At 38.1% G+C, this 144,179-nt stretch overlaps 3 protein-coding genes across 7 annotated transcripts in view; 2 read left to right on the top strand and 1 right to left on the bottom strand.

The window, feature by feature from the left end:
• Window positions 1-18,517: 18,517 nt before the first annotated feature.
• Window positions 18,518-47,940, bottom strand: LOC127622119 (tumor necrosis factor receptor superfamily member 21-like). Its single transcript, XM_052096056.1, has 6 exons — window positions 47,562-47,940; window positions 40,200-40,827; window positions 35,593-36,117; window positions 28,180-28,445; window positions 20,349-20,562; window positions 18,518-19,936 (listed from the first exon to the last, which is right to left on the bottom strand). The coding sequence occupies exons 1-6, from the start codon at window positions 47,595-47,597 to the stop codon at window positions 19,707-19,709; spliced, it is 1,899 nt and encodes a 632-aa protein (XP_051952016.1). The 5' UTR covers window positions 47,598-47,940; the 3' UTR covers window positions 18,518-19,706.
• A 7,823-nt stretch (window positions 47,941-55,763) lies between these two features.
• On the top strand, window positions 55,764-118,475 carry LOC127621811 (CD2-associated protein-like). Of its 5 annotated transcripts, none has more exons than XM_052095548.1 (20): window positions 55,764-56,046; window positions 70,428-70,588; window positions 77,098-77,296; window positions 80,283-80,383; window positions 81,241-81,361; window positions 82,415-82,584; window positions 85,011-85,104; window positions 85,787-85,881; window positions 89,858-89,908; window positions 91,490-91,588; window positions 91,827-91,880; window positions 99,391-99,427; window positions 101,230-101,292; window positions 104,766-104,919; window positions 106,374-106,480; window positions 109,541-109,653; window positions 111,272-111,358; window positions 114,400-114,575; window positions 115,067-115,130; window positions 116,903-118,475. In XM_052095548.1, the coding sequence occupies exons 1-20, from the start codon at window positions 56,043-56,045 to the stop codon at window positions 116,942-116,944; spliced, it is 1,992 nt and encodes a 663-aa protein (XP_051951508.1). In that variant the 5' UTR covers window positions 55,764-56,042; the 3' UTR covers window positions 116,945-118,475. The 5 variants fall into 5 exon arrangements, with proteins under 5 accessions (XP_051951508.1, XP_051951511.1, XP_051951506.1 ...); XM_052095546.1 differs by having other exon boundaries at window positions 55,765-56,046; window positions 104,766-104,925; XM_052095551.1 differs by lacking the exon at window positions 89,858-89,908.
• Window positions 118,476-135,229: 16,754 nt separating this feature from the next.
• The window catches only part of LOC127622377 (opsin-5-like), an 18,219-nt gene continuing 9,269 nt past the window's right edge, over window positions 135,230-144,179 (top strand). Inside the window, exons 1-2 of the mRNA XM_052096466.1 lie at window positions 135,230-135,341; window positions 142,135-142,289. Of these exons, the coding sequence (XP_051952426.1) occupies window positions 142,157-142,289 (133 nt within the window). The 5' untranslated portion in view covers window positions 135,230-135,341; window positions 142,135-142,156. The remainder of the gene's footprint in view (window positions 135,342-142,134; window positions 142,290-144,179) is intronic.

Genomic DNA, 144,179 nt, shown 5'->3' with positions numbered 1-144,179 from the left:
AGAACCTGTGACCTTCTGATTAACAGCCCTGTGCTTTAGCCACTACGCCACCACCACACCTATGTGTGAAATAATGAGATCATTTTCATTTTTTGGTGAACTATACCTTTAAAGTGATAGCTCAGCCATAATGTAATATTCTGTCATCATTTCCCAACCCTCATGTTGTTCCAACCCCATTGTATTATGTGGAACACAAAATATGTTAGACATAATATTAGAGACTGACCATCTCAGTCACCATTCACTTTCAAAATATGGAGATAAAGAACATTCACTGAAAGTAAATAGTGACTATTAGACATTTGGGCTAATATCTCCTTAGAGTTGCATGCAAGAAAAGAAAGTCATACGGGTTTGGAACAACATGATGGTGAATGATGACAAAATTTCCATTAATAATTATAATAATAATTCTGTAATACATGTTAAATGTGTATTACATAATGGAATATAGGGGAGTTACCGTCTATTATGTCATTTGTGAAAGTAATGAAGTACTTTACTCTTACTCAAGTAATTATTTATGTTAGTACTTTTATTTCTACTAAGTAATTATACTTTTACTTGAGTACAGTTTTTGACTCCCCTACCGACCTCTGCCTATTTCACATAACTCTCAATATCCATATATCTGTTCTGGAACACAGTCATGCACGGTGAGTGAAATAAAGTGAACATCCTGAACCTCTAAGGTCTTTTTTTATTATCTTCGTGTTTAAATCAACTGTTTTTGTGTAAATCGTAAATCAACAGAAGTTAGAAAGAGAACATAATTTGACTCACATTAAGGAAAACCATTATAAAAGGAAAATTATTTTTGTTTTCATTTCAAATAATGAAATGTATTTACACAAAACATCTAAGGTACTACACGTTTTAATGATTGTAAAGAAAAATATATATATATCAATTTCAGAATATAGTAATTGTTATTTTTCCACTGGTATATTGACATCACTACAAGATGATAAAAACTTTCTGGGCTTTAAGGAAAACCTAGCTCTGCACCGCTCATGCAACTTTAAAATAATAATTAACAGAATTATAATGACAATACAATCAAAATATTCTTGTTTACATCAATATGCAGTATGTGATTAGAAAGAAAGTCAAGCATTAACATTAAAATCCTCAATTACCATATAAATACAAATCTCAGCTAAGTGTTGAGACAAGAATCTTTCTATGAAAGTACTTCAAAAGTGCCATTTAGAGCACATTTATTTTGACATAGGAAGAAATAACTCATATATGCTCTTACCTTCCCTCTTGGAAACTAACTCTGAACATCAGAATTTCTTGATGGCTGATAATTTGTTTCCTTGTCAGATGATCCACACACAACATTTTTCTTCTTACATAGTTTTGTTTAAAATTTTATATATATTATTTATAATTGTACATGCATTTGACAGAGTACACACACAGAGTGCATCTCTCCAAAACCCTTCACACAGGAACTCTTTGCAGGCTCTTTTGGCAACAAATGGTTGCTTTCAAACTTACTGTATAAAATGATCACATCCTTCAAAATAAATAAGAAAAAATTATAATAAATAAAAATATAAATTAAACATAGAACAGTTAGACTTTAAAACTGAACATTGAAACAGAATAGATATGGATTGCAAACAAGGTGTTACGAACCTCGCTCCCCGAGCTCACACGCTCGCCCCCCGAGCTCACACGCTCACTTCGTCGAGCTCACAGGCTCGCCCCCCGAGCTCACACGCTCACTTCGTCGAGCTCACAGGCTCCCTCCCCGAGCTCGCACGCTCACTTCTTCGAGCTCACCCGCTCGCTCCCAATCACCAGTTATTAGTTTCACCTGCACTCGTCTCAATCACTAGGTTATTCGTTTCACCTGCACCGCTCGTTTTTTCCCCTATATATATCACAACCGTCTCACTCTTGTAGGTTATTGTGTAGTTTACCCCTTCGCTTTGCCAGCACTAGTTTTCCCCTAGCTTCCCCTGTCTTTTCCTCTCGCTAGTCTCGTCTAGTTGTTTACTGATTTCCCGGCTTCGACCTAACGCTCCCCCCGACTACTCTTCTGTGGATTTGCCCTTTGTTATATTCTGATTCCCCGGCTTCGACCTCACGCTCCCCCTTGACGACTCTTCACTCAAGACGCAGAGGTTCCCTCTGAGTCTTTCACGGCTCTACCGGCCTCTGCTCCGCCCTCAGAGTCTTCCACGGCCCTGCCGGCCTCTGCTCCGCCCTCAGAGTCTTCCACGGCTCTGCCGGCCCCTGTTCCGCCCTCAGAGTCTTCCACGGCTCTGCCGGCCCCTGTTCCGCCCTCAGAGTCTTCCACGGCTCTGCCGGCCCCTGTTCCACCCTCAGAGTCTTCCAAGGCTCTGTTGGGCTCTGCTCCGCCCTCAGAGTCTTCCACGGCTCTGCCAACCTCTGCTCGGCCCTCAGAGTCTTCCACGGCTTGGCCAGCCTCTGCTCACCCCTCAGAATCCTCCAGGGCCCCGCCTCTTGAGCCTCCCGGGGCTCCTCCTCTCGAGCCTTCCAGGGCTCCTCCTCTCGAGCCTCCCGGGGCTCCTTCTCTCAAGCCTCTCAGGGCTTCGTCTCACGAGTCTTTCAGGGCTCCTCCTCCTCTCAAGCCTCTCAGGGCTTCGTCTCTCGAGTCTTTCAGGGCTCCTCCTCTCGAGCCTCTCAGGGCTTCGTCTCTCGAGTCTTCCAGGGCTCCTCCCCCTCGCAAGCCTCTCAGGGCTTCGTCTCTAGAGTCTTCCAGGGCTCCTCCTCCTCTCGAGCCTCTCAGGGCTTCGTCTCTTGAGTCTTTCAGGGCTCCTCCTCCTCTCGAGCCTCTCAGGGCTTCGTCTCCCGAGTCTTCCAGGGCTCCTCCTCCTCTCGAGCCTCTCAGGGCTTCATCTCTCGAGTCTTCCAGGGCTCCCCCTCCAGAGCCTCCTACGGCTCCCTCTCCCTAAGCCTCCTATGGCTCCGCCTCCCGAGCCTCCTGCGGCTCCCCCTCCAGAGCCTCCTACGGCTCCACCTCCCGAGCCTCCCACGGCTCTGCTCCCTGAGACTCCAGAGCTTTCTAGGGCTCCGCCTCTCGAGCCTCCTATGGCTCCGCCTCTCGAGCCTCCTACGGCTCCGCCTCTCGGGCCTCCTACGGCCTCGCCTCCAGAGCCTCCTACGGCTCTGCCCCCAGGGACTCCAGAGCCTTCTAGAGCTCTGCCTCCCGAGCCTCCTACGGCTCTACCCCCAGAGATGACAGAGCCCGCAAGGTCTTCGCCTCAGAAACCTCCCATGGCGCCACTTCCCTTGGCTCCGCCTCCAGAGCCTTCCAGGTCTTCGCCTCAGAAACCTCCCACAACGCCACCTCCCTTGGCTCCGCCTCCAGAGCCTTCCAGGTCTTCGCCCCTAAAGCCTCCTTCGGCTCCACCTCCAGAGCCTTCCAGACCTCCGCCTCTAGAGCCTCCCACGGCGCCACCGTCATTGGCTCCACCTCCTGAGCCTTCCAGGCCCCAGCCTCTAGAGCCTCCTACGGTGCCACCTCCATCGCCTCTAGAGCCTCCCACGGCGCCACCATCATTGGCTCCACCTCCTGAGCCTTCCAGACCCCCGCCTCTAGAGCCGCCTATGGTGCCGCCTCTGTCGGCTCCGCCGCCAGAGCCTTCCAGGTCTCCGCCTCTAGAGCCTCCGGTGGCACCACCTCCCTCTGCCCTGTCTCTTGGGCTCCCTATGGTGCCGCCTCCTCAGTCTCTCAGTGCCCCGCCTGCCGAGTCTCTCACGGCTCCACCTTCCAAGGCTCCGTCTCCCAAGTCCTCCACGGCCCCGCCTTTCACGGCTCCGCCCCCGGGAACCCTTCCTCACTGGGTTCTGCCTGCTTCCCCAGTAACCGTTCCTCCTCCCGGGCCTCCTGACCCTCTTCCTGTCCTGTGGCCTCATCCCTGGCCTCCTGACCCGATTCCTGTCCCGTGGCCACCTCCCAGGTCCCCGGACCCAATCCCTGTCCTCCAGTCGCCTTCCAGACCCCCTGACCCAGTCTCAGCCCTATGGCTGCCCCCTAGATCTCCCGACCACCCGCCTGTCCGCTATGTCCCCCCTGACCTTGCCTTCCTGCCTGCCCTCTGTGCCCCTTGGACTGCCCTCAATTTTGTTGTTGTGTTTTGTGGGTTTTCTGTTCTGGGGTTTTTTGTTTGTTGGGATCGCCAACAACCCGATTGTCCTGCACCACTTCCCAGAGGTCGCGCACCTCGCAACCGAGCGCAGCCGTCTGGAGCCGTCCGTAGCAGAGGGGGGAGTACTGTCACGAACCTCGCTCCCCGCGCTCACACGCTCGCTCCCCGAGCTCGCTTCGTCGAGCTCACAGGCTCGCCCCCCGAGCTCACACGCTCACTTCGTCGAGCTCACACGCTCGCCCCCCGAGCTCACACGCTCACTTCGTCGAGCTCACAGGCTCGCTCCCCGAGCTCGCGCGCTCGCTCCCCGAGCTCACACGCTCGCTTCGTCGAGCTCACCCGCCTGCTCCCCGAGCTCACACGCTCGCTCCCAATCACCAGTTATTAGTTTCACCTGCACTCGTCTCAATCACTAGGTTATTCGTTTCACCTGCACTGCTCGTTTTTTCCCCTATATATATATCACAACCCTTTCGTCTCACGCTTGTTGGTTATTGTGTAGTTTACCCCTTCGCTATGCCAGCACTAGTTTTCCCCTAGCTTCCCCTGCCTTTTCCTCTCGCTAGTCTCGTCTAGTTGTTTACTGATTTCCCGGCTTCGACCTAACGCTCCCCCCGACTACTCTTCTGTGGATTTGCCCTTTGTTATATTCTGATTCCCCGGCTTCGACTTCACGCTCCCCCTTGACGACTCTTCACTGGATTTGCCCCTTTTGTACTGTTGCCTGTTTTTTTCGAATAAAGCTGTTTTTATTCGACATTGTGACTGTCTCTTCTTGTGAGCGTGAGACAAGGATCTATTTAAGGATTCGTTTTAAAACACAAAAGACATACTTTATGCCTTGGAAATTGACAAAAAGGTAACTTACAGCACTTGAATTGGCTTTAGATAATAGTTGGATTTTTATATTAAATTTTATGTTGCAGATGTCTGTGTATTGTAAGAAAGTTCAGCTTTTCCATTCAGTCAGCTTAAATCAACATGTAATGTGATAGATCATCCTGAACATTTTTTTTTTTAAATATCATACATGCCTGGGTGTAACTATAATAAGTGTGGTCTGCTGAAACAGAATTAATAACTCATCTGGCACCACAGCAGACAATGGAACAATTAAATAATTTATTTTCCTCAAATCTTGTGTTAGTCGCCACATACTATAGCCTTTTTGACAGGATTGTTTGGTGTATTATATAGTGAATTGGTTGGTTTCAATGTACCTTGTGACAACAACCGTTGTATTATTGGACCAATACCTTCTTCCTTTTCTTTTGAGAGAGGGTACTGTTTGCAGTATACTGTTATGTTAGACCAAAGTTTAGCCATGTATGGCCTAATGTAAATTAAGCCAGCCTCATCTTTGTGGGCAGCCCACAATGCTGGGTTGACATGGAGTAGTTCCTGTTTCACATCAGAAGACCTCTGAGCATTTCACCACAAGTTCCTTTACACACAGGCTGAAAATACACTGAGGAAATAAATATTTCAAAGAGTTAGTTTCAAATGATATCTTGGCACCAATTTTGTGCATCAGATCACACCCGCAGATCATAAGCAGAATGGAGAGTCAGGTAAAATGACAAACTCATGCATTTTCAATAGAGTTGGGTCGTCTGGGGAGGTAATGGGCAATTTTTGTGTCATTTGACATTTCACAGGGACGCCATTAATTCCCACAGAGTTTATAATGCATTCCGTAATCGAGCCTTCGTAACAATGCCCTGCCAGGGAACTTTTAGAAGTGCTAGTGTCTACCAAGAACATTTAGGGTTTACTATCAACATACAGCACAAGAAAAGGCAAGGTAGAATCGTCAAAACGCAAAACAGAAGGTAGAAAATATAACGAGGGCTCAGTATTCTGTTGGCATCCCTAGCACAGGGTCCACTCTGTTGGATAATCAGGTGCAGAGCACTCTGAGGGTCGATTACGTGGAGCATTTCGGTAGTCATCACGATTTCCACGGTCATCCTGTCGGTGATTGTTGCCGCATTTGCACTGTTGTAAATCATACTGTTTCTTCTGACATTCGTGCTTAAAGTGTCCCAGCTTGCCACAGTAATAGCAATGGCCCTAGCCATCACCCTCCAATCCAACAGGTCCCAGACGTGCTCAATGGGGTTGAGATCCAGGCCCCAGGTCATGATGGAGGGTCATGTCAGGATGAGCCTGCAGGAAGGGTACCACATGAGGTAGGAGGATGCCTTCCCTGTAACGCACAACGTTGAGATTGCCTGCAATGACAAAAAGTGCAGTCCAATGATGCTGTGTCATACCGCCCCAGACCATGACGGACCCTCCACCTCCAAATTGATCGCACTCCAGAGTACAGGCCTCGGTGTAACACTCATTCCTTTGATGATAAACATGATTCCAACCATTACCCCTAGTGAGACAAAACTGCGACTCATCAGTGAAGAGCACTTTTTGCCAGTCCTGTCTGGTCCAGCGAAGGTGGGTTTGTGCCCATAGGCGACATTGTTACCAGTGATATCTGGTAAGGACCTGCCTTACAACAGACCTACAAGCCATCAGTCCAGCCTCTCTCAGCCTATTGCGGACAGTCTGAGCACTGATGGAGGGATTGTGCGTTCCTGGTGTAACTCAGGCAGTTGTTGTTGCCATCCTGTACCTGTTCCGCAGGTGTGATATTCGGATGTACCGATCCTGTGCAGGTGTTATTACATGTGGCCTGCCACTTCGAGGACAATCAGCTGTCCTTCCTGTCTCCCTGTAGTGCTGTCTTATGCTTCTCAAAGTACGGACATTGCAATTTCTTGCCCTGGCCACATCTGCAGTCCTCATAACGCCATGCAGTATGCCTCAGGCACGTTCACACACATGAGCAGGGACCCTGGGCATCTTTCCTTTGGTGTTTTTCAGAGTCAGTAGAAAGGTCTCTATAGTGTCCTATGTTTTTATAACTGTGACCTTAATTGCCTACCATCTGTAAGCTGTTAGTGTCTTAATGACCGTTCCACAGGTGCATGTTTATGAATTGTTTGTTTCGAATTGAACAAGGGTGGAAAACGTTTAAACCCTTTACAATTATTATCTGTAAAGTTATTTTGATTTTTACTAAATTATCTTTAAAATACAGTGTCCTGAAAAAGGGATGTTTTTTTTTTTGTTGTTGAGTTTACTAACATCACCACACACATATACAGTAATAATAGGGTGACCAAACATCCTCATTTTGCAATTTCTTTACTACCTAAATGTCTGGGATCTTGTTTGGCTTTGTTTTTATATTGACATTGTGTAATGTTTCTGAATAATACTCTGACACAACAAAGTAGCTTTCAGACTTTTTAATGAACTTATTAATCTCGGTTATAAACCATTTCTAGTTTCTCCCGCTTCCTCGTTAACTAAAATCCTGCTGCTTACGCAGGCAGTCTTAACTTAACTATGAAACTCAAAACGCCCTCTTGTGGACTGGATAAACAATGTCCGCTTTCAAACTAAAACACATCACATGTGGAAATAATAAAGCATAATGTCACATGTTATAAATCGTAAACATTACAACATGCTCTTTAAATTTGTCATACATTCTGTGTGTGCATATTTTCCATTTAAAATAGTGTATCAGTTTCATTTTACCCATTTACCTGGCCTCTCTTTCTTTGCGCACGCGAAAGAGCTTTGTATTTTGTCTTTTGACATTTCTCTTAAATTATTACTTTTTTTTTGTATGCAGCTAAGCTGCCGTTGCTTTGACAATATGAATGTACGATTACTTGTCTTGCCAATTAAGCAACAACTGAAAGTGCTGCATGCCCAGCCATGTAAAGTGACCATTTTTAATGAAACATTATACAAAAACACACTACTAGTAATTATATAACAATGATCAATAATAAAATAATGTAACTTTACTTTTTTTCATTTTTTCAGAGGACAAATCTCAGTTGAATCCACGTCTGAACCATCAATCCATGCATCTTATCACATAGCTTGTTGAGCACATTACCCTGGAGACATAGTGCATGTGGAGGCTTCACTCTATTCTCTGCAGCATCCACGCACAACTCACCACATGACCCACCGAGAGCGAACCACATTATAGCAACCATGAGGAGCTTATCCAATGTGACTCTACCCTCCTTAGCAACCAATTTGTTTGCTTAGGAGACCTGGCTGGAGTCTCTCAACACGCCCTGGATTCGAACTCATGACTCCAGGGGTGGTAGTCTGTGTCTTTAGTTGCTGAGCTACCCAGGCTCCAAAAGTAATATTCTTGTTAATCATTTTTGTATTTTTTTTCATGTAAAAATATCTAGAAATCTTTAAAACAAGATCAGTTTGATTTATCTTGTTTTAGAAACCACACTGCATAAGATAATTAGGTTTTTCAGAGAATGCATTTTTAACATGTGTATTTTGTCTTAATGTACTGGCAGTTTTTATAGACAAAACAAGTGAAAAAATATACCAGTGAAGTAGTCATCCAAAGTATTTAGAATATGTTATTGACCTTGCAAGTAATCTAATGGAATATGTTACAAATGACATTTTTCAGCATGTAATCTGTAGTGGAAAACATTTCAAAAGTAACCCTCCCAACCCTGATTAGATATGATATATTAATACTGATTCTCTGCTACTGGACTTTATATCTGTAAATAAAAAAATATTATTCAAAGTCTAATTTTGTGATAAATTTGAAAGGGCTTATAAGAGCTAGTAAAGTTATCCAGTGAAGAGCAGTGAGCATTATTCTCTATTTCTGTATTGTTGTTTGATTAATTTTCTCTAATACCAATTTCGTATGTTGGCCCTTTATGCAGTCTAAATGCCTCTGGTTAATAATTACTATATTTAAGCAATATTTTATTTTGACCAGTTGCCATTTTCTGTAAATAAATGCTCTAAATGACAATAGTTTATTTGGAATTTGGGAGAAATGTTGACTTTAGTTTATAGAATAAAACAAAAATGTAAATTTTACTCAAACACATACCTTTAAATAATAAATTTGGAGGGGTCTCTTAAGTTTTTCCAGAGCTGTTTTTGACAGGGATCTTACAGTATCCTCAATGGGTTGCACTGATGTTTAAATTGTTTTCCATCATTCTGCAGACAAAACATTGAGAGAGAAAAAAAAAGTAGACAACAAACTCCACAAAGCACAAGCTGTGAATATTAGATGTGATTTAAGACCTTTATATGGCTTAATTCAGCACATGCAGTTGAAGAGACTGTAAGTCATGTATTATACTGATGTGTTTTTTTCCTTTTACATAAAAGTATATTATATATTATATTATAAACCAATTTGCCCAATTTTTCTTTTAGAAACAATGGAAGCTACTCCTGAGTATATTCCACAAGTAAAGACTGTGCATGTTTAGTTTGTGTATTGTTTCTGTGAGAACATCAGAAATCAGCATATGTAATGATGTAGGTGCGGGTCAAGAGACAAGGCAGACTGGGGTGTGGATCCAAATGCGGCTTTTATTGTTGGCACAAAAGAAAACTAAACACTGGACAAAAATAAAGGCCCACGATGGGGAAAAACCTAAACTAACAAACTGGTGGAACACAGGTAGGGGAACATCCACGAAGGGCTGGGACGACAGGAACGGGTTACCGGGTAGGGAAAACACGAGGAGCAGGGTAACCTCCTAAGGACAGGAAACAACGGGCAGAGAACACGAGCGTGAGACAAAGAGTAGCATACATACACAACTCCACGAGGGACGAAACGATAACGCACGACAATGGGAAGGGAAAACAGCGGGGTTTAAATAACGAGACACGGTGATGACAAAATGACAAACAGGTGCGGACAATAACACTCAGACAGGGCCGGAAGCAACGGGAAGGAGGGAAGTGTAGTTTTCACAGAGACAGTGAAACACGGGCGGACAACACGGAAGACATGACAGGGAGCGTGAAGTGGAAAGTGACTAGTGACGGGTGAAACAGAGGACACGGGACGGAGAACACGAAACACGGTGCAGACGACGCGAAACACGGTGCGGGTGACACGAAACGCAGTGCAGGTGAGCGGGATCGTGACATAACCCCCTCAAAAGGACCGGATTCCAGACGGTCTAAACAAAAGGAAAAGAAACAATAAAAAAGAGTGAAGAAACAAGGAGAGGGGATAGACTGGGGGAAAACAGACAGACCAGGGGAAGAACAAGGGGCACAAAGACAGTTCACGGGGGTGCAAGGGGTGCTGAGACAGGCCAGGGGGGCGATTAGGCAGTCCACGGGAGGCAGGCAGACCAGGGGGGTACACTGGGCAGGTAGGAAGTCCGGGGGGCACAGAGGGCAAGACAGGCAGTCTATGGGGGTGTGTCAAGGGTCCAGGGTCAGGTGATCTGGTGGACAACCACCGGGTAGGGATAGATTCAGGTGGCCGCAGAAAGGAGGCCGGTTGGGGTGGCCCGGGAGCTGGCCATTTGGCAAGGACAGGGACCGGGTCGGGGGGCCTAGGAGGTGGCCACTGGACAGGGACTGGGCCCGGAGGCCGGGAGAAAGGACTCAGGGCGGGAGCAGGGGCCCTGGATGGAGGCCCCAGGACGGGGACAGAGTCAGAGGTCCTGGGTGGAGGCCACAAGACAGGGACCGAGGAGCAGGGCCTGGGAGGTGGTTGTGGACCTATGGCCGGTTCAGGGGACCTGGGAGATGAGGCCACTGGGGAAGCTGGCGGAGCCGCGTGAGGTGGAGCCAAGGAGGACCTCTGAGGCGGGGCAGTCGAAGACTTGGGTGGCGGCGCCGCAGGAGGCATAGGCAGGGACGCAGGAGACCCTGGGGGCGGAGTGGTAGAAAGCTTGGGAGGCGGCGCCGTGGAAGGCTCGGGAGACGGAGCCGAGGAAGGCTCGGAAGGTGGAGCCGGGGGAGGCGATGGCGTAGAGGGCTCTGAAGGCGGAGCTGAGGGAGGCTCAGGAGGCGGAGCCGAAGGAGGTTCTAGAGGTGGAGGCCTGGATGGCTCTGGAGGTGGAGCCGAGGAAGGCGTTGGCGGAGAAGGCTCAGAAGACGGAGCAGAGGAAGGCCTAGGTGGTGGAGCTGAGGGTGGCACAGGAGATGGAGCCCAGGAAGGCTCTGGGGACGGAGCCGCGGGAGGCTCTGGAGGCGGAGCCGCAGAAGGCCCGGAAGGCAGAGCCGTGGAAGGCTCGAGAGGCTTGTAGGGCGGAGCCCTGGGAGGCTCGAGAGGCTTGAGGGGCGGAGCCCTGGAAGGCTCGAGAGGCTTGAGGGGCGGAGCCCTGGAAGGCTCGAGAGGCTTGGGGGGCGGAGCCCTGGAAGGCTCGAGAGGCTTGGGGGGCGGAGCCCTGGAAGGCTCGAGAGGCTTGAGGGGCGGAGCCCTGGAAGGCTCGAGAGGCTTGAGAGGCGGAGCCCTGGAAGGCTCGAGAGGCGGAGCCCTGGGAGGCTCGAGAGGCTTGAGGGGCGGAGCCCTGGAAGGCTCGAGAGGCTTGAGGGGCGGAGCCATGGAAGGCTCGAGAGGCTTGAGGGGCGGAGCCATGGAAGGCTCGAGAGACTTGAGGGGCGGAGCCATGGAAGGCTCGAGAGGCTTGAGGGGCGGAGCCCTGGAAGGCTCGAGAGGCGGAGCCCTGGAAGGCTCGAGAGGCGGAGCCCTGGAAGGCTCGAGAGGCTTGAGAGGCGGAGCCCTGGAAGGCCTCGAGGAGGCTTGAGAGGCGGAGCCCTGGAAGGCTCGAGAGGCTTGAGAGGCGGAGCCCTGGAAGGCTCGAGAGGCTTAAGAGGTGGAGCTCTGGGAAGCTCGGAGGGCGGAGCTCTGGAAAGCTCGGGAGGCTTGAGAGACGGAGCCCTGGAAGGCTCGAGAGGCTTGAGGGGCGGAGCCATGGAAGGCTCGAGAGGCTTGAGAGGCGGAGCCCTGGAAGGCTCGAGAGGCTTAAGAGGTGGAGCTCTGGGAAGCTCGGAGGGCGGAGCTCTGGAAAGCTCGGGAGGCTTGAGAGACGGAGCCCTGGGAGGCTCGAGAGGCGGAGCTCTGGAAAGCTCGGGTGGCTTGGAAGGCGGAGCTCTGGAAAGCTCGGGAGGCGGAGCTCTGGAAAGCTCGGGAGGCGGAGCTCTGGAAAGCTCGGGAGGCGGAGCTCTGGAAAGCTCGGAAGGCTCGGAAGGCGGAGCTCGGGGAAGCTCGGAAGGCGGAGCTCTGGAAGGCTCGAGGGACTTGAGAGACTTGGGAGGTGGAGCCCTGGGGGGCTCGAGAGGCGCCGGCTCTTGGACGGTCACGACCATAGGCACTGGCACTGACTCTTGGACGGTCATGGCTGCTGGCGCAGGCTCTTGGACGGTCACGGCTACTGGCTCTGGCTCTTGGACGGTCGGGGCTACTGGCATTGGCTCTTGGACGGTCATGGCTACTGGCACTGGCTCTTGGACGGTCATGGCTACTGGCGCTGGCTCAGGGACGGTCATGGCTACTGGCGCTGGCTCAGGGACGGTCGAGGCTACAGGCGCTGGCTCAGGGACGGTCGAGGCTACAGGCGCTGGCTCAGGGACGGTCGAGGCTACAGGCGCTGGCTCAGGGACGGTCGAGGCTACAGGCGCTGGCTCAGGGACGGTCGAGGCTACAGGCGCTGGCTCAGGGACGGTCGAGGCTACAGGCGCTGGCTCAGGGACGGTCGAGGCTACAGGCGCTGGCTCAGGGACGTTTGGGGCTTGCGGCACTGGCTCATAGACGTTTGAGGCTTGCGGCACTGGCTCATAGACGTTTGAGGCTTGCGGCACTGGCTCATAGACGTTTGAGGCTTCGGGTTCAGGCTCGGTTACCGTGGGTGGCGAGGCCTCGGGCTCGCTCACGGTGACATGCGTGGGCTCTAGCTCGCTCACCGTGACATGCGTGGACCGGGAGGCGGAGACCCGTCTTCTCTCCCTCCTTCGAGCAGACGCAGTGGGCCGCGCTGGCTCGAGGAAGGCGACTGGCGTGGGGACGGGCTCGCTAACAGGTGGGGCTGGCGCGACAGGAAGCGTCAAGGGCGACTGGGGAGCCACCACAGTGGGAGGAGAGGTGGAGTCCTCCTTAGCGAAGACCACGGTGTAGGGTGAGCCGCAGACCAGTAAGGTTGCCTCCAGGAAGTCGTGGAGGGTCCACCCAGGCGTTGCCGGTGGTAACCGTTCTCTGAGTGAGCCATGTAAAGTGTCCCTGAAGAAGACCACCAGGGCTGAGTCCGGGAAATCAGTGAGCTTCGCCAGCGCGAGGAAGTCGCTGATGTGGTCTTCGACAGGGCGGTCCTCTTGTTTGAGGCTGAGCAGCCGGTAGTTGGCCCGAATCACCGCTGGATCCATATTTGGTCGTGCGTTCTGTAATGATGTAGGTGCGGGTCAAGAGACAAGGCAGACTGGGGTGTGGATCCAAATGCGGCTTTTATTGTTGGCACAAAAGAAAACTAAACACTGGACAAAAATAAAGGCCCACGATGGGGAAAAACCTAAACTAACAAACTGGTGGAACACAGGTAGGGGAACATCCACGAAGGGCTGGGACGACAGGAACGGGTTACCGGGTAGGGAAAACACGAGGAGCAGGGTAACCTCCTAAGGACAGGAAACAACGGGCAGAGAACACGAGCGTGAGACAAAGAGTAGCATACATACACAACTCCACGAGGGACGAAACGATAACGCACGACAATGGGAAGGGAAAACAGCGGGGTTTAAATAACGAGACACGGTGATGACAAAATGACAAACAGGTGCGGACAATAACACTCAGACAGGGCCGGAAGCAACGGGAAGGAGGGAAGTGTAGTTTTCACAGAGACAGTGAAACACGGGCGGACAACACGGAAGACATGACAGGGAGCGTGAAGTGGAAAGTGACTAGTGACGGGTGAAACAGAGGACACGGGACGGAGAACACGAAACACGGTGCAGACGACGCGAAACACGGTGCGGGTGACACGAAACGCAGTGCAGGTGAGCGGGATCGTGACAGCATAATAAATAGTAACACAAAACTAATATGACAATCCAGCAATAATAGCAATAATACTGTAAAGAAAATGATGTCATATTAATTGAACAAAACAGGTTTTAAAGATGTGCAGTAAACTAGGGTTGTCTTCAACAAGGTGTGTAAAAAATGTATGGAACCCAGTATAACATTGCATAATACTAAAATATTACTGTGGGACCCAGTCAAGTTTACTGTTCTAATTTAATACTGAATTATCAACATTGATTTGAGAATTAGATTTGTTTACATACAAGTAATATATTTTCATATTTTTTTACTTCACCTTCACCTGTGGCTTTTATTTTGAAACTGAAAGTGCGGTGGTGTATGAGAGTTTATAATGTTCTGCATATGTAATGTTTAGATGCATGTACAGTAAATCTGGGAGAGGGGCTCTGAACACCAGCATGCGAGAGAGCACTAGCCAACTCGGAAACATCGCAAAGATAGCATGAAATAAATTGCAGCCCACATGATTCCAGTCCATGCTGCTGATACTGTAAATGCAGTAGATTTTTGTGTAGTTACGGCTGAATGTATCGACAAAGGAACATTTATAGCACATTTTGTTCATGTCAGCAAATACTGCATTAAGTTGCGTTGTTGTGAATTTGACAAATAAATGTTTTAACTGTGATGTTTTTATTTTGAGCATGAGTAACTTACGGTCAAGTGTCATCACATGCAGGCTAATACGTATACACATTACATTATATAAGCACAAAATGCAGTCATAAAGCAAGCGAATCTCTTGCTGACATGCGGTGTCAGATGCAGGCTTCCTCTCTGCACAGAGACATGCAGGTATGCTCATTATAATACAGAAGAGCTAACTATGGGTTTTTTTTTTTTAACAGATATCAAATAATAAACTTGTGAAGATGAATAAACACCTTTGATGAGGGGGTTGTACCTGCTTGTTTACCTCCCCCCATCCCCCTTGGTATCTACGCCCCTGCTTATTTCCATGGGGAAAAATGAGGTAAAATCAATAAACTAAAAACATTAACACTCTCTAAAATGCATTTAAAACAGTGATTAAAACGAACAGCAGCACTAGATAAAGAAAAACAGACATTTCCATAATAAATACACAAGAAGCCAGGAGACCTTTGCAAACCAAAATTTTGCATGCGCTAATGTAGACAGACTGCATGTTGAAGCAGGGACAAGGCTTTCTTGTCATGTGGCATTCTCTGGTGGACAAAATTGGTACAACATCCTGCATCTGTAATCAAATGGTTGAATAAACTAAAAATATGTAAGTGTTACTGACAACAGAAATTGGTGGAGACATGAGCAAAAATGCAAATTAGCTAATAATAATGCCACCCTGTGGCCGATTGTCACGAAATTTGATATACCTCATGTACATACCCTTTATAGAAAGTTTTATATAGCGGCCATTCCCAATGCGAGTTATTAGGTGCTGAAATTTGATTGGCTGCTGGAAGTCATATTTGATGATTTGTTGAATCTATTTAAGAATATGTTAGCACTTTAACCAAAGAAGATGCATATTTAATATGAAGTTTGTTCAAATTACAGCTGCAAGTAATGACAGTTTTTTTGTAGTGCCCCCAAGTTGCAAAATTGTACTAAATGTTATATACAACATCTGTTGACTACATACATTGTGTTTGGAGTTTGCGTTGAGTAGATATTGATCAATAACTAAAATCACATTCAACCGAAGGAATCTTTGGAACGATTTGATGTATCAAAATTCTTTGAACAAATTTTTGGCAGGAGTGTCTGTAGATGATGTGTACCATTGATTGGAATAGCGGTCTAGGAGGAGTTTGAAAAAGTAGGTTTTTCAAAAAATTCAAGATGGCGAACATTTTTATAGGCGGAAATTAAATCGGAGATATACGTTTTGTAGGGCTTGGCTCAAGCAATCAGAAGGAAAATAATTGTAATTTTAGCCCTCACGGTTGCGGAGTTATGAGCAAAAATGTAAAAGTACTTATTATAGCGCCACCTACAGTCGGATGGGTTTGTGTGTATGCGCCTGAGTTGCGGTCGGGATTTGGGACCATCCTGCCAAGTTTGGAGTCTAGGATTTACGGTCTTTGCTGCCCATTCTCTTTTAGGGCAGAAAATTATCAGAAAATCCTACTGATACAACAGGGTTCCAGCACCTTGGTGCTTGGCCCCCTAATAAACCAAATCATAAAAGAAAGCAAAAATTCAAATTTGGACCATTGAGAAAATTAAAGTAAATACCAAACCAAATTGGAATGTTATCGGCCCTAAACAGAAAGTATAATCTGGCAAAATATCTCTACACTGAAAGAGATACAAAACAGAGACTGATCCTCAACAGATACAGGCTCAGCGATCACAGACTGGCCATAGAAAAAGGCGTACACAGACAAGCATGGCTTCCAAAGAAAGAACGAAACGAAATTTACAGAGGTGAAATAGAAATACTTTGAAAAACTCTCAAGCCTCACCACATTTTCCCAGTTCAGCAGAAACAGATTAAATGTTTCTGGGGGAGGACAATCATGCATCAGTTGCAGCAAAATTAATTTTTGAGCTGCACACCCTCAGAAAACAATCACTGCCTTAAAGTATTTTTTTATGTTCATAATGTCTTGTTATGCTTAATTTATTTAATATTGTATAGCCTAGTGGATATTGCTATTATAGTGGTTTTTTCATTCATTACCTGGCACCTTATTTTAATTCTATTTTAATGTTATTTGTTACTGATTTATTATTATGTTTTGTCTTATTGTTATCTGTTTTGTGTATTAATGCTTTGGCAATATTGTATGTAAATAAAATCATGCTAATAAAGTACTTTAAAACTTAATTGAAATTGAATAGAGAGAGAGAGAGAGAGAGAGAGAGAGAGAGAGAGAGAGAGAGAGAGAGTCAACTCAAGACCAATGTCTTTTTTTCGCAACATAATATATTTCTTTTGCTAAAATATTTAATGTCACAGGGAAAAATGAAAAGTCACACAACTAGCTCTTTACAACATCTGCACTGCTCTTACACTTTAGTTTAGAATGCCACAAATATAAGTGGGGTGATACAAAGAGTGAAGCGTCCAAGAAAGAGCTGATGGTGACGTCTCTCGTCCAATCAGATTCAAGAACCGGAACTAACGGTTGTATGTTAGTATAATAATAATAATAATAATAATAATAATAATTAATATATTATATTCTGTGTGCTTCCTTTGTTTTATCCTGAGATTATTAAAGCAGCATAAAGTAAATATGTACTTTACATGACCCAAAAGGTAATGTGCTCTACATGGTTACACCAGGGTTTAACTATGGGTTTATAAAAATAAAGTGACTTAAAGTGATTGTTTTGTCTAATCTGGCCCCTCACCTTCAATGAGTTTAACACCCCTGATTCATTCACCTGTACAACCAAACACATGAATCAACCCTATATTTAAAGTGACAGTCACACCAATGCATTTCAGTTCTTCCATTATGTGATAATGTCAAAGGAGGTAAATGAGAGCTTATTATTTGCTGTCTTGTATAGTGCATTTTACAGTATAGATTTTTTATATTTTTTGGTGGAGGGGTTGGTGCCCCTTTTCTTGGTTTTGGCCACTGCCTCTCAAAAAGTTGAACATGTACCAGTATGAGAGTTTACACCATTGAATATGTACTGTATGTTTATTCAATGTTGTAAACTCCCATAATGGTATATTCTGTGGTTAAATAAACTCACTTTGACATAACATGATTTTAAAACTGAAAAATGCTGTATCTGCTGACATGATGTTGCTTGGACATTTGCACTTTGCGCTAGAGACACAAGTATGCTAATGAGGAACTTCTTTTTTTTTTTTTGACAATGCTTTTCCAGGACAGGGGCACTAAACGGGCCATACTGATTGGCTCTTTCCATTGCTGCTCCACTGGCCCTCTGTTTATTTGTGGTTCAATTCTCATGTTCCCATGTGAAGTATGTCTGGGAATTAGGACTACTCACCTGCATATCTACAAAAATACCTGTAAAGAACTTTTGTTACAGACCCATCTCATATAAACTGAAGGAGCTGTCTGAGCTCAGCCAGCGGTCAGAGATCACAACCTCAATATGGCAAAAACCTTTGATGTTTCACTGTAACATCAAGCAATGTAATATCAGTTGCCATGTACTTCTGTTGATGTTTTGTGATAATGACCTATGATATTAGCTTGGATCTTACAGTGGTAGAAGCTTTCCATTAATTCAATGGTAAATTATCTGCACTAATATAGCGCTATAACAAATGGATAGATGGATTAAAATTTCATAAAATTCAAATTCTCTATACGAGTAATTATATCTTATGTTTATATCATATTCTGCCATATACTCAAATATGAGGAAAAATGTAATTAAGCACTACATAAATAATTGTACAGTACATGAAAAAACAATTGGATCATCAAATTTCATCCTTATTATATAACTTTAATAAAAACTCCTTAAAAAAACATGACAAAAAGGTTTAACTTTAATTTGTAAATTTCTCAGGTTACATGATAATTAACAACAGTAAATGTCTTGGTTACATGTGTTACATTCTAAAACAGCCATTAGAATACATATTTCTAAGCTTCTGCTCCAGTAATTCTACTTCTGAGACTAAATGATTTTGTCCTTTTGTGGTTCCAAACAGCTTATCCGACTCTCTTCTCCAGGAGCTCCAGGAGAACACATACCAGCAGCTATATTTATTTACCCACATTTTTAAAGTTAAAAAGTCAAATGACCAAATACACCCTGTTACTGGGATACAATTGAGTTTAATCCCTAAGTTTCACATCTAGCACCAGAGTGTCTTAATTAGATTGAACAGTTTAACATACATTCTGTCTGTCTCACATATCAACATCTGTGCAACATGAATACTGTAATGCTACATTTTATATTGTGGAATTACATTTTTGGTGGCTCTTTAGCCTGTGTGAAATTACACAGAAATGAAAATTAATTAGCAATCAGACTTGTTTTTATTTTTAACTCTTTTCTTGGAAAAGCATGGAAAGTATAATGAATGCACATTATCAATATCATGAATTGCATCATAACCAGTAGGAATGACTTTTCAATGCCCTTGAAATCACATAAAGCACAAATTAAATAACAGAACATTTTAATAATAAAAACAAAAGCTAAAAAAAAAGCTACAGTTGTAATTCTTGTGCATTGAAAATAAACAAAAGGAATAAAGATACCTTGTTGATTTGGATTTATTCATTTATAAGTGTTATAAAAAAGGAACATGATGCCAAAGGACTGAATGCTTGATTTAACAATTTACAGAACTGGTTCATAAATTACATTATATAGCTTTTGAGATAGACATCATGCTGAGGTGTTTGCAAGAATATGCTGCATGTTAGAGAGGTTTTAGCATTGACACCATCTATGTCCATTCAGGAGCACACATAAAATATGCTCCAAATTATAAAGAGAACACTTCATCCACACTATATCAATGCTAGGGCAATGAGTGTCTTTTAGAGTGCAGAGAGACTCATGTCTGAACATTCCAGAGATTTTGAAACTGTGTGCACGTCTGACAGAATGAGACAATGTAACGAATTGAGAGCACATTTGTGAGTCTGTCACTATGGTTTTGTAGCTGACAATGAGCAAGATGTTATAGAGGTCTATAGGAGGTCAGGCAAGTGGCTATAGACAGAGTCAAGCAAGGTCTGGCTTGCTTCTTGACTCTTTACCCCCGCGATCTCGAACAAGCAGTCCAGCTTGTCCTCGTCCATCGGGATCTCCTCGATGACATGGAGCTCTTCAGGGTTGAGAATGTGCAACATATCATCAAAGATGGGCTGCAGGTCACAGGAGTCCAAACGCACCTGCCGTAGCACCGTGTCCTTTTTCTCTGCGGGACAGAAGAGTGCAGCGTTGCCATTAACACAACAAATATTTTAGGCTTTATTATTCACATACTCCACAAATTGTCTGTTCTGATTTGGAGAGTATGGATACTGTGATTGTGGATAGTTAGAAGAGACTGCTTTGAAAAGGGTTGAGAAAACACTTCCAATATCTTTTTGGGGAAATCAACCTATGAATTATTTAAAATTATTATTTTTAATTTAAAAAGACCAAGCATTAATGTATTATACATAAGACATTTAAAATGTAAATGTATTATAAGAGTATCATTGACAATATGACACAAAACAATTATGTATGATTCCAGCTGTCCAGATGCAGACAGATGTTAACAAACGGGAAAAGCTAGGCATAAATATTTCCAGCTGTTGTCGTGTTTATCTATGTATGTTTACCTTTGGTTATAAAAGAGCCTGTCCGGCTGAGAGCAGAGTCCTTGCTAGAAGTGGAGTCACAACGCAGCAGCGGCTCAGATTCATCAGTAAAGAACCCCTTGGTGCGCTCCATCGGGGACTGCTCCAGCACAACACCAGGTGACTCTAAAGGCTTATGGCTGGGGCTCAGAAAATGGCTTACATTCACAGCCATCATTAGTGTGTTCAGGTCAACCTATGGTAAAATTCATAATACATGTTAATGTCATTTCTGATAAAGCATAAGACTAGAACCTATACAATGAATTCTTTTCATTTATAGATACATTTTAAAGCTAAATTGTGTAATTTCTGGGCCACTAGCAAAATTATTTCCTAAACACTACCCCTATCTGCTATTGGGGAGGCAAACCCCACCCCAATTCACACCATTGTTTGAGCCAATACTCAAACAAACTTAGAAATTACTTACTTTTATTGTCACTGCATATTAAGCTGGGATAGGAGAGAGTACAGCATTATAACATGTATGTATATATATATATATATATATATATATATATATATATATATATATATATATATATACACACACAGTATATATACAATGCATCCCTAAAGTATTCACAGCGCTTCACTTTTTCCACATTTTGTTATGTTACAGCATTATTCCAAAATTGATTAAATGCTTTATTTTCCTAAAAATTCTACAAACAATACCCCATAATGACAACATGAAAGAAGTTTGTTTGAAATCTTTGCAAATGTATTAAAAAAAATAAAATCACATGTACATAAGTTTTCACAGCCTTTGGTCAATACTTTGTTGAAGCACCTTTGGCACCAATTACAGCTTCAAGTCTTTTTGTGTATGATGCTACAAGCTTGGCACACCTATTTTTGGGCAGTTTATCCCATTCTTATTTGCAGGACCTCTCAAGCTCCATCATGTTGGATGGGGAGCGTCGGTGCACAGCCATTTTCAGATCTCTCCAGAGATGTTCAATCGGGTTCAAATCTGGGCTCTGGCTGGGCCACTCATGGACATTCACAGAGTTGTCCCGTAGCCACTCCTTTGTTATCTTGGCTGTGTGCTTAGGGTCGTTGTCCTGTTGGAAGATGAACCTTCAACCCAGTCTGAGGTCCAGAGCGCTCTGGAGCAGGTTTTCATCAAGGATGTCTCTTTACATTGCTGCATTCAACTTTCCCTCGATCCTGACTAGTCTCCAAGTTCCTGCCGCTGAAAAACATCCCCACAGCATGATGCTGCCACCACAATGCTTCACTGTAGGGATGGTATTGGCCAGGTGATGAGCGGTGCCTGGTTTCCTCCAAACATGATGCTTGCCATTCAGGCCAAATAGTTCAATCTTTGTTTCATCAGACCAGAGAATTTTGTTTCTCATGATCTGAGAGTCCTTCAGGTGCCTTTTGTCAAACTCCAGGCAGGCTGTCATTTGCCTTTTACCGAGGAGTGGCTTCCGTCTGGCCATTCTACCATACAGGCCTGATTTGTGGGGTGCTGCAGAGATGGTTGTTCTTCTGGAAGGTTCTCCTCTCTCCACAGAGAAACGCTGGAGCTCTGTCAGAGTGACCATCGGTTCTTGGTCACCTCCCTGACTAAGGCCCTTCTCCCCCGATCGCTCGGTTTGGCCATGCGGCCAGCTCTAGGAAGACTTCTTCCATTTACAGATGATGGAGGCCACTGTGCTCATTGGGACCTTAAATGTTGCAGACATTTTTCTATACCCTTCTCCAGATCTGTGCCTCGATACAATCCTGTCTCGGAGGTCTACAGACAATTCCTTGGACTTCATGGCTTGGTTTGTGCTCTGACATGCACTGTTAACTGTAGGACCTTATATAGACAGGTGTGTTTTCCAAATCATGTCCAATCAACTGAATTCCAATCAAGTTGTAGAAACATCTCAAGGATGATCAGTGGAAACAGGATGCACCTGAGCTCAATTTTGAGTGTCACGGTAAAGGCTGTGAATACTTATGTACATGTGATTTAAATAAATTGTTTTTATTTTTTATAAATTTGCAAAGATTTCAAACAAACTTCTTTCACATTGTCATTATGGGGTATTGTTTGTAGAATTTTTAGAAAAATAATGAATTTAATCAATTTTGGAATAAGGCTGTAACAACAAAATTTGGAAAAAGTAAAGCGCTGTTAATACTTTCCAGATGCACTACATGTCAGCTCTAATGTTGTAATGTTGTGGACCCACAAGAAGCATCCTTGTCAGGACAAACAACAAACAACTATTACGCAAGTAATACATTTGTAAGAATAAGGCTCTTTGCTGTAAGCGCCACAATGTGTGTCACTAATGTGCCCGAGGCGGAGTTAGCACAAAGGGTTCAGCCTTCACAGCCCTGGACCACCCACATGAGTCCTGTCCCTGTTGCCCTTTGCATCAAGAGAGGGTTACACAATGGGTACAGATGAAAAAGATTATATCGAGTCAGAAATTCACTGCCCACACAGCACATGGCCTGTGCTACACTCAAATAGCCCCCTGTATGCAAGTCATTCATCGTTATGCCCATGTGTTGGAACATTTATTATGCATTTCCAGATGTCAGTCATTTTACCAGACGTCTGTACAGTCTGGAACTGTGTTTTGACAATTACCCAGAGTGGTACAATTTATTATGCATTAAACACTAAAGAACAACATGGGCACTATTTTTGCACACTATGCATATTGTTTGACCTTCTTAAAAAGCATAGAATGTATAATCCATATGTTGGCCTACTTTTGGGGGCATTTGTGAGTCGGGCAACACTTCTCCTTTCTTGTCACATAAGTTACTAAAGGAAGCATATTATAAACTGGGAAGGTACCCACACCTAAGTAGTGGCACATTCAAATTACTACAAGGACAGAAACCACCACATTTCCCGAAAATTTCCTGTAGAATCAGAAGTGAATAATCAATGCTGTGAAATGTGCATTCCATTTAGTCATTCATTAGTCACCCCACACAAAGGAAAACAACTCAGAATTGCAAGAATGACACACAGAATGACCAACACAGAGGTCAGGTCCATATACGAGTAGTGAAGCATTGCTAATACAAAAATTTGACATTTCCTGATAATCTGATATTTTATTACACAATAAATTAACTGCACTAATTAAATGCTGTTTATGTGATGACTTACTATATGGCTATTTGGGGTAATATTACCAATAATTTGTGTAGGAAATGAGCAACAAAGTGAGCCTCATCTGCTATTTTGGCTGATGCTGATGCTGTGCTGTCTTTGTACACAGTACACAGTACACACTGTACACAGTGTGTGAACAGATTTCAAAGAATGTTACTTTTAGACTAAGGTTATATGTCAGGTAACTAAAGTTTCATTCACTCATTCTTATGATATAAAATGTATCAAGCTCTATGTCAGGAGATTTCAACCTTTACAGACCTAGATGACTCTAAGCCATCCCAGAGTAAAAAAATATCAGTAACACTTTCTTTTTATAATTATTGTAATTTGTGTTGGGTTCGAGTCAACACCTTAGTCGAGTCCATGGCACCCGCATTTATTTATGCGATTATCTAATCAGCCAATCGTGTGTCAGCAGTGTAATAAATTCAGTAAAAGTTCAAATCAGCATCAGAATGGGGAAAAAATTTTGATCTCAGTGACTTCAACCGTGGTATAATTTTTGGTGCCAGATGGGCTTGTTTGAGTATTTCTGTCATGCACAACAGTCTCTAGAGTTTACAAAGAATGTTGCCAAAAACAAGAAGCATCCAGTGAGTGGCAGTTCTGCAGACGGACACTTCTTGTTGATGAGAGAGTTCAACAGAGAATGGCCAGACTTTTTTGAGCTGACAAAAAGGCTACGGTAACTTAGATCAACTCTCTGTACAATTGTTGTGAGCAGAATAGCATCTCAGAATGCACAACACATCAACTTTGAGGCAGAAGGACTACAACATCAGAAGACACGTCAGGCACTTTATTAGGAGGACCATAGTGTTCCTGTGTTCCCAATATGCATATTATATCAGTTTTGAATTACATATATCAGTCAACCACTACTCATTAAAATGTACTAATACAAACTAGAATCTGTTCACCAGTTTAAATTTGGGGTCCAACATCACTGATGAAATCAAACAAAAGCATTGTTTTAACCACACAAGCAACGGTTCAGACAGTGCATTTCACAGGATGAAGCTCATTGACCTATGCTGTACCACAACCCACAGATACGGAAAATGACTCAACAAGACCACCTACTGTGCACAACGCATGGTCAGCATCTGACCAAATTAAGCTTGGTAGCAGTACGCTTAACAATATGCATCAAAATATCTTATAGTGCCAGAGCAGTGGCATTGTGGTAGTGTAAGTGATCTGACATTTAACCCTGGTTGAGTCCATCCCAGGTCATGTTCCCATCCCGGTCCGCTCTTTCTGTCAACCCTTGATTTCCTGTCTCTCTACTTCTATCAACAAACAAATGAAAAAATTAAATAAATAAAAAACGCCCAAAACTTTATTTAAAATAATAGATAAAGACAATTGTATTTATTATTTATGACTAGTTGGAAAAGCTGTTGAACTACTTGTACACAAATATATTTATAAAAATAGTAACATAAGTCGAGACTGAGTGCTGGTGGGTGACAGCTTTCGGACTGTGTCTAAAAGTCCTCAGGCTGTTTGGCCAGCTTCCACAACAAGTGGAGCAATAGATGTGTTCCTCCTCGTAGGGTGCTTATCTGAGGTTTACTGGCACAGTATGTTACGCCCAAGTGGACTGACTTTGCATACTTTGACTGTGAATTGATATTATTGTCTTTCTCTCTGTTTTAAAGCATTTGTTCTGAAGTTGCTAGCAGACCTATGAAATGAAAAGGTAGAAGATAAACATTAAAAAAAAATTCTCATTTAATGTCAGTTTCCATTGGCTGCTCAACATATGACTTCAGATTTGAGTCTTACACCATACACCACAAGATTTCCTCTTTAGTCGGCTCCATCAAATATCTGTTATATCCTCTAACAAAATGGAATAATTTCACTATCTGTCCAACAATTGATTCCAGAGTAACTGAATCATCTCTGTCTTAATTCACACATCCTGACCTCGTATGAACTCAAACCATTAATCCTCTGCATCTGTTTACACATAGCATCAAAACTTTTCATGTAATGTTACAACTTCTCATTCAGGGAAATAGCCAGAGTGAAATTTACCAGTATTTTAGAACAGGTCGTGTTCACACATGACCTCTAAACTGAAAATTGCAGTTAAATTTCTGTAAAAGGCTGCATGTGGAAATGTACAGCAGTGAGCATTGTTTGGGGTCAGACACACAGGCGTAAAGACCTAGAAGACAGACTATTGGACTACTTTCTTTAAAATACCAGCATCTGCCTCTGTCTTGCCATGTGTAATTCATTCACCTTTTTGGAGGCTACAGTTTGCGTGCTATGACACTGCAGAGCATGGGATACACGCGATTTCATCTGGAACGTGTCTCTGATGAGCGCACGCAAATGGAGCTCTTTCTACTAATATGTTTCACCCCCATTTATGTACCGTTGTTGTACAGCATAACTAATTCAATATCAGATCTCATGAGTCGTGAGTAGACACCAGTCCTCATCATATTTTTCATCGTGAGAAACGTCCCTACCAGACCGGGTAATTCTCACGTTCAGTGGTTTCACTACTGATGTCAGTTGCATCTCTAACAGTAAGTTAAAATGTTGTTAACAAAATGAACATTCTGTCATCAATTACCTACTCTCATGTCATTCCAAACCTGTATTACTTTCTTTCTTGTGGAACAAAGAAAAAATTATCTGTTTAGGAATTTCATGCAGGTCTTTTCCTTACGTACAACACCAGTTCATCATAGTGAATACAGTTGTTAAGTAGATTCATATGGGTTACCTACAGTATATGGTGCTTTTTTGGGGGGGTGGGTAACCTCAATGGTCACTACAAACTGTTGTGTATGGGTAAGACCAGCATGAAGGTTCTTTGAAATTCGATGAGAGAATGTGTATATAATGACAGACTTGTTATTTCTGGGTGATCTAATCCTTTAAACTTGAACAGATTTCTAAACAAAACATGATGACATCAGGACGGGTGGAGAGACTAAATAGACTACGACTAAGACTAAGTGCTTTGTAACAGTGGATAGGATGTGCTGTTCAGAGAATGATTTTTGCCATACCTTCACAGACACAGGTTCAGTGGAAGTCAACAAGCAATTAGGTGATTATTAGGTGGTGCTAACAGACAGATATAGAAAACAGGTATAATAAGAGTGTTTTTTTTTTATTTATTTTTTATATATCTTGGTGATATCAGTGGTATCAAAATGAGTCAAAAAGCCTTAACTGCACTATCTACAGCACTGCAACCTTGAGACAAGGGCAGTTAATATAATGGCCCTTATACGGGAATGGCCTTAATGAAAACTCTAAAATGAAAGTTGATGATTGATACTCTATCTCTGGTAGCTTTTCAGTCCTTAGTCATTAGTAATGCAGCTCAATGGGATGCAGCCAGGAGTCATGAGCAACTCATGTGTTTTGTTTACCCAGTTGTGTTCCCATTTACACTCACTGAGAACTTTATTAGAAACACCTGTACACCTACATATTAATGCAATTATCTAATCAGCCGATCATATTGCAGCAGTGCAATGCATAAAATCATGCAGATATTGGTCAGGAGCTTCAGTTAATGTTCACATCAATTATCAGAATCTCAGTATTTCGACTGTGGCATGATTGTTTGTGCTAGACGGGCTGGTTTGAGTATTTCTGTATCTGCTGATCTCCTAGGATTTTCACACACAACAGTCTCAAGAGTTTACTCAGAATGGTGCCGAAAACAAACATCCAGTGAGTGGCAGCTCTGTGGGGGTAAACACCTTGTTGATGAGAGAGGTCAACGAAGAATGGCCTGATTGGTTCAAGATGACAGAAAGGCTACACTAACTCAGATAACCACTCTGTACAATTGTAGTGAGCAAAATAGCATCGCAAAACGCACAACACATCGAACCTTAAGGAGGATGGGCTACAACAGCAGGAGACCATGTCTGGCACTTTATTAGGATCATAGTGTTCCTAATAAAGTGCTAAGTGAGTGTATGTATTATCCGAACTGAGCTAGACAAAGAGTGTGTGTGTTATGCAAGACTGTATACACATGACTACTTGATCCATGGCTTCATTAGTAGCTTGTGGATTGACCATGACAGGACAGGTTGTAGTCTGATGTTTGCTAATATACAAACCTTTCTACTATATGGTGTCACTTAAAACAGGTATTTAAATGGCACATTGTATGTTTAAGGTGAGATGAGTACTTTTTCAGTTAAAGCAATATTTATATTCCAAAATGGATAAAAAAGTAGTCCATCAGATTTACACGCTACATTTTTCAAGCTCTGAAATCATATGATAACTTTGTGCGAGACTAAAATTCAAGTAATTATTAACTGAGAATCTTCCCCTCCTCTCCCCATTCACTTTAATTTAATAGAAAATACAGGTTTGGAACAACATGAGGGTGAGTAAATGATTACAGTACTTTCATTTTTGGTTGAATTATTCCTTTAAAATACTTTCATCCATCCCAGGTACTGTGTAACAAGTGTAAGTGCAATGAGTTAGCAATTTGTTCTCGAAGAGTACAAACACTCTGGCCATTTCAAAACATTACTGTTTGTTCAAGCAGTCCAACATGTCAACTACATGTTTGTCCAAACAATGGAAGTTGGAGAAATCTATTTGAAAACAATTCTTATTTTTGCAATTCTGTATTGTCCCGCAACAGTTGTTGCTCACCTGAGGATTGTCTTCCATGCAACTCCGGATCTTTTCCACCACGTCAATACGCCGCTGGCGGTGAAGGGCATTGATTAGCTTAGCCAGGTTAGCATCACTGTCACGTATGGTCCAGTGCTGCAGAGCAGCATATGCCCTCTCGGGATTTTCTGAGTAGCTGTTAGAAAAGGCAGCCACCTCTCGCTCTGTGGCATTGGCCAAAGACTTGTACATGTCAATCCACTGACTGCCGATCTGTGCAGCCACCAGCTTCAGGATGTCAACACCTGGAGAATGAGTGGAAAGGTCAAACATATGTTTATCTACGGTATACTGTACCCCACTATAACCCCATACAAAAGTAAAACATTTGTGGAACAGCATGCACTCGAGTTGGTATGGACTCCACAAGTTTTTGCAAAACATGATTATCCCAGCATGATCTGAGAGAATACATCTTGTTTTTCAATGGCAGCAAGGAAATCTGACCTTTTGCACAAAGGAGATAACATGGTCAATTTCACAAATGTGTGTCTTAAAGGGTTCGTTCACCCAAAGATGAAAATCCTCTCATGATTTACTTACATTTAAGCCATCCCAGATGTGACTGACTTTCTTTCTTCAGCAGAACCAAAGTGAAGATTTTTTATTAGCACTATTCAGCTCTTTTAGTCCATAAGTAAACAGGTGCCATGAGACTGCTGGCTATTTGACAGTCCAAAAGGCATATATAGGCAGCATAAAAGTAATCCACACCATGCCAGTCAATCAATTAATGTCTTCTTAAGTAAATCGATAGGTTTGTGTAAAAAATAAATCTATAATTAAAACTTTATTAACTGTAAAAAAAAAAAAAAAAAAGAGCTTCTTGCCAGCAGTCGACGCATCAGTGAAAGAAGCGCAATGGTGCGTTCACGCGAGAAGTGTGAAGCCAACGTTTTGTATAAAACAGAGGAATGAAAGTCAAGCAAGAGTTGGATCATTTCAAACGGCAATACAATGCTGGCAGGAAGGAACGTTTTAAAGTTAAAAACGTTTTAATTATCGATTTGTTTCTCACACCAAACTATCGGTTTGCTTCAGAAGACATTAATTGATTGACTGGAGTCATGTGGATTACTTTTATGTTGCCTAAATATGCCTTTTGGACTGTCAAATAACCAGCAGACTAATGGCACTTGTTTACTTTCATTGTATGACAAAAGCAGATATGTGCTTATAAAAATCATCACTTCGGTTCTGCTGAAGAAGGGAAAAACAAACACATCTTGGATGGCTTAAATGTAAGTAAATCATGAGAGAATTTTTATTTTTGGGTGAACTAACCCTCTAAATATTTATTTTCCATCATAACTTAATTTTTTAATATGATTAAAATTCTTAAAACTTTGTTTATTTCCAGTTTTAAATTAGATTTTCAATCCAAGATTTCCAATGTGGACAATGCTGACTATTGATATACAGTATGCCATATGTCACACAGAATGGTAACTTTTGTACCTACTGTATCTGAAAGCATTCATGTGTTTTTGTAATGTATGCAGTTAGCATGATCTGCTGTTGTCGCAGTATCATCATCGTAGTGACAGTGAACATTTTTTATCATAAAGTGTAGGAGGGTGGTGCTCTAAAATTACAGTACATCAGCGGTTGCTGTGTGACATACATGGTTAAGGTCACAGAAGTGACCCAGAGTAATGCCTCTGTTTATAAACTTGGGTGTAGTGTGACAAACAGTTGCCTCCTGGGGAATCTTTCTAAAAGAGTACCCCATTACAGACCTAGAAGAACATTTAATTCAATCTCTGACACTTGTGTTAAAATGCAATTTTAATTTAAATTATAATTCAAGGCTAATACTCCCTTTTGATACTTATTGTACCTTACTGTATCTTCGAAACTTGAAAACGTATAGTTTGGAAAATAGGATATTAAAATGTGAAATATGCATAAGACTTGGTAAATAATGTCATGGTGGGGACAAACATGACATTTCTATAATTGTAGGGATAATATGGTTGCTACACCTCATAAAACAAATTAATAAAAAACATAAACTTATAATAAAGGCACAGAAAAGGCTCTGGTTTTCACATGGTCTACTGATAAAGTATAAATTATAAATAATGTTAATTGTCATCAATACAGTCTAATGAATGATGATGGATGAACGCACCATTACATTTACGCATTTGGCAGACACTTTTATCCAAAGCAACTTACAGTGCATTCAGGGTATACATTTTATAAGTTTGTGTGTTCCATGTGAATCGAACCCATGATCTACTAGTCGAACACCGTGCTCTACTAGTCAAGCTACAGGAATGCAAGGTATTAAAGCATCTATCTGTAAGCCCGATCTGTGCTGTTTGTGATCCATCTGTACCAAATTCACTAGAGCTCTCTAGCATGCCACAAAAATGCCAGGGCCTGCAGGATGCCTATCCGCTCGCCTGTCGTTTCCAGTGGTTTCTATGGCATGACAGAGCACTAAAGGAGGACACTCTCTGTCTAAGTGTGATGTAGGGCGATTATGATGGGTCGCATGATGCTTTCCGTTGTCTATGACTGTACAGTTTGTTGGACTTGGTTGCCTTAGTCCCAAAGGCAACTCTACTGAAATACCCAGAAAGCTACTAAAAGCTAATATCCCAATGTAGAGAGTGTTGTGTTTATGTTCTCAATCAGCAAGACCACTTTTATAATGAAACTCTGCATGACTTGAATATTTGTTCATTGTCCTATTTAGTTATACAGTGTCATGGTCATATAATATCTAGCTGTAGAGATGGCTGATTTTAAGTTTTAAAAATTTTATTGTATTGACAGCTGGCCTCTAGTTAACAAATCATTTCATAGAGTATATCCCAGGGTCAGAAATGAATAGGTGCTCGTGGCAAAAATGCCACAGAAATTCATAATAACAGCCCCCAAAATTCTAAATGTGTGTATAAAAATGGCATGGTCCTATTTTTTATATGATATAGTTCTTAATGCTATTCTATTGCAGGCCAAAGAAATGGGTAATACATTTTCAATCCAATTATTCAGATTGAAAACTGAAGGATAAAATTGACGTACCTGACTTAAAAGATGAGACCAATTCTGTCATTCTGTTGCTGGATTACATTATACAACTGTTGTCTGCACATGTGATACAAAAGTATTTGGTGACAGTGGATTAAAACACATTACTCATAATTTGCATGTGTGAAGACAATAGCTTATCCGCCACAGACCCTTACAATAGAACAAAGCCTTTAATGTCTTCATATGAGAATTCAAATGAAGTTGCAAACCAGCTGTAACAGGTCTAGGTTGGCTCCAAAACAAAGAAATCCTCAAAGGTAGCCAGGATTTCCCCTTTCAGGAGAGTCACTGTGGTGGCTTTGCAAGAATGTCTCCCATAAATCCCTGACACAACATACACAATACTAGTTGTAGTAATTATCACTTCCCCATCAAATGAATCTGCTCTCCTGGTGAACTGTTAAACATTAACCAGGGGAGGCTTACTAGTAGGGGGATCCTACAAGCTTCCTCCGAGTTTCCCTGAAACTAACACAAAATGTTGGCAGAGTTGAGCTCACCCATGAAGATCCTAATCGTCTCTAATAAAAAAAACAACCAAAAAAAAACAGCCCACCCTGTTTCTAGGCAGTGGGCTTTTTATAGATATCACCTATCCCAGAGGTTGTTATATGGGGTGTATGTGCGGGTGGTTCTATGTCTTTGATCTTCCCTATGCATGCTTTGTTATACCATTCGAGGTACTTCCTGGCCTCCAATGAAAGAATTAACTATTTGTACAATCTCTCCTTCATCTTTATGTATGTTTCCCATGTGGCCCTTTATGGCCATTATTTCACTAATGTAGTAAACGGACACACATGCCTTCAGGCCACCCAATTACACACCTTGAATGAATTAGGTAAATGTTTTGTGTTGTGTTCGCGAAGGCAACCGGGGTATAAAATGTACCTGTGCATTTCTAACCCATATGTTCACATGATTTGACGAGGTTCTACTATCTCAGTTTAACTCAACTGTAAAGCATGTTTTAGAAAAAACTGTAATAAATATTTTTTTACAATGAAGTCAATAAACAATGAAATTGTTCATGTTTAAAAGCTTAAGGAAGAAAAACATCTCAGTAAAAATAACAAGCTTTTTTTTTTTTTTGGAACTGGTGGAAGTGTTTAACAATGTTTTTTATTTTTTTTATTTTATGATTGTTAGCATGCCATTGCTTTTCCTCTTCTCTGATATTTTCAAGGGCAATTAACTTTTTGAATATCATAAAACAACTCAATCTGTTAAAAAAGAAAAAAGAAAAAAAAAACTGTCCCACAAATTACAAATACTGGAAATTGTTTTGTATTCAGACTTCTTCCACAAACTATAAATCTCAACTTTCACTTTCACATTCTTTCACATTTTAAAAGTGAACATTTATGGTAAAAAAGGACTTAAATATTGATCTGTTTCTCATCGCTTTTGAAGATATGGATTAAACCACTGGAGTATGGATTAATCTTATGTGGCCTTTATTTACTTTTTGGAGCTTCAATGCTCTGGCCACCATACACTTACATTGTGTGGACCAACAGAGCCGAAATATTCTTCTTAAAAACTTAGTTTGTGTTCTGTAGAAGAAAGAAAGTTATACACATCTGGACTGGCATGAGGATGAAGTTTCATTTTTAGGTTAACTATTAATTTAAAGCCCATACAAAACCTGTACAATGCTATGGTAAGGTATTCTGCATACTTTTTATGTGTTGGGTGGTTAGTGTGTTGCCAACTGGCCAACTCAAAGTCTATTTGACATTATATTGCCATAATATATATATATATATATATATATATATATATATATATATATATATATATATATATATATTTTTTTTTACCCATGTTATCAATCATTTTACGATTAAATCATAAGTCTGATTGCATATAAAAGTAAAAGCACACCACTCCATAACAAGCAAAACAATTTACGGTATCATTCATGCCCTTAGCACAAATGATAAGGGACAAATTGCACACAAAATGTAATACTTTGTGTTAGGGGGCTGTTCAAATCAGAAATGCTTGACTTAGCAAGAAACACTAACAAAGTAAAGTCTTCAAATTCTTCTGTACTGCACATATTTGAAGAAGATTTTGTTTTCAATTCTTTATAGGCTGGCACTTTGTATTCAGACACCTCTCACTACATAAAAGCCAGTCCCTCCTACAATCTCCCATCAAGACATGTACACTGATAAACTCCTAGCTCTCAAACCACATAGAACTGGTATAATCTGGTTTCAACTGCTCAGGGTTGAAGCAAAGTCATACATGGGCGGATATCTGAAGCTGATGTACTGTAAGCCGGTGCCACAGAGCTGTACGTCTCACAGATATAACCTAGCAGCCACTGATACAGCAACAACCAGGTTATGGGGTATAGAGTGTGAAATAAATAATAAAAGAGAATCTACCCGAGAAGCAGAATGAGAAAAGGAAGGAGATCAGATTCTGTATGAGCGTGTGACTGGACACTGGTCTTGTTTGTGTAAACAGTATTGCATTCTCTAGAGTGGAATAAATGGGATTAACAGCACTGGTGTGATGACAGATCCATAGATGATCTACTGCAATGGAATTTATTTTGCGCCCAATACCACTGATTGGAAAGCGCTGGGTGTTAGTTTTGGTTTCTTGCATCTTTCAGAGCATATAGTCATTCACGTATTTTCATAAACCCAAATATGGTACACATTAAAATAAAAAATCAATGTTGTTCTAAACGGTACAACTTTTATTCCCATAGAGACCAACCAATCAACAACAAAATTTTAAATCAATACAATACAGGCATTAAATTTGAGTTAGCCTCCTATCCGACAGTTCATCTTAACCTGTTGATACGCACCCCCTTTTTGAGCACAAACCATGAAAATAACATACCTGAACTTAAATGGTTGTATTTATTGGACCCTTTGGAGTATGGACACAGTTCTTTTGGCCCACAGTATCTTTTGAAAGAAGACACTCTGGGCTTTATTTCCCACGTTATTTATTTCATAATTAATATATGTTGTTATTTATTAAAGTTTATATTAATGGAAATATTTTGTGTTGAACATGTTTTTATAATCTAAAAAAAAAACAATAATACAAGTGCCAAGACAACCCAGAAATACAATGACCTTAAAGCCACAAGTCTAAAGAAGTTATGTTTCAAATTTGAAGATGATCTAACAAAAAATTAGGTTCCTGCAAGCTTTTTTCTCTGTAAAATCGCAGGCGGCGTACAGAGTAAATAAATCTGACTGCACTGCTTGGCTATATGAATAAAACTACTCCGCATTTTTAAAAAAATACTTTGGAGACATGCTCATTTTGTTTACGAGACTCTAATATATATAAGATCATATACAGTTTTACAACATGAATGCTGCTCAGATTGCATAGTTTGTTGAAGAACGACGATGAAGGGTAAATCTTTCAGGTGAGATCTCATGTAAACAATGGAGAATATATAAATATTTCTCAGATTTATCACTTTTATGGACAAAGTGCTATTGGATGTTTTTCAATGAACACTTGTCATGGACAATTGACCCAAGTGTGGCGAACTGGATTCATCTGGTGATCGCGTTTTCATATAAAAGGTATGAAGTCCTATTTTGATATTGCATGTTTTCATTTGTACTCCTGGCACAAATAACTAAATTGCTGTTTCTGGAGCATTGCTAATGTGAAACAGAGATCGGATATCAAAGTTGAACCCTTAGACCATTGAAAAGATGTATCATTTGTTAACATTAATTACATTTACAGACGGTAAATTCTATATTAAATGTAAGCAGAGTGACGTCACTACTGCGTGCGGGGGGATTGGGTATCAACAGGTTAAGATAGGTCAGTGACATTGTTTTATTACGCATTCCATATTTTTTATGCAATACAAATGACTGATGTGTGTCAATAATATGTAATACGCTTCCCTTGTCTCTTTCTTTCGTGGTACACAAAAGATATTTTCCTTTTAAAATCATGGTTAGGTTTAAGGTTTGGGTTAGACATAGGTAAAATCATAGAATAATTGTTTGTTGGTTTGTTTATTTTTGTCAATGGGAGTAAAAGTTGCATGTTTTTGTTCGAGCCAACTCGATTAATCAAATATATACTTTTCTTAAAATTTTGCCATCTTGTACAATCATAAAGATTTCTTGTGAGATCTGGTAGGATTTAAGATGAAGCAATGTATGTCTAAGTACTCCTTCGCAGCAAGTCTAAAATAATTTACTGTGATGATCTGTTGTTGTTGTCTCAAACTCATGTGAATTGCTTGGTTGTGAAAAATATGTTATACTTTCATGTTGTTTAGTCGCATCTGACTGTGCAAACAGACCTTTATAATGTGTGGTTTCAACTCACCCTGGCCATTTGAATAGTAAATCCACCTCTCCTTGGTATGTGTTGGAGAGCTGGAATTATTGTGGATGGCTTTCTCCATAATGCTGTTTGGGTCCTGTCTGGGACCCTTCTTTAGCACCCGTGAGCTGCGTTTTATGCTGCATACTACGATGACCACCAGCACCAGCAAAAGCAGCAGAACTATCATCCAGGGTAGGTGCTCATTGATGTCAAAGTGCTTGTGCGTGCTGGGCCTTGGCGCACCCCTGCGGATGGGCCGGTAGCCCAATCCTTGTATCTTGTCCTCAGACAGCGTCTCCATGGCCTGCTGGTTGGCCATTTGGTGGTCCCGTGATAAGGAGAGCTTGTGTTGCCTTTTAGGCAGGTCCTGAGTTGCAGCGATTAGGAGTCCTCCATTCTCACCACTGTACTTTGAGGAAGCTGTGGTTGTGGGAATGTCTACAGAGTCGAGGGCAGTCTCACTGCTATTGAAGACCAGCCCTGCTACATCCTGAAACTCCGAAGCTGGTAAGACTGCAGTACTTGCTGTGTGCAGAGAGTGAGCAAGAGAGAGAGAGTGAGAGAGAGAGAGAGAGAATTAAATGCAGTTAAAGATGAGCTTAACCCAGACAACAAAGCAGAAGGGAGAATTTCTAAAACTTTAATCCAGCATCAAGCTGGCATGTGTAGGCACTAGGAGAGTGGAGCTGTCTTGACTCAAGCTGTGCTGGCCCAACATAATCTCAAGAATTGCTAATCTCAACTGCTCAGATTTGACCCAAAAACTAAAACCAATACAATCTGAGGAATCAGAAATGTTCTCTAATGTACATATAGGATAGGACAGGGTACTACTTGAAGTTCAATAATAATATTTTCATGCATTTCTATATTTTTATGTTTTCAAATCTGCGTATTAAGAGATTCTGATGCATTTATAACAACTACTACTACTAACAACAACAGCTAAACCCTTACATGCCTTCAGATGTTTCTTCTACCATATATTCACATCCTATACAACCAGTACTATATTTAAGCACCAATCTGAAAGACTTGGTTGAACATTGTTGAGCAACCACAAAAGAGGAAGCCCTGTAACAACAGAACCATTGGATGAAAACGTTCACTCAGCTAGCTGGGAGAATGTAACAGCAACAGAAATCACCAGCTAGAACTAGAACTATCAACAACTAGAAATAACTTAACATTTCAGAACTGATATTGTGCTATGAAAAAATATGTATCTCTTTTGGCATTCACTGTATGTAACTTTATTTTGAACAAGTGAAAAATAAAACAAATTGAAAACGTTCTTAAAAGATTTCTTGAAACTATTGATGGACACAAATGGTGCAACGCATAAGCATTGTATGGGTCATCTCTATTATAAAGGTTATCTAATCATAAAGGCAGGAGGTCTTCAAACAAAATGGACAAAAATGGACAATAAACAGAAACAAATATTTTATTACATTATTTATATTAAATAAAAAGAAAGGAATATAAATGTCTGTAGTTTTATAATGTAAAACATTCTACAGTAAAAAAACATTAATTGTTTAATGGTAGTTACCTTAATATACACACAAACACACACACACACACACACACACACACACACACACACACACACAAAAACAATAATGTATTTAAAAGAGAATCCATGTAATTTTACAGTAAAATATTGTAAAAGAAAAGTATGTAAAAGTATAATTTTACCATATAATTAATGATAAAAATGTATATTGTTTACATTGTTCATGATTTTTATTGTTTTAACAGTATCATTACAGTCTTTCTAACTGTAACTTACTGTAGATACTTTACAGTGTGTTGCTGGCAATTTAAAACAGTATTATTGCTTCATTTTTCACTGTGCCTTACAATAGATTATTTTTACATTGTTACTGTCAAACTGATCTGTATTTTTCATACTGTAAAAATGTCTGTAATTGTAACGGTAAAAGACTGTAAAAATGCTACAGTAAAAAAAACTGAAACTGGTTAACGAATGGTTACCGTAAAATATACCTAAATGTTTTTTATATATTTAAAAAGACAATGCATGTAGTTTTGCGGTAAAATAAAAACATTTGGATGTGAAAATTATGATTTTCATGTATAATTAACGGTTAAAATTGATATTATGTTGAACATGAGAGTAAATGTACTTTTTACAGTAAATTATTGTTAAAAGTATGGTAAAAATCGGACATTCCAAGAACTCCCTGTGTGACCCATTACATTTTATAATATTTTATGGGAATTGTTGTGTTTCTTCTTATTTTTAATATCAGTTATGTACTTTGGGGTGTTCTGTGTCATATTTGATGTAGTTTATTTAATGTTTATTGCATCATTTTAATTTCACATGTTTCCCTGATTGTGTCTCACTGAGCACTGTCTCTACATGTTTATTGGTCATTGCTCCTAGAAGAGCCACTATCGATGAACTTTCATCATGTGCTCTTCTGTAATTACTACAGTAATTAACAATAAATAATAAAGTGAAAAGCAGATTTTTACAGTTTCAGGAGGTTAATGTATTAAGTTTATCATTACGTTTATCACAAATGCATGGGAATTTTCTAATTTAATTATATGTGCATCAATCCAGTTTTCGCATAAGCCGAGAGGGGGTAGCTGGTCACTTTTTAACCTCCACAGACTATGCAAGTATTTCTTAAAACTTTGGGCTATGTGCATGCTCCGTGTATTTCAAAAGTACATGATCATCCATCGAGTGACATTAATGCACAAGTATTTTCTAAGTATACAGGTATGTGCATTCATGGGGTTGCTGGCATGTGTGTGATACTGTGCATCAAGTTTCATATTCTCTTATTCTCAAATATTCATTCTACATAACCTAGTTGAAACCTTTCTACAATAACGGAAATTCTAAAATTGGCTATAGTGTTTAAGCCCCGCCCTTTTATGCCCAAAGCTGTCAGGTATAAAAGTGGGCTAGCAAACACCATTCCTCAGAATTTTCTTCCTTCAAGACATTGATTAATATCTCGTCTAGAAGCCCTCTACTACTTCACTGTCAACATACACGAGGACGCTTTGCTCATGAATCGCCCTTGTTCTGAGGGACGATTCAGTCTCCCGCGCCTCTTCCGTGACTCCTGAGGGTTCACACGAGGAGTCACGGAAGGAACGCGATGTTGAGTAGGATAAATTTAAGGTGGATCTTGTGCCGGCACACACCCCGTGAGCCCCTCAATCTCCATATACTACGTCTATGGCAATATGGAATGTATGTTCCCATAACCGTTCAGCAGTTATGTATCTCTCTGCATGTGGCGAATGGTCAATGGATGACGTTGCCGCCTCTTCTCAATGAACAAATCAAATTGCCATCTGTGTTTTTTTTTTTGAAACCACATTATTTGTAATATAAAAAAGTAAAAATATGATGTACACAAAGTACATGTGTAAATGTTTTGCTCTGGACTTTATTCTATATGTATGTTAGTAACATCTGACCATTATCTCTGAATGGTGCACAACCTTGCTTGTTAAGAGTGTATTGCTTTTTCTTTTAGCCTAAATGCCATTTTGATATAAAAACAAGATTGACGTAACATAATATTAATAGATTTTTTATTTTGCTCTCTCTGGACAGGCGAAGAATTGGAGAGTGTTCTTGCAATATTTTCCTTTATGAGTAAATATTATGTGATTTCATGTGAGTTGTCATTGTGTAATAAATGTTGAATTTTTTCAAAAAGGCCTCATTTGTTTAATACTTTTTAACTTACTCTGTAAGCTACTGTATATCTGTGTTTACTGTAATTTTACAGTACAGCACATACTATAACTCATTATACAGTAAGCTTTAAACTACTGTAGATAGTTTTACATTAATTTTAATGTGGTATGTAATACAGAAACTTGCTGGCTATTTGTTGTTACATGTAATTACATTACTGTGTAACTAGAGAATAAATGTACTTTTATGGTAAAGTATTGTTAAAATTACGGTTAAAAACAAGAATCGGGCATTGCCAGAAGTTCCTGCATGACCCACAAAATTGTATTATACTTTTATGGGAATAGTTATGTTTCTTATTTTAAATATTATGTACACTGGGGTGATCTGTGTTATATTTATGTAGTTTAATATTTATTGCATTATTTTCATGTCACATGTGTTACCTTGATGGTGTCTTTGTGTGAGTAACACTGTGTACACTGTCTCTACATGTATATTCATTATTGCTCCTGAAAGGGCCACTTTTGATGAATTATAAATCTTTACGTGGATTTTTGTTGTCACAAGGTTATTATACATTTTAAAGTAAAAAGTACACTTTTAAAGTCCAACAAGGTTAGTATATTGAGGGTATATAATTTAATAATTTCACTATATTAATAATTTAATATAGTGAAATATGTAAATATATGGGCTTTAAAAATCCTGAAACATGGTCAACATATTTTTATTGTAAATTAATGGCAACCACAGATGGCAGATATTTATGTAAATTTAACAGAATGTTTTTTAAAGTGATTTAAATGTAAATAAAATTAAAAGATACTGTAATTGCTATGTTTTTACATTGGAAAGGAACAGTTCTTATGGTAAATACCTGCTGATAGAGCTTTTTTATTCTCACCTATATGTGCTGACGCCGTGCTTGAGGCCTCTCCAAGTAGGACAGAGACGGAACTTTCTGGAATTTGGCCACACACGTTGTCTGTTGTCTCGTTGCCCTTGATAAGCAGCATTGAGCCCAGAGACTGGCAATCTGTGTGAGCTCGGCACTTCAGAAAATCTGAGGCCATGTTAGAAAAGGTACCACGCTGACATGGGCGGCAACGCACATCCTCTGTCTCACTTCCTCGCTTTCTGACGCCCCACCCGTGAGGACATAACGAGTACTTCTGACACATTCCACCCTGGGAGAAGCTGCCCAGCGGGCACACACATACCCGATCGGTGGTGGACCTACAAGGTGTCTTCTCAATAAAAGGGGCTTGGCAGCGTCTCTGGCAAAGGTGGCACTGCTCCACCCCATTCTCACCCCGGGTGAAGGTGGCCTCCGGGCAGGGGCTGCATTCCCGCACATTGGCCTCAGAGCAGTGAGAGGACACATAGGTGCCCGCCGGACACTTGTCACACACTAGCTTGTTCCCAGTGTTGGGGTCGATGTGGTGGTAGTGTCGAGAAGACAAAGGCTTCTCTGTGGTCGGGCTGGGGGTCAGTGCATGGGTTAAGAAGTCACCGACCACAGTGCACAGCAGCTAACAAAAGGGAAAGAACAACAAGCAGACTGTTATGCAATGAAAATCACAACACACAATAAATAAATATGGTGAATGGACACTATGAAATCGGTTTATGTAAGAAGCAACCATAAACAATGAGTTGATGCAGATAAACTCATTACGGCATTCTATCATTAAGCAAGTTATACGTATATTCAATTTGCTCTGTGCCAGTCACTTACTCATAGGTTAATGGAATAGTTCAACCACAAATTTTTATTCCCTTATCATTTACTCACACTTATGCCAACCCAGATGTGTATGACTTGCTTTCTTCGGCATTACTCAAACTCAAAATCTCAAAAAGATTTTTAGAAGAATATATCAGCTCTGTAGGTCCATACAATATAAGTGAATGGTTGCCAAACAGCACATAAAGGCAACATAAACTTAAACCATATATCTCCACTGGTATAATCCATGTCTTCTGAAATGCTCTAATCTATTTTAAGTGAGAACAGACCAAAATATTACTTATTTTTTCTACTGTACATCTTGCCATTGCAGTCTCTAGGCATGATAATGATTTCGAGCTCGATTACACTTCCTAGTGCTTGACCCATGCGCAAGATGGTGCTAGGAAGTGTAATCGAGCTTGAAATCATGATCACCAAGGACACTGCAGATGTCAAGATGTATAGTACAAAAAATATGTATATTTTGGTGTCTTTTCACCCAAAACTGATTGGATCGCTACAGAAGACATGGATTAACCCAATCTTTTGGATCACTTTCATGCTGCCTTTGTGTTTTTTTTGGAGCTTCAGATTTTTGGTCACAATTCATTAGCATTGTATGGACCTACAGAGCTAAGATACTATTCTAAAATAGTTTGGGTGAACTATTCTTTTAACTATAGAAACTACATTTACAATATTATATACCCATATTCCTCATATTTTATATTAACACTTTTGTCCTTTTGAACAAATACACTAATTTGTTAATAACATAAACTTCAACACTAACTTGTAAAAAAACTAACTTAACAAAAATGTTTGGGGCAAAACTGTTTGGTGGGATGGAAATTACACCACAGCTGTGGGACAGAAGTAATTTATGAAAAATTCATAGAATCATTTTAACACAATAAATATTGAAATTGTTTATATTTATTTAACTCTTTGTTGAGATTATTATAGTTTCAAACATGTAATAATTAGTATTTTTATGAAATTGAAAGTCTGGGTTTGAGACAAGGCTAAAGAAATTAAATCTTCACATAAAAAGCATTTAAAAAGTACAAAAAATAAATGAAGGCATGGTAAAAAGTTTCATAGTCGATTTTAATGTGACTTTCATAAAAAAGCACAAAACTACTATTCTTTAAACCCAGTGCAGATGGCAAAACATGCCTGGATAACATTTACACAGTGCAATAAACCATTCATGCAACCAACACTTCAAAGACCAAAATCAGGATCCTTGGTATGTGTTGACAGCACTTTTAAAGCTCGGTGGCCTTCAAAATGACTTTTGATGATAAGACGGCCATAAACACATCCACTCTATAGTTACTAGAGACTGAACATGATCCACCAAAGACAGATTCCAATCATTACAGTCCCCTCCACTGCTTTGGCACATCCAAACCTCCAGACAGCACAGCATGATAACTGTACCTAAAATTCTTTACTCTCACATTTTAATTCCAAACATAAATGGGGCTTTGGCCGCGAAAAACAGCTTTATTCACCACATCTTGGCCATGGTACAAAAGTCGTCACCAAAAATATGATGCTGGAAAGCAATAAGCTCTAATATCTAGCACACAAGGGTCCAGCTGCATCATCACTTTTGTAACACAAAGTTCTATTAACTGCTGATCATGAAACACCTGGAGTTTTATTATGGTTCCTCTACAACAGACCACACAGAACACTAGAATAAAAGCACAGAATACTAATTTCCTTGCTAATAAGGGGAGGGCTGGCTGAATGGGCTGAATGAACCATGCTGCTTCAAACCAGACATGACTTTAATGTTCTCTTATCAAAACAAACTGACATTGCTGAGAACTGGGGATGGGTTTTAGTCAATTTTATGTATCTAATCAACTAAGTAAAACAGACGTCTTTGGCCACTAGGGGTGTCAAATTAAAATAAGAATTTCAAATATTCATCAAATTTAAGAAAAATGCACATTCGAATGTTAAAACTGCGTATTTGAATTTTGGATTTGTGCCAAGCACTGACGATGACTTCATATCGATCAAATTCTTTGGCTAGACACAGAGCAACAAATAATCTTAATAGAAAGTAGGTGTCTCAATATGCTTTTAAAGTTCTTTTTAGCTTGACACAGCATCTGAAGTCACAGTGCTCCTGCACGAGACGCTGAATAAACAAAAACAAAGCGAAACAAATATGTTCATCTAGTGTGTTTACATAGAAAAACAAATGGATGGTTGCAAAAGTGTTCGGTGTGAACAGCCCCTTACAGTTGGTGGAGGTCTTTGGCCATTGCGTCTTGCTCTCTAATAACCGTTTCTTAGATTAAGCAATGAGTTTTTTAAATGCTTTGTTAGGAAAGATAATCAACTTGGAAATGTGTCTCTAGATCCTCTCGTTCGGTTCCATTCTGTTGTGTTCCATTTGAACAGCCCCTGGCCTATGCTCACTGTCTGAGCCACTTCACCACTGAGTTCAGCCGAATACCACTGCTATCTAGGAAACCTGCTACTATACATACAACTATAATGAATAATAAAACAATTCAGTATTTTTCTGTTATTATGAAGTTTGAGTCATGGGTAGTATACTGTGGCATCAGTGCATGTGTAACACCATGTGAACTGTCTATTTAAGCAACCCCCCTCCCTCCCTACCTCCATTGTTCTTTTGACTCAACATTTGAAAATATGGACTGGCTAAAACTTTATTTATTCTATGCACATTAGTTAAAAACTGATTGCTCATTTTTAACAGCCAGGAATATTATTTGTAGTAATTTAACTGTGATTTAATGCACCCCCTTGTGGACTACGGAAACGGCGACAATTTAAAAAAATCTGCTGACTTTGAAAATATTTTTCAAAGTCAGATATTTAAGGTAAAAATGTGAACTTAGTTTATCTGCCCAATTGACATCCCTATTGTCCAATGCATTGTGTCTCTTGCTGTTTTTTCAGAAACACATGCCATTAATGAATGCCGCATTTTTAATATGCCATGTCAAGTTGGAAATAGTTATTTAAAAGAAAGTGTTTAAATAAATACTGCATGCATTCTGTTTCATTCAGCTTCTCCCCTTGGTATGATTTTCAGAGGCATTTTATTATTTTTATGAGCACGACTTTTCCAATTATACAAAACAAAACAAAAAGTCAAATTCTTTAATTTAATCTACTTATTAACATTCATAGTATAATTGTATTACATCGTATGCGTCATGCAACAATATGTATACCTATGCCTAGAGTACAATATTAAGAAATAAATCAGATGTTGCAAATAAAACAGAGCAACTCATTATGGGGGAATTTTTTGTCCCCACTCCAGTTTAAATTATGAGGGCTTTTTTTGTGGCATTTTTGCTTTAAGCCTTTATTAATTTCCCAGGCTACCACTGAAATAATGCCAAAATCTATCACAAAATTAAAGGTAATTTTTCCAATATTAACATACTTCCTCCTATTCCAGCATAATATGCAAAGACAACTATAAGTAAGTGATCAGTTGGTTGACAGGGATTGCTTAAGTGCAGCTTTGTAGAACAACTGACTATAGCTTCTGCTGAATATGAATAGCAATTAGAATTAACTGCTTTTCCACCAGCTAATGGAGAAATAGAGAGCAAGCCAACAGTGAGCTAAGAGACCAGGGTTTGAAGTAGGGCAGTGATGGGGACAATTTCACTGATGATAGGACAATGTCGGCATGGTTAGTGGTCTATAAAAGCACTTTAGACTAACTCATTTCCCATCACTAAATGAGTACTCTGTTGCGTCAAGAGACAAGTCAGTTTTTCTCTGAACCGGCTCTTGAAAGAGGAACTTGCAGCCATAAGATAAGAGGAACATCTTTTCATGCATTTTTGCTTTTGATAACCGCAGAATGCATGATGTACAAACCAACTCCACCCACACTCCACATTGTCAACTCACCCAAAACAATGTCGGAGTTAAAAGGGCAATTCTATGTAGTTGAGTATCTGCTCTTTAGCAATTTTGTGAAAGATTGTGCAGATATGGGGGTCAGGGTTTTGCCTATATTATAGGAACCAAATGCCATGAGGAAAACCACTAGGTAAACATACTAAATAATGTCTTAATGAAAATGTAAAACTGAAGAAAGGTTTAGAGTTAGGGGATAGAAAATATTATTAGCTCTCTATAAAATCAACAGAAGTCAATGGAAAATCCCAACCCTTACAGAAAAATAATTGCTTGTGTGAGTGAGCGTATTCGCATACTAACCATCCCTGTCTTCCACAACAAGATTTCGGGTACAAGTCAAAACATTGGAAAAATACGCATTACTGGCAACTATTCAAAAGGTTGCTGCTCCCTTTTAAAGCTGTGACTTTAAAAGTGCCTTAGCATCCGCTCATCTACCAAACCAAAACATCCCTTCAGGCACTCATACTAAAATATTTATAAAAATAATTCCGAAAGTTGCAGAATAAATATTAGTAGCCACAAAGCCACAAGGAATTACATGCATGCAAAAAGTGATGAAGACCATTTTAATACCAAGGCAAATCCTTAAAGGAATATTCTGGGTTTAATACACATAAGCCTCAATCGACAGCATCTGTGGCATGTTGATTATCACAAAAAATTATTTTGACACATCCCCCCCCTTTTCTTTAAAACAAAGTAAAAACTGAGGTTACAGTGAGGCACATACAATGGAAGTTTTTTATAAAATTTTATAAAAGCGCTTCCATTAATTATTCTGTTAAATCTCATGAATTATTTGAGCTGTAAAGTTGTTTAAATCATTAGGTATTGTTTTATTTATTTGTTATTTTTTTGGTCTTTTAAGTGTTTAAGGGTTTATGGTGTTACATTGTCATGGCAAATTCATATTAAAAATGTATATGACTTTACACAGAAAAGATTAATAAGCATTTTTTATAAAATAATGTAAAATCATATAAAATCATGTTAACATGCGTATTGTTCACATCTTTGGCTATACTTTAGAAACAGTGAGTAACGTATACTGATTGTCCCCATTAATTTCCATTGTAAGTGCCCCACTGTAACCCAGATATGTGTTTTTTTTAAGAAAAGGAGAAACAAGTTGAAATTATTATTTTGTGGTAATCAACATCATGTCAAAAATGCTGTTGATTGAGCTTAACTTGTATTAAACCTGGAATATTCCATTAAAGGCAAAGTGTGTAATTAAACCCGTGAATGAAATGACCTGGCATTTCAACCAAGCTTGTAACCTGTGTTTATACGCTTTACATAATTCTAAAATATATGTACTTAGTGAGTAATCAATAAAACATTCCCAGAAGCTCTTAGGAACACAACCCATTGGTATCTCCCATGGATGTAGATGCTGTAAACTACATGGAAATAATGAATAAGTGCTTCAGGAAATGTGGCTGCGGGCTTTATTATTGTATAGCTCTCTAAATGTTCATTTATTCATGGAAAAGAATGGTGTGGTGTGCGAATCCGCAGGAACATCCATGGGGACAAATGTGATATCATCAGGATTCCTTGTGCCAGAGCTCTTAGTGCCAGACAAACAGGACACCTGTTGCACCTGTGATACATCATAACTGAAAACTGCGTAGCAAGTACAAACACTCCCTGTCTGGAGTCATTCATGCCTATTTATACTAGACAACGGCCAAAGATTCTGCATGCTCCATGAATGAGCAAGGAATATTCCTGCAAATGCCAAACACACTGCATCAGTTGCGTCATTGCCACCAAATATGTTTTTCACAGGCACATGGATGGTTCAAACTGCTAAACCTTCTGGAGCTGTGAGACTAATAAGTCATTGGTCGACATTAATATGGGTGTTTGGGTGGATTATGGAATTTGATGGACCTTTGATAAAAACCTGCAAATGGATAAGTCAGTTTGATGTCATATACCAAATTAACCTCAATTGACTTCATACTGCGGATATTAAATAATGAACATAGGCATGTCAAATCATGTAGCTCCTTTAAAACAATACAGTCAGTGTATATAAAACAATGACTAAAGGAATGTTAAGTCATGCAATGTATTTAAACAATATCTACATACATACACATGCCACTTAGATCTTTATAATACAATTTGAGTTAATGACACACACAATATAAGTTGATGACTTTATTGTTAATGGACTTCATTATTAAGCACTGACAAATGTACGTAGGACAATAAATGAAAACTATACCACAAACAATAAAATAAGAATTTCTCCAATCCAACCTCTATTTATCGAAAGCTGTGTCTCAAAACATAAGTGTGTTACAATCAGTAATACCAATAAATTGTTTAAAATATAGAAATATAATAAATAACACTATAGTAAAAAAAAAGTTTCTATACAAATATTTACATACCATAAAATAAACTGTTTTAGAAAACGTCATCTTTTGTTGGGAGCAAAGCCATTGTCATTATAGCAGCACACTACAAAAGCGTCACCAGGTAGAGCTACTGTCCCTTTAAATTAGTCAAAAGCCAGAATATTCGGGAGGATCCGAGAAAAACAACTGAATAACGAATGTATCGTTGGCTTACCAGGAGCGACACATTGATGGACATTTTCCCAAGCATTGTCCCAGTCGAATCACTCTTTTAAATATGCCCGGGTCCACATCTGTTACTTTTGCACTTCATAGATGAAGTATAACCATCTCCGCGTCAATAACAGGACACCCACATTGTGTAAGGTATTGTACCTTTGCTGGATCTCTCCTTTCAGTGCACAAATTCCGTCCAATGACAGCTTATTATAGTCTGTGCCCCTGAGTGCACGGGTTTCAAGTAGTAGGGGATAAGCGCTTCGTTTTGGAAGAAAAACGGTATAATTCCCATAGCGATGATAGATGGATTTGTGGACTGAAGTCTGGCTTCTGTTTGTCCAGGTTACAGATTCTTGATTCTCTGTGCCGCAAACACGGGCTGCTGCTGAATGAAGAGGGCGGGTGCTGGGGACATACGTCACAAGCGAAACTTGCCACTGGCTGCTTGTCTGTACCGCAGACCGTATCAGAGGCTTGATGCGAGACAGTTTCCGGGAAGATTCTGGGACTGGGCGCAGTGAAGTGAAAAGCAGTGTACCATACAGGGCGTTACAAGCCGAATATCAAATGTTATCAAGAAGAAAGGTGTTGCACAGGTGCCCTGTACATCCACATCCTATGATATGGGCAATGGTTGTGGCAAAGCACATTCTTCAATAATCTATCTATCTATCTATCTATCTATCTATCTATCTATCTATCTATCTATCTATCTATCTGTCTGTCTGTCTGTCTGTCTGTCTGTTTGTCTGTTTGTCTGTCTGTCCACATTGCCAAAAGCATTGGTAAAATAAAATTATATATATACACTTAAATACGCATTTACACTCACATATACACTCACTTAGCACTTTATTAGGAATACTATGCTGCTGTAGCCGAACTACCGCAAGGTTCAACATGTTGTGCATTTTGAGATGCTATTCTGCTCACTACAATTGTACTGTTATTGTACACTACAAGAGTTACTGTTGCCTTTCTGTCAGCTCGAACCAGCCTGGTTGACCTCTCTCATCAACAAGGCGTCTCCGTAAGCAGAATTGCCACTCACTGGATGTTTTTTTGTTGTTGTTTGTTTTTGGAACCATTTTGAGTAAACTCTAGAGGCTGTTGTTCAGCAGTTACAGAAATACTCATACCAGCCCGTCTGGCAGAAACAATCATGCTACGGTCAAAATTTAATCAGTGTTATTACGGTTTCCCCATTCTGGTGGATTATGTGAACATTAACTGAAGCTCCTGACCAGTATCTGCATGATTTTATGTATTAACCTGCTGCCTCATAATTGGCTAATTAGATAATTGCATGAATAAGTAGGTGAACAGGTGTTCCTAATAAAGTGTTTAGTGTATATCCACATATCTAGAAAGAATATAGATATTTATAGAATAAAATAGGATGAAAAATCTAGAATATTAATTAAAATAATATTAAAGTAAATATTCACTATATAGAAATGTATTTCCATCCATCCATCTTTCTATCTATCCATCCATCCATCCATCCATCCAACTATATATCATGCATACTGTACATCTATCCAGTACATGAATAGCCTAATGCCAGTCTCACTTCCAATATAATTTGAAAGAAGGTCTTCCAGCCATTATCAGGACTTAGACATATGTAAACAGCATAACATAATTTTTTGTGTCTCTGGCACAAGGACCAGAGATTATTTCCAGTGACTCTCAAGCAGGCAAACCTCAGAGTCCATTGGCAGATGAGGGATACACCATCTGGCATATGCCTACATGTGCAACTGGGAGCTAAAAGGTTGAAATGGGAAAATGCACTCACGTGCCACTCTAATCACTCTAAGTGGGTTAGGGACTATGGGGTAAAAGAAGAGCATCGGTCTGGTTAACATTAGTGCATCTATGCTGAAATGTGCAACAATATGGCTATTCGTGTCACTGTGAGATTACACACTACCTAGTGCTGTACTGTGGACTGAAAGTATATTTAAGTCTTTCAAACAAATATTACTAGATTTATTCATGTTTGTCAGTTATTTGAACACCAGATTATGTTTTTCTCAGTATACGTTACAGGATGTAAGGAGAGCGTCTGTGGTTTGAGGATCATATTTCAAACAGCTCACATTCTAATGTTCACATGTGATAAGTCAATCATAACTAATTAGAACTGTGATACTCAAATAGTAAAAAAATTCATTCTGTAAATTAATTATAGGTATTGATTTGTTCTGACCGGCTCTAATTACAGGGCATATCAATCAACTTCACAAATTTATAAAAGCAAGAATTAAGAAGACTGTACTGAAAAATGCATGTCCTCTACTGGTTAAGCTGCCATTTCTGAAATGGCCTCCAAGTTTCATTGTTTTGTCCAATCTTCAGTTTTGGGATTAGATTATTATTTATTAGATTATTTACTTGCTTTATTCAACTACAGTTGCAATTTAAATAATTGGTAATTAGAATTATATAGATTATTACATTCAAAAAGTATTTTGATTACTGAAGAGATTACTTTGCTTTTTATTGTCATTTGTTTCATTTAATATTTAGTCTTTTCAGATGGAAAACATTTATACATATCAATGATGTGATTGGAAGTGCATTTGAACAGCAGTGAAACACTTTCTTATGATGTGTTACATTCATACAAGCAGACAGAGAAGTATGTTTGAAGTAAGTTTGGAACAGAAGAAATAGAAATAAACCTTTTGTAAATTGTCAGCTTTACACTAAGTTCAAATGCTATTTATATCAATTTTACATGCACATGTTACCAGGCATGATCTTATTTATTTTATCAAGAAAATTCACGTTGGATCATAATTTCTTTTTTTCTAGTAACACCTTTGATATTAGGGCTAAAATAATATTCTTGATAATAATTTTTGTGTTGTTTTCCTGTAAAAATATCTAAAAATCCTTTAAACAAGATCTATTTGACTTATCTTCTTTTAGAAACAACACTGCATAAGATATTTAGGTTTTTCAGAGAATGTATTTTTAACATGTTTGTCTTACTGTACTGGCAGAGTTTTTATAGTCCAAACAAGTAAAAAAAATCTACCAGTGCTGAAGAAGTAATCCAAATTATTTAGAATATGTTACTGACCTTGAGTATCTAAAAAAATAGGTTACAAATTACATTTTACAGCCTGTATTCTGTAATCTGTAGTGGAATACATACAAAAGTAACCCTCCCAACCCTGTATATACATATACACGCACGTATATGTGTGTGTGTGTGTGTGTGTGTGTGTGTGTGTGTGTGTGTGTGTGTGTGTGTGTGTGACATATGGGAAAAGTTTAGTTTAATTCATATTGGTTTTAAATTGTCCATAGATATCAGAAAAAAAAAGATTATAGCAACATTGTTAAAGTACAGTGTAATTCCACACTGCCAAGAGCAGAAAATACTACTATTACGAAACAGATGTTGTTCTTATTCTGCCCTCTGCTGATTAAAAATGAAAGTGCCTTCAACTCCCCACCTTTCAGCACATTCATTTTTTTCTTCTTTTTCCCCAAACAAGAATATTATTAAGTCTAGAGAGTTATTTGATAAGTTAATCTTATATAAACAAGCAGAGTTCAAACCACAGATAATGAGACCACTTATAATAGCAAATTATGTGTTAATAAGTAAATAAAGAGAGACAGGTATACACATAGTCCATGCCCCCTGAAGTGAGTAATCTTTAATTTCCACAGTCACCTACTCCGGGTAACACTTTACAATAAGGTTCCATTTGTTAACATTAGTTAACAACATTAACATGAATTAACAATGAACAATACTTTTACAGCATTTATTAATCTTAGTTAATGTTAATTAAAATCAAAAGTTGTGTTTGATAATGCACTATTAACTAACACAAACAAACAATGAACAGTTGTATTTTTATGAACTAGCATTAACAAAGAATAATAAATGCTGTTAACAGTATATTGTTAATTTTTTATTCATAATACTAATGTAATTGTGTTCCTAATGCATTAACTAACGAATGGAAACTTATTGTAAAGTGTTACCACTACTCCTGATGCAGTAAGGCAACTTAAGGCACCAACTCATGGTAACCATCCAAAGGAAGGAATCCAGAAGACTCACACTAGATGGGCTGCCTCAGTTAAGTATTAAAATGGTACCAGGGCAGTTAAAGGGCATGTTTAGTCAGGATAGAGGCATCAAAAAATTAATATATTGTGAATTGATGGCATTGTTTCATCAAACACAGATTTTAATAACAGCAAGACATATTTTTTTCTATAACCTTTATTCTATATGTCATTTTTCTGCCTTTTCTTGATATGTGACATCGATATACAGTATCTCATGGGTCAGTATTTGGAGTGAAACAATCATAGCAAAATACCACATAACACAAAATTCATCACTTTCCAAAAAGGTTAGTTAACCTTACCTATATAATATAAAAGTGATTAATATAGTTTTAACGCAGCAGGTGCTCAAAGAGGCAAAATCCAGAGGCCCAGCACAATATGGATTCCTAGAGTTTGCTTCTTTAATTTGTTGGTTTGTTGTTTTCTCCTGTCCCGAGTTTCATGAAAACATAATCTGGCCATTTTGTTATTATTGCAAAGGAATTTTAAATACGGACAGGCTACTACATTTAGTGCTAAAAGTGCCATATCACCAGGCGACCCAAATGACTGGGGTTCCTTCCCTTGAATACTGATGTGGTCTGTAATACAATATGTCTTTTATCACTGAAATTACTTCTAGTAATTCATTTATTTGTGTTTGTTCTGCAATCACACAGATAGGCAGAGAATGTGTTATCCAAAACATTCCAGAAAACACGAGGAAGCACATGGGTATGGAAAGTGCTTTTGATTGGGAAAACTTCCGTATACTGTTAACAGCGTTAGAGCCAAATTTAATGCAAATTCTTCAGCCACGACTTCATGCTAGAACTGCCTTACCGAGATTTCACAGCAACCGCCCCACTTACAGGTACAAATATCATATAGCAAGTGAATGCACAAGGACTTGTATTCCCCACACTCCAATGTAAATACATAATTTAGTCTTTTATTACAATATTGCACATAAAATGAGCAAGATTTACTAAGGCAATGCTACCATACTAACAAAGTATATGTAAACATCTGACCCACTGGGAATGTGATGAGAGAAATAAAAGCTGAAATAAATAATTATCTTTACTATTATTCTGACATTTCACATTCTTAATATAAAGTAGTGATCCTAACTGACCTATGACAGGGAATGCTTTCTATGAATAAATGTCAGGAATTGTGAAAAACTGAGTTTAAATATATTTGCTACGGTGTATGTAATCTTCAGAATTCAACTGTAGGCTATGTATACAGTTTAAGTCAGAAGTTTCCATACACCTTAGCCAAATACATTTAAACTCAGTTTTTCAGTTCTGCCCACAGATTTTCTATCAGATTGAGGTCAGGGCTTTGTGATGGCCACTCCAATACCTTGACTTTGTTGTCCTTAAGCCATTTTGCCACAACTCTGGAGGTATGCTTGGGGTCATTGTCCATTTTGAAGACCCATTTGTGGCCGAGCTTTAACTTATGGCTGATGTCTTGAGATGTTGCTTCAATATATCCACATAATTATTCTTCCTCATGATGCCATCGATTTAGGAAGTGCACCAGTCCATCCTGCAGCAAAGAACCCCACAACATGATGCTACCACCCCCATGCTTCACGTTTGGGATTCTTCAGCTTGCAAGCCTCACCCTTTTTCCTCCAAACATAACGATGGACATTATGGCCAAAGAGTTACATTTCAGTTTCATTAGACCAGAGGACATTTCCCCAAAGAGTAAGATCTTTGTCCCCATGTGCATTTGCAAACTGTACTCTGGCTTTTTTATGGCAGTTTTTGAGCAATGGCTTCTTCCTTGCTGAGCAGCCTTTCAGGTATGTGGTCTTAGGTATTCTCAGGTATTTTTTGCCCTAATATCAAAGGTGTTACTAGAAAAAAGACATTATGATCTAACGTTAATTTTCTTGATAAAGAAATATGATCGTGCCTGGTAACATGTGCATGTAAAATGGATATAAATAGCATTTTAACTTAGTGTAAAGCTGACAATTTACACAAGGTTTATTTCTATTTCTTCTGCACCAAACTTACATCAAACTTACTTCTCTGTCTGCTCGTATGAATGTAACACATCATAAGAAAGTGTTTCACTGCTGTTCAAATGCACTTTGGATCGTATCATTTATATGTATAAATGTTTTCCATCTGAAAGGAATAAATATTAAATGAAACAAATTACAATAAAATGCAAAGTAATCTCTTCAGTATTGAAAATACTTTTGAACGTAACTGTATTCTAATTACAAATTATTTAATTTGTAAATGTAGTGGAATACAGTTACTTATATTTTGTATTTTAAATGTATAATCCTGTTACATGTATTCTGTTACACCCCAACCCTGTGTGTGTGTGTGTGTGTGTGTATATATATATATATATATATATATATATATATATATATATATATACATACACTCACCTAAAGGATTATTAGGAACACCACACCAATACTGTGTTTGACCCCCTTTCGCCTTCAGAACTGCCTTAATTCTACGTGGCATTGATGCTGGTGCTGAAAGCATTCTTTAGAAATGTTGGCCCATATTGATAGGATAGCATCTTGCAGTTGATGGAGATTTGTGGGATGCACATCCAGGGCACGAAGCTCCCGTTCCACCACATCCCAAAGATGCTCTATTGGGTTGAGATCTGGTGACTGTGGGGGCCATTTTAGTACAGTGAACTCATTGTCATGTTCAAGAAACCAATTTGAAATGATTCGAGCTTTGTGACATGGTGCATTATCCTGCTGGAAGTAGCCATCAGAGGATGGGTACATGGTGGCCATAAAGGGATGGACATGGTCAGAAACAATGCTCAGGTAGGCCGTGGCATTTAAACGATGCCCAATTGGCACTAAGGGGCCTAAAGTGTGCCAAGAAAACATCCCCCACACCATTACACCACCACCACCAGCCTGCACAGTGGTAACAAGGCATGATGGATCCATGTTCTCATTCTGTTTACGCCAAATTCTGACTCAACCATCTGAATGTCTCAACAGAAATCGAGACTCATCAGACCAGGCAACATTTTTCCAGTCTTCAACTGTCCAATTTTGGTGAGCTCTTGCAAATTGTAGCCTCTTTTTCCTATTTGTAGTGGAGATGAGTGGTACCCGGTGGGGTCTTCTGTTGTTGTAGCCCATCCGCCTCTAGGTTGTGCGTGTTGTGGCTTCACAAATGCTTTGCTGCATACCTCGGTTGTAACGAGTGGTTATTTCAGGCAAAGTTGCTCTTCTATCAGCTTGAATCAGTCGGCCCATTCTCCTCTGACGTCTAGCATCAACAAGGCATTTTCGCCCACAGGACTGCCGCATACTGTATGTTTTTCCCTTTTCACACCATTCTTTGTAAACCCTAGAAATGGTTGTGCGTGAAAATCCCAGTAACTGAGCAGATTGTGAAATACTCAGACCGGCCCGTCTGGCACCAACAACCATGCCACGCTCAAAATTGCTTAAATCACCTTTCTTTCCCATTCTGACATTCAGTTTGGAGTTCAGGAGATTGTCTTGACCAGGACCACACCCCTAAATGCATTGAAGCAACTGTCATGTGATTGGTTGATTAGATAATTGCATTAATGAGAAATTGAACAGGTGTTCCTAATAATCCTTTAGGTGAGTGTATATATATATATATATATATATATATATATATATATATATATATATATATAAGAGAATACAGTGTAATTCCACACTGTCTAGAGTAGAAAATACTACTACTACGAAACGTATGTTGTTCCTATGCTGCCCTCTGCTGGTTAAAAATGAAATAAATCTGTTTATGGCCAGTATACTTTAAGGTGAAATCTGTTTAATGTCTGTGATCAAAGTAAAACAAAAAGTTAATGTTCCCCTTTGGTTTACATCACTCGCAATACAATTACTTTATATAATAGTTATATTATATAAGTAACAATCTATAATCATATATACATTTTCTCTGTATATAAGTAGATCATTGCAACATTTTCGTGCATTTGCGCATAGGTCTTACCAGAAAGCTCTTCAATGGTCAGTTTAATTCAGAATGTCATACTTCAGCCTTCTGCATTCCAGCGAGGAAATGTCACTTCTCGCGGGATCCTCCCGGTGAAATATCGCGGAGGCAAATCTAAGAAAGGTGGAGACTTCAGGATAACTTCCTACACAGTACACTTAAAAAAAAGCACACCTTACTTCAACAACAGGCCGACATTAAAACACAGCTGAATGGATTAATATCGCAAATAAACTCGCTAACAAGCAATTCACCAACACGGTTCCACGCGCAATTAGGATTTACTGCTAGCATCCAGCCTGCTAGCTTACATCAGCTACCAGGACGGGAGATTGTACACATCAGATCAAGACGGTCCCGGATCGAAGGACAGTATGGGTAAGTTATACTTCTAATGGAGCAGTTGCAATGTCACCGCGCGTTCCAGTTTTCACTGAAACTTTTGAACGCGCACTTCAAGCGTCTGTTAAATAAATAAATATTTCATCCAAGTAGAATGAAGAAACAAACTTATAAGCAGATTAATATTTTACTATGCGCCACTGTCGCCAACTGGCTAGGCTTGTCCAAACTAGTAAATTCCATGCGTTTTGCGTCAAGATGAACGACTCCCTGCCTTGCTACTATAGTATTGTTTTTAAGGGTGTTTAACGTTGATTTATTATTTGCAAAGAAGTTTGTAGAAGCTGTGGCTTAGTTCCAAGAAAGCCCTCTTAAGTTGACTGCGACTTTAATAAGAAGCACCTCCCTCCTTTCTAGAATTAAGGCAGGTAAACAAATGTAATAGTGGACAACGTTAGGTTGGCACGGGCGAGTACCTGCACTGTTCTGCTCAGCCATGCTCTAGTGGAAGATCAGACTGGTTTTGAATAAAGTGCAAATGTTTTAGAGTTATCTGCAAATCCTCTTTTGGGTTAGCTTCATTTCCATATTTACTACTCTCAATTTCATTTGTTGACACCAGTTGTTTGCTGTGTTCTTATCTACGATTTCTTTGATTGTGTTATTGGGTTTATAAGGGAGTCAGTGTTGAGTTTGTTTTATTGACTTGTTTCTATGTCCTGTGGCCAAGCCTCATGCTTGTATTGGCAGAAGTCAGAAGGGATTTTTATCTGCACATCCAAAAGTGCAATTTTTTTATGACTGTTAAAGAAATCGTTGCTCCTTTTATTAAAAAAATAAAAATAAAGAAATTGTGGTTAAAGTGAGGCTCTTAAAATGGAAGTAAATGGGGCCAGATGATAAACTTTAAAATACACAGTTTTAAAGGTATAGCCAGAAGATATAAATGTTATGTATGTAAACATGATTTTAGTGGGATAAAATGAGGGATTTACTTGCATTACGGTGTTTACCAGATTACAGGATTTACAGCATTTTGTTGTCATGACAACAAAGTGTAGGATTGTATATAAATTTACAGATATAAGGTTAGTAAGCCATTTTATTTCACTATAATCATGTTAACACATACGATGTATATACATCTTGTGGGTGTACTTATGAAACAATGTGTATTTGAATGTTTATACACTGTCTGGCCCCATTCACTTCCATTCTAAATGCCTCAATGTAACCACAATTTTTGTTTAATTGTTTGTGATAATCAACATTATGCCACAACTGCTGTCAATTGAGCTCCTCTTGATTTGAACATGGAACATTCTTTTAAAACTGGTTGTTGGTCAGAGCACTCCCTCTAAACTCTGTTTGTCATGATCTGAATTATGATCTTATGTAAATTCAGCTGCTGTTTTTCCTCTCTAGGGAAGAGATTTTGATCTCAAACACAACCTACCGGTACTTAAAAATATTCTTGAGTGGAAGATATGTTAGAACGCTCCGCTTTTACATTTACTGTTAAGTGTGTGAGGCACTGAGACCCAAAGAAAAAGTTTTATTGAATTGTTTTGACTTTGGTTTACATATATGTTACCGCCACCCAACTTTGTCAGTAATACATCATGTCACAAAGTTATGTAAGCACTGGATTGGAAACTGAGCCCATCAGGAAGTAAGGAAGTGTGTTAGAGTAATATGAAAGTAGTCTTTGCACAGGTGCAAGTGGAAATTGCTTGGTCATGTCAGGTCTTGACTGCAAACTAAGTTAGTTCAGGGAACGTTAAAAGAAGTGAATATTTCTCACTTAGCTTAGGTTTCATGGGATGTTTAACCCTTATCTGTCCTTCCAATCATGTGGAAATCTTACTGCTTTACAAATTTCCTTTTCATTTTGTTTACCAGCTAAATTGTAATAGACATAAGCAAGCATTTTTGTGGGATAAAATTAAGAGGGATGGTTCACCCAAAAATGAAAATAATGTCATGAATTACTCATTCTCATGTTGTTCCAAACTGCTAGGACTTTTGTCTGTGGAACACACAAGATGTTGGGCAGAACGTGAAAACTGACAGCATCAGTCACCATTCACTTTCACTGTCTTTTTTCATACTATAGAAGTGAATTGTGACTGAGGCTGTCTGTCCCTAATGTTCTGCCTATAGGCTAGATGACAATTTCAGCAAAGACTGTGTGACATTTTCTCTGTTTGAAGTTGCCTATAGCTTTGTATTGGGAATATAATAACAGAGTGAAGTTTACATTTGAGCTTCATCCATATGTGACTTCATGATGAAGCTAGATCTATTTAAGTGAAGTTCAATATCCTCACCTGCAGGATCCTCCCTACATGTCATTATACAAAAAAACCCAAAGCTAAAAAATATGTGAGAAATTTCAGCAGCCTCTCCCTAAACGCTGAATGCTGCAATAGTGCCATTGAAAAAGACTATGCTTGACAAGGAAGAAGATAATAATAATAGGTTTGATTGCGTTTACCGACATCTTGTATACTGTATTTCTTGTTATGCCTGAATTGTGAAGGGGCTCTTTGGTAAAATGTTAAATATTAGACTCAGTATTTTACTTGCTACAGTAAATAGCTAGCTTAGATCAGTGTTTCCTAATTTTTTTTTGCCATAAGTACCCCCCAAGTAAGGCTTAAGTAGCCCTTTATTGACACAAAATAAAGAAGTATACTAAAGCCTAAAGGTGCGTACACACTGCCAGCGACATCGCGCGCGACAGCGACTCAATACCATTAATTTTCAATGCGAGCACAGCGGCTTCCGGCGACACGAGCTGTTGCGACCGTTGCCGCTAGATGTGGGCGTGTCCTGCGACGCGACAAAGTTGAGAAAAGTTCAACTTTGGAGCGACTAACGGAAGCGACAGCCAATAGGAGAGACGACGGGAGAGCTCACGTGATCCTTCTCTCTCTCTCTCAGCTCCTGCAGTAACGGAAAGATGGATGAAAGGCTAATTCTTGCTGTTAGACATTTTCCAGTGCTGTATGATATGTCTCTTCCCACGTACAAGGACATTTTTAAGAAAAATACTGCGTGGAAAGGTGTATCTGAGATCGCAGGGATTTTGTGGACCCAGACAGACCGGCATTTGCATTTGCGCCGCAGATAAACAGCCGCTCTGGCAAACAGCACGCCTGGTTTCTCATTCATCTTTGATATAAAGCATTTTATGTACTGATTCCATTTATATTTAGTCTTTTCCCTCCAAAATGTTTGTTTTTAGTGGCAAGAAAAGAGATTCGCTGTCAACAGCAATGGAATGGCATCCGTGAATGTAATTTATAAACGTTACTAGGCAACCAGTAGTGGGGGAACACCCACTAGCGACTTCACCGCCAGCCACTGGCGACCTGCAGCGATAAAGTCGCTGGCAGTGTGTACGCACCTTAAATATCTTTTATACAGTGGCAAGAAAAATATGTGAACCCTTTGGAATTAGCTGTTTAGTTTTCCATTAATTGTTCATAAAATGTGATCTCATCTTCATCAGTCACAATAGACAAAGAACAATGTGCGTAAGCTAACAACATAAAAACAATTATAATCTTTCATGCCTTTATTGAACACATCCCATTAAACATTCACATTCCTGTGTAAAATGTATGTAAACCCTTGGATTTAATTACTGGTCGATCCTCCTTTGGCAGCAGTAACCTCAACCAAGTGTTTCTGGTAGCTGTGGATAAGACCTGCACAGTTTCCAGAAGGAATTTTGGACAATTCTTTCTTACAGAACTGCTTCAGCTCAGCCATATTCTTAGGATGACTGTGAACTGATCTCTTGAGGTCATCCCACAGTGTCTCTGTTGGTTTAAGGTCTTGGTTCTGACATGGGTCACTGCAAAACCTGGATTTTCTGAAGCCGTTCTTAGTGGAATTACTTTAATGTTTATGGTCATTGTCCTGCTGCATCCTGCAACTTCTGCTGGGCTTCAGCTGGTGCACAGCCACCCTGACAGTATCTTGTAGGCAAGAGTTGAATTAAAAAAAAAAAAAAAAAAAGCTTCTTTTCTACTGATGACGACTTAATGGAATTACTGTTAATTTTACTGCTACATTATCCAGTATACTAGTTAATAATAAAGTTTTTCCCTATAAGCTATACATTTATATTGAAATAATGTGTAGTTAGAGGTTTGTGTTTCTTTACATGTTAAAGAGCACACCCAATTAGTTCCACACAATAATGTAAAGATATTCTAAACTGATTATGCAAAAGAACAACACTGGTATCGGATCGGGATCAGTATTGGCCGATACTGAGATTTCCGATATTGCAATTGGATCGAAAGTTTCATCAGTTTTTTCATATACGTAGGCATTGTGGGGTTCAAGTTGGTCACCATGCCTGTTTAATGTTTTCCATATAGTAGACTCATGAACAGAGATGTTAACTAGTTCCAAAAATTCCTTCAATTTTAACTCCTTGATCTTTCTGGGTGTGCCTTTTGAGTCAGCTTGGCTGAACGGCCACTTCTAGGGAGAGTAGCCACAGTAATAAATTGTCTCCTTTTAGACAATTTGTTTAACTGTGGACAGATGAATATCTAAGCTCTTTGAGAACTTTTTAACCCTTTCCAGCTTTATGCAAAGCAACCATTCTTGATCGTAGGTCTTGTGAGATCGATTTTTTTTTTTTTGCAAGGCATGGTCCACATCAGCAGATGCTTCTTGTGAATAGCAAACTCAAAATGTTGAGTGCTTTTTATAAGTCAAAGTAGCTCCAACCCACAACTCCAATCTTGTTTCATTAATTGGATGCAAGGTTTGTCAACTCCTGACTCTAATTAGCTTTTGTTGATGTCATTAGCATAGGGGTTCACTTACTTTTTCCACAGCGCTTTGAATGTCTAATGGGATGTGTCCAATAAAGACATCTAGACATAAAGATTATAATTGTTTGTTAGCTTAAACACTTGTTGTTGGTCTATACTTGTGACTTTGAATGCGCTCACATTTTATGACCAATTAATGCAGAAAACCAGTTCCTTACAAAGGGTTCAAGTTTTTCTTGCCACTGTATATACATGTATAAATATTATTTATGACGTTTATTCATCTACAACAAGGGAAAAAAAAAGAGGCAAAATAAGCCATGAAATGCACAATTAGAAAAGACTAATGCTGTTAATTATTCAAGGCAAGGGATCTTCTAATTTCTAACTATTTAGATGACTTGCAGCTTCATTATTGAACTGTAGGACATGCTAGGAATAAAAATATTAATACAGAGATTTAGTATCCATACAATATATATTTTGTAAAGTATTGTGATATATCAATACATTATTGTATTGCTAACCACTGCTACATAATAAATGGTATCAGCATCATTATTTAATTTTCCAAAATGCATGCACATATAATTAATTTGCCATTACAGTTAACTAAATATTGCTTTGGCTAGACATGCTCACTACACAAAAAGAATGTACTCAAGACAGCCCTAAAACAGCAGCTTAAATAATTTAGAAAAATTTGTCTGTGGATTTTGGAGGTAGTGGACCGGACATTTGATTTTGTTTTTTTTAATAATTAAAATGTGTTTATGTGTCTCTTTGTCATTAAGATGGTAAGAATTCTATTCAGTTAGAGCATTAATGAGATCACAAATAGATAATTCTTGTTTTGGGGTTGGCAATGTACCGGTAGATATGATAAACCGGTAGAAAGTTGGCAACGGTATATATTTTGGATTATCTATTTATTTATTTTTTTGAATTGTCTCTTTTCTCCCCAATTTTGGCATGCCCAATTCCCAATGCGCTCTAGGTCCTTGTGGTGGCCCTGTAGTGACTCGCCTCAATCCAGGTGGACAAATCTCAGTTGTCTACGCATCTGAGACAGCCAATCCACGTATTTTATCACGTGGCTTGTCGAGCACGTTACCGTGGAGACCTAGCACGTGTGGTGGCTCACGCTATTCTCTGTGGCATCCACGCACAACGCGCCCCACCGAGAGCGAGAACCACATTATACCATATTATAGTGACCACGAGGAGGTTAACGCAACGTGACTCTACCCACCCTAGCAACCGGGCCAATTGGTTGCTTAGGACTTGAGTCATTCAGCATGCCCTGGATTCGAACTTGCAACTCCAGGTGTGGTAGTCAGCATCTTTACTTGCTGAGCTACCCAGGCCCCACTATATTTTGGATTATTGTCTGTATCGCGGTAACGCAAAATCGCCACCACGTGGCAAGAAATGTGCACCTCATTCTATGGTAAATGGTAAATGGCAAGCAGCTTCACATGAGACTGAGAGAATTGACAATTGAAGCAAATTCTATGACATTCTTTTCGAGTTCTAAATATGCTTCTCATCTCACACTCACAGCTGTGTATCGTGTGATTGTCACGCATGATAGATTGTGCTCCACAGACAGGAGAACGCAGAGCATGTGATCAGTGGCACCACTCAACCTGGTTTCCTCTGTCGTGTCATAACTTCAAAACTTGCATGACCCATTTGAATTCTACTGAGTTTTTAGTTTTTTAAGCTTAAAGTGCTATGGAGGGAGTCAAACAGAGAGAGAGCCTGACATTCTAACCAACACTGATGAGGAATACAGCTAAAACAACGTGTCATGTGGCAACAATATTGTGCCATCTGTCATGCAGGTTTTTTTAAACCACACATCATCACCCTTAATAAAATTCAGTTCGAATGATGTTAGATATTACTGGCTTTACTTTCAGATATTCAAATATTGTCTACAGAGATGACTTAAAAGAGCTTAATGATTTTTTTTAATCAAGGATAGGAAGGATTTTTTTTCCGTTGTTGCATTGTTTTTCAGAAGTAGCATTGCTCAACATCAGACTGAAATGGGAAACTTAGCATTGTGGTGAGGTTGATTTACAACTTTTTGATTACCACCAATTTATTTATTTGTACTCTTACTGTCTGTCAAGTTCCAAATAAAGATAAATTATATAAGAGGAAGTAGTTTTAATTTATAAAGTATTTAATTAAATGGATTTTTCAAATATAGGCATTACAATATATTTATTTACTTTATACATTTTATAGATTATTTGGAAAAATGTAACTGTATCGTGATACACATCATTATCATGATATAAAATTAGTGATATCTTGATAAGATTTTGGTCATATCGCCCACCTCTTTGCTTGTTTCACAGGTACTTGAGCCACCTATGATCTACAACTGCTTCTTTTCTCAGAAAAACAAACAAGGGAGTGCTTTCTTCAGCTCCACCTTTGGAATAACTGTGACTTAGTCTTGAAGTTCAACAAGGGTAGGGCTGTCAATTGGCCAGAGAAACTAAATAATATTTTTTACCTTAAACATTTTCTGTTATTTCCTTAGTCCACAAGAGGGTACATTGAATAAATATAACCATACAGCATAGTGTTATATTATTGCAAAGAATGTATTCTAAAATTTTAAATCAAAAGTAAAATGAGGGGGAAAACGCTTCAATAGGCAGACATGGTGTTACACTTGCACTGGTGCCACAGTATACTACCACACATTCAAACATCAAAATAACAGCAATATACCACAGTGTTTTTCATTAATTAAAGCTTTATGTAGGGGAGAATTATTCCCAGATTGCAGTGGTATTCGTCTGAACTTGGTGGTAAAACGGCTCAAGATCCCTGGTCAGGAGCTGTTCAAACACACGGAACACAACAGAAAGCAGCAGAATGCGAGGATCTAGAGACACATTTCCAACTTGAACTCCTTTATGCCTCCTACACACTACACAACTTTCAAAGACGTCAGATCGTGGTACCGTTCATATTACACAACTGTCCATCTTGTCATGGAAGTCGTGGCATTTTCAAATTACATGACGAATCGGCGACAGTGGTGAACACATTACAAAACATTTCACTATTGACGAATCCCCTACGACTCTGTCTGGACTCCAAATTACGTTTCACAACAGAGTAAGTGCTAGAAGTGATACGAGATACGAAAACAAATGCATGATCATATGTTATGCATTTCAGAATATGATGTGTATGCTATCATATATTTTATTGGTTACAATATGAAAAGTACCTCCTACTGAAAAATCAACCTATTAGCTTACCTGACTGTCCAAGAGAATTGGCAATTTCTCTCCAACTCTTCTCTTTCTCCACCTGGTTGTGGTACTGTTCAGAGGAAACCTCAAATAGGCACTGGTGCTCCTGCCAATGTTCCACAAATATTTCCTCCATTTCTTCATTCCAATGAGACTTTCTTGATACCGCATCCATGCTAGTTGATGTTCTGTTGCAGGTACATCAGGACTCCTCCCACTGAAACTTCCCGTGCCCTTTTTCTTGCTCTCTCATTGGCTGTAGGTCAACGCTGCAGTAGTATTCAGTCAAAATATATTTCACATTGTGCGATTTGGAATCGCAGACAGGTCCAGATATTTAATATTCTATATATCTCGCTGACACCGGCGACGCATCAGCGCTCTCATATCGCGTCTTTGATAGTTCATACATTGCGATCTTCGCTCACGGGAGCGAGCTGCGATTTGCCTACGATTTCAGGCTTTTGTTGGCAATCTCCACATATGTCGGCTTAAAATCGTGTAGTGTAAACTTGGCATTACAGACAAACCACTGAGAAATGCTGATAAGAAAGCAAGACGCAATGGCCAAAGACCTCCACCTACTATAAGGGGCTGTTCACACCAAACGCTTTTGTAACCATCCAGTTTACAAGTAGTTTTTCTATGTAAACGTACTAGACGAACTTCTTTGTTTCGCTTTGTTTTTGTTTATTCAGCATCTAATGCAGGAGCACTGTTGTTTAGATGTGTCAAGATAAAAAGAACTTCAAAATGTGTCTTGAAACAACTGGTTTCTGTATTTTGTTGTGCATCATCTAGCCTTTTTTAGTGCAAGAATGCTATTGGTCTGAAGATATCACCAGTGCTTGGCAAACAATCAAAATTCGAATGTGCAGATTCGGCATTCGAATGTGTGTATTTTTCTTACATTTGACAAATATTCAAATTTTAATTTGACATCCCTAAACAAGGGTTCTTGAGAAGTAATTTCAGAGAGTGCATTGCTTTTTGGATACAGCTTTAAGTAGTCTTTATTTAGGCCCAATTTCTTGGATTCAAGTTATTTCCTTCTCCCTTCAGTCTTTTGTATAATTTCAATTACCCAGTCTTTTCCTGTAGTTACAGAGTGGAATATCTGGCATGTGTGAATAACATTTTTAGTTTGAGATTTAGAGATGTCGGCGATGAGAACACGGAGTAGTAAATTACCTTATCTGATTTCCTTTTTGAATGGCTGTAGAGGGGAAAAAGGGAGAGAGTAAACGTTGTAGGCTCTGGATCCATGCCCCACTCCAGACTCTCTCGCCAAGAAGCTACAGTCAGCCAACCTTGTCTTTTTGTCAGGATTTGTGTGCTAGACAATTCCTGCAATGCTCTGCTGAAACTTTCCGTTTCTTAAAGCTAGACCACAGTGACCAATGTTCTTTGGTTGAAGGCCTTGGCTACACACTTTTCCACCACAATGGTGTTGGAGTTTGGCTGGGGGATATCAGAACTGCGCCAATCGATGACATAACTTACTAAATCATTTTATTTTAGAAAGATATTTTATCTTTATCCTTCAACCTAATGAGCGTTACATCACCATATCGGGCGTTTCCAGTGTAGATAGCTTTGTTAATTCTAATAGGAGCTTTGTTTTGTGTCAGTCATGCCAATCGTGTTGTTGTTCTGAAAACTTAACTTGGTGAGGACATTATACCACCTATCAGGCTTTAATGTTGAGGGTTACTCATTCAAGACCAGCAGGTCAGCACCCTAATGGAGCCGTTAAATTGGTTTTGGAAGTTCATCTTTTTTCCTTTTTTTTTTGGTTTGCAAGAATATAAAGGCTAAATTAGAAGTAAAACCAACAAACTACACACAATCAAATGGTGATATATATATATATATATATATATATATATATATATATATATATATATATATATATATATATATATATATATATATATTTATTTTTTTTCCTGTTATATATAACTAGTCTATATCTTCTATAAACCACCAACTAGAAGAGGAAGAGACTAAAACTGTGAGTCGACTGGCCTCTACACACACATTTTATTCTCCCAGCTCAAGGTCCGAGGCTATTGGCCCCAACTGGTCAGTTGATAGACCTGCCTCACACTGCCCCGATAGTGGAAACGGGACAAATGAGTACTAAAGGATAGGGACTGCAGATATCCATCCAAGAGGAGAGATAACGACATGGTTTTGCATTTGCTCAAAAGGCCCATTTAGGGGTTGTGCATACGGTGTTATCATTGATTCAACTTTTCATCCTGGAGTGCTGTAAGAGAGATTTCTCATTGTCATGTTTACCTGAACTGGTTAGTTGTATTGTTCTCAAACGAATCTTCCAAAAGACTTTCTGTAGAATTAAAGGCTTGTACAGGGAATTTCATTTGATTACGACCATTACATAATTGTTAATAAGTGCGCAAACATAAGACAAGGTAGTGATGAATGATGCGATCCTGTCAAGCACTCTGTATTTGAACTCATCCCAAATTGCTGTAAATCAAGAATTTGTTTGACTGCTAAAGGTTATTTTTATTCATGTGGTAATATTCTGATATTATATTTAGAGGTTGACCGATAACTAGGGTGTAGAAAAAAGCTGATAGTTTTTATAATAAATGTATTGAGGTGTTTTCTTTCTAAGAACATTTTCGTAGTCTTTTCCTTTACTGTGAATAGCACAGATATAGAGGCTACAAGAGTCCAAATTGAATGAAATCTCAGATGCAGTTTATTGTGGAACCAAAATCTGAATAATAACCTGAAACAAATTAAGATTTGGTGCATAACGCAGGACTTCTAAACAAAATCAAGACCAAAATGCACTTCTTTTGAAATCCCAGCTTACACAAACCGATAAGAAAAACAACATATGCCCTCTTAAAGACATCTACAATGTCTTATAAGATAAACAGTATTTAGTAGCCTAAACATTATAGTACCGATAGTTTCAAAAGTAGCTATCGGCTCCAATTAATCAGCAAAACCAATATATTGGTCAACCTCTTATTAAGTTTCCTGAACATGCACAGTAGAGCACAAATGTACCTTTCACACCAAGAGCAAATCGAATATTCAACTGGCTGAAAAAAATGCAAATTCATTCTGGTACTATAAGTGAATAAATTGTGTTTCTCACACAGAGATGTTTGCAAAATGTTTGCATATTTTATGCAAACAACTTGCTAACCACTTTTCATTGTATCTGTTTTTTTTAACTTTTTTTTTTTATTTTTTTTTTTTTCTTAAACAATTGGGTAAAAAAAACACAATTGTCTATTAGAGACTGCAGAGGGATATAATACCTTAAGCACATTGTTTTATAACTCTTTGTTAAGGGCCAGTGTTTTCCATGAGAAGTCTCTGGAATTCCCAAGCCATCACTGACATTGCTGTGTAAATAACCTCTGTCAACAGAGATAGGTATGCACATGCTGCAGACCACATTCTTCACAGACATGCACAACTCTCACAGCCAGATTTAGTTATTTTTACTAGGCATTGTTTATCATGCCCCACTTTTCAAAGACTCTGGAAATGGCTGAGGGAATTGGATGTTTGTTTCTGTGTGTCCGTGGTAATGATTAGGTAGTAGAGAATAACAAACTGCTCAGACATTTGTCATTTTTGTTTGTCCCATGCTTGATGGATATAGAAGACAACAGGTCTTGGAGACCGTCATTCCTAACCACTATGGCTGGGCGATATGAAGATGTATATCGTTGCGATGATATAAAAGGTCACTTGATCGAAATGTTGCCACATCGTGTATATCGCCATATGTAAATATCCACGTGCGCAACATGGGCTTACCTATATGGTCAGGGCTTCATGTGAGACTTGACGAAACATGGACAGGTGTTTTCCAGCATTGAAAATTGTTCTCCAAGCAAATTTAGAGACATTCATCTCGTGATCGGCACTTCAAAAGCGCAAAATTTTGCTGCTCATCAGACATGAGCATTTGTGTTTTCACGTGAGTGTGGCACATGCTATCTCTGGAGCTCGCAAATGTGCTTGAGTCCAGCAGGCTTCCCGATATCTGTGCTCCACAGTCAGGAGAGTGCAGAGCAGGATCACTCAAGCTACTCAATCATTTTTGACTCAGGAAAAACTCTAATGGAGAAAGACGGCACCATTGAACTGTACAACTCCCAATCAATCAAGAAAATGAAGAGGAGCTCATTATTAAATCAGGTGTGACATCTGTGGTGGGTTCAAAAAAGCCATCACGGAGCAGAAAAATGTAATCTGCAAACAGTGTTGCACAATTAAAATCACTCGTAATACAAACTATCTGTTTTAGCACCTGCACGTGAAATGAAGTATGAAAGCCAAAGCATGCACTATGCATTAAATCAGTAAAAAAAAAAAAAAAAAGTTTTTATTTACGTTGGGTATGTTTTTTGCTTACTGTGTGCATTATTTTCTTTGTTGCATTGCTTTAAGAAAATCTTGAGTTTCTCGAGAAAAATTTATAAAAAGGCTAATAATGATAATATTGGTTAACAAAATATCAGACAGAAAATGTGTCTTCATTTAACATTTAAGTAAAGTTGATTTTTGTTTTGAATGTTTGTTTTTTTCATTGTTCTGGAAAACTTTTACTATATTGTGGTATATATATATATATATATATATATATTAGTTATCGTGATATAAAATTACTCATTGTTAATTAAGATTTTGGTCATGTTGACCACCCCTTCATACTAACCACTTTAAAGGGAATCTAAAGTGCTCTGCTATTCAAATGATGATCTTTCATTGATGGCCTTTTTCCCGGTGACCATACAAGTAGATTTGAGTAAAAAGTATTTTTATAGACTGTGCTTTACTGGCACTTGGCCCAATCATTTGGAAGATTTTGCTCAACAAAGAGGAAAGGTCTAGATACCACATGCTTCTACACTGGATCTTGTGTAAAATGTGCCTTATTCAATTTTAAAAGGTCTGAAACAACTTACAGGGCTCAACAGAAAGGTTTCTTCGTTTTTCACAAGTTCAGATTTAACTTTCCACATTTTCACTGATCCCACAACAACAATATATGCATTACATTTTTTAACAATCTGTATATTACACAAAAATATATTTTGAACTGCCATTTAACCAATTATATTTTAAATTTACATCTAAGTTATCCCCCCCCCAAAAAAAAAAACATTAAAATGCTAGTCACATCAATTAATTTCTTGAATACACCTCTTCTATATGAACATGTTTTCAGTCATTTTAATATTTTTTTTTTCTGAGCTTTAAGTAAACAATGCCATGTGGTGTAACTGTCCAGAGACAGTAAAAAAAAAAAAACATTTTAACAACTGAAATGAGTAGTGAAGAATGAACTTGTATTATTATTTCTAATAATAACTAGCAGTGAATATTTTTTGTTTTAAAATCATAATAATATAAAAAGATTTCAAAATCAAAGTTATTGTGTAACCAACATGTAGTTTACCCTATAAAAAATAAATAAATGTATATATTTATACATTTTATATATATATATATATATATATATATATATATATATATATATATATATATATATATATATATATATATATATATATATATATATATATATATATACAGAATGACCAGAAATGACCCCTTTAGACCTCATGACTGTGTGAAATTTTCCAGTATATCAGATGTTTTGACATCTGAAAAGGTATATTATCTTCAAGTCAGGAAGTGACCCTGAGTAAATGTCTTGATATTTTTAACGTGTGTGTGTGCGCGTGTGCGTGCGTGCGTACGTCCTTAAGATGTGTTTGAATTTTTAAAAGTTCTGTTCACTCAAGTATTCAAGCTACAAGGGAAGTTTTCTAATACCTTTTTAATTCATTAAATACATTTTTTGTAGAAAATGTCAAATGTGTTTTAAAAATGGACACAAAGATTGGCCTTCATTTCTACAAACTTTTGTGTTTTAAACTAGATTTATTTTTTTAAAGGTTTTTCATTTTTATCACCAGTAATTGAGTAATAAAATCATTGGCCCAATTCTGTCTGCTCTACGTTTGTTGGTCTTTGTACTTGTGCGTCAGACAGATGCTGTTGGAGCGTCTCACTTCAGTTGCGTTGCATCTCAATTGTTTTTAGCGTCTCTAGTCATAAGTATTTATATTTTTAGGTTTCTTTGTCAAGTTGAAAAGTTCAAACATAGTTTGAAAGTTTTGAAAAACAGCAGTTTAAACGTGAAGTGACAGTTTGAAGCATTACATATGCACTGAGAGCTTTAATTAAACATTTGAAGAATTTTTAAAATAACCTTAATCATTAATCGTGACTGAAATGTGTTTTTCTCTCTTTGTAGTTGATGTGGTGGTGGAGTACGAGTACAAAGCCCTCCACGAAGATGAGTTGACCCTCAAGCTTGGAGACATAATAAAAAACGCACGAAGAATCGAGGATGAGGGATGGATGGAGGGAGATCTCAACGGAAGACGAGGCCTCTTCCCTGACAACTTTGTAAAGGTAATTCCAAAAATTATGCTTCATGATTTTCAAATTCTTTTTCCGTTTAAGTTTTATTTATTATGCTAGCCCATATTGAGTTTGAGGAAATGGAGTATAAAAAAGTTTATAAGAAATGTCAGTGTAGTGATTCGCAGATGTGCTCCACAAGATGAGCCATGCACTCATGTATTTTTAAGATGTACCTTTTTATTTTATACTCTCATGTCAGTCGCGTCCATGGAAATTGAAGCGATGAAGCAACCTTATTACATTCATTTGACTTTGTGTGCTAAATATGCTTTTCATGTGGGACATGGGTGTCTTGGATGTCACGGGGTCTTTGAAGCCAAATTGTGCTCTGCTATCCGTGCGGCGTGCACACGCATCAACCGGGCTTACTGCAAAGTGCTAGCGCATTAACCGGGCATTCCACCGGGCAGCTCTCGTGACAAACGCTGCGATTAATTCGGGCTTCCATCGATATCGTTGCGTATTTGACTTTTACATGAGAATTTGCTATTTTAAAGTACAATGGAGAAGTTAACCCATGTGAATCATCTTCACAATGCCGACATTCGGAACAGCACTAAAGAGAGAAAGAGAAACACCTGCTCAGCTCCAGCATCAGTTCTAAGACTTTATCTACACATCAACACCCTTACTAACTTAATTGACCGCACTCCTTTTTACCTCTTAATTAGTGTTTTTGCCTTGATATACCCACATTAAAGCCAGTGGTATATAACAAATCTTTTCAAAGGTAGGAAATTATTGCTTTTGTTTCCTTGTGGAGATCCTTTAGTAGTGAGTGAGGTAATCTTCCACTCCCTTGACTAAACTTTGATCCCGGAAAGATTAGATTGTCAACACTCGGGTAGTTTCATGAGAGAACCATGGAAGGCGAGCAGGTATGGAACTCATTTTAGTCTGTTTGTCAGTTTGTATCTAAATAAGATCTTTGGCTTGTTTTGTCTGCAGGACGTGTGCTATAAGAAATGTTTGGTCTTGGGATGGTTCTTGTGTTTGTTTAATATCTCGCAACGTGACATTTGCTAGCTGTGTTTCGCTGAATCACCAGATAGAACACAGATAGCACTGGATTTAAAGGGCACTTACAGTCAAAGAATAACTAGAATAGAATTCTTTAATAAAATCATGTTTTTAGACCTACAGTACTATTTCATTATGTTTTTAAGGTAATTTCTAGGACATCATGTTTGTTGTGTTTAAAAAGAATAGCCCTATATTTGATTATTAATGTTATTATCTGGGTGGTCTATTACCACCATTTACAGACAAAGACTGTATTTTGTTAAATTAATTTTGTTCTTCTGTAGCTGTATTGTAAATATTTACATGTTGCTCTCTGGCAAGGCATTAAGTCAACTTTGCTGGAAAATCTAGTGTAGTATAGCAGTCTACTGAATGAAGACTCATTGCTGATGTCATATGGATACAGTGAAAAAGGAAAAATAAAATATCTCTGTTATAGTGTTTTATTATTTTGTTTTAATTTTAAGAAAAACAGAAGCTTGAAAAGCCTGAACTCAAATTAGTTCTTGAGGAGCAGGGAGTAACAGGAAAAAATGTCTTTGTCAGCAACTCATACAGGAAGTTTAGAGCGGATGCAACCTGTGGCATTCTCCATTCTGCACCGGAGCCTCTAGGAAACAAGAACACTGTGCCATATGCCTTTCTCTAAAACCCAAACACTGTCTGAGTTAAGTCGGGACAGGGGGCAGAACCTGGACCATATAATCAAACTGTTTGAGAGTCAATTCAAAGTGTTTTTAAGTGGTCTAGCCAATACAAAAAAGATAGGAGAAAGTATTTTAACATTGTACTTAAAAATCCGAGAGCACTTAACCAGTCACAAAAAAAAAATTACAAAATAATTATAATAATTTACAATTCTTGTTGCACTTAAATCTGTTTTGTATACTATTCTGATGATAGTGAAACTTTGTAGTATGGCACTTTTCGTACCACTGTCTCCTTAAGATGATTCACTTATGTTTTCCTCTTTTGTAAGTTGATTTGGATAAAAGTGTCTACCAAATGAGTAAATGTAAAAGTAATTTTTTTTTCTTAAAAAAAGTTTAGTCCTTATGGAATGAATTGTAATTTGGAAACATACCGGTATGTATTACATCATAACCACTGTCATATCAGTAAGCTGTTTTGTTCTACACTGAGAGGGTCCCCCTCAGGGGGGGCAGTTGAATACTGCTCACTTAAGCTAAGTAACTGCCCTGTTCTGCACTTTCACTCTTGGATTAAATTAATCATGCCTTACAGTGAATAGTGAATTTCTACAATGGCATCTACTATTGATTGTAATTGATGCCGCATACTGTGTCACTGTAAGTCCAAGATGACACAAACATAAAAGTTACCGAGTGCACCTTTTAACAGAGAAAAAATGCTCAAGTTTTCATTTACAAATAGCTCCTTACCTAAGATTCTACTATAAATAAGCATACTTACGAAGACAAAGCACCACCTAAAACGTATATTGCAAAGCCATGACGGTTTACTAAGTAAAATTGACAGAATTAATGACACCTACAAAAGCTAAAGTTATATGGAAAACAGATGTCTATTTTAATAGGCATCCATCAGCAATTATTAGGCTTTTTATGGACATATGCTGTAATATTCTGGCTTTATCAGCTCTTTAATCAGTATTCTTGTTTATAGAATTAAGTGTTACACTTAACATAATTTTATTTTCATACATGTTACAAGAATAATCATGGCAGAAATAACAAAGCTGAGAAGCCCTGAGCAAGTTTCAACAGGACAATGTGAAAACTAGCTTCTCAGGGCGTTGAACAACATGTGACTTCAGACAATCTGTAGATCTTATCACTCTTTTGTTTCTCTCCCTCTCTGTTTCTCCCTCCCCACTTTTTTTTTTAACGAGTAAGAGAGAGGCTGTAGTATTGGTTAATTTACATCTGTTTGGAAACATTGAATGTAGGTGCTGGTTAGTGGTTTCTGTAAAGGTCTACATTGTGAAGGTGTGACTTTTTTAATTAATTGTTCATTTTAAAATCTATCAAAGGATTAAAAACTAAGCATAGTTAAAACCTGATAAAGAATTGCTGATTTTCAACATCCGTGGTGCAATGAACAAAACCATTTGAAGTGCAGCTTTTCCTGCAGTATAGATGTTGACTGCTTAGCTACAGATATTTCCATGTGTATTTTAAAAAAGAAAAAAAATTTGAATACATGCTATTATATTATAGAAACTGCTCTGGAAAACCGGAATGTTTTCTTACATCATGCTTTTGGACTGTTTTACGAACACTGAGTTCACCTTACAGCAGAGCAGTGTTTTGTAATGTTCTTACATCAATGATTCAGTTTAAAATAATAAAGATCTCTTTTCCTTCAAGTCAAGTGGTTTTTGTTGTCGTTCAACCATATACATTTAGTATAGTACACAGTGAAATGAGACAACATTCCTCCAGGACCAAGGTGATGCATTAAACAACATAGGGCAAACACAGAGCCACATGAGACTACACAGACTAAATAACATACCTATATAAAGTGCATGTGCAAAAAGTACGAATTTGTGTGTGGGGTCATCCACAATGCTGGTTGCTTTGCGGATGCAGTGTTTTTTGTAAATATCTTTTGATGGAGGGTAGAGAGAGACCCTGATGATCTTCTCAGCTGTCCTCACTATCCTCTGCAGGGCTTTGTGGTCCGAAACGGTGCAAGTCTCAAACCAGGCAGTGATGCAGCTGCTCAGGATGCTCTCAATTGTCTCTCTATAGAATGTAGTGAGGATGGGGGGTGGGAGATATGCTTTCCTCAGCCTTCGAAGAAAGTAGAGACGCTGCTGTGCTTTCTTGGCAATAGAGCTGGTGTTGAGGGACCAGGTGAGGTTCTCCACCAAGTGAACACCAAGGAATTTGATGCTCTTGACGATCTCCACAGAGGAGCCGTCGATGTTCAGTGGAGAGCGATCACTCTGTGCTCTCCTAAAGTCAACAACCATCTCTTTTGTTTTGTCCACATTCAGAGACAGGTTGTTGGCTCTACACCAGTCTGTTAGCCACTGCAGATATGCAAACTGCAGTGGGTCTAGTGAGGGGACAGCTTAATGTGCCTCATGACGAGCCTCTCGAAGCACTTCATGATAATGGGCATGAGTGCGACTGGACGGTAATCATTGAGGCAGGACACTGAAGACTTCTTTGGCATGGGGACGATGGTGGTGGCCTTGAAGCATGTTGGAACGACGGCACTGCTCAGAGATGTTGAAGATGTCTGTAAGAACACGTGCCAGCTGGTCTGCACATCCTCTGAGCACCCTGCCAGGAATGTCGTCTGGTCCAGCAGCCTTCCGTGAGTTTTCCTCACATCAGCCATGTTAAGACAGAGCACCTGGTCATTGGGAGGAGGGGTGGTCTTCCTCGCCACCACGTCGTTCTGCGGCTCAAACAGAGCGTAGAAGTCATTCAGCACATCTGGAAGGGATGCATCTTTGTCACAGCCAACTGATGTTGTCCTGTTGCACCGCATGTCGCCGCTGTCCTGGAAGTGACTGTGGATTCTCTGGGTGTGTGCATGCTTTGCCTCTCTGATGGCCCGGGACAGTTTGGCCCTCACTGTTCTAAGGGCAGCCTTGTCGCCTGCTCTGAAGGCAGAGTCTTGGGTCATCAGCAGCGTACGCACTTCCGCAGTCATCCACAGCTTCTGGTTGGAGCGTGTGGTGATGGTCTTGGAGAAGGTGACATCATCAATGCATTTGCTGATGTAGCTAGTCACTGATGCTGTGTATTCCTCCAAGTTGGTAGAGTTGCCTCTTGTTGATATGTTGCAGCCTTCCTGAACATGTGCCAGTCAGTACACTCAACAGTCCTGAAGAGCAGAGATGGCTCCTGCTGGCCAGGTTTTCACCTGCTTCTGGAGCGGTTTTGTGCATCTGACAAGCGGTCTGTATGCTGGAATTAGAATAACAGAGATGTGGTCAGAGTAGCCGAGGTGGGAGCGGGGCTCCGCCCGGTACGCACATGTAAACAAGATCAAGCGTGTTCGCCCCTCTCGTTGCAAAGTCCATATACTGATGGAATTTAGGGAGCACTGTCTTGAGATTTGCATGGTTGAAATCTTTGGCGACAATAAACAGTCCATCAGGGTGAGTGTTCTGTAGTTCACTAATAGCCCCATACAGTTTACCGAGCACTTAGCATTAGCGCTGGGGGGGGATGTAAACTCTGGTTATAATAACAGTGGTGAATTCCCATGGTAAATAAAAAAAGGTCTGCATCTAACAGTCACAAGCTCCACCAGCGATGAGCAGTGACTAGCATAGTTATTGCAGAATTCCGTGTTGATGTAAACACACAAGCCACCACCGCGAGTCTTACCGCACAGAGCTGCATTTCTGTCGGCTCGAAACGAGGCGAGCCCGTCTAGCTGAATGGCGGCATCCGGAACTCTGTCGTTGAGCAACGTCTCCGTGAAAACAAAGACGCAGCAGTCTCTAAGCTCATGCTCCGTAGTCTGCTGGAGTCCAGTTTATTGTCCAGGGAGCAAACATTTGAGAGCAGGTTAGATGGGAGAGCTGGCCGGCTAGGGTTTGTTTTTAGCCTAGCATGGACCCCCTCCCTCTTGCCGCGCTTTCGCTTCCTCGCACACCGCTTACGACGTCCCCTCCACCGGCATCAGGCAACGCCAAGGACTAGAGGCCTGGTCTCCGCAGCAAGCAGAGTTCGCATAGCAACTCCTGCAGATCATCGTGCAGCTTGGTTTTTGCATGAATCTTATATTTTAGCAGTGTCTGGTGATGGTAGACACGAACACCGGTTGCTCCGATGTCCATGTGCCGTAAAAGTCGGGCTAAGTGACAAAAATAGCACCATATTGGATCCGGAGTGGCCGCTGCGTGCTACTGCGCTGCCATCTTGGATCAAGATGTATATTGTTCCGATTAATAATATCAACAATTGATATTATCATGTTATGCTATTAATATGTTGTGAGAGGAAACTAGTACAATATAAGCCTTCAACAAATGTATTTTTGAAGGATGCAAAATATTGTCTGTTTATCTTTATCGGCAAAATCCCAGAAAATATTGAGATATAATTTTTTTGTCAATATCGCACACCCCTAATCCACGCACAACTCGCCACACGCACCGAGAGTGAGAACCACATTATAGTGACCACAAGGAGACCCCATGTGACTACCCTCCCAAGCAACTGGGCCAATTTGGTTGCTTAAGAGACCAGGCTGGAGTCACTCAGCACACCAGTGATTCGAACTCACGACTCCAGAGGTGGTAGTTAGCGTCTTTACTCGCTGAGCTACCCAGGCCCCACTTCTGGTGTTCATTTATTGTAGGGATGTCAATCAGTTATGTTTATTTATATTATATTACTAATAATATTCCATATTACATTCCGAGGACATGATCAGTTGTGTGAATGCGTTATTTTTTTATATAATTAATCACACTGAAAATGGCCTAATTTATAGTTGTTGTTTTTTTTTAAATGCAGGAGGTGAAAAAAGAGGAGCCAAAGCCCAAAGAGGAGCAAAAGGAAGTTAAAGAATCAAAGGAGGTGAAAGAACAGTCTCTGATACGGCGGCGATCATCTGGGAACGTAGCAAGCCTGGTGCAGAGGATCAGTACCTATGGCATTCCAGCAGGAGGAATGGGCTTCCAGCCCAACTCTCAACCTCGTGCCTCAAAAAAGAGTGCGTTTCATTTCCAATTTAACAGCATTCATCCCTTTTTAAATTAAAATTAAAGGGACCGTTCACTTACCTTCAAGTTGTTCAAGACCCATAAAACTTCCATGGAACATGAAATTACATGTTTTAAGTGTAAGGGACTGTTAGCCTCAGTCACTATTCTCTTTCATAGCATCTTTTTTTCCATACAATGAAAGTGAATGGTGACTGAGGTTGTCATTCTGACTAACCTTTTGTCATGGGTTTGGAACAACATGAGGGTGAGAAAATGATGACAGAATATACATTTTTGGACATTAACTTTTTTCTCTCTTGAGATACAATTAATATGCCTCAGTGGGCAAATTTTAGGTTTATATAGTTTACGGTTTGCAGGAAATTCTTTCTCTACTTCAAGCTTTTGGTTTAGCTTACCTGGAATCAGGGAGAGTTTATCAGAAAACATGTTTGGCCAGCAGTGGGCAGCAGAAGCTTTGCCTGTTGTCTAGGATAACTCACTGTTTTCATTTTTTTTTGTCTGAGTCTTGAGTGTAGGGCTGTCTGAGATTGAGGAAGTCCACTTCATCAGCTCCAGCTGCATAGGAATGTTAACACAGAACACAAGAGTGATTGTGATCTATCCTACATTCAAGGTTGCTGGTAAAAAGATAATTTAAAAAAGTGATAACAGTGGAATGTAGCTCTGTTAACTCCACTTGCACTCCTCTGTATCAGCTTGAATTGGATGATAATGTTTTTATCAGGTTTATAAGACCGTTTTCTTATGCTGTTTTTGTGTATTTTATGCTCAAAGCAGCTTTCATTTCAAGCTAACATAGATTGTGCTCACATAGGCCCTCTATACTCTTTAAAAACGGGGACGGTTAAGGTATCAGATGGTAATACCACACTGCTTTGAGATTATGTATATGTATACAGTGTTTATATTTTTAGTTTATGAGATTTAATGCCAGATTTAACAATCTTGCATTTCTATTTTTATACTGTGGAAGGCTTTGTTTGGAAAATTTTAATAATGAATTACATTGTTACATATTGTTTTGCTTTCTTTCTTAAAAAGGAAATAACTGCATTTTGACAAGAAAAGAAGGGTGTGTGTTTGTTTATATATATGTCAAATTTCAGCACTTTTAAAATGTGCCATTATTCGCGATTAAATATGAAAAATTATGATTAATTGTGATTTTAAACATTTTAATTGACTGAAAGCAATAATATATTTATGTCTATACAGATTTTGCTTTTTGGAAGGAAATTGCTACTTTAATTCACCAAAGTGGCATTCAACTGATCACAAAGTATAGACAGGACATTACTGGGTCTTCTCCAGCATACCTAAAAACATTTATGCAGAGCTACGTTTCCCACCAGAAGCCTGCGGTCGGCTAAGGAACGTCGCCTTGTCGTACCAAAACAAAGAGGCACCAAAACACTTTCCCGGACTTTCAGTTTCATCATACCATGGTGGTGGAATGACCTTCCCAACTCAATCCGGGAAGCTAACTCACTCTCTATCTTCAAAAAACTTCTAAAAACACATCTTTTCCAAAAGCACTTAACCGGTCACTAAAAACAAAAAAAGATTATTTACATTTCTTGTTGCACTTAAATCTGTTTTGTATACTATTCTGATGATAGTGCAACTTTGTAATATGGCACTTTTTGTACCACTGTCTCCCTAAGATGATTCGCTGATGTTCTTCCTCTTTTGTAAGTCGCTTTGGATAAAAGCGTCTGCCAAATGAATAAATGTAAATGTACTGATGTAAAAAAAACGGCACTATCACTATTTGAAAAAATATTTTTTTTTATCAAATCTAGACAGGCCCCATTTCCAGCTGCCATCACTCCAACACCTTATCCTTGAGTAATCGTGGGAAATTGCTAATTCGGTACTAGAAAATACCTTGCCATTATATCAATCACTGCTGAAAGTTATTTGGTTCGTTAAATGAAGCTTAACATTGTTTTTGTGTTTGTCTTTGAGTTGCCACAGTATGCAAAAAGGAAGCACTTTCTCTATAAGCTCATCAGTCAATCATTGTTTTGGGGAATGAAGGCTATAAAATGCTTGTAATTGCAAAAAACAGAAGATTTCTTACAAAGGTGTACACAACAGGCTTCAAAGACAAAGGACAACTAGCTCCAACAAGGACAGAAAGAGATGTCTTTAGAAGTGCAAGCCCAGGTGTACAACGAAACAAGAGGATAAATACATCAGAGACTCTAGTTTGAGAAATAGACACCTCACATATCCTCAGCTGACAGCTTCATTGAATTCTACCTGCTCAACACCAGTTTCATGTACAAAAGTAAAGAGGTGACACAGGGGTGCAGGCCTTCTGGGAAGAATTGGAAAGAATTGCTGCACATGACCGTTTTTCTTATTTATTTTTTGATGAGAACCCTTGAAGAAATTTAAATTGTAATAGTAATTTTTCACGTTATTAATGTCCTGACTATTCATTGTGATCCATTTCAATTTCTTTCCAAAAGAGCAAATCTGTAAGTTATTCCAAACTTTTGGCCACCAGTCTCATCCAAGAAACCTTATCAAGGTACTTTGTACAAAAAAAATATGGTAATACCATTACATTTTGTGTTAGCGTAGAGCTGGACCCTTGTGTGTTTCGTTTCTGACTGAGAGTTAATGTGTATCAATGGAAATACAGAACACCAATTGGAAAGCAAATGGAGCAATCTACTGTCTTTCTTCATAAAGGGCACTTTAATCATCTCTGGGGAAATGTGTCCGAACTGTGTGTGTGTGTGTGTGTGTGTGTGTGTGTGTGTGTGTGTGTGTGTGTGTGTGTGTGTGTGTGTGTGTGTGTGTGTGAGATTGCATGTGTGTATGCACTCTACTTCCTGAACGTGTTAGTCGTTAATTGTTGAGCCCTCTACAGGTAGCTGTTGGAGAAACAGTTCCTTCACATACTGGCTAAGCATGTCAGGCCAGATCCTGAGTTGACTGGCTGTGTTTTCATTGCAGAACCCAAGAAGCGTCAGTGCAAAGTCCTGTTTGAATACATGCCTCAGAATGAAGACGAGCTGGAACTGAAGCTTGGAGACATTGTTGACATCAACGAGGAGGTGAGAAGCCTTGTCATTCATCATGCAGTTTGCATAATTTGTGTTCACTCTCAATACTGAGGTTAGAAAATCCCATACACCAGATTTAATTATGTTCTGTGAAGGGTGAGATTTTGCATGCTGCAGTATGACATACGATTTTTGCAGTTAAGATCAATTAATCAACTATCAACCATCTAGCCCTGAGACTTTTGTTTAATAACATGAAAATGGAACACAATCTGTTTTATCACCTTCTCTTACCTTTATTTTGCTAAATCTGTGAAACAATTGCGAATTGCATGATCATTAATTTTTATTTGTCACAAAATTTGTGTCATTTGCATTTCCTAAAATTATCTCTCACTTTTAATTTATCTCATCTATTCATACTGGGATAATTCGAAGTGTTTGGACACTGAATTTTTGCTTCTCACGCTCTGTATAATAATGAATGTTTTGATTAAGTCTAATGCATAAATGCTTAATGTCTTGCAGACAAATATAATTTATTTTTATGCATGATTTTCTTTGCCAACCCACTGAATGAGTTGTACAGTGTAGTAAAGAAAAAGCAGCTAACAAGTGCCCAACATACGTTTGATCTCCTTCCATACTGTTAAGAAAGCATCCCAGGTGGATACTTTAGGCTAAAATACAGTATATAGTAGTGTTGTTGGACTATTATTCTAAAATGTGGAAAATAATAGTACTAAAAAATATGTAGATGTGTCCAAGCTTTTCACTCATGTCTATTGTTTTAATACTACAGTATTTTCCTCATTCTGAATTGTATTTTATTAAGTTATAAACATGTCACTTTAGATTTTGACCATAGGACTGGATTGTTATTAGTGCTGACTGTGCTTGTTTTGTAGGTTGAGGAGGGCTGGTGGAGCGGAACCATGAATGGGAAGTCTGGACTGTTTCCTTCCAACTTCGTCAAAGAAATAGAATCAACCGAAGACCCCGAGACCAACAACCTTACAGACGAGCCAGGTACTGCTCAGTTGATCGTGTGACACATTCTTTTGAGTGCATGTCCTTACAAGAAAACACTCAACAGAGGTTTTTGTTGCATTTTTGTACATTTTAGGGTGTGTCGTGTGTATTTATGCAGTTTCAGTCTTCGTTATGGCATCTGCAGTCAGAACTGTTTTACTTTATGTAAGTTTTTTGGAGGGTGTGTGATGCCAACTGTAGCAGCCTGACCGTAGCTGCTTAAAGAATAGTGCACCCAAAAATGAAAACCATTTCTAATCCTAATGTCATTCCAAACCTGCTTGACTTTTGAACACAAAAGAAAAAAAAAGAAAGAATATTACAATAACAGATGATATTTACTTCCTTTAAAGCCCCATAAAGGACCTAAAAGTATCATAAAGGTAGTCTATAAGACTTGTGCATCATATTCCAAGTCTTCAGAAGGCATACGGTTATAGTGAGAAACAATCTGAAATGCAAGTCATTTTCCGGCATTATGAGTGCTATAAGCGAAACTCGTTCACAGTGACTTGCATGTTTATGTGAAAACTTGCATTGTTTAGTGCCAAAAACAATGCAAGTTCTTCACCAGTGTTCATGCTGTTTTGCAAATAGCTGGCTTTTTTAATACCTTGACTTTTAGGCTGTCAAATATAATTTTTAATTTTGGATGTCTGCCAAGCACTGACGATGGTTTAGGATTGTTTAGGATTTGAGAATATGAAGTGGCAAAATCTATTGATTTAATCATTTTATGCAGTTTTGTTTACAGCCAGATATGTTCTTTGCAATAAACAAAAGCTATAACATGGGGCTTATTGGTTTATATAGATGTTTTTTTTTTGCCCTCTTGTGGATATATTTAGGAGAAAACTTTGATTTAAACGTCAGATGTCTTGTAGACCCACTCCCCCCCACACACACACCAGAAATGATGTCTTAGAAATTCTAATATAATTTCAGTGAAAAATTTGTATTTAGTTTCTAGCCCTGTTGACACTTCTACCTTGACTTACATCATCAAAACATAAAAAAACCATTTGTGAACCTTGAGATGTGTGTTCACAGATAACAGAGATGGCACCTCTAGCCCCACGTCCCCTCTCCCAGGCAACGGTGTCATGGCTCAGCCAAAGAAAGTTAAAGGCATCGGCTTTGGTGACATCTTCAGAGAGGGCTCTGTAAAACTCCACAAAGTCCAAAAAGTGCCTTCTGAAAGTGAGGAAAAGAAAGAAAAAGTAAGTTAGGTTTCTGCACCTGACCATATCTTTTATGCCTTCCTGAAATCCAACAATCAGGGATATACTGCAGGAGCTTGACTAATATTTACAGTAATTACAGTAACTTTTCTGCCAAAAAAGAATCCTGATTGTCCCAGCAAAAAATTATATGTGAAGTTTCCCCTTTAATGAAGCCCATTGTCGTATCAGATTTATAAGTATTAATGATGCTGGAACTTTACATTAGAGCAGTTTAACACATAATGACGGCTCATGAAATTAGATCATTGTCTTGGCATGTATGAAAATCAGTGCTGGCAATTTCTCATAGCCACAAGCAATGAAGCGTTAAAGGTAATTACATGTATAACTGCTCTACAAGCCCTGCCAGTGATTGCTCAAGTCCTTGCAGTAGAGCAAAAGGCAGACTGTCTCATTGTGAAACCTTCCTTTTTAGGCAATAGGTCTCTATTCACTGAGTTGATTATTTACGGTGGCTGTTACCATGCTTTCTGATGTATGCTAGTTATCTTAGTATCATTTCTGTTCTGTGTTTCAAACCGACAATATTATGTCTACACCGATTAAATTTTTTTTGTTATCGACAAAGTGAAAACGCTGAATGTTTTTTGGATAAATTTGCCGTCTTCTGCCTATTTCCATTCAAATGGCCTTTTAACGATAAAAATTGTGTGGGCAATGATCTCATGCTTAAACACTTTGTCGCATAGCTTTTGGTTTTCGCAAAAGTAATCTGCCCTTAAGCCATTTCCATGCAGAAATGTGTGTATATCATTAATTGCGTATAGTTGCCCTTCTGATAGGACTGTAATATTGGTCCTGATGTTGCACCTATCGCAGGTTGCCACCAGTGCCGACCTAAAAGCGATTCAGCATGGCCCTTTTCAAGCTGGCAACCTGCACCAAGTAGTGGAGGAAACTTTTGGTCTTAGTATAAGGACCATCCATTGACATGTATATGCTGTGCGCACAGATATTAAAGAAATATTTATGTGGTGTAATATCAGAGTTTACACATGAAGCATTCCTGATATTCAATAGGCTATTTTGAACAACCATCTAATCTTAAGCATTGCCATCACAACAGCTTTATGTCCTGCATATTTGTACAGCAACTTTTAACGACCATTTGAACTTAATCGTCATCTAATATTTATTTTAAGATGACTACCAGGGGTGGTAGTCAGTGTTTTTACTCGCTGAGCTGTATTTTTAGAGGCTGAAAAAAATACCTTTGTTCCATATTAGTTTAAAAGGCTGCTTCTTTTTTTTTTTTTTTTTTTTACTTTAAAGGAATGTTCTGGGTTCAATGCAATTTCAGCTCAGTCAACCGCATTCTTGACATAATGTTGATTGAGGGATGATCCTTTATGTTCCTGTCGGTGTGTAGCACCTCTCAACTCTGCATATCTTAATGATAGAAACAAGTGGCTCAAGTTTATTTCTAATAAGGTCCCTGATCATATCAGTTTGACCTCTATAGTTCACGAAAAAATACAATTTAATTTACTTCCTTGCCATTACAGATGTGTATGACTTACTTTCTTCTGTAGAACTCAAACAAATATTTTAGAAGAATATCTAATCTCTGTAGGTCCATACAATGCAAGTGAAGACTTTCAAGCTCCAAAAAGCACATAAAGGCAGTATAAAATTAATCCATATGACGCCAGTGGCTTAATCCATGTCTTCTGAAGCTATGAAATCTATTTTGGGTGAGAACAGACCATAATGTAACAAAACAAAATAATTAATTTTAGATCTTGCCATTGTAGTATCTAAGCACAATCAGATTTCAAGCTCAGTTACACTTCCTAGTGCTTGATGCATACACAGAACACCAATTTGAGCTAGGAAGTGTAATTTAGCATTAAATCATGATCGCCAAGGAGACCGCACGTCAAGATTTATAGTGAAAATGGAGTTATATTTAGGTCTGTTCTCACCCAAAACTGATTGGATCACTTCAGAAGACATGCATTAAACCACAGGATTCCTTTCATGTGGATTAGTTTTATGCTGCTTTTATGTGCTTTTAGGAGCTTCAAACTTTTGGCCACCATTCACATGCATTGTATGGACCTACAGAGATAATGTTCTGAAACTCTTTGTGTTCTGCAGATGAAAGAAAGTCTTACACATCTGGATGGCATGAGGGTGATTAAATGATGAGAGAATTTTCATTTTTGGTTGAACTATGCCTTTAACAGTTTGAATGGCTAATTTCAGCACAGATTTTGATGTATATGTGTCAGAATGTAAATATTGCCTTGAACAGAAACTGCTATTGAAGTATTGGGCAGCACAAACTCCTTTGAACCGTGTGTGTGTGTGTGTGATATGTGAAGAGGGTGTTCCCATACATACAAAAGTGGAGCTGCAAATTTAAAAGTAAACCCATTTGTGGTTCTGCTTAATTTTAGCCAATTCCATCATTACCATCTGCCACAAAACCCACCCCTTTGAGCACTCTTGACCCACCTAAAGGAGAAAAAGAGGCAGAGAGCAAAGGAAAAGGTGAGTGCATGGGATGGAATTATATTATATATTATAGCAGTGTGTGATGTATACTAAACTGAGATTTATAGTAATTAAGGATGCAGTTATTATGACTGATTAGCATGAGTTATTTGTCATTTATCTGGGATGCCTACATTTTATTTTCTGCTGAACCACGTGTGGTGTCACATTTATGGAATATTCATTGATTTTAAGTCACCAAAACAAAAATATGACATATCACAATTGAGCTTCATGTTTTTGTAACATATAATTATTTTTGAATATAAATGCTAATGCTTGGTTTAATACTATTTTCATGGTGGACAATAAATATTTATGGCTGGTAAATTTTCTTAATTCACCATAGGCAGGTGTGGCAAATAGTTCATTTTAGATCATGTTTGTTAATATTTCGAGAGACTGACATCTTGTTTTTAAATTATGTATAATATCTACGCTATGAACATTTGCTAAATGAAACACCATCAGGATTCAAGAAAGCTCCTGTATGAATGGTATTTACCTTTAAACAATTCCTGTAAAACCTGAGCTGAACAAACAGCTTTCCAATATGGCATCCACAGTTCTTTGCTCTTCAGTCAAGAGTTGTTGCATGATTAGACAGATTAACCAAACTAATGATTGGTTTCACTGTGTCATTCATATCTTATCTTTTTTTATTTATGTCTCTCTGTAGTAAAAGAATACTGCAAGGCCACCTTTCCTTATGAAGCTACTAACCAAGATGAGCTGGATTTAAAAGAGGGTGACATCATTCGTGTATTGAGCATGGTATGTATGGCAGCTGTGCCGGTCCTGCCTTTACGCAAACTATGCAAGTTGCGTGGGGCCCCCGATCCGCATGCAAATATAAATGAAAGTCGCTGTATAGGAGTTGAGGGGGGTGGGGTGAAGTTTATTCTAATTATTATTATTATTTCATTTTCATTTCGGACATGCGCCAGGTAGTTAACATAGTTGTAGATAGACATGGCTAAGGTTTTGAAGTGAAGCTACCCGTCCGTCAGGAGCACAAAAAAGAAGAAAAACATGCCAGGAATGTGAGCATGAAGGTATGTAATTTTTTTTTTTATCATATAATATTTTTAATTCTAAATTAATCTTGACATTATCATTAGATTGCTCATACTCCAGGTCTCCAGCTGTGATATTAGAACACTGTTTTATGACTGCCACATTGAAAGTAACTTTTTAATTTGTGTCAGGAGTACACATGCCAAATCAAAACACTTTTAGAATGTAATAAAGGAGCTCATGCAAGCTCTGTTGAATCTCATCAATGTTTCAATATAAACAATATCCATTAGACCTTCCATTTGTCTTCCTGCCATTTGTAATGTTTTTATCTATATTTCAGTCTGCATTCTCCTAATTTTGTTTGATCTTTAAGTTTTAGTAATATATTTAGTATATATTAGTTGAAATCAGAAGTTTACATAAACTTAGGTTTAAGTCATTAAAAAAAAAATTAACCACTTCACAGATTTCATATTAGCAAACTATAGTTTTGGCATGTCTTTTAGGACAAATACTTTGTGCATGACTCAAGTAATTTTTACGACAGATAGATTAGTTCACATTTAATTGACTATATCACTGTTCCAGTGGGTCAGAAGTTTACATACACCAAGTTAACTGTGTCTTTAAGCAGGTTGGAAAATTCCCTTGAGACACTTTGCCAGTTAGCTTCTGATAGGAGGTGTACTGAATTGGAAGTGTACCTCTGGGTGTATTTTAAGTCCTACCTTCAAACTCTGTGCCTCTTTGCTGACGACATTTGAAAATAAAACAAAAATGTCCTCTGGTCTGATGAAACAAAAATCTAACTTTTTGGCCATAATGACCATCATTGTGTTTGGAGGTAAAAGGGTGAGTCTTGCAAGCCGAAGAACACCATCCCAACCGTAAAGCATGGGAGTGGCAGCATCATGTTGTGGGGGTGCTTTGCTGCAGGATGGACTTGTGCACTTCACAAAATTGATGGCAGCATGAGGAAGGAAAATTATGTGGATATATTGAAGCAACATCTCAAGACATAAGCCATGAAGAAATTTGGCCCTCCAAAGCCCTGCGAGCAAGGAGGCCTACAAGCCTGACTCAGTTACACCAGTTCTGTTTGGAGGAATGGGCCAAAATTCCAGCAACTTATTGTGAGAAGCTTGTGGAAGGATACCCAAAATATTTGACCCAAGATAAACAATTTAAAGCTACCAAATGCTAACAGTGTATGTAAACTTATGACTCACTGGGAATGTGATGAAAGAAAGGATTTTCACATTCTTAAAATATAGTAGTGATCCTAATTGTCCTAAGACAAATAAATGTCAGGAATTGTGAAAAACTGAGTTTAAATATTTTTGGCTAAGGTGTATTTAAACTTCTGATTTCAACTGTGCGTGTTTATGTATGTATGTATGTGTGTGTGTGTGTGTGTATATGTGTGTGTGTGTATATATATATATATATATTACACTCACCTAAAGGATTATTAGGAACACCTGTTCAATTTCTCATTAATGCAATTATCTAATCAACCAATCACATGGCAGTTGCTTCAATGCATTTAGGGGTGTGGTCCTGGTCAAGACAATCTCCTGAACTCCAAACTGAATGTCAGAATGGGAAAGAAAGGTGATTTAAGCAATTTTGAGCGTGGCATGGTTGTTGGTGCCAGACGGGCCGGTCTGAGTATTTCACAATCTGCTCAGTTACTGGGATTTTCACGCACAACCATTTCTAGGGTTTTCAAAGAATGGTGTGAAAAGGGAAAAACATCCAGTATGTGGCAGTCCTGTGGGCGAAAATGCCTTGTTGATGCTAGAGGTCAGAGGAGAATGGGCCGACTGATTCAAGCTGATAGAAGAGCAACTTTGCCTGAAATAACCACTCGTTACAACCGAGGTATGCAGCAAAGCATTTGTGAAGCCACAACACGCACAACCTTGAGGCGGATGGGCTACAACAGCAGAAGACCCCACCGGGTACCACTCATCTCCGCTTCAATTTGCCAAAATTGGACAGTTGAAGACTGGAAAAATGTTGCCTGGTCTGATGAGTCTCGATTTCTGTTGAGACATTCAGATGGTAGAGTCAGAATTTGGCGTAAACAGAATGAGAACATGGATCCATCATGCCTTGTTACCACTGTGCAGGCTGGTGGTGGTGGTGTAATGGTGTGGGGGATGTTTTCTTGGCACACTTTAGGGCCCTTAGTGCCAATTGGGCATCGTTTAAATGCCACGGACTACCTGAGCATTGTTTCTGACCATGTCCATCCCTTTATGGCCACCATGTACCCATCCTCTGATGGCTACTTCCAGCAGGATAATGCACCATGTCACAAAGCTCGAATCATTTCAAATTGGTTTCTTGAACATGACAATGAGTTCACTGTACTAAAATGGCCCCCACAGTCACCAGATCTCAACCCAATAGAGCATCTTTGGGATGTGGTGGAACGGGAGCTTCGTGCCCTGGATGTGCATCCCACAAATCTCCATCAACTGCAAGATGCTATCCTATCAATATGGGCCAACATTTCTAAATGCTTTCAGCACCTTGTTGAATCAATGCCACGTAGAATTAAGGTAATTCTGAAGGCGAAAGGGGGTCAAACACAGTATTAGTATGGTGTTCCTAATAATCCTTTAGGTGAGTGTGTATATATATATATATATATATATATATTATACATACACTGATCAGCCACATCATTAAAAACACCTGCTAATATTGTGTAAGTCCCCCTCATGCCACCAAATTAGCACCAACCCATTCTGAGATGCTTTTCTTCTCACCACAATTGTACAGAGCAGTTATATGAGTTACCGTAGACTTTGTCAGTTCTAACCAGTCTGTTCAATCTCTGTTGACCTCTCTCATCCACAAGACATTTCCAGCCGCAGTACCAACCCTCACTGGATGTTTATTGTCTTTGGCACCATTCGGAGTAAATTTAGAGACTGTTGTACGTGAAAATCCCAGGAGATCAGCAGTTACAGAAATACTCAAACCAGGCCATCTGGCATCAACAATCATGCCACGCTCCAAATCACTGAGATCAAACTTTTTCCTCATTCTGATGGTTGATATGAACAGTAACTGAAACTCCTGACCAGTATCTGCATGATTTTATGCACTGCACTGCTGCCTCATGATTGGCTGATTAGATAATCGCATGCATGATTGTTGGTGCCAGATGGGCTGGTTCGAGTATTTCTGTATCCTGGGATTTTCACACACAACATTGTCTAGAATTTACCCTGAATGGTACAAAAAACATCCAGTGAGTGGCAGTTCTACAGATGGAAACACCTTGTTGATGTGAGAGGTCAACAGAGAATGGCCAGACTGTTTAGAACTGACAAAGTCTACGGTAACTCGGATAACAACTCTGTACTATTGCGGTGAGAAGAATAATATCTCAGTATGCAATTCTAAAATGCGTGTTGGCGCTGTTTTGGTGGCACAAGGGGGGACCTACACAATATTAGGCAGGTGGTGTTAAGTGTGTGTGTGTGTGTGTGTGTGTGTGTGTGTGTGTGTGTGTGCGTGTGTGTGTTTTTCAACTGTACTTTCAGCTTTGGCACAACTATTGTTGTTTTAAGCATGTTAGATAAATACTTGACTTGGTTAAAGTCAAATAAAATGCAAAAACTTTGTTATCAATGTAAACTTAGCTGATATCATTACTTTGCATTGTGTTAAGCCATTTTAAATAAATTCAAATGTTTTTCTCTGCCCTCAGGGACAATCCTCAAGTTCATCAGTAAGACCAGCAGCACCAGGGCAGACTCCGGTAATGTTCAGATTGCTAAAGCCGGCACAAGTGCAGACCCCAGTAATGTACAGCCAGCAAGTGCCCTGCCAACTGACCATGCAGACTGGCCTTATGTTCCTTTTCCTTTTTTATTGAAATTTGGCACTTTATATACCATTGGCTCAGTGTCAGTATAAAAAGTAATAAATACTAATGTTCCTTTAAATGAACTCGCTGTATGTTGTTTGTTAGTGTGGGAATCTTTAGGCACCTCACGGTTCGATCGGATTCTGATTCTGGGAGTCACAATTAAATTACAAAATTATTCCTGATACATCTACATGTTCTTATTATTTATTATTCAGCTCAGCTATTCCTAGATTTTGAGAAATTCAGCAACTTTTTTTTTTTTTGGTATAGTTACTTACAGCCTTCGTATGGCAGGATTGTCATCACATTTATGATAAACAATTACTTCTTTCTTTTATTTTATTAACAAAGTGGCCGCCAGCTGTGAATAAAACATGGAATATCCACACAATAAAAAAATGGTTCTCTATCAAAACACAATTTAGTTGAGATAAAGATTGAAAAAACATTAATTTTTATTGAATATAGATGTAGCAACATGTGTAAAAAAAAAAAAAAAAAAAAATTGTTTTTAAAATATAAATATAATAATAAAAAAAGGTGGTTAGGGAGCCTTTACCCCACACTTGGTGTAAAAAGCCCCCGCATTTGTGGTAAAAGGCCCCCAGGGGTATTATAGTGATGTTGTGTAAATATAGGGACAATAGTTATAGGGCAGAACTTGAGCAGATACTTTTGAGACCGCAAGATGCTTTTTTGAGTAACAAATTAAGAATACTTATTCAAAGTAACCACCTCAGAAAAGGGTTTACCATTTTCTGTTAATTTACTCATATTAGGCATTTAATAACATCTCATGTTTTCTTTTAACATTTCTCCATATATCTATTTGCCCTACTTAAAACAACGTGTTTCTGCAACATGGGGCACACAAAGTGCCCCCAAAAGGCTAGGTCCTGCACTGGATGACAGGCTGAGCAGTTGTCTTCTCATCCACATACAGAATTCCTAATAAAGTTGTATAAATTGAATGCAGTTTGTGTTTTAAATTACCATACTTGTGTTCTGTCAGCAATCTGGAGAAGTGCTAGGTTTATTTAAGTTAAGAGACATGGGGATTTCCTTCCACCTGTTTTTTGCAAAGGCCTAGAGCAGGAAGCGTGTCAGAGTTGGTGTATGTTTTATGCTTGACCTCCATCTAGTGGTAAGGGATGTAATAATCTATATTTATAAATGATGTAATTTTAGGAATAATGTACCCAACTGAACATTAAAACTATTTACCAAATCTTCTAAAGCCAGATGAGTTGTGTGCTTTGTGTGAGAAACAGACCAAAATTGTATACTTATTCACAAAAGAAATCATTATGCCCCTGTCTCACGACTAAACATCATGAATGACGTCAAAGCCTATGGCATATTTGTTTCGAGAATTGAAAAATTATTTGCATGAATGAAAAAACAGAATTTGTATTCAGTATGGTCATGTTATTAGCCGGAGGGCATTAACTCAAAGCATTGATGTTTTAGGATTCGGGAGAGCCAGGCTGGTGGAGAGGAGAGGTCAATGGCAAACAGGGTGTTTTCCCAGACAACTTTGTGACTTTACTTTCTGAAACCGACAAAGAGGTAAACTAACATAAACCTTGTACATTCTGATTTGATATTTGCCTAGAGGGCCCTCATTATCTCGCAGCAAATTTGAAAGGAATTTGAACTACACAGTGAAGACCAGAAACATTTCTTTAATACCCCAAAACTACCAGTTATTTTCAGAGCTAAATTATCTAAAATCATCCTGAAATTTGTAATGATTGTAATTACTTGCTCTAGTCAAAGTTCTTATCATTTTACCTTCTTTATACAGACTCTAACATCCAGAGGCTCCATTAAAGCATCTTTTAAACAGGAACCAGAAGAGGTATGGAACGCTCATTCTTTTGTTTAGAAAATTACTTCTTGAAGTGAACACAATATTATGGCTGGGCGAGGTATATTGAATATTCAAATAATTTAAGCTAATCAGAAAACTAGCCAATCAGAAACAGTCTCTGTTTTGAGAGGCACGGTTTGAGAGAGAGGACATGTAATCACAAGAATGAGGGTGTTCTAATTAAGTGGTGGAAGTTAGCAATACAAGTCAAGCTCGGTCAACATCATATATGGCATAATGTTGATTGCCACAAAAATATTTTCAGCTCGTTTTACTTTTTCTTTAAAAAATTAAAAATATCACGGTTAAATTGAGGCACTTACAATGAAAGTGAATGGGGCTAATTTTTGGAGGGTTCAAAAGCAGAAATGTGAAACTTTTAATTTTATAAACACACTTACATGCTGTTAAAACATGTGTATTATTTGAGCTGTGAAGTTGTTTAAATCATAATATTTACGGTCATTTTAGTAGGGATGGGACGATATTTTTATCTCATGATTCAGTTCAATATACATACATTATGAGGGTAACGATTCGATATAATCTCGATTCAAAATAATGACACTTAAATTAAAAAATATTACAGAAAAGAAAGCACTTTTAATCAAAACAAGGTGTTTTTCCAGGTATTCCAGTACTTGCATTTCTAAAAGCTAAATTCAAGCACTTTAATCGCTTCAAGGACCTTGTGTGAACCCTGAAAACCATGGGTCGGCAACCTATGGCACTCGTGCCAGCATTGGCATTTGGAGGGGTAATCACTGGCACGCCAGTAATGGTGAGAGGAGTAGACTATTTTATTCATTTAAATGCTGCACCTGCATTCAAATCTACATCTTTATGTAATCCTTCCTCATGAACACGCAGCGTGTTTTCATGAGCTGAATGTGAGGCAAAAAGTTAAAATGTGACGGACTGCAGTATACCCAACAGATTTGTGTAGCGCATGCAAGCTATTCGTGCATCACGAGCCGGCAGCGCTTCACTTTCAGTTAATCACATGAGTTAACGCACCCGCTTTGCTTCGGTCGGGCTGCGCGAATGACAGCCTACATTTCGTGTTTCTTTTTGCGTAGAGAACAACATGTGATGTAATAAGGAAAACAGCACAATTAATCCTTGAGATTTCCCATACAGCTAACACCCTCCTTAAACCATGGTCACACTGAAATTTACAAATGTAAATTAAACCTGGAAGTAAAGATTTATGATTTTGCAGATGTGATTCACCGAAAACGGCTAAATATTTGATCAGCTTGTGATGTTTGAATGGCTTGCTTGCACAGCATGAGTCTCGTCTACACACCTGTTAAAATGCCAGGTTCTTGTGATTTAAAAGAATGAGACAAAGATAAATCATGTCAGAACTTTTTCCACCTTTAATGTGACCTATAACGTGAACAATTCAATTGAAAATCAAACTGAAATCTTTGAAGGGGGAAAAATAAAAAACTCACAATAACCTGGTTGCATAAGTGTGCACACCCTTAAACTAATACTTTGTGGAAGCACCTTTTGATTTTATTACAGCACTCATGTACCAGCATGGCACATCTTGACGTGGCAATATTTGCCCACTCTTTTTTTGCAAAAGCACTCCAAATCTTTCAGATTGCGAGGACATCTCCTGTGCACAGCCATCTTCAGATCACCCCACAGGTGTTCAATTGGATTCAGGTCTGGGCTCTGGCTGGGCCATTCCAAAATGTTAATCTTCTTCTGGAGAAGCCATGCTTTTGTGGATTTGGATGTGTGCTTTGGGTCGTTGTCGTGCTGAAAGGTGAACTTCCTCTTCATCTTTCTAATGGACGCCTGAAGGTTTTGTGCCAAAATTGCCTGGTATTTGGAACTGTTCATAATTCCCGCCACCCTGACAAAGGCCCCGGTTCCAGCTGAAGAAAAACAGCCCCAAAGCATGATGCTGTCACCACCATGCTTCACTGTGGGTATGGTGTTCTTTGGGTGATGTGCAGTTTTTTTTTTTTGCGCCAAACATACCTTTTGGAATTATGGGCAAAAAGTTAAACCTTGGTTTCATCAGACCATAACACATTTTCCCACGTGCTTTTGGGAGACTTGATGTTTGTTTTTGCAAACTTCAGCCGGGCTTGGATGTTTTTCTTTGTAAGAAAAGGCTTCCGTCTTGTCACCCTATGAAGAATACGGGAGATTGTTGTCACATGTAGCACACAGCCAGTACTTGCCAGAAATTCCTGCAGTTCCTTTAATGTTGCTATAGGCCTCTTGGAAGCCTCCCTGACCAGTTTTCTTCTCGTCTTTTCATCAATTTTGGAGGAAATTCTAGTTCTTGGTAGTGTCTCTGTTGTGCCATATTTTCTCCACTTGATGATGACTGTCTTAACTTGGAAATTTTTGTACCCTTCTCCTGACTGATATTTTTCAACAATGAGATCCCTCTGATGCTTTGGGAGCTCTCTGCGGACCATGGCTTTTGCTTGAGATGCAACTAAGAAAATGTCAAGAAAATCCTACTAGAACAGCTGAACTTTATTTGTGATTAATCAGAGTCACTTTAAATGATGGCAGGTGTGTAATGACTTTTATTTAACATGAGTTTGAATGTGATTGGTAATTCTGAACACAGCCACATCCCCAGTTATAAGAGGGTGTGCACACTTATGCAACCAGGTTATTGTAAGGTTTTTCATTTTCATTTTTCCCCCATGAAGATTTCAGTTTTTTCAATTGAGTTGTTCACATTATAGGTCACATTAAAAGTGGAAAAAGTTCTGACATGATTTATCTTTGTCTCATTCTTTTACATCACAAAAACCTGGCATTAGCTCAGCGAGTATTGATGCTGACTACCATCGCTGGAGTCGTGAGTTCGAATCCAGGGCATGCAGAGTGACTCTAGTGCTATATTAATGCCACAAAATGTATTCACGTAGTCCCAACTCAAATGGATTAAGTAAACTTCCATGGCCCAGTTGTTAGGGAGGGTAGAGTCACATGGGGGTAACTTGCTATGTAATGTTATTGTTTTGGTAAGGGTTTACTATTCAACTGTGGGTCGGCTTTTACTTAAAACCATGTAACAAAATGGTAGATCTCAAGATTCTTATATAATTAAAAGCTGTAATGTTATGGCTGCTATCCATGGTAGTATATGGCTAACTTGCTCACTAACCGGGAGAAAGCCTCCGTTCTCCGTTCATATCTTGGGTGAAAACATTTCCAGCAAAAGATGACTAACATGGATGCACTATGTGTCTTTTACTTGAAGCTTTGTCAGGTTCACAATAATCAAAAGTGTACTTGTAAGAAAGCTACAAAAGTAAACTTACCACTGTGAAACATCCTGCTCAAGTCGTGCTTGCAAAGGTGGTTTGGGTCAATCAGCTTGTTCTTCTAAACTTTCATTGTTGGACTCAAACTGGTACATCAAAAACCGACACCATTGTTACCATAGTTACAATGGTGTTTACAGCTGCTCAGGATGCCTGAAATTCAATTATGGTAAGAGGCATTACATTTCCGACACACGCTCTATGCAGTTGACCAATCAGAGCAGACTGGGCTTTATGGAAAGGGGGGCTTTAAAGAGACAGGATCTAAATCAGAGCGTTTGAGCCAGAGGATGAAAATAGCTTCAGCAAAAATGTACAGTATGAAACAAATTAGTTTTTTTTTAACATTAAAGCATGTAAACCTATTCTAGAAGACCCTCAAAATAAAATGATTAACCTGTAAATTAGCATAATATGGGCTCTTTAAGTAGAAAAAGTGGCATTAGATTTAATAAGTTTGATTAATTTCTGAGAATCTGTTCAAAAACGTTTTGCAAATGCGAGTTATTTCCTCTCATTGTAGTGGAGAGTTGTGCATAGAGTAATTTTTTTTTCTTGTGATTAAAGAATAGATTGTTGCATCGTTGTGTTGGTGCATATCAATGGAAATTATTAAATAACCTAAATCCTTGTTTATCATTATTTAGTGAAAAACTGTGCAGTAAATTGGCCTTTTACTACATTTTACTTGTGTTCTAACATTTTTGAAAGAAAAAAATGCCCTTTTTAATCCATTTCAGAACAAATCGACATGTGTATTAAATCTAAACAAAAGGCAGAATACAATATTGAGTTATATGATCTACAGTATATTGCCAAACCCTACTCCATACTACAGATAATAAGCCCTTCACTAAATATTTTAATAAAAGATTTTAAGACCAAAATGAACAACAAGCCAGAAACATTTATGACTCCAATTGGGATGTTTTCCTCCTAAAGGGCGTTTCAATCAATAACTGATAAAACTTGCCTGTTAAAAGCAAATTATTCTGTATGTTTCACAAACAACTCCATTCTAAATTTTGAGGTCTAGCTCTCGGGTGTCTAACCACACTTGTGTTGGGGCACATTATTGTTGTAAAGTATGGTTTGTGTGGACAGAGGCAGATAAGTTCTCTGAAGCATCATACCCCTCCACCAAACAGGGTCATGGGTTGATATGCTCTCAGCGCGTTTTCTTTTTTATTCCAAATGGACTGAATGATTGCCTTTGTGCTTCTGCAATGATAATGTGATGAGCTGAAGCTCATGTGATCTTTGGTGGAGGTCAGCGAGCAGTCCTTGAGGATCTGAAAATTTTTGTTCATCCAGAGGACTACAGGCCAGACCTGGGTGGTTTGGGTGTGTGAAACCCACAATCAGTCCAATATTCTACAAGCATCCCGATGATGAAATGTTAAAATCCTAATCAGGAATAAGGGAACAGGAAGCATTTAGAGTAAGGCAATTTTTTAAATGTTTGTTTTACATGGGCATATTCTACATGTACCTCAAAAGGTATATATTATCTCTTAAGTAGTTGATATCAACCCTCTAAAAAGAGCTTTTGTTGTCTGTTACTAAAATAACCCTATTTTAGGTTCCATTGGTGTTTAGTGTATTTTACACTTAAGTTATCTTTAGTTATGTTTGAATTCATGCTAGAACCAAATGCTAGAGCTTTTCTCAGAATTAACTTAACTTTTCTTATGAACACGACTCACTAACCTTTGATAACTCAAGGTCTATATACATTTTATCAACATTTTTAAAACCTAGCAAACATATTTTTGGGAAATACTGTGCTTGAATATACTATTCAATACTACTGATATACTATATAACTTATATAACTATATTTAGATATTTTTTCTACCTAATGCAATGTTCTTAATGCAATGTTATTGATTCATAGTGTGAGTTGTGTTCAAATACATATTGAGGCCAGCTCTTGTAATAGTTTCATGTTATAGGACATTTAGGTAAACAGCCCGAGGTAATGCAACAATATCAGAAATTTCGAAAGGGCACCATTTGACTGTTATTATTGTTCTTATGTTTTTATTTTATGATGATCATCTCACAGCTCTCTCTACTGCCTCAGGCACTGCTTTATAGATAAAGTATATTGCACAAATTCAGTTATGATAACTAAGTGTTGGCACAAATCATCTTCAGCGTTTTACCAGAAACTGATTTCTAAAACAAATGGTAAAATATACACTGAAGTTATTTTACACTCAAACAAAGAGATCCGGATCTTCAGGATTTGTTTTTCTCTGTTTGCCATGAGTAATTGAATATTAACCCAGGAGCCCTTGATTTCCAGGGAGAGGAAATTGTTTTGGCTCTCTATGGCCCCAAACAGATATTTTCATAGATAGAGTTTGGTGGATACGGTCACATCTTTCCATGCTTTCCAGTCTCATTTCATCTGAATTGTGAATACTTTAGGTTGCTTGATCTGTCTGTGACTGTTTAATTTAACCAAATGCAAGGTTGTTACTGTAAGATCTCACTTTAGTGGAATTTATGTAGGATACATTTGCATCTAAACCTTCAAGCTGTATTATTAGTTGATATACAGAGAGGTTTATTATAGTAATCACTCCTGGTTTTGCTATTTCTTGCAAAATTCTAGCCTTTTCTGGTTTGCTTTAACAATCCTCCAATTATAGATTGCACGCCTGTGTAGTGTTTCTATATTTGTTAGTCGAAACCTTTTTCACAGGTAATTCCAGAAAATAATGCATCTTCAGTAAAAATAGGAGTGCAACTAGAACACGGATTGTCACTTGATTATCAGTCCAGCTGTTGATTTAAGGTCTTTGTCTGTGCAAACGGCTTGAAGTGTTGCTCTTTTATTAAAATGGATGGCTATCCATTTAAAATGAGTTTTCCATTCCTTATGCCTTTCACCAAGGTAAATGTTACTTTATTAATAGTTCATTTATTTAGTCCTGGGCCAACAACTTAGTGTCATAAGCATCTATTTACCAGATGTTTAAAAAGGAAAATGTGTAGAAAAATTGTGTAACAAATCTTATTTTTTCTGAACCAAAACTTAGTCAACATAAAATCAGAGTTGACGCAATTGTCTTTTTTGCTTAAATACGTGCTCCTGGTCTTATTGCAAATGATTCATCTGTACAGGTTATCGCAAAGAAAAAAAAAATTCTTCATAATCTTTCATCAAAATATGCATTCTATTTATTATGATTTGAATTATTATTATTCAAATATAATAAAAAAAACAGTGTTTATATACTGTGTGTGTATATGTGTGTGTGTGTGTGTGTGTGTGTGTGTGTGTGTGTGTGTGTGTGTGTGTGTGTGTGTGTGTGTGTATATATGATATCATTATAAATATAATAAAAACTAAAAATTATTAGTGTTATTATTATTATTATTATTATTATTAGTAATAAACACATTTTGTATTACTTAATATTAAGAAAAACTTGCTCTGTCAAGGCTGCTCAACTTTTTGGTTAATGTTAAGCATTGATTAGGCATTTTTTGAGGTTATGTTGTAAGCAATGCAGCCTTTCTGCCTGTAGTAAACACAGTAGTTTAATGCTGATTAAATTTAATTTAATAAGAGCAATGATAGATTTAAGAAAAAGTAACATTGGGAGAAATTGAGATGCTCTTGGGGGTGAACTTGACCCTTAGCCTGAATTTTGATCCAGACCTATATGGGACTTTGAACCCTCTCTCATCCTGTGTTGCATACTCTAAGTCAGGCAATTTACTGTGTACTATTATACACTGATGTTGCAAGAGTTATCAAATCCACCAGAAATGGCTTTTCTGATTAGTCTTTGGGTCCGCCAGCCTCAGCCATCTCATCTGATTTCAGTGCCTGCCGATTTGGTTTGGTAATCTGCTGAGGAGCTCAGCCTTGCAGTTATATGGTCTTTTGGGGTTATGGGTGAGCCCTAAATTAGTTTAAGCATAGAAGGGATCTGATATGTAGGTGAGCTGTGCTTTGAACTAACCAAATTTGTTAAATAGGTGAAATGCTCATCTGCTAGCAATGTCCGAGTCATTGGTTCGATTTTCTGGGAATACACAATATCCAATAAAATTCACTTTGCATAGAAACATCATCCTAATGAATAAATGTAAATCTGTTTTTTCTCTCTCTCTCTCTCTCTCTCTCTCTCTCTCGCTCTCTCTCTCTCTCTCTCTCTCTGAAGAAGCCAAAGAAGCCACCACCACCATCCAAAACTCCAGGTATGGCATCACATCCTCAACTGCACCCTACAGATTACATTACTAAATATACTTTCTTTTTATTTCAAGCTGCTCTGAGACCACTAAGGTATATAAGAGCTTTAAGTACACTATATGGCAAAAAACACATGTGGACAACCCCTTCAAATTAACAGGTTTATTAAAAGGGGGTGACTCCCAATATCATTGCCTGACCTCACTGATGCTATTTTGTTTAGGCACTGGTGTTGAGTGATAGGGCTTGGCTTGCTGCTGGTATTCCAATTCATCCTAGAGGTATTCAGTTGGTGTTCATGTCTGAGCTTTGTGCAGGCCAGTCAAGTCCTTCCTCTCCAGACTCAGTAAACCATTTCTTCATGGACCATGAATTGTGCACAGGGACAGTCATTCTTGAACAGAAAAGGCCCTCCCCAAACTGTTCAAAGCACAGAATTCAGTAGAATGTCACTGTATGGTGTAACATTAAGATTTGTTTGTACTTGAATCAATGGAATAGCCAAACCTGTTAATTAGAGGCAGGTTGTCCACATACTGTTGGCTTTATAGAGTATTGTCATCCATATTCTGACCCGCAAGCAATCATATATGATAACAACCACAAAAGCCCTGTGATTACTTTTGAGATACAATTGCAGCTTATTCCTACCGATCAACCTTGGCTTGTTTGAGTCTGCCAGCAACCTTTTGGATATGCTTGCTGGTGTTGGATTATAAGCTGCAGGCAGATGTCATGATTTCAAATGTCACGACAGTGGTGCTTGAAGGGAACATGCCAATATGTCTGCTTCGGTATGTGAGTGGATAATAACTGGTGCAAAGATGGCATATTGATTTTAGCTGATTCCTCTAAGTTGCTGAGACAACTGGAGGGGGTGCCGACTAATTTGACACATTTAATTATTGCATTGAACATGGAGACGATGTCTGCCCACGTTTTTGCAGCAGCATATTGAAAATCATTCAGAAACTACTTGAATAATTATATCATTTTGGTTTATGTTGCAGTCGATATACAATTTCAGCCATTTACGGGGCATTCCTTTTGTAGCTGTGTCCAAGAACAACTTTGATCCAATCATCAGTTCAGTGTGCGGCATATTTTTAGCACAAAAGGAGAAGCTTTAATGAATATTGTGGTCCATATTTTCAATAAAGTGGCAATTGATAGCGACTTGCATTAAAGCTTAAAAAAGGACCCATAATGGTCCATGTTGCTCATGCATTATATTTTAAGTCTTCTGAACACATATGATTTTGGTGAGAAATAACCCAACATTTGTTGTTTGTTTCACATTCATGATTGAATAGCTTGTTCAGTGGCACACCTTCTATTTTTTTTTTTCTTTCTTTTTTCTTTAACTAAACTAAACAACACGTGAACATGTTTCTTTCATGGTGCCAATTTTGGAAATATGTAGTTTTTGCCCATCCTATGTTATAACCGTATAGTAAACTAGTGTCAGTTCTGAGAGTTAAAGAGCAAAATCATATTATCTGAAAATGCAGTTGTCCTTTAGTCCTCACAGCTTTTGTCTGCAGATCATGCAAAAAAGCGGATGTTGTTATGCATCAAAGAAGACCGCATCATCCCAATTGCTATATAAAAAGCTTGCAGAGCGTTGCAAAGATTTAGCCTGCCTCTCCTACCCTCACAGGAAATGCAAGTCATTGGCTGTATGTTTCCTACGTTGTTCTAACTGTCTGTCTCAATTTGCTTTGTTCTTTTGTCAGCCATCTATCTGCAGTGTATGTAATACCATAGAAACAGATTTTTAACTGAGACATTATGCTTCGTTTTTCAGTCCTGAAACCAGAGGCCCCCAGTGTGGACAAAAAACAACCGCAGCCACGGACTGAGGATAAAGGTAGGAGAGAGTTTGCTGCCCAGTTCCTGTTATACCACAAGTTTTCTTGTGCACAGTGCCACAAACACTGAAAAGCAGTCACTTTAAATTGCTGTGGGGAGCATAGCCCTTCATCCTGTCTAGAAAAAATGCATTTATTGTGGGTAGGGGGTTATATAAATGTACTCTTAAAATATTGTTTTAAGACTTTGATATTTGTTTTAAATGCAAGTGCGCTTAACTGTGCATTTAAAATTTAAATCAACCTAAACAAAATAAAAGAAGTTAAATAAAAAAGAAAATAAATAACCAAGAAGTCTGTGTGTACATAATCCGTATGTATACGTATGAAATCATTAAGGGAAAGGTGCAAGAGAAAACCAAATGACAAGTTTGTCCTAGTATAACAGTTTTTATTTTAGTTTTTAGAACTAAATATTTAATTATCAGATCATTGATAATCTTTAAAGATCGATTTTAGTAAATAAATTATAACAATTATAAATTGTTTTTATAATTTGACATGTATAATATGTATATAATATGTATATATAATATATTTGTGCATATATATAGATATAAGAAATTAAGACAGAAGGTTTTATTTATTTATTTGCTCTATGCAAGAGTATACACTCACTTAGCACTTTATTAGGAACACTATGGTCCTCCTAAAGTTCCCAACGTGGTCTTCTGCTGCTTTAGCCCATCTGCCTCAAGGTTTGATGTGTTGTCTGTTCTGAGATGCTATTCTGCTCTCTACAATTGTACAGAGTGGTTATCTGAGTTACTGTAGCATTTCTGTCAGCTCGTGCCAGTCTGGCAGTTCTCCATTGACCTCTCACATGAATAAAGTATTTCCGTCCACAGAACTGCCACTCACTGTATGTTTTTTTTGCACCATTCTGAGTAAACTCTAGAGACTGTTGTGTGTGATAATACCAGAAGATCAGCAGTTACAGAAATACTCAAACCAGCCCATCTGGCACCAACAATCATGCCACGATCGAAGTCCCTGAGATCACAATTTATTCCCATTCTGATGGTTGATGTGAACATTAACTGAAGCTCCTGACACATATCTGCATGATTTTATACATTGCACTCAATACAGGTTCTCAGTGAGTGTATGTTACATGGGATTTGTGACGTATCTACATTATGTACCACATTTATTTGACCCTATTGTAAAAGTCTACTTAGACCCTTGCACTGAGGACAAATCACTTGTTTCTTTGAATTTTCATAATTATCTATTTCTAGGAATCTGAGCACATTGTAGTTTGAGGATAAATACAAAAAAATAGTTTTAACTTTGTTTCCTTTCCTAATACCAGTCACTGTGTCATGCTTCAGTACATAATCAAGTGAATATAGCTGTATTTTACCTTTAGTAATTGCAGTCTTTCAATTTACAGCAATCACATGGACAGGAAAAGGTTTTTCAGTGCAGTGTTCAGCCTTGCAGGCTTCATCTGGAAAAAGAATTAAGTTGCTTTAATTTATAAGCCTTTTGGGGTATTTTTGAGCATTTTGGACTTATTACCAATTGGCAGCCAGAAATTTCACTACAACAACGTGCAATCCAACAGCTCATGTTGATCTCTCTGCTCAGATGTCCTGTTTGCGCTATTTACGACAAAACGATAAGCAAATGCACGGACATCCAATTTGCTCGACTAAAAAAGGGTTTCCAACAGCTTCAAAAGAAAAGGTTGGCACACCACAGCTCAAATGTTTACCATTTAAAACATTTTTTTTTAGCTTTTTAGTGTCAGAACAGATCAGAAAGATTCTGAAAAGCTTCATTGTTTCATTTGATATCCCTCTCACATTTAAGTTCAGCTGTCCAGCTAAGCTGTATTATTCACTGTATTGTTTTGTCCCAGCCTGTACATTTGAACACTAATAATCAAGAGTTAGTTAACCCAAAAATTATCATTCTCTCATAATTTCTCATGTTGATCCAAACATTTACATTTATGCATTTGGCAGACGCTTTTATCAAAAGGGACTTACAGTGCACTTATTACAGGGACAATCCCCCGGAGCAACCTGGAGTTAAGTGCCTTGCTCAAGGACACAATGGTGGTGGCTGTGGGGATCAAACCATCGACCTTCTGATTACCAGTTCTGTGCTTTAGCCCACTACACCACCACCACAACATGTATACATTTCTTTCTTCTGTGGAACACAAAAGGATATGTTATGCAGAATGACAGTCTCAATCACCATTCAAATTAATTGTGTGGCAAAAAGATGCAGTAAAAGTGAATGGAAGCCGAGACTTAGTCATACTGTCTAACATCTCCTTTTGTTTTCCACTTAATAGAAAGAATGACTAACAGGTTTGGAACAACATGAGGGTTAATTTTGGGGTGAACAGTCCCTTTTAAACCAAAGTATATTTTATTTGTGCTCTGGGTTGTCAGATCCTGTTTATGAAGTATGCTCTATAAGCTTTGTGTATGAAAGGTGTCATGCACCATGACCAACACCATCTTCAAGTGCCTGCTGTTGTATTTGCCGCAAAGAATTGCCAATGAGATTCTGCTCATATGAGTGGCTCTGGAACATTATAAACTGATGTTCAAAAGAAGCATACCTCATGTGTTCCAGATAAATGTGTCCATTATTAGAGGAAGCATCACAAATTGAACGCTGGCCTTGTGTTGTGCCTATCAAAAAGATTGATTTATACAAGAAAATGCATCGCACTGAGAAGATAGGAGGTCTGTGTGGTGTAAACATCCTGTAAAAATCTCTTCTGACCTACTTTACAGACATGATTGTCAGTGTGCGTGCTTATTAAAGTTTCTCTTGTCATTTGGACCAATTAAATAAATAAGATTAATTTGAACCATCAACCATTGTGCTTATATAATTGGGCTTCCATTAGAATGCTCAGATCATGAGTTAATATTATTTGTTGTTTGATTCCCTCCAAAAATGCAAACATTGTACCTACTGTACAGTATGTAACACTTTACATTTATCTTTTGAGCATTCTGACCTGCCAAACATAACAACATTGGCTCAACCAATGGCATGATTTTGGGACATGACTGTCTATTTGTCCAACAAATGCAAGAGGGGGCATGTTCGGGAAATCTGATTTTACAACAGTCATTTTTGCGGTTCCATTTGGTGCAATTGGCGCAGACATTACACAACGCACCTTTTAATGAAATTCGTGGTATTTGATCATTAAGTCTCTTAGCGTCAAGAACTTCATAAAGTAACTTTTACTTTAAATCGTCTTGCACAGGCAATGTCCTTTGAAGCATGTCACCCCGGTAAAATCACAACATTCAAAACTTCACATAAAATTTACCCAAATGACCTCTAGATTAAAGAGTAAATTGATTTAATTTAATTAGTACACATTAAAATACCACCATAGTTTCTGAAGTTACACATGTTGTGTTGACATGTGTCTGTATGACTTGTATTGAATTAAAACTTGTATGTTTGTGTTCTTCTCTCTTTAAAGTTGTCAAGCCCTTGCCAGAAAAACCCACCAAACCAGCTGCACCCATTGTCCCACCCAAAAAACCTGTGCCTCCAAACAAGGGACTTCTGCGTCCTACTTCCATGCACTCAAAACGGCCTGACTTACCTCTTGCACCATCTGCACCAACTGCTAAGCAAGTGTTGGTGTCCTAAGCTTTTAATTTATACATTTCATATTTTTTATTGAATGTTTGTTTTGGCATGACAACTTCGATTGAATATGAAAGCCATATTTAAATAGTCATGAATTATGTTTCACACCCTAGTAAGCTTCATGGCTGCCTGGTGACTACATAAGCAGCAACCTTCTATGTTTGGCTGGGTATTGATAAAGATTTTCAATTTGTTTTGATTCTGATTCAAAAGCTCTCGATTCTACAGTAAATTATTTAATTCAATTTTCTTTTTTTATTTCAGTTATAATGTCCATTTTGCTTGCATATCAAAAGTTTTCTTTTTATATTATACAGGGAACCTTCTAACTTACATTTCAAAAATATACATTTTGAAAATTAGCAACAGGGCACAAACTATGGTGTGTTGGGTGTGTGTTGAGTGCGTTGAGTGTTGATATTGGGAACGTTCAAATGTAGATCACGATTTATCAGAAAATCTATATTTTTACCCAGCCTTTCTTCTAATGGTGCGTTCACATAAAACGTGAAGCGAGCATTTACAAAGTCGGCAGGTGGCGCGAATGAAGCAAAATCGCTACATTTGTGCGAGTTGACATTTTTCAACTCGAGCGACAAATTTGCATGATGCGTTGTCGCAAAAGCCTATTGCATTGAGATTGTCCAGATGTCACTGATTTACTGACGTATTAGCATAAGAAATCTGGAAAAATGTATGAAAAAATAGTTGTAACGGTGTGTGGGCACCCGGAATTGTATGACACAACGTCATACATGTACAGAGACTGGACAAAAAAAAGACATCGCTTGGAGGAAAGTGAGCGAGGAAGTTGGACTACCCGGTAAGTTCTGAAAATGTGCGCGTCTACTTGATTCCAGCTATTGGTTGTACTTTAATATGAACCAAGTCGTAGAAGCCCCTCCTCCTGTCCTTTTCTGGAAGAGAAGGGGGAATACTCTCGGGTTCGCGTTACTTGCGCGAACGCGAGTTTAAACACACATTTGTTTATCCAGCGGTCAAAGTCGCGCGAGCAATGCAAGGCGAAAATTTTCTTCGCGTTGTATGTCAACGCACCATAAGGCAGCATCCTAACCAAAATGAAGCCTTAAAAAACAAAATTTTTTATTTAAACTATACTGACTGATAATTTCTAGCACTGAGAAAAAAAACTCAATACATCTTGCTTTGTCTGCCACATATTGTATGACATTTTTAATCTCATTGCAATGCGTTTGGCATTGCCTTATTTGTAAGTGATTGCTTAGATTTTAGTCAAAATATCTCTCACGGCTGCAGCATTTTTTTGTCTACTGTTTAGAACAGCATGCACACTTATGACACCTAAAAAAATCTTTGCTTGATGGGCAGCTACTAGGTTTTGGAGCAAATATCATCTTTGGTCAAATGCCAAAACAATCAATTCCTCCTTTTCACCATACTGTAAATCCCACAGATACAACGGAGAAGTTCCCCACATTCGACCAAAGTCAGAGTGCGAACCTTTACCCAGCAAGCCAAAAACAACCGTTGTGGATGGCAGCGAGAAGAATTCAGACATGGGTAAGTTGTTTGTTTTTCATACAGCATAAGGAGCTATCACAAGCCATAATGTTTGAGTTTGGACTTGTTTTTGCTCTTGTTTTTGCTCTTGTTTGCACAATTTTCTTACCCCAATACGATTTCTGTGGTTGTGTGAGTAAAGCCGAGCTGTGTGTATGTGAATTAGCACTATGGATCCCTTGTTGCAAGCAGGATTATTCCTGATGCTGGAGGATAATGGTCCAGATCTTCATAGCACACAGAGAAGGTTGAAGAAAAGCCCTCCTGTTCTATTTAAATGGCTGTCATTTGTACGATTCCTTGATTCTAGTTCAGTTAATTTCTCTCCCCATCCTTTGCTTAGTTAAAAAAGCACCAGTTCTCTGTAAGAGATTTTTGCAGTGATAGACTGGGATCTCGTAGAATAAAGGTTATTATGCATTTTTGTCTAGGTTTGGAAGATAAGGAAGTAACACTTTGTTTTGTTGTCATTTGGAGTTTTATAGATTTTTTGTATTATTATTAATTTTACATTTAATGATGATACAGATTCAGATAATGATTCTAAGTATAGAATAAAGAGAGGGGCTGGGGGTGACCTGCATAACATCTTTAAAGTTAAATGTAATGTGTATTGTGTGCATGGAATATGTATGTGTCAGCATTGTGATAAGTAGAGATGCTACGGTGCAAGTTATTGAGGGTTAGATTAACATCTGAGAAACAATTGCAGTTAACCGGTTGTACAATTATTTGCAAATGTTCTTATTATGCAACAACACTAAAAAAGAGGCAAAAAAGTCATATGATATTAAAATTGAATTGCTAAGCACAGCCCTACAATAGGAAAACTGAAAAATACACCGCAAATATGTAGGAGGTATATAATAAGAGATGCTCCAAAATAAGGCACAACACCCCTTATGCATCACAGGCACAGAATGATGCACTTCAATGTAACCAGCGTGCTTGGAGTCATTTCAAAATCATAATAACAGGAACATTGCCAATGGCAGAGGATTTAAAGTCTGATAATAACTACAATTTTAATGTATTATTGAATGCTGTGAATTTGTACACAAGCAATGAGGATGATTTAAGATGCAAATACTCACATTTTATTACACAGACAGTAACTACACGCAAATGCACCATGCACTGTTGGCATGCTAGCGCCATGCTTTACCAATCAAGCTACAGGCAGGGGCGTAGATACCAGGTGGGATGGGGGAGGTAATCCCCCCTCCCCCAATGTTCAAGCCAAATCTATGCCCTTGGCTACAGGAATACCTATATATCCTATATGTATCTATATGTACCTATATATCCTATATATCCACTGAATTTTGCCTGCAGTAATGTGTGAAAACATCTGATGCATTACTGACAAAAAAAGAAAGGACAGAACTAGGCATATCGTGATGATTAAATAACCGTCTGATCGTGGTTATTTAAGACAACCATGATTATTGGGCATTCAAATTCCAATCACATTATTATTCCCAAATAAGGGAATTTTAAGCGAATATACTGTATAAATGCCATAAACGGTGTGTCATTCAGTTGAACTTCGAGCATCACTGAACTGCACCGCCGAGGTCAACCAGCTCCTGTCCTGAAGTGCGCTTGCTGTCAGCAAAGGCTTGCACCAAATTCTGCGATTAATGTAAACAAACAAATATAAACTGTGATATTGAATGCCAAGTGCTCAGATTTTACTTTATTGTGTAATGGCAAATGTTCCTGATTCATACACGTTGTGTTAATGACACGCATGCTGTGACAAAGAGGAGGAGATCCATGTTTTCTCTATTTCTATGGAGTGTTAAAATGATGAAACTAAATTTCAAAGGTTTGACTTTATGACAAATAAGGGCTCTGGGTTTAATCAGAGCACTAAAATAATGTGAACGTGAAGAAATTAGGAAAGAGATGTTTTACTATTGCATATTATAATAAAAATATAACATAAAATTAATACAAAATATATACAAATTTATATCTTCTTTTTTTAATAAAATAAAAGACCAGAAATGGAGTGTGAGTGTCCGGACCTCGACAACAAAACCGAAACAGAACCAAGTCAGGATTCAGACACCATGCTCAGAACATGAAACACAAGACCGATCAAAGAGCTCAAAGCAAGGAAACCACAACCCGAAGCCGTGCGCTCACACAGAGACAAAAAATGAAATGCAACAAAGACATAGAACAATGATGTCACGATCCTGTCACAATAAAACCCAGACTAACAGAGTGAGAGGTTCACCTGGTTCTTATTCAAAACCAGTTCCATTTTTTTAGATAAACACCAGGAACAAATGACACGTATTTGTGTCATGTGATGTGTAGTTAACGGTTATTGACCAAATGCATTCATCCACCAATGCGGATGGAACACCATTCTAAAAACTCTGACAGTGTTTCCTGCACCGCCACTGAATAGTTCCATGGCAAAAAGAAAGGGATGTTTTTGTGAGCTTGCTGAATTGAATATGAAGAAAGAGAGACTGGTCACAGCAAAATAATACAAATACAGTTTATCAATACATATTTCTATTGTGTTGTCTAGTTTAGTTCGATTTGTGAATGAATGACTCTTATGAGCTGTCTCTTTTTAATGAATCAGTCAAAAAGAATCAAGTCTGAATCCGTTGGAGCGGTTCTTTATTCAGTGAATCAAAAGTCTTTACTGTGTGTAATTACTGACTGTTTGTCTACATGTGTAGTTAAAGATACACAATCAGAGCAAAGTTTTGTTGTAAAAAAAAATGAGACTAATGAATAGGTTTAAATAAAGAATATGCCAAATATATTGGGTTATATTGTTTGGACCAATTACTAAAATAATTGCTTATAGAATCGCAGTCAGAACCAGGAATCATTAAATTCTTCATGATTACCATCTCTTGTCTTTGCAGTGTTTCAAGATTTATCCAGATTTAACATCCATATGAAGATGATTGATTGTGAATTTCTCAAACATTGATACAATTTTTATATAGCCATCTCAGTCATGGATTGTAATGGATGGATCATGTGTGCTTGTTCTTATTTTCTCGTTTACCTGTCTTATTACAGTAGTCAATCTCATTAGTTTTGATGACATCTCTACCTCTGAGAAGTTATCCCACCCTACTGCAAATCGACCAAAGATGCCTGGGAGAAGACTGCCTGGTAACAGAGGTCACTCTGTGAGTATAAGATGTACTTTTGTTTAGCTTGACCTCCATATGTTCATTTCATTACTAATGTAGTGATGCAAATGCAATAGAACATGGGGAAGCTACTTTGAAATGCTAACTTATAAATCACTCTAAAGCTGTGTTCACACTGCCAGCTACTTTGTCGCTGCATGTCGTCAGTGGCTGGCGGTCGCTAGATGTGAGTGGAGAGTCTAAACAGCACTGTTTCTTTACAATTAATATTATTATTAAAATATTAGGATCACGTGAGCTCTACCATCTTCTCTCGTATTGGTTGTCACTCCCGAAAGTCGCTCTTAATTTGCATAAAATTAAACCGCCTTCGCTCGTGTTGCCGGAAGTCGCCAGCTCTCATTGAAAATTAATGAAATGAGGTTGTTTTGTTGCTGCGTGTTGCTGGCGGTGTGAACCCTTGTAAGTCCTCGTTGTGGCGCAGTGACTCTCCACAATCTGGTTAACAGAGTACGAATCTCAGTTGCCTCCCCTTCTGAGAATATCAACCCGCACATCTTATCACATGGCTTGTTGAGCCATGTGATAAGCGTGTTGGCACGGAGACATAGTGCACATGGAGGCTTCAAGCCATGCACCGCGGCATCAGCACACAACTTACCACGCACCCCACCAAGAGCAAACCACATTATAGCAACCATGAGGAGGTTACCCCATGTGGCTCTACCCTCCCTTTCCACTGGGCCAGTTTTGTTGCTTAGGATACCTGGCTGGAGATACTCAACACACCCTGGGATTCGAACTCACGAACTCCAGGGGAGGTAGTCAGCGTCTTTACTCGCTGAGCTACCCAGGCCCCTGGTGTACAGGTGTTCTTAATAAAGTGCTAGGTGAATGCAATTGGCTACATAAAAAGGTACTTATAAAAGTATCTAACTACATTGAACCTATTTGCAAAGGTTCAAAGTTAGTAGAGCCACTGCTTAATCCAAAGATTGCAAATAACATAAAATCTTGAATTAGTTTATTTTCAATGAATCACTGTGATAGGAAGTCCTCTACTTTAAACCGTTTATTCTTAGTTCACTTAATTGAAATTAGTTTGGAATGTGTGACTATTATTTGAGTTGGGAGTGTTCTTGGGTCAATGCAAGAAGGCTAGGCAACTGGGAGTTGGATGATAAAAAGTGGGGCAGCTATTTGGCATTTTTGGAGGGCTCTCGGGGAGCGGCATTGGATAGGGACTTAGTTTAAATGTGTGGGTTTATTATTGTTATTATATATATATATATTATTTTTTTTATTATTTTTAAATCTGCGTGTACTCTGGTTTTGGCCACAGGGATGTTTGTTGGGGGGTCGGGTGGGGGAGGGGTATAATTTTTAGGGGGATAATGGTTGACTCTGTATATTAATGTTTTGCTTTATGTGTCAAGTTTGAGGAGCTTCCAATAAAAATGTTAATCTGAAAGAGATAGAATACATTGTTTTTGTGATGTGAAAGACGGCATAACGGAGGGATCAGGCATTGATCTTGCCTGGATTGAAAGAAGCCTTACAACTGAAACCCCAGATGGCACAAGTGTCAAAAGTAGGGCTATTTGCACTTTCCTCGTGCTATTTTTTTAATAACATGCTCTGTAATGTCTCACAGCCGAGCAAGGAGATTAGCGAGAAAGCTGAGAAAACTGAGAAAGTGGATGAAGCGGGTGTTGCGCCTTCCCCACAGAGTTTGTTGAAGGTAAGTGAGGTTTTTACCTCGATATACAGTACCAGTCTAAAGGTTGGATACGCATGACTCATTTATTTAACAACTTTGATCTCATGGCTTATGCTTGAATGCTTGAATTTTGTAAATAAAAATAAATGGTACTTGTGCATTTTTATTTGCAAATGTAATTTTAAATGGGGTTTTTTTTTTTTAATGATTTGCACTGGATAGTGAAGGAAAAGCTGCCTAGGTGGCTTGTTTAAGATACCTCATGAAATTGGTTGGGAGAATATCCAGATTGTGCAGAGCTGTAATGTAGGAAACGGATGGCTACTTTGAAGCAGCTAAAATATAAGATAGTTTTCATTTGATGTTTTTTTTGTCACTACACTGAAAAAATTTTACCGTTAAGTTTACAGAAACTGGTTGCCGTGTCACCCTATTTTCTATTGTGAAGTTCTGGCAACCAACGTTGCAGGCATTATTGGATGCAATTATGGTGCCTTTCTATTTTACAGTTTAAAACTGTTCTTTATAAATCATTAAATGATACAAAGTTAGTATACCAACCTAATGGAACTAAAATAAATATTTTAATTTTTAATTTTTTTTGTGGTGATATCACAGAAGGCCAGATGATGATCTTAAGTTCATCAAGAGTAGCATTTCCGGGGGGGGGGGGGGAAACTACACAGCGCAGTATTACACACAAACACAAAATACCTTCATGATAATACTTGTGACACTGATGTAATGCAAGAAATATTAAAGGGATAGTTCACCCAAAATTAGAATTCTCTCATCATTTATTCACCCTCATGCCATCCCAGATGTGTATGACTTTCTTCTGCTGAACACAAATGAAGATTTTTAGAAAAATATCTCCACTCTGTAGATCCATACTGTGCAAGTGAATGGTGGACAGAACTTGGACAATTTTAAAAGCACATAAAGGCAGTATAAAAGTAATCCAAATGACTGCAGTGGTTAAATCCATATCTTCAGAAGCGATATGATATGTGTGGATGAGAAACAGATCAATATTTAAGTCGTCTTTTTACACTTTCATAGCATATCGCTACCTGCTGGGCAAGGAGAAGCATTTATAGTAAAAAAGGACATAAATATCCTTCTGTTTCTCACCCAAACCTATCATATCGCTTCTGAAGGTATGGATTAAACCACTGGAGTCCAATGGATTACTTTTACGCTGCCTTTACCGTATGTGCTTTTTGGACCTTTAAAGTCTGGCCACCATTCACTTGCATTGTATGGACCTACAAAAAGTATTGTCTTGTTAAAAATAATATACATTTTCACTGTTTACTATAAGGTAATTCATACTTTTTTTTTTTTTTTTTACAATGTTTTACCATATTGTATGCCAGTCAACTATTTAATTTTTTTTAATATAACATTTTTCTCATTTCTGTAATTTTTCTGTTAAAATTACAGAAATGTTTACAGTGTACAAAATGTCTATAATTCCATTTGTGTTATATAGATTTGATGACTTGTATTGTTCTAATATATAGAAAATACTAATGAGAAAGAATAAAAAGGGGTGTCCAGACTTATGAGTGGTAGTTTATATTGCATTAGAATTGCTTGAATGTTTTAAATAATTAAATAGCAATCTTAGGAGGCATGTGAACATTGCTATTCTCTCAAATGCCTACCTGATTAACTGTGGCTCTTTGAGAATATTTACCATGAAATTATGTCCTGAAGTGTTTGTGGGCAAATAGTGGGACACTGGTTTTGAGCAACTGTAGTGTGGTCTAGACCAGTGGTTCTCAACCTTTTTGACTCCATGGTCCCCCGATGTCCAAGACAATATTTGGAGGCCCCCTCACCCGAAACTAGACGTGTCTGATTAAAATAATTAATCATGGATAATTTTTTATTCTAGAAGTTTCAGAAAGAGTCTGTTTATAATTTATAGGCATACATCTTTATGTATTTTTTGGCATTTTAATTAAGTTATTTTAATATTTCTTATTTTAAATAAATTTTTAGTCATCTTAAGGCCCCCTTGTAAGTGTGCCGAGACCCCCTAGTTTGTCCCATCCCCCTGGTTGATAACCAGTGGTCTAGACTAATGTCTGGCTCTTCTCTTTCAATGAAGCTTCAGCCCTGAGGACTTGCGTTAGTATGTAGTGCTCTTTATGATAAGCTTCGTGAAACCGGGAATGAGAACAAACTGTCTGTTTTAAGTACACTTCCACACAGATGGTTCCCAAATTCCCACTGACTAAGCACCAGGTCACTCAGTCGAAAGATATCAAGAAAAGGAAGGCACTATTGACTCATGTTTGAATCACTTATTTGTAGGCTGTGTTCTGGGGCATAACCTCTCAAATGTGTTCAGTAAATTAGGGCTGCACAATCTGGTAAAAATAATCTTTTGACAAAGATTGCGATCTGCAATATGATAAACATTGATCATCTCATATCTCTGTTGCTTGGATACAAAGCTAAAAGTACAAAAATGTGAAATGATTTAATGTTCTGCTTCTGAATTCTGTCTTTTTAAAATCACACCTTTAACACCTCATATTTTTTTAGGCTTAAAAATGCTGCATTTCATATCATGTAAGTGTAGTGATAAATGTTCCTAAGCAGGGGTTTGACGAGGCTGTCTAGCAATTACACACATGATAAAAGCTGAACATCAACCCTCTCGGCTGGAAACTCCAATACCTTAAAATTAAAGGTTATTTCCAGTCCCTCAAAATTGTTTTGTTTCAACATGAGACCCGCCCTTAATCTTTCTAACTCAAACATGAATTGTATCTGTGGAAATGGATTATCTAAGAAACTAGGGGCTTCATTTATAAAATCCATGTACGATTTGATCCTGAACTCCATATATTTATATTTTATTGTACATTACAAGTGATGAAAGAAAAATCATGATTTATAAATGCAAAAGCTGACAAAAGGTTCGGCAAATGAAAAGAAGGCATACTAAAATGTTCTCGTAGGAAGCAGGGCTGAATGAGAGAATGATGATTTGCTATTACATTTATTACCTGTCACAGTCTTTTGTTTGTTTGTTTTTCTTTCAGACATCCATATCATCACACTTACCATCTCCTGCACCTAAAGCTAGTCCAGCCACCCCAGTCATATCTGAGCCCAAACCAAAAGCTGACAAGGAGGAGGAGAAATCTGAACTGGAAGACCTTAAAGCTCAGATGAAGGAGCTTGTGCTCTCTGTAGAGTTACTGAAGACACAACAAATGTAAGTGTCAATTTACAAAGTATATAATAATTGGATGCTTCATATTTAGCTATTGTAGGTTCTCGAGTGGTGACCCAACAGTACTAAATGTAGCCTGGATCATGTTTTCTTTTACCTTTTTGAGTTTTATTAATGGTTTTTGAGGATGATGACCTCACGCAACCTGTCCATGTTGGCAGCTGCCAACATGCCAAGTTTAAGTGACAATTGAATTTGTGCAAATATATCCACTTGTTTGATTGGATGCCCAGCCTTAAAATGAACAACAAATGATTTTCAGAATTGATAACCCTATTTATTTTGCAACCTTTTTGGGGTCCCACTGTTCTGAACCACTATAGTTCTGTCTATAAAACCCAATACACAAAAGCCGTTCATCCATTTCTTATGAAAGTTACTAAGTCTGGTTTAGCCTAGTGTAGTTTAAGGAATTTGCCTTGATGTGTACTAATGAACATTATACAAAAGAAACTACTTTTCACAACTTGCAGGAGAGAGCTCCATGATCTCAGAAAAGAGTTGGATGGTGAACGACTCAAACGGGTGGCCCTGCAGGTACATTGATTTTTCTTCCGAATTTTGCTTTATGACTTGTCAGAGTCTGTTAGTATGATATGCACATGCCCTGGGATCAGAGTGCTGATTGTGAGAAAAGACCTAGCAAGGTGAACCCAGGGGGTCTGACACAGTCCTGGGTCTCCTGCTGGGTGTTTCTCCCACACACTTATCACAACATTAGCAGTTCTGTACCTAAAGTGCACCCCTACCACCCTAAGAGATGTATCATATCTATACACAGATCAAAAGAGGTATATGAAAAAAAAAACAATTAAGATGTGTGTGGTGATCAAACATATGCATATGCCTCTTTTGATCTGTGTTTATACCAAAACTTACTTTTGACTCTAAATAGTGGTGCTTACTAAGGCAAACATCACTTTTGATATTGCTCGTACGGTAACACTTCACAAAAAGGTTGCATTTTTTAACACTAGTTAATTACTTTAGTTAACATGAACTTACAATGAACTAAATACTTAATTTCAATAAGAACAATGTTAATTTCATCATATACCAATACATTTTTAAACTTGTATATGATAACATTAATTTATACATGATGAACTAACATAAATTAACACTAAACAATTGTATTCTTATAAATTAACATAAATGACGTAAAATAATATTGTTGATTTTTAGTTCATGATACCTAATTCATTTGTTAATAAATGTTAAAGTAGTTCACCATTTACTCATGACTCATGTCATCCCAGATTTGTTTGACTTTCTTTCTTCTGAATAAGCACAAACAAATATTTTTAGAAGAATATCTCCGCTCTGTAGGTCCATACACTGCAAGTGAATGGTGACTAAAACTTTGAAGCTCTAAAAAGCACATAAAGGCAGCATAAAAGTAATCCAGAAGTCTTCAGTGGTTTAATCCATGTGTCCTTAAAACAATTGATTTTGGGTGAGAACAGACCAAAATAGAACACTTTTTATTTTTTTTTCACAACAAATCTTGATATCAGCAGTCTACTTGGCCATCATCACTTCAAGCTCGATTACACTTCATAGCGATATCTAGCGCTCTGCCACTAGGAAGTGTAATCGAGCATGAAATCATGACTGTGCCTAGAGACTGCAATAGCAAGATGCACATATATTTTGCTCTGTTCTCATCCAAAATCGATTGCCATCGCTTCAGAAAGCATGGATTAACTGGAGTAAAAAATATTACTTTTATGCTGCCTTTATGTGCTCTTTGGAGCTCAAAAGTTTTGATCACCTTTCACTTGAATTGTATGGACCTACAGGGCTGAGATATCTTCAAAAAAATCTTTGTGTTTCTGCAGAAGATAGACAGTCACACATCATGGGTTGAATAAATCACGAGATGATAATTTTTTGGTGAAATACTCCTTTAACCTTATCGTAAAATGTTACTCCTAATAATGTTTAGGATTTTTGAAAACCCATTTGTGCTATGGAATCAAATCATGTGGATTGTTAACGAAAGGTGTGCTATTAGTTTTCGAAGTGATCAGACGTACTATTCTTGCCTGGCAGATGATAAAACTGCCCAAAAAAAGAAATAGGACATGGCCCATATCCAGGGACCAGAATACAATAGATACATGGGTAGAACACCCTAGCAACCACATATCAATACCATGGCAACCACCCACCAAGAGAGGCTTTGTAAGATATCTTTGTAACAATATGTCAGCTTGAGGTGCTGCCTTAGACATTAAATGCATGTTTTTAGTGTGAAAACCACCACCATGTTAAGCAAAAAAAAGTGTTTGCTTGGTTATTTTCAGATGGAGATAGATAAACTGAAGAAGATTGTACAATCAACGTGAAATCTTGCTGGTCCGATAGTTCCGCTGTCGTGTCTTGAGTGAAAAGTGACTCCAGATGGAGGGACAGATGTCATAGATGTAATTTTTACACTCACTGGCACTGTTCCACAAATTGTAAGATTCACATATTTGCACAAAAGAGTTTTTCTAGGTTTAGAAAAGTGTATTTACGACAGATGTATATGTTGTTTGTTTTCCTTTCTTTTTTTGCCAACAAAAAATTATTGAGGCCTTATTTACTACTGTGCTGGATATGCAATCTCTGCACTGATTGAGAAGTGCAGCAGATAATGCATTTAATACTACTGAGTGTATAAATGATTATGGGGGATTATGTTGTTTCTTAGATTTTGTTTAAGATATGGGTTAGATTTTAAAGAAAACCCCAATTATGAAAAAGTTGGGACAGGATGGAAAATGCTAATAAAAACAAAAATTTGTGATTTGTAAATTATATTCACCCTTTGCTGTATTAAAAGCTCTACAGCTACACATGTATTACCCTGTGAATTTTTAAATGTACAGTAATTTCAAATCATATGATTGCAACACACTCAAAAACATTGGGACAGTCGAGTGTTTACCACTGTGAAACATCACTATTGCTTCTGTAAAGCATTTGGGCACTGAAGACTCGTGTTTGTTAAGTTTAGAAAGTGAAACTTTACCCCATTAATCCATTATGAAGGTCTTTAGCTGCACAATTGTACAGGGTCCTCATTGCCATCTAATGCGCTTCATATCATAATGCGCCACACATTCTCAATTGGAGCTTGTGAGGACGGCAGGCAGGCCAGTCTAGCACCCGCACTCTCTGCTTACACAGCCATGCACTTAATGTAAACTGGGCAGTATGTGGTTTAAAGTTATCCTGCTGGAAAATGCAGGGACCCTTTTTTAAATGTGGACCCTTCGACTCTAAAAACAGTTCTACTTTCCATCTAAGATGAGACTGAGCCCAAAGAAGTTGGCAGTGCTTTTGGACAGTGTTGATGTAGGGCTTCTGCTTTGCATAGTAATGTCTTAACTTGCATCTGTGGATGCAGCGGCGAGTGGTGTTGACTAACAAAGTTTTACTAAAGTTATCTGATGCCCATGTTCATGATATCCATTACAGATGAATGACGGTTTTTAAACTGTGACGTCTGCGAGATCAGAGGTCAAGTGCATTCTGAAGTAAATCCTTGAATCTTTAAATATATTGTGCACTCTAGAGGGTGAAATGCCCAATATCCTTCCAATTTATCTTTGGGGGAACATTGTTCTGAAAGTGCTGGATTATTTGCTGAAGCATCTGGTGGCAAATTGACAAGTCTTGAACTTGAAGGACTAGGCTGTTTTTCGAGGCTCCTTATACAGTATACAGTACTATGACACAATTGCCTCACCTGTTTAACATCGCCTTGTTATTTCAACTTGTCAAATTATTATTAGTTTTAAATTTCCCCTGTCTCAACTTTTTTGGAGTGTGTTGCAATCATCTGATTTGAAATTACTGTACATTTTCACAAAAAAAAAAAAAACAATACAATTCAAAAGGTAAAACATCATATTTTGTGTAGTTTTGGTGCTTTCAATATTGCAATGGGTGAAATATAATTTGCAAATCACTCCTTATTTTTCATACTGTCCCAACTTTTTCGGAATTGGGGTTGTATGATCTCAGCAATATTTTGTCTGTATTAACCTCTTTAGATGATTCTGAAATGTATGGCATACTCTTGTTTCCATTGTGAGAATATTCTGTTGCTGTTTCAAAAGGGAGATTTTTTTTTTTCTTTTTTTTTTTCTTTTCGTATTTTCTAACATTCCTATCCAGGTAACACTATTGTGCCTGTTAAGATTTTTACAAGTGTTAATACTTGTGTGTGTGTGTGTGTGTGTGTGTGTGTGTGTGTGTGTGTGTGTGTGTGTGTGTGTGTGTGTGTGTGTGTGTGTACAATTTAAGTTCAAGTTTAACAATGTAGTGTGCTGGTGTTTTTATTCTTTAGGGCCAACTCCCTTGTAATTACAAATATCATGTTGACATCTGAAAGATCCATTTGTTTTTTGTTTTTTTGCTGTAGAAAGCAGCTCCATTTTACAGTAATATACCAGGAAACTTTTTTTCCATATTTGTTTTGCCCCAGTAATGTTCCAGTCCAGAAAAGCCAACTTCGTATAACATTAATTATATGTTTCTAGAAGATTGGTTGGCTGGTTGAAAAATCTAGAATAACACTTGTTTTAAAAACGTGCTGTAAACGAAAATGTTTTCATAATTTGCTCTCCCTCGTGGTGTCCTCAATCCATATAACTTACTTTCTGATGTGGAGCAAGAAGATAAAAATTCTGAAAAATGTTGATGCTGCTCTTTTTCCATATAATGGAAGGGAATAGGGACAGAGGCCATCAGCCCTTAACATTCTACCTAACAACTTTTGTATTTAACAGAAAAAGAAGGTAATTTTAGGTTTGAAACAACATGAGGGTGAGTAAATAATGACAGAATTTTCTTTATTGGGTAAACTATCCCTTTAAATTTAAAAGAACCCATTAATTATACACGATCAGCCACAACATTAAAACCGCCTGCCTAATATTGTGTGGGTCCCCCTCATGTTGCCAAAACAGGGCTAACCCGCATCTCAGAATATCATTCTGAGATACTATTCTTCTCACCACAATAGTACAGAGCGGTTATCTGAGATACTGCAGATTTTGTCAGTTCTAAACAGTCTGGCCATTCTCTATTGATCTCTCATCAACAAGGCATTTCCAACCGCAGAACTGCTGCTCACTGGATGTTTTTTTTTTTGTTGTTTTTGGCACCATTCAGAGTAAATTCTTTGCGTGGAAATCCCAGGAGATCAGCAATTACAGAAATACTCACCCCGTCTGGCACCAACCGTCATGCCACGCTCCAAATCGCTGAGATCCCCATTCTGATGGTCGATGTGAACATTAACTGAAGCTCCTAACCTGTATCTGCATGGATGATTGTTGGTGCCAGATGAGATGGTTTGAGTATTTTTGTAATTGCTGATTTAGGGATCATTGACACAATTATCCCTAAAGCAATAAACCAACACATCTTTACAGTTATCATCTCTCACCATGTCAAGAGACATGTGTTCACACTCAATGATTCTGTTATATCAAAGGATAACCCATAAAAGTATATGCAACTTTTGGTATCTGTGATGTCTGAAATTGGGTAGAACACATTCCATTTTATTTGTAAAGATTTGTTTACATGATTTCTAAATTGCATGAACTATTTTTTTTGTTTGTTTTGTTTTTTTCAAAACGAAATAAATATGTATATTTACAGAGATTCCTCTGCTCTGGTCTTCGTTATTGTTTAGGTGGGTTATTCTTGTGGAACTATGCCTGAAAATGTAAGGAATTAAATGAGGACAAACAGTGGCTTTAACTAGCAATTTGTTTTCACCCCAACACAGTTTTCACAGTGATCTGATCATGTTTAGCGTGATTATGGTGAAATTGTATTTTGTATATAGCAAATTAAGTTTTTTTTTTTTTTTTTTCTTTGCTAGACTAACAATTTCCTTAATGTCTGAAAGTAATTTTAAATCAGATTTTTTTGTCTCATCGTGATGTGCTAATGAGTTTAGAGAAGAAGGACGTTTAGAGATGTTTCAATGTTATGCACACGAACAGGTGACAAAGGCCATGAAACTGTTGGAACCTTCCAATCAGCAGAACTGGAGAAGACCAAATACAATCAGAGAGCCATGCTGTGTGAGGCAAAGTCTTTACAAAACCAACCGAAGTACCCTCCAGGAACTGAATGCCCTGCCGATGTTCACTCTAGTTTTCGCTTGACCACAATCACGTTCCCGCTTATCTAGACGGGATTCATTAGATACATTTTTTTTTTTTTTTTTTTGGCTTACTCCAGAGTTTGTGTAGGAGTCGGTGTTATGCTAGATTCCATATCAAAGATAACGTTACCTAGTGTTGCAGACTGTCTGTTGACGCTGTTGAATAGCGGAAGCACTGAGGCAAGGCTCTCGGGAGCGTGCATAAACGTCACATCCTTTGGATTTTCCCAGCAAAAGCGACCCACTCCCTTCGCATGAAAATCAGTCTACAGGCTTTTATAGGCAACCTAGGAAGTCTGGGAAGGGCTCATAATTTAAGTTATGTTACAAGCCGTTCTCACATTGTTACATATTGCCCTGTAAGCATAAAGGTATAAAAGCATAACTCCAAAATTTTGGAGTTAGTTTTTGAGTTAGCACTGAATGAATAATAATTCTATTTATAAAAAACATTTCTCTCACTATAGTTTTTTCACAGAGCACACCGCAGTGCATCCTATGGACTAAGTCCTGAGTGCAACTGAGCAAAAAATAGTGCTCTATGGGACAACCCCACACAGTGTGGGAGCCCCCTTATGGCTTTGATACAATTACATTATGCTAGAAAGTGTGTCTATCTGCATCCATAAGTCGACAAGGAACACCCACTAAATGGCATGCACACTCCAAGTAACGCCCAGTATGTTGACTGGACATAATTTGGAAAGGCACACACCTGTCTATATAAGGTCTTACAGCTGAAAATGCATATCAGAGCAAAAACCAAGCCATGAGGTCAAAGGAACTGCCTGCAGAGCTCAGAAGCAGGATTGTGTCGAGGCACAGATCTGGGGAAGGCTACAAATAAGTTTTGGCTGCATTGAAAGTTCACAATTTTACAGTGGCCTCCATAATTCTTTAATGGAAGAAGCTTGGAACAGCTAGGACTCTTCCAAGAGCTGGTCGCCCAGCCAAACTGAGCTATCGGGGAAGAAGGGCCTTGGTAAGAGAGGTGACCAAAACTGATCTGTCACTCTATTTGAGCTCCAGAGATCATGTGTGGAGTTGGGAGAAACTTGCAGGAGGACAACCATCACTGCAACACTCCACCGATCTGGGCTTTATGGCAGAGTGGCCAGAAGGAAGCCTCTCCTCAGTGTTAGACACATAAAAAAGCACTTAAAGGACTCTCAGACTGTGAGAAACAAGAACATCTCTGTTCTGATGAAACAAAGATTAAACTGTTTGGCCTCAATTCCAAGTATCATGTCTGGAGGAAACCAGGCACCGCTCATAACCTGTGCAATACCATCCCAACAGTGAAGCATGGTGGTGGTAGCATCATGCTGTGGGAGTCTCTTTCAGCAGCAGGGACTGGGGGACTGGTCAGGGTTGAAGGAAAGCTGAATGCAGCAAAATACAGAGATATCTTTATTGAAAACACGGTCCAGAGCGCTCAGGACCTCAGTTTGGGCCGAAGGTTCACCTTCCAACAGGACAGTGACCCTAAGCACACAGTCAAGGCAATGCAAGAGTGGCTTAGGTACAACTCTGAATGTCCTTGAGGGGCCCAGCCAGATCTTGGACTTGAACCAAATCGAACATCTCTGGAGAGATCTGAAAATGGCTGTTCACTGATGGTTCCCATCCAACCTGACGGAACTTGACAGAATCTGCAGAGAATAATGGCAGAAAATCCCCAAATCCAGGTGTACGTAGCTTGTTGCATCATACTCAAAAAGACTTGAGGCTGTAATCGCTGCCAAATGTGCTTCAACTAAGTACTGAGTTAAGGGTCTGAATACTTATGTCTAAGTGATATTTAAGTTTTATCTTTGTAATAAATTTGCAAATTTATCAAAAATCAGTTTTTTGCTTTCTCATTGGGTATGGAATGCAGATTGAGGTGAAAAATGTAAAATTTTAAATCATTTTAGAATAAGGCTGCAATATATATAAAAAAAATATATATAAAAAAAGTTAAATTTAATGAAAGTTAATCAGTTAGCCTATTAGCATAGCATAGCTTCTTCTCCTCTTTATTTTAATCATATTTTTCCTCAATGTCGCCACCTAGTGACACTGCGGTATGATTGTATTCATTATAACTTTTAATTTGTGGTTTATTAATAATTTTACAAACTTTTAATTTTTTAAAGTTTGTGGTTAAAGTTAGGGGTAGGGATAGTTGTAGGTGTAGGGTTGCTGTGGGACTCCAAATAAACACAACAAACACAGTGTACGAATGTGGCACAGTGCAGGAATGTGGAGTGATTTTTTTCCACGTAGATACTATTTCACTACCAATACAAACAGTTGTGCACAAGTCACAACTCGTTTGTTGGGTTCCCAAGACTTGTGGTATGCCACCACTTAAAATCCTGTCTATGGCTAGGCAGCTCAATTTGTGTCCTACCAGAATCCAATTGAAGCTCAGTCCTGCTTGTATTACAAAAGGGATTTCACCTCCAATCCATCACTGATTACAGTGTCAACATTGGAAGACTGTTGTAACAAAGTCAGGCAGACTTATGTGTGTTTGTCAGGTCAACAATATGTCCCCTTCAAGAGACAGCTGTAGCCACTCAGACACCTGTTCATCTGTAATCTACGACTAGAGACTTCAAATTGCACTTGCTCCCTGAATTATTTTAATTTTTTTGCTCTCGTAGTGAATCACTTGTTTCTCTGTGATATTGTGAGAAGTGAATTTTGTAAGCGTGATGAAATACAACTGCTGCCACCACAGTTATGCACAAAATTTGAATTTGAGTGCCAGTACATTATACTTGCATGGCTTTAGAAACCGAAATCTCTCCAGTAATTATAAGTACAAAGAGATTATGCTGCTTTCAAAATGAATTGGCCTCCTGATGTTGCAGCGAAGAAGCTACACGTTGTTTTGAAGAGCAACGTTTTAAATAAAAGTTGAGGATATGAAGAAGGTAGAAAACCGTAGCCACATTAACGCTGAAGTTTGTGTGCCGCATTAAAGACAAGAGGGGAGACGATATGATTCAGCTATGACACATTTGCAGAAGCCAAAACATCTGTATAGGATGTAGTGGATGACCATCATCAGTTTGATCTAATGTGCTTAATTCATGTTTTGTAATAGATGTACTCCGGTTAAGTGATAGTTGAAAGAAATGCCATTATGATGTTTGCTGATCAAGGACACGCATGAATGTTTATGGACAGTCAGAACTGCAATATATTATTCACATGATGAACTTTATTTAATCTAGTCATTTATGATTTCAATATATTTAATACAAATTTTGAATGGAAAGCATGCACATATAGTGAAATCATGTGCAATATTATGCTTTGCAGAAACTGCACTGCAAATGAACAATTTGATTAAACATGATTCAAATTATTTTTTGTCTTTCATTAAAATAATAATGAACCTTGTGACCTTGTTTTTACTTTTCACTACACCGACGCAAACATTCAGCACAATTATTTGACTAAAACTCCACGGCATATTCATTTAGCAGAAGAGTCGCTTCATTTTGTGAGTCAGCTGATGGCTCATGACCTCATGTCTTGGCAATCGCATAGAGTTGTTATGTGTTCTTTCTTAGAAACCCCTCTTGAACCAAACTCATGACAATCAATGGTGTCCATTAATTAGAGGGGTAATGTGGAAGTCTATTAAAATGTAGCCATGGCCAAATCCATGGTGGTTGTTAGGGTTGCCAACTACAGTGGAGGAAATAATGGACATTCTTGGTTTCTTTTTGGAAAATAAGGGACACTTTATACCCTTTTTTTGCCATTTTCTCACCCATTTGTATTTCCTGTTCGACTTCCTTTCTTTGGTAAAACACAAAAGATGATAGACTCACTTCCATGGCATGTTTATTTTTTATTTTTCAAAAAAATTAAAGTGATGGTGGCGGAGGCTAACATTCTGCTTTTGTGTCCACCAAAGAAAGAAAAAAGAAAGTAAATCAGGGGTTTGGAATGACATGAGGGTGAGTAAATGGTGACAGATTCTAATGTTAAATTATGCCTGGCAACCTCAGTGTTAGTACATGCCTAAACCAGTGATAATTCTGATAATAATTAGAGAAAAAACTACGAAAAGGTTGTTACAAGCAAATATAAAGTATATGTAAAAAAAAAGAATTGTAACTTCAATATCTTCTACCTCTCATGAAAACATCTAAGCATGTGTCAAGGCCATTGCACAGCTTTATCAGTACATATTCAAATCTTTGTTGTCATCTATCACTGTGAAACCTTTCGTTTGTCAGACATCTGTCAAAGCAATATCTATCTCTGTCTTTGCACTCATGTCTGCTTTACAATATCATGATGCTTCCTCCTCTGATTAAATTATTGGATTTTCCAGAGGTTCATCTCAAGCTCCATGTGGCAGCGGGGGCGTGGTCAAGCGCCCGTCCGGGAGAGAAAAGCGGTAAGGGCGCTCACACCTGAGCTAAATTATGTCTAACACCTGTCTCTAATTGCAGTAGCGTGAGGAGAGCGGATAAAAAGCCAGCAGCCACAGAGCATGGGAAGAGAGCCTGACACAAAGCCAAGAATAGTTGTGTGTGATACAGCAAATTAACTGTAATAATAAAGTTTACCCCTTAAGCTGACATCGGTTTCCGTCCCTTCCTTGGTCCGCTTCACACTCCATTATCTACCGGCTGAAGTTCATGAAAAAAGAATGTTGCTTGGGGACACGAAATGCATTAATAACACTTCGATATTAATCTCATCATGTAGTTTTCCTAAAGTGTTTGATGGTTTAGTATAGCTCTGCTGTCATCAAACTTGAGTTAAGGACTGCATTTATATGTGGAATAAAAGGTCTGCTTTTTAACCACTCATCCTAACTACTATATGGTGGTCAAGACCATTAAATACTGTACTTGGTGCATGTTTTAAATCCACAGACTCAGTTGCTATAGAGAAATCAAAGGGTAAGCCAGATGGACTGCTATGGATATTCAGACTTTGAGAAGATAGATAGATAGATAGATAGATAGATAGATAGATAGTACATATACAGTATATATACATACATATATACTGTACATTATATACACAGTGCATCCGGAAAGTATTCGCAGCGCTTCACTTTTTCCACATTTTGTTGTGTCACAGCCTTGTACCAAAATTGATTAAATTCATTATTTTCCTCAAAATTCTACAAACAATACCCCATAATGACAACTTGAAAGAAGTTTGTTTGAAATACAGCATAAAAGTAATCCATATGACTCAAGTGGTTGACTGTGTCTTCAGAAGCGATATTGTAGGTGTGGGTGAAAAACAAATCAATATTTAAGCCCTATTTTACTATACATTTCCACTTTCACTTTTACATTCTTTAAGAGTAAGTGGAGAATCTTCATATTGTTCTGCAGAAGAAAGAAAGTCATACACAACTGGGATGGCATGAGGGTGAGTAACTGATGAGACATCTTATATTTGGGTGAACTTTCACTTTAAGTTTAAAGGACAGCTCATTGTGATAACATGGTACAGTAATGGTATCAGGTGTTGTTTTGATATGTACAATGGCACTTGTACTAATGATACATGATACTCCAAGGTACTTCAAAGAATAGCATGTTATACCATGGTATATTGCCCAACAAACCTTTTTTTGTTAACCTTACTTATACTTTTTCTAATTAATTTAAGGAACGGCCAGGCGGGCCGTCTCCCCAGGTTCAAAGACCCCGAGTCTGAACCATTTATACAAAATGTGTTATAGCAAAATGTTTATTATGTTATATCTTGTGCATTATTTATAGCTGCCTTTGTATTTTACATTGTTTTGATTATAGGTAACAATCAAAACTGTCCACATTAATAATTTATTTCATATAACTGATTCATAAGTCAAGTGTGGCTTTATATGGTTAAAAACAAATTAGCTCAAAAACCTATTATGGAAAAGCCTGTGATCCATCAAATTTGTGTGTCTCTGTGTGTGAATGTATACAAATATATCCAGCACCACAACTGGCATGTGTGAATTTGTGAATGCAGTTCACAAAAATATGTTGCCACCAATTTCATGATTATCTAAACAAATGACCACTAAAGTGTGGTCCTGTTCCAAATACGCCACTTGGCATCACACATTTTACATATTGAACATATACAGTGAATTTTCTTTTCACATGTCCCATGTAAGCTAGGGTCAAACCGCAGGGTCAGCCATGATACAGAGCCCCTTTTAGAGCCTTAACTGCTGAGCCACCACTGCCAACATTAGAGTTGTGCTGACAGACGATGAGCTCGGGGATCATATAGCAAATAGCTGATGCCGTTGACTATGTAAACATGATATTTGGCTAATTTTCCCATTAATGTATTAAATTATTATGATCAAACTAATATTAAAAATAATTTGCCCATAGACACACGACACGCGCTTGAACAAACACACTTTATTATATTATTATATATATTATATTATCTTTACTGTTGTACATAAAACAGCAGGTAGAATTCAATGAAGCTCTCAGCTAAGGACATGTGAGGCATCTATTTCTCAAACTGAAGACTCTGATGTACTTATCCTCTTGTTTAGTTGTACATCTGGCCTTCCACATCTACATTTACATTTATGCATTTGGCAGCCGCTTTTATCCAAAGCGACTTACAGTGCACTTATTACAGGGACAATCCCCCTGGAGCAACCTGGAGTTAAGTGCCTTGCTCAAGGACACAATGGTGGTGGCTGTGGGGATCGAACCAGTGATCTTCTAATTACCAGTTTACCAGTTATGTGGTTTAGCACCACCACTCATCTCTTTATGTCCTTGTTAGAGCGAGTGGTCCTTTGTCTTTGAAGACTGTACTGTACACCTTTGTATGAAGTCTTTATTCCTCAAAACAATGATGACTCATGAGTTCCTAGAGGAAGCCGTTTCTTTTTTTTATCCATTTTTGACCTAATATTGACCTTAAGACATGCCAGTCTATTGCATACTGTGGCAACTCAAAAACAAAGACAATGTTGTGCTTCATTTAACAAACCAAATAGCTTTCAGCAGTGTTTGATATAATGGCAAGTGGTTTTCTAGTACCAAATTAGCAATTTAGCATGATTACTCAAGGATAAGATGTTGGAGTAATGGCTGCTGGAAATGGGGCCTGTCTAGATTTGATCAAAAATGACTTTTTTTCAAATTGTTATGGTGCCGTTTTTTTACATCAGTAATGTCCTGAATATACTTTGTGATCAGTTGAATGCCACTTTGGTGAATTAAAGTACCAATTTCCTTCCAAAACAGAAAAATATGTACATTATTCCCAGGGGTGTAAAGTAACGAATTACAAATACTCACGTTACTGTAATTAACAACCTTTTCCCAAGAATTTTACTTTATGTACTTTAAGAATTGTATACTTTTACTTGAGTGCATTTTAAGTGCTGTAACTTTTATTGTGCTAAAGTCAATCAAGGTGATTGGCTAGAGAGATTCTCGTGTCTCCCGTCAAATCAAATCACACATAAAAAACTTGAACGGCAGCTGCAGATTGGGCGGCATCTGTTATGGATGTGGAGAATGCCTCAAGCACAGTTCAACACCTGGAAGGGCTTTTTGCAGTGAAAAAGGCCAATTCCTTGATCGTGTCATGTGAGTACTTGCTCAAGTTTAACTTGCTCAAGCCAGATATCAGCATTAATCCTGCCTCAAATTTGAAGAAACATATCGAGGTCAATTTCATATTTCTGCTTACTAGATTCTGTGTCTATAATGTAGCCTGTAATTTAATTAGATATCACTGGTATTATTGGGCTGCTGTGAGAGGTTAATGCAATGTTATCAATAGGGCTGGGCAATAAAACAATCTTGATGCTTATCTGAAAAACAAGATGTCCGCAATATCAATGATAAACTTTTGAGTAATTTTCTGTACTTAGCCTATATTCTACATCTAGAACAGGGGTGTTCATTACATCAATTGCGAAAGCAAGGAACCACTGGTTGGTTGATCTAGATAAAATATAAAATATTGACTTTTTTTTTCTTGACTTATTGTCTGTCGATGCACACTGTTTGATTGACAGGCGTCTAATGTTTGAGAGCTAATGTGGGTTCATGCCTAAATGATCAAATACATTTTATTATAAAATAATTTATAATTATGCTTAGCCTTTATCATGTTTTTTTTCTAATACCTGATAGAAAAGTGTCAACATTTGTAGAGCAATACTTCAGGCAGAATATTCCACCTGTCACAAACGCCAGAAAATTATACGTCATGCATTAGAATGAGAACACAACTATTTCTTGGCTTAAAAGATTCAAGAACTAAAATGTGGAATATTGTATCACAGAAGGAGGACAATGTGGCCCCCCATGTACTACTTAGAACTAGTTCACTCAAAAATGAAATTTCTCTCATCATTTACTCATGCTCATGCCATCCCAGATGTGTATGATTTTCTTTCTTCAGAACACAAATTCATGTTTTCAGAAGAATATTTCAGCTCTGGTCCATACAATACAAGTGATTGGATGCCAAAATTTTTATGCTCCAAAAAGTACACAAACCAGCATAAAAGGAGCCTAAAGCATGTGACTCCAGTGGTTAAATCCATGACTTCTAAAGTGATATGATAGGTGTGGTTGAGAAACAGATTCATATTTAAGTCCATTTTTGCTAGAAATTGTTCTCCCTGCCCAGTAGATGGCGATATGCATGAACAATGTGAATCACCAAAAAAAAAAAAAGAAGAAGAAAGTGAAAGTTAAAGTGGAGATTGACTGGGCGGGGAGAATTTCTAGCAAAAATGGACTTAAATATTGATCTGTTTCTCACCCAACCAATCAAATCACTTCTGAAGACATTGATTTAACCACTTGAGTCACATTGATTAGGATACTTTTATGCTGACTTACGTGATTTTTGGAGCTTCAAAAATTTGTCACCAATTCACGTTCATTTTATGGACCAAAAGAGCTTAAATATTCTTCTAAAAATCTTAATTTGTGTTCGGCTGATGAAAGAAAGTCATACACATCCGGGATGGCATAAGGGTGACTAAATAATTATAGAATTAAAATTTTGGTGTGAACTATCCCTTAAAAGCCTGATCTGGCCCTTGTACAAAAACAACTGTTCTACCTCCTCACCTCTGTGACCCTGCCTTTGGACCATTTTTTGCATTCCGTGAATTGTTTTGAACATGTTTTGTGCACAACAATAACTCTCTCAGGCAGCATTAAGGGTAATTTAGACCCTGCATGTCAACTGATTTGAATGTAATTGTTTCATACAGTATGATATTGAAAATAACTATTTTATCTTTTCATTTCTGTAATCATGTCACCCTTGTATTTATTTTTTAAATCAGATTCATGTAGTTCTTACATTATCATATACAAGTGATGTATTTTAAAAGTTGTCAGTAACAAACACCTATAAAATACCTATATTTTTTATTCTTTCTGGTAAACAGCCATGAAAGTGAATGTAAATTATGGTATGTGTTCTTCATTTTTAAATTGCAGCATAGAGCAAAAAGGGACATAGCTTTTGCAGCTCAGTACTCAATACTCACTACTCATGAGTACTTTTAAATGAGCTACTCTTTTACTTGAGTAGTTTTAGGACAGGTACTTTTACTTGAGTATTATTTTTCAGTACTCTTTCCACCCCTGATTATTCCAAACTTTTGGCTGCCAGTGTATATCAAATGATATTCATATATCATCTGAAACCTAACAAACTCTAAATGTTACAGAGTTTGTTAGGTTTCAAATGATATATGAATATACACTGGTGGCCAAAGGTTTGGAATAATGTACAGATTTAGCTGTTTTGGAGGAAATTGGTACTTTAATTCACCAAAGTAGAATTCAAATTCAAGCCATCTAGTGAGCGACAGTTCTGGAGACAGAAATGCCTTGTTGATGAGAGAGGTCAACAGAGAATGGCCAGACTGGTTCGAGCTGACAGAAAGGCTACTGTAACGAAGATAACCACTCTCTATAATTGTAGTGAGCAGAATAACATCTCAGAATGCACAACACATTGAACTATGTGGTGTATGTGCTACAACAGCAGAAGACCATGTCAGGCAATTTATTAGGACCATAGTGTTCTTAATAAAGTGCTCAGTGGGTGTAAACTGTATATACAGTGCATCCGGAAAGTATTCACAGTGTTTCACTTTTTCCACATTATGTTATGTTACAGTCTTATTCCAAAATGGATTAAATTAATTATTTTCCTCAAAATTCTACAAACAATACCCCATAATGACAATGTGAAAGAAGCTTGTTTAAAATCTTTGCAAATTTATTAAAAATAAAAAATGAAAAAAATCACATGTACATAAGTATTCACAGCCTTTGCCATGACACTCAAAATTGAGCTCAGGTGCATCCTGTTTCCACTGATCATCCTTGAGATATTTCTGGATCTGGGGAAGACTTGAGGCTCTAATTGGTGCCAAAGGTGCTTCAACAAAGTATTGAGCAAAGGCTGTGAATACTTATGTACATGTTATTTTTTTCATTTAGGAATAAGGCTGCAAAATAACAAAATGTGGAAAAAGTGAAGTGCTGTGAATACTTTCTGGATGCACTGTACCCTTTTTTTTAAGTTGAAACATTATTGTACTATTCTACAGTTGTGCAGTGAATGCATGTGGATTAAAAGCCAAAGCCCTTAAAAACCAGCTCCACTGCCCAAATAAATTTTTAGGGTTCACAAAAAGATTCATTGTATAGTTCATAATGTCTGTTATAGGGGACAGACATCTGGACTCACTAAACTACATCTGATATTGATTTAGAGCTGATGACAAAGGAGGATCCGGGATACCTGTACATGCTTGATACCTGTGCATAATTAAATGTAAAGTATTTTTGTTTTATTTAGCATTTTGTTTGCTTTGCTTGGGTTGATCTTTTCGGTCAAGAGGCCTGATTAAATTATGTGAAATGTAATCATTGAGTTTAACTGTGACTATCTGGAGTTATTCTGTAAGCTTGCGCTCAGGTCTGCTCTCTGGATATTCAGTGCTGCCAAGGTCATGCAAAATGAAATGCATGATCTTCAAAAATGCATTACTTTCTGCTATGCTGCTCATATACAAATGGTGTATTGAATTGAAAAGCTGAGATGAGAAGGAAAACAAAGGTCTGCTAAATTGATATCTTCAGCTGCTTAGTGAATGCATGTGAACAACTTGCAGTACACTCTTTTATGAGACGTGTTGGTGAGGCAATTTGAAATTCCAGTATTTATTAGATTTGCATGTAATTGATGACACCAATTATGGTTGTCTCATAGTTGAAGACTGTGATGGGAATTGGCTTCCAAGTAAGGGATGTTCCTGAAATTGCAGGGTTACTCTGATCCTATCATTATTGTGTAATTAAGTAAGTCCATCCATCCATCCATCCATCCATCCATCCATCCATCCATCCATCCATCCATCCATCCGTTTTTGCATTTTAAACATATTATTACCTGGCTTCTCTATAAATCTTCTTGCAAGTTAAGAGTTCATCTATTCATCCTCTTAACTGCTGTCTAGCATGCATACATGGTGGCCTTACATGGTTGTGCATGTAGACAACTATTGAATAAGGCTTGTTTTTCAGAAGCAGAACTCGCTAACCTTGCCAAGTAAGGGCAAAGAGCTGTTACAGCAATAAGCTGTTCTTTAAATGCCTTTGTACAACTCAACCGAGAAAAGGAATTTTCATCCTGATCATCAAAACAGTCAATCATCAGATCTCTGAAGTGGAGAACATCAGCATCTTCCACTGATAATGTAAGCAGTCTTCTCTTTTTCCTCTCTTCCAACATTCCTTCTTTTTTTTTTTGTCTTGTCAGTTATTGTGTTTTACCACCTGAAATGGATAAAGGATGGGCAAGGAGGAGGCAGGAACTGGCAGAACAGTCAACATAAATTTAATGACATAAAAAATCTTTAACAATATAAAAGACACAGAGTGGCCGCATGTGTCTCTCTCTCTCTCGAAACTGCCGTTCCTGGCTCCTCTTTATCCCTCTCCCGCTGATTGGGCTGATTCAGCGTCGGGCATCCATCATTACGGACCGGTCATGCCCTCATCACACTCCTCCGCCACCCAATTCAGGCCAGGGAATCCTCCAGCATGACGTACTCCCCTCCCTTACTGGACTGAAGGTGTTGCCTTTCTGGCTGTCCTTCTGCGGCAGGTCTTCCCCACCTCTCTGGTGCCCTGGGAGAGATGAGAGGATGGAGAGGGGAGATTATTATAGAGCAAGAGTGTGTGAATAAGGTGGGCATTCAAGTGGCATGTGATGACATGCTTACCCAAGAGGTTTTATGCTTCTCATACACATACATTACGTGCATAAGCATTAGTTAGTCTTACTGGCCATTTATAATATCAAATACTTTGCGGACATGCACTCCTTGAAACATTTTAACCATTTATCAAACAGTTGAAACTCAAGACATCCTTGACAAGACAGGCCTGGAGGCACCAGAGAAAGAAAACATGTTTTCTTTGGCTCTTAAGGTCATAGTCAGCTGAATAAGGGGGAAGGAAAGCAGCTAAATTCACGTGAATTTGTTATAAAGGAAGTAAGGAAAGGAAGCTACTGACCAGTGTTTCAATGATAGGGTGACTGCATCTGTGACCTACAACCCCTTGAGCATGGACATGAACATGCAGCTGTTGATATTGACATACTTGTGTAGCCAATTATAGTATTCGTTTCTTCAGCAGCTGGATAGAGAGGAAATATGTGACAGAATATTTTATGCATATTTTATAATTAAGATTAATTCCAGATTTTGGCCAGTGTTGTAATATGTATGTTATATATGAGCTTTACAAGTCTATACAAAACCTAATGATCCATGTTATACCAGCATGATTTTGAGAATGCTCCAATTCCAAAGACCATCTTTTGAGCAGATGCAAAGAAATCTGACATTTTACACAAAGGAGTCACAAACTTTTTGATTAGTTACAGAAATAGTACAGAAACTTAAATATACCTATTTATTTCACGTTATGTTTGTTGTTTATACCTTTCCCCTTTATGCCTGTTTTTATTTCCAGGTTTAAATTTGAATTTAAAATGAAAAGTTTTGAATGCCAGATGTTCAATGTGGTCTCAGACTTTTGAGCCTACTGCGGGTCCTCAGTTAACCCTCTTAATTTCCTCTGGCAAATTGCTGACACTAATTTAACTGAGATGTATTCCAGTCAGGGAATGAAGTTTCAGCTTTTTCCTATTCCAAAATTCTCTCTGGCATCAAGTGGGGGGCCTTTTTGTCATTAGCCCTGCCATTCATACTGACCGTACTGTATGTACTATACTGACATAATGTACATTCTATCTTAAACCTCCTAAAAATGTAAACATACATTGTGACAGCCTAGATAGTTTGATTTAATATTGATTTGGCCTGGCAAAGCCAGAGAAAAAAGGAATAAGCTCTTTAAACCTTTTGGTTCTCTTAAAACCGTTAACCTTCTGACCATTAAAGTCCCCAAAATTCTCACTGCTTAAAGACATGAAATAAGATTTTGTGGAGGATTCAAGTTTGTATAGTAACAATAAAAGGTTGAAATTATTAAAGAAAATGTAGCCTTTTTACTCTCATGTGTATTTTAGTCCAACGCCACCTCAAATGAAATGTTTTCCTCTTAACCTTTAATACTTTCTCTGGTTCTCTATTTCAAATTCTATCTCTCACTTATTTTTCAGGATTCATCAAGATCTGTGTCGATTTGGACTCAATTATACACCCGTTTTTGTTTTCATAGCCATCAATTCTAAAATGGCCTTTTTTCACACCTCGAAACACTTGCAAATTTCAAGAGAATCATCATCAGGACATCTGAAATGCTGCAGGGGACCTTTTAAAGTGTCATGTGTGAGGTCATTTAAAACTTTAAAACTTAAAAACATTTTAACTCATAGTTGTCATTATAAAATACAATTTAAAATAGCTTCGCTTACAGGTGATGAAATATGTTGCTCAGTCTTTAATTTAGTGACAATTCAATCTGCAATGAGGAAGATAACAATAGAAGGACTGTTTTTATATTAATTATAATTAATTATAATTTATAATTAATTATATAAATTATATTCACGGTATGTTTCAATAATATGGGCAAAGTGTAACATTATATTGCTGCTGAGTGGCGCCCCCAACTTTGCCACAAACAAGAGGAATTTTCCATAGTTGTTATGGTTTATTTGTGGTTTATTTATGTTGTCACCACATAAATTACACATCTGTCATAAAAAGGGGGCGGATCTTACTGTATACACTTTTGAGTGTATCATATATTGACTAATTCAGACTCCGTAAAAGTATAGCATGCAGGTCCCTGAGTTGACCAATCACTATCCACCAGGACTACCAGATGGGTTGAGTGATTTTTATAATAAACTCAAGCGTCGGTTTAAATAGAAAGCCAGAGGAAAACATCACCAGCGCGTGTGTGTCATTAACAGTGTGTGTCATTAACAAACGTGGACTATGGAGAAGTTAACGGCTCAATCCTAGGATCATTTCAAGACAGGGAGAAAAGTGCTGCTCGGATCCATCGGTATGGTTGACGAATCTCCGCAAGGTAAGCATAAACAATAAACATAGCATAAATTAACGTACTGCACTGGCATGAAGTTGGTTTGACGTTGGACGTTCGATATTCGCGTATTTAGGGACCGTCTCTAAAGTTACATGCGACACTGGTATAAACGTTTTGTAACTTCAATAGCGTTTGAAGACAATGACCTACAGTCATAAAACCTACTGTACATTGTTCACCCAGGTCTCAGGTATGATGCACACCTTTTACATTTTTGATATGTATGACAATAAACTGTTAAATCATATGCAAATATTCATATGTATTTCACTACTATATGGAATCATATACAAAATATGGCAATATTTAAAGCTCAATAGCGTTTGAAGACAATGACTTACAGTCATAAATCCTACTGTACATTGTTCACCCAGGTCTCAGGTATGATGCACACCTTTTACATTTTTGATATGTATGACAATAAACTGTTAAATCATATGCAAATATTCATGTATTTCACTACTGTATCGGATCATATACAAAATATGGCAATATTTATTGCCAGTCGACAACGCTGCCAACTACATGCATCATCTTCATGTCATGAGAGCTTTCTATGAAGTAGTTTTTGTGTTGCGCGCGCATGTTAATGTTGCGTATTTGTTATAGCTCCTATTCTTTATTTATTTTTTTTCATTGTGTGGTGATTGAATAATTAAACTAAAATATGATAAATGCTGAATGGTAAAATGTTGCAATAAATGAAGTCTTGATAGAGTATAAAAAGAATTAGCCAAAACACGTTTCATTAAACTTAAGTGAAGTCTAATGATGTAAAATGCCTCTTTGTTGTTGTATTAGAAGTAATGGATATAGCATCCTTCTATTGAACTCTCTGACTTTGTTAGTGTATTAGATTAATTAAATACACTGAAAAAATTTTTTAACCTTGAAATGTGCTTCATATGGTCACATCCATATGAACTGGTGTATTACATAAATATTTTTTAAAATCACTGAATCTTCGTAAATACATTAATTTACACCAGTTTGATCAGGTAGAAAGAGCTTTTATATGATAATTATTATTATTATTATTCAATTTTTTATTTTTTTTACAGTGTAGCCTTCTCTTCAATACCATGCTTTATATAATATAATGGCAAGGTGACTTTGTTGTATTTTCAGTTAAATTGGCAAACCGTGTACTAAACATTTGTATTAAAGAAAAATTGGGTAGTACAAACCTTCCAGAAAACAGATTAGATGACAGCTTTGGTTTTGTAACTACTGTTGAAACCAGAGGTATCTCCACACACACTAAAGTGTCTGTACACTCTATAAAGACGTAAAATAGTATTATATTAAAATGTGTTTCATACCCTGCCATGAGCTGTCAACATATAACATGGGTCACATAGGTCATGGTTTAGTATCTTCACACTTAATATCACATGTTTGGAGTTGCATGGGCATTGTTAACTAAACAAAGGATTTATGATGCAGCATCACCTCTGATCTTCCGGGCGAGGATTTCAAAAGCTGCATGTCACCAAAGAGTGTAGTGAATGCTCATTAAGCTAATAATACTGTTCTCCATAAATCCACCAGAAGCCATAAAGTGTCCATCAGTGCATAGAAGGCTTAATACTTGTCAATGTCATTTTGAGCTTGTTCTTCAATGTCTAAGACGAATGGTTGTTTCAAATTTAAAAACGTTTGTTTTTAGGGCTTAGTAAAAGCATTATTTTAAGGTGACTTCAGCCTTTTTAAAAAGCAATATAAATAAACCCATAACATTGAAATGTGACATGGGAAGGAATTATTGTCGTATGTATATGTAAGGAGACAATTTACATGTAGTCAATTTAGCTCTTGTCTTAAAATGCCTGTTGGGAAAGACATGACACACTGCAAACAACTCAAATATGAAAAACCATGCCACATTGCAGTTTTTCAACTGGTTGATTGTCAGATGTACTCTTCCACACTGAGAAAAGTCTCATCTCTTTTAGTTTAGAATCACAATTTTTTTATTTTTTTTTTGCTTATTACTGTAACTAAATTTACATTTGAATATGCAGATGTAAAGGACTGCCCTTAAGAAATCTATAGGCATTTAAAAAATTGGTTTACCCATAATTGAATATATACCTTTAACCCTTAAATGGGGTTTTGCTAAACATTATTATGAATGAATTGGGTGTAGAGTCACTTTTCTGACTCTACACCCAAAGCGCATTATGCAGTGAACAGGGGACTCTCCTCAACCACCATCAGTGTGCAGCATCCACCTGGATGTTAAGACAGCAGCCATAGTGCACCAGTACACTTACCACACATCAGCTATTGGTTGAGAGGAAAGAGTAGAGTCATAGAGCTAATTCATGATAGGGGGGATTATTAGGAATTTGGCCAGGACACCAGTGTTATACCCCCACTATTTTCAAGAGGTGTCCTGAGATTTTGAATGAACATAGAGAGTCAGTACCTCAGTTTAATGTCTCATAAAAATAACAGTGCCCTTTTATTTACAGTATAGGGTCCCCATCACTATACTGGGGTATTAGGACCCACAACGACTGCAGGGTGAGCATTGCCTGCTGGCCTCCCTATTTTCTCTTCCAGCAGAATCCTTAGTTTCCCCAGGACGTCTCCCATCCAAGTGTTGACCAGGCTCAACCCTGTTTAGCTTTAGTGGGCAACCAGTCTTGAGCTACAGGATAATATGGCTGCTGACTGTTTTTTTTATACCTCTGGTCTTTATCTGCAAGCCCATATAGAGTAAAGTGTCAAAGCATTTTTAATACAATTAGAAAATAATAGAATATATTCTATTTGATGCTTTTCACGCTACACATTTATGTGATGTCATATATTGAGCTACACACTACACAGAAACATTATTGCAGGCAATTATGTAGAGTCTAAATAGACACTACGTAATTGTAGTAGTGCACCTGAATGGCCATAGCATATCATACTATCTATGTGCTGTACTTGCTAGTTTACGTCGATGCTTAATTGGCAAATAGCAATGTCAAATGTAGAAAAAATTAATCACGCTGTCTTTTAAAAAAAATGTATTTAGTGTTTTTTTTTATATATATACAAACAATTAGCAAAAAAATGAAAGAAAATTATTTGAACACTATCACCCCCTTAATCTCCCCCCTTCCCTCACCCAACCCATTACACTACAGGACTTCGACAGATATGTAAATACAATGGGATAAAGTAAAATAAATACATAGAAAAACAATAATTAGTAATATTAGTTAACAGCCAAAGTAGTAGCTGCAAATTGACTTTTCAAAATGTCCTTGACTATAGATCAAATTCTTCCTCATAGACAATGTCACAGGTTTAACGTGATTAGACCGTGCAGATGACAGCTCCAGATATAGTATCTCCAATAACTAATAGAGCCAATGCTTTGTAAATAGGTCGTGAGGAGGTTTCCAACATTGAACAAGAAGCTTCTTAGCAGCAGTCATGGCAGCTAGCCAAAATTTCCGTTCCTTCTCACTTATAATCATGCTGTCTTGAGTGACAAATAGCATGTATAATTTTGATGTGGTCTTGCATATAGGATACTGATAATTCAATATCGTAGTGCAGAAAATCGACATATGAAAGTCATTTTTATGAATAAATTACTCATTTGTCATGTAATAAACAAACAAAAAAATAGATCTCCTGTGATAATAAACTTATTATATAAACTTACAATTAAATTATATATATATACTGTATATAGATCTTTGTTCCCAAGTGCACCTGCAAACTGTAGTCTGGCTTTTTTATCATGGTTTTTGAGTAGTTTCTTCTTTTTTGCTAAGCAGCCTTTCAGGTTATGTCGATATAGGACTCGTTTTACTGTGGATATAGATACTTGTCTACCTGTTTCCTCCAGCATCTTCACTAGGTCCTTTGCTGTTGTTTTGATTTTTCTTGATTTGCACTAGTGTTGGGTTAGAGTCAACCTTAGTCGTGTCTGAGTCAAGGCCGAGTCTTTAAACATTCGATTCCGAGTTCAGTCCGAATCCAAAAGGGGCCGAGTCAGACTCAAGACTTTGTCCATAACAGGCCGAGTCCAATCCGAATGAATCTGTTCATGAGTCTGAATAAAAATTGTAACCGTAAACTCAACATGAATATTTTACGCCTATTTTAAACTTCACAACAAAGAAAAACAGTTTGTCAATATAGATGTAACAAAAACACCTCGGTTGCAATTCATATATACATTTTATGAAATGTATCCTGCTGAACAGACTTCAAAGTGGTTTCAGAATGAAAGCACATGCTTTAGGTGTATGAAGACAAAACTATCCTTCAACACAATTCTTATTGCGTTCTGTTGACATTTCAATTTCAATTATTTTCCCCTCCACTCAAACATAGACTAGGTTATTATGTTTCGAATTTTAATATAGTTTTTATTTCTACTTCATTTTCAATTTGTCAATTCAATTTAATTTAGTTTTATTTAAAATTATCCCATAGTCAATACTGAGATTTTTGTCTGAATCATTTTTCTATATCTTCCGACTGATTTAGGAAAATACAGTTCATACAAATAAGTCAACACAGTAGGAATTAGCACTCGCTGAGAAGTTCCATCTCAAGATTTGACTGCAAATCCAAAAACACTGGAAAAGCCCACTGAAATATTTGGGCCATGTCGTCACGGACATGATTTTCTAGTTAATTTGCAGGAAACTGCACAATGCAGGGCAGTTCTGCGTGCTGCTCGTGTACCTAAATCCCTGATGCGTCCTTGTGCGTCTCGCTGCATCTGCCGTGGAAGATTAAAAAAAAATATATATTTATATTTGCTTGAACGGTAGCCACGTTGGTCTGCAATCAGTCTGAAGTCTTTAAATACCAACCTAAGAAAAGTTAATTGAGCTCTTCGTTAACCGCAAAAACATGGAGAATATTTTGAGTAATAAATTAACCAAATTGTCCTTCAAAAGTGTCAGAGATATAGGCTAATCAAAGACGTGCATAAGTTACTCGGTGGTTTACAATGAAAACTAAATAAAAAATTAATCCCTTAACATGAAGTTTAGCTTCATACCCAGATGAATACATTTTTTATAGTCTATAATTAAATTACAAACAAAAGTAAATAAATAAAACATTTCAATGTCCAAAGTATTATAATATTTTATTGTGCATGGTTGAATGTTGTGAACGGTAGGCAAATGCTGTAAAAGAATGTATTTTAAACATCTCGTCAATGCTTTGAAAATAGTTATTTAATAATAAATAGGAGCTGTTTAGAGTTGCTGTCTACTGTAGCAATTACACTTTTTCCACCGAATACGTAAAAAGTTACACAGTTAATTCATGAAGCTATTATGGACCAGTTCAAGCTGATACATGAAACTACAGAATGAGACTACTGAAGCTTACATGTGTAGATACATTACATCTAAAAAGCCTTAATATCCAATATTAATACTATTTTTATGTATTTTTATTTCGATATGCTCTTTTTAGTGTACTGTGAGAGACATGATGTGGTTGACTAGACTCAGTGAAGTTCTTGATTTTAAGTTTTTTAAGTTAACCATCTTGGCTGTACAAACGGCACACGCAATTTTACCAGTTGTCTGGTCCAGTGTCGTGTGAAACTGCCTAAAGGCTGATTGTCTAAAGGCTTGATATCCTTTTCTGGAGTTATCAAAGCTGCTTAAAGGCACAGTTAACTTAATGTATGTAAACTTCTGACCAACTGGAATTATGATATAGTCAATTAAAAGTGAAACAATCTGTCTGTAAACAATTGGAAAAATTACTTGTGTCATGCACAAAGATGTTCTGAACGACTTACCATGTTAAATCTGCGGAATGGTTAAAATATTTTCTTCAGCCTTACATACATTAGTATGTAAACTTCTGACTTCAACTCTGTATATACATACATACAAAGAGGTGGGGCATAACTCCAAAAAATTGTTTAGTTAAAGGGGGTGGAATGAGGTCCAATGTCACTAAAGAACTGAGGTACACATTTAAGGGTTAACTGCAGACAAATGGTTGGCAAGATTCCTTCAAACCTCAAAATATTATTTTTATGATCAACCACCATCATTTAAAACTGTGGTTCTCAGTTTGTTTAGCTTCAGGGCCCAGTTCTTACATTGGACATCAAGTGGCAACCCAACACAGTTCCAAATTTGTAATTAATTCTTTAACTTTGACCAGCTAAACCTCTTGAAAGCACTGACTGAATAGAAAGAGATGCTTTTGCAGGGTCGTAAATTGTATTAATTTAGAAAAGCATCAATCACAATATTGCCCAGTAATAACACAGTAGAAGTGTGTAATAATCATTTATGGTAGTAAAATACTGTCTGAAATTGCACATCATCAAAGGACCTGCCACAACCTCTGGAAAGTGCACTCTAGAATAACCTGTGTTTAATTGCAATGCCATGAAATTACATAGCTAAAAGGTTTGACGCATGTCTTTGTCCCATTCTTCAACACCTTCTTGAAAATGCAACCGTTTCAAAGCTAATCGCTTAGAATTCTATGCTGTACCTTCATGCTCTGTTTTTACATTATTTTCCTTTCACAAGAAAACTTAGCAGATCCTTTTATTTTGTTTGAGAATTCACAAAGATTCAATATATCAATTACGGCTGTGAAGGGAGCATCTCTTTAGTTAGCCGATAAAAGATGACAGGGTTTGAAAACATTTATCTTGAGCGGCAGAATGTTGGCAGGAGGGTTTTGGATAATAAAGCTGGTGGTTTCCCACCAAACTGAGTGCAAATGCTTTCTCCATTTTATAATTGATCTTTTTTTAATTCTTCAGGAAATTAAGCACACTCCTCAGCATGGCCCAATTGGAGAACGAGACCTCAATCCCCCCTGGCTACATGCCGCACTACCGTCTCCGAGGGGATCCCTTTGCCTCTAAGCTGTCCAAGGAGGCAGACATAGTGGCTGCGTTCTACATCCTCATCATCGGTAAGTGAAAGTTCATGTGGAACTTCTTTGCAAGTACGATGTAAACTGTTCTAAGATCAGTGATGCCTTTGAATTTAAATGTTAATTAGTTAATTGCAGAAAATTCCTTAAATGTATTAAAAATTAGATTTCAAAATATCTACCAGTTGACATGTGCATGTAAAATACCATCAGACTGCCCAGACCTTGACTAGCCAATACATCACAAGGTTTAGACATCTATAAAAGTTTTTCCCTAGAATCCATTCACAAAGGATGAATTTGTCATAAATGGCATGACAATAAGCCATGACAAACAAAGAGTTACAGGAAGTGTTGTGATAAATGTATAACAAGATACAGTAGTATGACAGTGAAACTTGTTGTAACATGATAGGCTCTATTTCAATGATACTGTATATAACAAAATATAACATGATATAACAGGCAAAGAATAAACTGTGAACAAGTATGTTGTGGACAATATACACTCACAGCCAGAATGAATCAAGTGAATAAATCAAAACATTTCTGAAATGTTTCATCCAGTGCATTTTAGAACAAACACACAACATACTCTAATGCATTTTTGTTGATGATCCCATTTGAATTGAAAATAAATTATGCAGTCTCTTTCTTCTTTTATGGATAAACATTTTTATTTAAAAAATGTTTGCCAGTTTTTAATTGGCTATAACACAACCTGACTAAAGAAGCAATCACTCCTCTTGCCAAAAGAATGATTGCTATGCCCACTCTTTGCACAGTGTTACAAAGGTATAAAGAATTTATATGTTTTGCCAATGCACGTATGTCTCTCTTGTGATACGCTTTTGAAAAAATACAATTCCCTAATCCTTGGCTGTTCTAAACTACATTATTTAAGCTGCAGTCATCCATATGAAACCATGGTGTCAAGAAGATGCTCAGAAGGATTTTCTACCACTCTTTCATGAGAGAAACGTGCCTGTCCATCCTCTCACTAAAATCCTTCACCACCTATCTGCCGCTTAAGCTGTTTTCTTGCATGTTGCCAAGGTTTAATGTAATTCTCTTTTTTGCCTACTCTCTCATTTCCACATATAACAAACATTTTATTTCGCACAATCTAATCTAAATAACTGCTCTGCCTTCTTTGATAAAGTCTATGGGAACAGATGGCCAGTAACTTATTAGTGCTTAAAATGCTCAAAATATTGGTAAACTACAGTTTTCTATGCTTCATATATGCTAAAAACATTAAAGGTTTAGTTAACCCCAAAATTGAAATTCTGTCATAATTTACTGTTTTGTTGTTCCAAACCCGATGACTTTCTTTTCCACTTTTCTTTTTGTCACTATGGAAAAAAAAATTATCCAGTTAAAGTTAATTAATTGCATGAAGGATGTTTGAAGAATGTTATATGAAAACAACATGAGGGTGAGTAAATTTTGTCAGAATGTTCATTTTTGGGTGAACTATCCCTTTTCAGAACACAAACTGTAGAAACAATGAGTGCACTTATATGCACATTCTTACTTTGAATTTGCTTTAAGGAATAGTTCACCCAAAAAGGAAAATTCTCTCATCATTTACTCAACCTCATGCGATCCCAGATGTGTATGACTTTCTTTCTTCTGTAGAACACAAACAATGATTTTTAGAAGAATATCTCGGCTCTGTAGGTCCTTTCAGTGCAAGTGAATGAAAGCCAGAAATCTGATCGTCCACAAAGCACTTAAAAGCAGCATTAAAGTAATCCATATGACTCACATCTTTGATATGATAGGTGTGGGTGAGAAACAGATCAATATTTAAGTACTTTTTTACAAAAAAATCTCCACTTTCACATTCAGATGTGAAAGGGAAACTAAACAGGCACCACATGTGACTTTCAGATGTGAAAGTGAAAATGGAGATTTATAGTGGAT

This window comes from Xyrauchen texanus, chromosome 28 (genome assembly GCF_025860055.1).
Source record: "Xyrauchen texanus isolate HMW12.3.18 chromosome 28, RBS_HiC_50CHRs, whole genome shotgun sequence".
NCBI classification, from domain to species: Eukaryota; Metazoa; Chordata; class Actinopteri; order Cypriniformes; family Catostomidae; genus Xyrauchen; species Xyrauchen texanus.
Note: the sequence above shows the minus strand (reverse complement) of the source record. Positions and strands in the feature narration are given on the sequence as shown.

Bases quoted from the DNA above. Each gene is read 5' to 3' on its own strand.
- LOC127622119 (XM_052096056.1), bottom strand. From the start codon at position 47,597: ATGCTTGGGAAAATGTCCATCAATGTGTCGCTCCTG. The intron at 40,828-47,561 runs GTAAGCCAACGA...CCCTTTTGTTAG, and splicing joins CCATCAATGTGTCGCTCCTG to CTGCTGTGCACTGTGGTCGG. The intron at 36,118-40,199 runs GTGAGAATAAAA...CTCTGCACACAG, and splicing joins CACGGCGTCAGCACATATAG to CAAGTACTGCAGTCTTACCA.
- LOC127621811 (XM_052095546.1), top strand. The intron at 101,293-104,765 runs GTAGGAGAGAGT...CTCTCTTTAAAG, and splicing joins GCCACGGACTGAGGATAAAG to TTGTCAAGCCCTTGCCAGAA. The intron at 114,576-115,066 runs GTAAGTGTCAAT...CACAACTTGCAG, and splicing joins TTACTGAAGACACAACAAAT to GAGAGAGCTCCATGATCTCA.